The sequence below is a fragment of the Rhyacophila brunnea genome, unplaced genomic scaffold (assembly GCF_057557595.1).
Source record: "Rhyacophila brunnea isolate RB1 unplaced genomic scaffold, BYU_Rbru_1.0 scaffold_20, whole genome shotgun sequence".
NCBI lineage: Eukaryota > Metazoa > Arthropoda > Insecta > Trichoptera > Rhyacophilidae > Rhyacophila > Rhyacophila brunnea.
Window position 1 is genome coordinate 14,807,697 of NW_028232860.1, and position 144,179 is coordinate 14,951,875.

General features: G+C 34.8%; 8 protein-coding genes across 9 annotated transcripts in view; 4 read left to right on the plus strand and 4 right to left on the minus strand.

Annotated features, from left to right (window-relative positions):
- Positions 1-209: 209 nt before the first annotated feature.
- Fntb (Farnesyl transferase beta subunit) lies at positions 210-8,380 on the minus strand. The gene is made up of 5 exons (XM_085948045.1): positions 8,311-8,380; positions 8,040-8,211; positions 4,432-5,248; positions 3,061-3,169; positions 210-1,852 (listed from the first exon to the last, which is right to left on the minus strand). Exons 1-5 carry the CDS (start codon positions 8,322-8,324, stop codon positions 1,639-1,641), a joined length of 1,326 nt encoding a protein of 441 aa, XP_085804171.1. The 5' UTR covers positions 8,325-8,380; the 3' UTR covers positions 210-1,638.
- A 484-nt stretch (positions 8,381-8,864) lies between these two features.
- Positions 8,865-12,193, plus strand: Pcd (pterin-4a-carbinolamine dehydratase). The gene is made up of 3 exons (XM_085947955.1): positions 8,865-9,150; positions 9,639-9,848; positions 11,967-12,193. The coding sequence occupies exons 1-3, from the start codon at positions 9,013-9,015 to the stop codon at positions 12,048-12,050; spliced, it is 432 nt and encodes a 143-aa protein (XP_085804081.1). The 5' UTR covers positions 8,865-9,012; the 3' UTR covers positions 12,051-12,193.
- Positions 12,194-12,464: 271 nt separating this feature from the next.
- On the minus strand, positions 12,465-44,132 carry Srr (Serine racemase). Its single transcript, XM_085948053.1, has 8 exons — positions 43,700-44,132; positions 40,552-40,622; positions 38,568-38,855; positions 34,562-34,724; positions 21,091-21,246; positions 18,514-18,650; positions 15,851-16,076; positions 12,465-14,704 (listed from the first exon to the last, which is right to left on the minus strand). Exons 1-8 carry the CDS (start codon positions 43,934-43,936, stop codon positions 14,564-14,566), a joined length of 1,419 nt encoding a protein of 472 aa, XP_085804179.1. The 5' UTR covers positions 43,937-44,132; the 3' UTR covers positions 12,465-14,563.
- Positions 44,133-53,758: 9,626 nt separating this feature from the next.
- Positions 53,759-88,897, plus strand: pic (DNA damage-binding protein pic). Of its 2 annotated transcripts, none has more exons than XM_085948602.1 (23): positions 53,759-53,892; positions 55,666-55,814; positions 59,151-59,416; positions 60,192-60,291; positions 61,409-61,514; positions 62,740-62,822; positions 63,144-63,312; positions 67,819-68,040; positions 68,488-68,650; positions 70,108-70,216; positions 70,751-70,953; positions 71,582-71,745; positions 74,213-74,384; positions 75,960-76,103; positions 77,283-77,406; positions 78,263-78,479; positions 80,991-81,124; positions 82,130-82,255; positions 82,346-82,495; positions 84,340-84,470; positions 86,128-86,300; positions 86,452-86,678; positions 88,053-88,897. In XM_085948602.1, the coding sequence occupies exons 1-23, from the start codon at positions 53,823-53,825 to the stop codon at positions 88,134-88,136; spliced, it is 3,486 nt and encodes a 1,161-aa protein (XP_085804728.1). In that variant the 5' UTR covers positions 53,759-53,822; the 3' UTR covers positions 88,137-88,897. The 2 variants fall into 2 exon arrangements, with proteins under 2 accessions (XP_085804728.1, XP_085804729.1); XM_085948603.1 differs by having other exon boundaries at positions 63,144-63,297.
- Positions 88,898-106,037: 17,140 nt separating this feature from the next.
- LOC147071267 (uridine diphosphate glucose pyrophosphatase NUDT14-like) lies at positions 106,038-115,509 on the minus strand. Its single transcript, XM_085948336.1, has 4 exons — positions 115,119-115,509; positions 108,376-108,586; positions 107,171-107,247; positions 106,038-106,331 (listed from the first exon to the last, which is right to left on the minus strand). Exons 1-4 carry the CDS (start codon positions 115,324-115,326, stop codon positions 106,174-106,176), a joined length of 654 nt encoding a protein of 217 aa, XP_085804462.1. The 5' UTR covers positions 115,327-115,509; the 3' UTR covers positions 106,038-106,173.
- A 7,941-nt stretch (positions 115,510-123,450) lies between these two features.
- LOC147071268 (uncharacterized) lies at positions 123,451-124,495 on the plus strand. Its single transcript, XM_085948596.1, has 2 exons — positions 123,451-123,531; positions 124,123-124,495. Exons 1-2 carry the CDS (start codon positions 123,457-123,459, stop codon positions 124,468-124,470), a joined length of 423 nt encoding a protein of 140 aa, XP_085804722.1. The 5' UTR covers positions 123,451-123,456; the 3' UTR covers positions 124,471-124,495.
- Positions 124,496-131,284: 6,789 nt separating this feature from the next.
- On the minus strand, positions 131,285-132,754 carry LOC147071269 (uncharacterized). The gene is made up of 2 exons (XM_085948560.1): positions 132,617-132,754; positions 131,285-132,202 (listed from the first exon to the last, which is right to left on the minus strand). The coding sequence occupies exons 1-2, from the start codon at positions 132,752-132,754 to the stop codon at positions 131,285-131,287; spliced, it is 1,056 nt and encodes a 351-aa protein (XP_085804686.1).
- A 10,904-nt stretch (positions 132,755-143,658) lies between these two features.
- Positions 143,659-144,179, plus strand: part of barc (RRM1_TatSF1_like and RRM2_TatSF1_like domain-containing protein barc) — a 3,086-nt gene continuing 2,565 nt past the window's right edge. The window contains exon 1 of the mRNA XM_085948055.1: positions 143,659-144,179. This exon is cut by the window's right edge and continues 1,145 nt beyond it. Coding sequence (XP_085804181.1) covers positions 143,803-144,179 — 377 coding nt within the window. The 5' untranslated portion in view covers positions 143,659-143,802.

Sequence of the window (144,179 nt, forward strand, 5' to 3'; positions counted from 1 at the left end):
TTCTTCTTTTCTAAATGTGTAAACCCATTTTATTAAGTAATTTTGGTCTTTCGGTACCAATTACCCTCGGATAACGAGGACCCCGTGTATCTGAATATTTTCATTTGACAGGTGTTAACTTACAACAGAATTTATGTTACGTTATGTATAATTAATAATCATAGCATAATCCATTTACTCATGAGAATGGAAATTTAGTTTTTTTTTTTAATGAATAATACAATTCATTTTAGATGGTTTATTAATTAAATAAAGAAATGACAGACAGAAGTAAAAAAGCAAACATCAAATGACTTATTTCTCTAAAATTTCAGAGAAAGATGAATATCACACATATTTTTAATTACAAAATTAGCCACATTTTTCACAAATTTGTGCACAAAAGTAATGATTTTTTATCACACATTTTAGCGTTTCACACTATAGCTACACAACATTAATGAGAAGTAAGAGACAATCATACGTATGGAATCCAATATGGTGGACATCCAACAGCTGACATAATGTTGTAAAGCAAATGTTTCATTTTTTTATATTACGATGCATCTGTCATAATGTATTGTCAAATCAATATATTTAGCTGACATTTATAGTATATAAGATCAAAACAAACACAACATCAAATAATTATGTAGGCTGGGAAAGTTTAAGAGCCCAATGCATAGTCATACTTAGTAAATAAGTGAGGTTATGCATTTTGTACCCGATTACTCGATCTTTCGATCCTAAGAGGATCATATGGGCCTACAAAGAGTGAAGATTGTATTAACAGTTTTTTTGTTTTTTTCACGAGAAATGAATCTTAGCCACTTGTTCAACCATTTTTTTTTTTGAACTTGTCCGATCCTAATAGGATCATATGGGCGATCATACAGAGTGGAGGTTTGTATTAACAGATTTTGTTTTTACGAGAAATGGATGTCAGCCACTTGCTCAACCTATTAGGTCCATACTCTGACTCATACACAAATTGAAAAACAATGTGTACTTGCCAGACCCAGGATTCGAACCTGGGACCCACGACGTTATAGGCCGACGCTTACGCCGCTCGACCATCGTCGGTGTGGCAGCGGCATTGTAGAAAATATTTGAAACACAATAATCAACACTGCACAATACAATATTGCATATTCATAAAAGGTTAGTATATGTAATACATATATTATATATAACCAGCATATAAACAAGATTTGAATTATTGAAGTGTGTTATATTAGCGATTGGTAATTTATGGTTTTTACTTTTATTTATCACATCAAATTTACTAAAAAATTGATTTGGCTGTTGGTCCACGTTTTTCTCCTTTTTAGTCTATCTTCAATAGGTTAAAATATATTTTTAAAATAGCATCATTTTGACCACCAAAAGTGATATTTATTTTTTTCCAAACTCTCAATGCACAGGGTTCATAATTAGTTAATTTCATATAGGTAACGTTGACATCTTTGCATTTAGTCGTACGTATGTAATTTCAGTATTTATGTATTTTTTGTTTATAGCATTTAGTATTCAGTCGGGTGTTTGTAATAACACCGCCATCTTGAATTCCACACTGAACATCTTCCATTACTTCTCAAAAGTGTTACTCGTAAGATAAATATTTATGTTTTATTGTCCGACAGCTGTTGAACATTTCTTTCAACCGCTTTTACTGACATCGGCGGCGGGTTCATTGCAATGTCTAAAGTAACTATTGGCGTTAAGCACTAGCTCGGGGCCAATACAGTGAACTGGGTGGACACGCCTCAATTCATTTTTTACATCTCCAATAATCTCCGCATTGAACTGTATGCCGTGCTGGGCTATCGATAAGCCGCTAAGCACATAACTTGTGTGGTACAAATCACGTGGCCTGGAAAAAAAACAATTTTTATGTCAATATCAATGACGTTAGAGAAAACCCTTGCTCTATGCACATTGAGCTTTATGAAGAATTTGAGTGAAACACAAAGAATCACAAAGTTTCGGGACATTTTTTTTCATTAAAAACAGTCGAAAGAAAGTGTTCTTAACTTAACACACACTGACATTCTTAAATCTAATATTACACGAATTGGTAAAAAAATATCAATAATAATATATAATAATATGTATTTACAATAAACAGAAATATAATTCTGTACCTCGGAGCCAGTGTCAAAAGTTCAATTTTGCCGAAAATAAATCAAATACAGATGAATTAACACTTTGAGATTATTTCAGGTATGGCGAACCTATGACATGGTCTACGCAGACCATTTTTGTGTGATAGGTGGGCAAAGTTCAAATTTTGTATGCAAAAGTTTAGTTTTTTTTTTATATTTAATTTTATCATCTGGCCATCAAACTGGCGTTCAAACTGATAATGAGAAAATTTGAAGAGGTAATATTTTTTATAGATATACGCTTAGCAATGTACATTAAAAAGTAATATTATTGCAGAATAATATGGAACTCGTTATCCGATACCAGTGGCGAAAGTTGGAGATAGGTTGTGGAGATCTGACTAAAATAGTGCACACTAAACTTTGTCAGTCACACTTATTTATATATATATAACAAATTGCACTGTTCGATATGTTTAATTCAATGAAAAAATTAGCAAACCGCTAGTTTAAACATTTTTTGATTTGGTTTGACTACGAACAACTATTTTCGTCAATGAATTATTTCAAAACAAAAGTAAAACACCGCCTTCGTAATGGTTTGACCAAATCATGAGTAGGATTCTGTTGTAAACTGCATCGATAATTATCTTGAAAATTCTATAAATAATTATTAAATGTATAAATTCAGAAAATATATGGTAGGTATTCAATCTTTTTTGGTAAATTTATATGGTAATAATATAGGTATTTTTCGTCTATTCATCTGACAAGCAAGTATTTTTTGCATAAAATTTGACACTTGTATAAAAAAAGGTTCGCCATCCTGGTCTTTTTAAATACATTAGGATGAAAAATCTTAAAATGCTTTTTTTTTACAGAAGCTATTCTTAACTCTCGATACAGAATTGTGACCATGTCGCCCAAATCAGTGGACATTGGAGCAGCTATCAGAAAATAAGAGTGAATAACATACTTTCCAGGCTTATCAATAAATCCTCCAATTGGACTTTGACAACAGATTAATATGTATTCTTGTAATGCTCCTTGATTGAATAAAAGGGCATCTAAGTTATCTGCCAGTCCTGAAAACAATTAACCGATTTTCATAAAAAAATAATATATAACGTCAAAAGGGATGCAGAGGCCAAGTGTAACCGACAGGAGAGAGTAATCTCGAGATAGAAAAGCCCGTCGGTCATTAGTTCCAGCTTAAAATTCGCAAATTCTTTTTTCTTTCAATGTATGCCATATGAATACGTGTATTAAATAAGGCTCTAAGTACCAAAAAGTAGTACTGCCTGTAGTTACAAAATACCGAGTCATTGCAGTAAAATTTCATGAAGCAGACATTTTGAAAAATGTAGTTTTACAGTGTGAAGCAATCACGGTAGCTTCTATAATTTTAGGTATTAATAACTCGCAAGTGTCAACACACCATCGTCAGCTATTTTATATTGAATGCCGTTGACCACAGCAGTGCTACTTACACCATTATAAATAAAACACGCCAACGGACTTACAACGTCGACAGGTTTAATTATTTTGCTGTATTTTTTTGACTTGCTTGAGGCACTTAGACTATAGTTGAAGTTATTGGCGTTGGTATGTAGAACATTTTTCTATAAAAATGTCAGTTTTTATTATTTTGGTACTTAGCGCCTTAATTAATACACGTATTCATATGATCCAGATCATAAGAATAGTAACGGATTGGATGAATGGTTAACCATTTCTCTTAAAAGAAGTCTGTTAAGATAACTTCCACTTTGTGGATGCCATTATGCTCTATTTAAAAATGAATAATTACAAGATAAAAAGAACTTTTTGAATACGTTTTTAAATTTTCTGTTGAATCATATTATAAACTTGACTTGCTAGCTTAAACGATCAAAAAAATTTGTACTTGATAGAAATAATACTGACATGTCATTTTGATTTATGATGATTTACACATATATATTATTAATAATTTAGTTGCTAGGACCCCAGCCCCTAGCAATCAATAATAGTGGATTGGATTACGGATTTCTTCCGAAATAACTTTTCATACAAAACAGATTTAACTGAAAATGAATTCAATTCTACTTAAAGATGGCTAAAAGTATTTAAAAAATGCATTGGCACCGTGTTCTGATATATTCTAAAAGTTTCAAATATCCAGCTAGTCGGGAAGTTAGTTAAAAATCGATTGCAAGATTTGTACCAGACAAACAACCACCGGACAAATAAGAATATGAGCTAATAAAAACATTGTAAAAATGGTAATAATTTACTATATCTACTGTCCATGGATATTGATAGAAATTATTTATTACGCACAATAAGTAGGTAATTATTTACACACCTTTTTGATAAAGTAATGCATGGATAATGGGAAACGCAGCTCCTTGCCAAAATGAATAACAGCCATCGACCAATTTGTTAGTTCTTCCTTGAAATCCACCTTCGAGCTTCATTTGCCGATTAGCACACCATCGTAATAATCCATCGAAGTCGCACAAGTAAGGACGGCCGAGAATCGTTAAGCCAGCTATAGCGCAGAATGCATAACCTCCGTGAGCTTCCATTCCTTGAGATCCCCCGAACCCACCCTCGTATGTCTGACAGCTTACAATCCATTCAGCAGTTTTATCGAACAATTCATATGTGAATATTCCAGTTAATCTGGCTATGCTTAATGCGCAATACGCTCCTCTGACGTCGACCTCTCCACCTCTGTGCATACTAAAACCGCCCTGCGGAGTTTTAAGGCTCCATAAAAAATCACTTAGTTTTATTCTATCTATAGAATCATATGCTTCTTTCGTTCCTATTATGCAGAGGCTATTTATAGCCGCGTATGTTGGGGCCAGGTGCCCAAATTGGTCTGGTCCGCCTCCGTATCCGCCGTCCGCATGCTGACATTTCGACAGGAAGGTCACGACTTGCGAGCGGACTATCTTACTCGGCATGCTTTGCAGCAACCACATGGAGTTGAGAATCCAGAAGCACATCCAAGGTCTGCTGGCATCGAGGCATTGATAAGACTGTGATAAGTACTTGAGGGAGGCATTTAAGTAGTTGACGTGCTCTTGCCGCAGTAACAGTGGCAACTCTGGATCGATCGAGGCTCGTTTCTCGAAAATTTTGTAGCATTCTAATATTAGTTTTTCCACGTTCAGCTAGAAATTTTACGATGTTTAACACACAATAAATTTTATTATCTACAGTCGGCCTACATGCATCCGCCCTATCCCAAGTTTCCACAGAAACGTGGTATCTTTCGATGAAAATGCAGCACTGTGCATGTAGACTGACTGTTATTTATATATTTCGTCACTGTTCTGGCAGAAGACACTAATTCGAAAAAATGACATATTGAGTTAGTTATACCAAAATGTTCCTTATTTCAAACTTTACCATCTGGAAACCTTCTTAATAAATAAACAGTCTTTATTTTAAAGTCATCCTTTTTACGATTACTTAATACTCACATGATAGACCATTTCAAACATTTTAACAACTTCAAAGTCAAATTACTCAAAACTAGTATTCTCCAGTTAGTGTGTTCTGCCAGAACAGAGACGATTTATTCGGAAAAAGTAAACAATGAGGGCTAATGAAAGTGTATTGAAGGAGAAGACTGTTTTGTCAGCTGGGATGGTAATAACCACAATGAATTATGATCAATTAGTTGGAAAAGAGCAAGACTATAACAACTGAGAAGAAAAAATTCTCACAAAAAATGTTCTCTTCCACTGGGACAAAGCGCCTTCTCAAAAATTGACCATTGCAATGACAAAATTGCAAGAATTGGGCATTGAATTAATTTTTCATATACCATTTTCTCGGATATGTTGGAGACGATGAACATTAAATATACATTTTTATTGCGCTTTTATGTCATTTATTGTCTTATATCCTCATTGCCGTTTTCAATTCAAAACACTGAATTTACGAAAAAAACTGTTAATCTGTTAGAAACAATGACATTAATATGGACGAAGCATCTAGAAAATAAAATGACACTCACTTTGTGTCGGGTCTGCCGGATGGCGAAATTCATATTTTAATATCGGTATCCTATGCTCAAATGAACATTCTGCTTGCAAGCGGTCTGGCGACACCGCTGGGTCTGCCCATACAAAATTTCTGACTGCCAGGTTTCGACTCCACCGTTATTATTGTGTTACAAAATGCTAATGTGCCTAGTTAAAAATTGTAAAAAAAATCTACTAAACACTCCAAGAAAGATGGGATATCACTTTTCATGTGTTAGTATTATTTATTATTTATAAAATGCCATTTTAAGATATTGACGAATTTGTATTCAATGCAATTGAATGACAGAAACCATTGGACAGTCGCCTGTGATGCGCTGGGCTCACTTGCGTCTAATCTCCGAGAAGTCGTAAGTAACCGAGAATCTGTTTCTAACGCAATGAGTCATGACACTAATACGCCATTACAATAAAGGTTATATTACTATAAATTCTCGAAGCTTGTATCGCATAATGGAAATGGAACGTCATATGGTCACGTGACATCTACCTATACATCTGTGAATGACTTTCATGCACAATTTCTCGTGCGCGCCGGTATGAAGTGAGTTGTCCATTTAATATGTCATTGGTTAGAAACATAGACCACAGGGAATATAAAAGTAAAATTATGAATATTGCCGCGATTGACCTGTTGGCCATACCTGCTATAGATAAACCAACATAAATTATCCTCGAATTTGACAATAAGCCCAACACAGTATACTGAATTATGTATATACCAAATGTTAATGTCGAGCTGTCGTTCAACGAATAACTTATCCCAATATATCTGTCACAATAAAATTATAAACTTAGCCCACAAAAATAATAATTCATTGCAGATACACCAATTTCATCAACAGTATCAAATTGACCGCACGGTGGACAGCATTGGACACACTAAAAAGTATTGCCGTCATTAAAAAACCCTAGTACGTTTCTAAATTCGTGGGACGGATTCGAATATCGCAGATTTATTTTTTAGTGTTTGTTTGAGTTCAGAGCATGTACATATTGTGTTGAGCAGATGTCAATATTGACTCTTAGTATTACCTACAAAAATAATTTAAAAACACCTAAATTGGTATGTAGGAATTTTAAATGTTAACTCCAAACGATTGATAGTTTAAATAACATTATTTATGAAGTTTTTAAATAAACAGTTTAGTTTAGTTTCAGTTAAACCGGTGTGTAAACACAAAAACTGAAACGTGGTTCGATGGGTTTGCCATCGATTATGGTATCAGTTAAAATTAGATGTAAACAGAACTGTCCGTGCAAGTCTCAGGTTGTCGCAATTGCCTATTGAGCGCAAATTCCTGGGAATGTAAGACTACGACTTTATGACAGCGTTATCAGCAGATTTAGCAACTGTTTATGCTTATGGATAGAGTGCTAAACGCATTGACATTATAAGAAAAGCTTTCTTCAATGTTTAGTTCAACCAAAATACGAACTTACTTACCAAATTTAATATGAAAGTATGATTTCTTTGTAAATAAGAAAGTACCTAATTAATTTATGTACCTATTTAACTGAATTTGAGCATTTAGGTATGATCGTACTAGTACGGTGACATGCTGTATTGTCATATTTGTCATACCACTCTTCTAATTTCGATTGAAATAACATTATTTCTTCAAATATAGGTACTGCATTATATCAATCAACATGTCTGGAAAGTTATTACAAAATTAATATTCGATTTTAGTGGATAAAAACACGTAAATATACATAGCCGTTTCCGAACAGAACTGACAACTGAAACTGAAAGGACAACTGAACTGAAGTCTAAAAGGGCCTCTACATATTTCCTACAAAGCAGAGTCGGGTTATCAATAAAACAAAAATAAAGGAAACCGGTTGATATTTTTTTTGGCCGAGTACAAACGTACGAATCAATAAATCAATAGACTGTTTGAATACAAACCTGTTCCGCGACTGTACTTGAATCATCTCTCTCTATCATCTGTTGCTCGTTTATTTCATTGTATAATCTAGGTCTTATCGAATATTCTATTGAAAATTCGTTTGAAAGATCTGGATCATTTTTAACTAAAATTACTTCTTCTGTCACAGACGTCGTATCGATTCTCGAGCCCCTAAAAAGTACAATTAAATGACATCAAAATATAAGTAAATATAAAATTATGAGCCATATATGTTTATATTGTTTTAATTAGTTCTAGTATAAATCTTACGATTCGTCTGCCATTATCTCGACAAGTTAGTTATTTTTTTAACCTCAGTTAGGCTCTGATTTTGACAGATAAAAAAATGCTGCCAGTTGCATCACTTAATAGATACATAGATATTATAAAAAAACAAATATATATTTCATTTCTATTATATTTATTAAACTCGTTTTAGTTTTCATTTAAAAATACTACTAATATACTTTTTTAAAATAAGATAATACGTACGGTTATTTGATTATATTTAATAATTTCAATAATAAAGTTATTTTACAAAATTAGCTTCAAGCATTTACTTCTTAACATAATCGCTAAAAGGATGAACAGTAAATATCTAAAAAATCTGCAAATATTATGATATATATATATTTTTTTAATATAAAAAAAAACATATTTAATGTTAATAATTATCTTTACATACATTTTACAGAAGAAATATACATACTTTGCTTAGATTAACTTTCAATTAGTGCGCTTCTGAGAGGTAATATTCACAATTATTTAAGCTATTTTGTTGTAGAACAATTTTGACATTCGTTGTTATGGAGATTTTAACTGTCAGATTGTTTTCGTACAAGTGATACAAAAACATAATAACAGTGTATAAAACCGAGTAAAAATTGATTACCGAGGTTACTGATAAGAGGTCAAATTATTTGATTCCAGCGGCAACAAGTGGTCAATACTCATTTCAAGGTCAACAATAATATGACAACCTTGTTCAAATACACCCTTCAAAAATCGGTCCCGCGCAGCCACTTTCTCTTCACAGACACAGTTTCATTCAATAATCGCCTTCACGGCATTCGTAAATTGTCCACGACCGTAGGAACTAGACCGAAAATGGTAACGCTTATTAACTATTCTATTTATTTTATTCAATTCATTTATTAATGATTCAAAAATACTATTTTAATTAGTGACAAGGATTTTACTTTGATTAAAATATAATTCCAGCACCTTTTTCACTTTCTTTCGATTTTATTGTGAAATCGCCTTATGCTAGTATTAAAAGTATTTATTTTTCTATATTATTTTAAGCATAATAGAGTGTTATATTTCATAAAATGTGCAAAATGACCATAATAAGCAATAGGTAATACTGCATTTTTTATAACACATTACCTACCTACTTAATTTGTTTTTGGTCGACTTAATGAGTGTTTGTTTTTTCAAGTAGGTAGTCGGATACATTATAATAATAGTATTTAATTCAATTCCAGAGTTTCTTTGTGGTTTTGAATACCTATGAGGTAATTTACCCAAAGAATATCGTGATTCATTTATTGATTATGGTTATAATAAAATTTGTGATATATGATAAATGTAAACAGGCAGACAAATTGGGACCAGCCGATCGTGACTCCAGCTTGAAGCCTCTGCTGGCAGACGGTTGGAAAGTTCAAGAGAACCGCGATGCCATCGAAAAGGAGTTCCTCTTTAAAGACTTCAATGAAGCCTTCGGATTCATGACCCGTATTGCCCTCTATGCTGATAAAATGGACCACCACCCTGAATGGTTTAATGTTTATAACAAAGTGCAGGTTGGTATTCTTTTATGCAATATAGCTTATTCATACATAATTTGAAAACATCTCAAGCATATACCCACTAAAAAAAAGTCTTCTTTAGAAAAAAAATATACGACACCCGACCGGACTTAAAGCTGTAATCGTTGGATTCGCGCCAGTGTGCTTTTCCAATTAAGTTACAGGCATCCTACTTAATTACGATGCGAGGTATATGCATGACATGTTTCCAAATCGTCACTGTTCTGGCAGAAGACACTAATTCGAAAAATGACATATTGAGTTAGTTATACCAAAATGTTCCTTATTTCAAACTTTACCGTCTGGAAACCTTTTTAATAAATAAACAGTTCTTATTTTAAAGTCATCCTTTTTACGATTACTTAATAAACTCACATGATAGACCATTTCAAACATTTTAACAACTTCAAGTCAAATTACTCAAAACTAGTATTCTCCAGTTAGTGTGTTCTGCCAGAACAGAGACGAAATTATGTATGTTCAATATATAGAATGTTACATTCTCAAATCTTGTGAACTTATTCAACCATTATTACACTCATTAACAGAAAAACCGTGACAAAAATACAAAATTCTAGACCTGGGACGACGAACGTATGACACGTAAACCAGTATTGTGTGACACATGAGTTCGATTTTTTTTTGTAAAAGTTTTGTAGTTTTTTAAACATTATTTATCCAAAATCCACTGATTTTTTTTAAATTAACTTAATCTGGAAACACTACGTGCTTGCTATATCAGCGTTCAAACAAGAGATTAATACTATAGAAATGCGAAAACGAGTCACTTTGGACCAAGTCTAAAGCCAGTTTTGGTTTATGATTTAATGACATTTAATTTAATTAATTTATTATATACGCTGTATTTCTATTTACAGTAGGGAGATTTGTAAAGTTTTCAATGCCGTTATACTTCATAGACTACATTTTTCGAGTTTTTCTCAATGACCACTTTGGTAGCCATTAAGGTTGTCGCAATGCTATTTTTTATGAGAAATGGTTATAAGCCATTCGCCCAATGTCAAATAGGCCTTGCCCAAAGTCTGAACAAAAACTAACCATAATGAGTGAGAAAGCATTGTGACTCTGTATAATCTCCACAATATGCATTAGAGTAAGATATATGAATAATCTATTTAATAGAGATAGATGTGAAGCCAGTAAATATTGGTTTGACTTATGTGCTATGGGCAAAACCTGGAGTACGTGTTGCTGAAATATATAGTTTTTACAAAGTTACTGGTCAATAATTTTTGTTAATTTACTAGAAAAGATGGTTAACTGTGTTGTGTTTAAATGTGGTAGCATTACTAAGATGCAAGATGACAGTACAATGTTTTATAGATAAATTATATATCTGGACAATACACTCTCTTTAGTATTATTGCTCTGTGACTTGTTTGTTGAGAGAGTTGTTTAATTTAGCATTTTGTTGAAACCAGCCATGTTTTCTGCTATGTATGTGAAGTGTGGTTGTATTCTTAGCATTGAAAAGGGAAACTTTTAATTTAATTTTTACCTTCACTAGTTGCATGTGAGTTACTCACAATAAATTAATCAAATCAGTCTACCGTAAAGGTTGCCGTAATGACGCACACAGCGAATATTATTATAACAATATTCACATTTTTATGAGATGGAATAATAAAATTAAGCGCAGTCTACAGTGAAATACAAAAAGTTGCAGGGTTTCAAGACACAATTTTTTATCACAAACGTCTTATTTATTAAACAAAATGTGATTTTTTCGAATTTTCGATTATTTTTTATCCAATCTTCTCTAGCTATATTTTTTTAAAAAGCACCATTAATTTTGCCTATTAAAATATAAGTTTTTCTCTCTTTCATAGAACATTTCAAATGTCAAAATAATATGGGTTGTTTGTCGCATAGCAACTGGGAAATAATATGACAGACTGACAGCTTTAGCTAGGGGAACTATAGAAGGTCTCTATCTTCTATATAACAATATAACATCTTTGGTTTTTTGCCTCTCCTAAACATTTTCAAAATTGGTTCATTTGCGGTATTGCAATTACACCAAGATATGTCATTAAAAAATGATCGAATTTATTTCTAGTGTTTTTAAATATTTTTTATTACTAATTCCAGATCACCCTTTCATCTCATGATGCCAATGGATTGAGTAAACGTGACGTCAAGATGGCTACCTTTATTGATTCTCTGAAGAAGTAATAATTTTATGTTAACTGTAACAATGTTAGTCTATAGACAATAATAATGTGCTATGATTTATTTTTAAGAAAAACCTGTTTGTTGTAAACATCAGGCAAATGTGATTCCACAACTTAAAGGCTAATAAAAGTTTTTTTTTAAAACTGTTTATTTATTTTTAATGTTAATTTTATTTTGACTGAGAATTTTTTGAGTCATATTGTATTAGCATTTTAATCAAAAACAATCTTCTAAAGACCATAAAAAAAATCACTTAACGTTTGTTGACCCGAATTTAAATCTGTTTACAGGTATTCAATGCACATGTTATGTTACATTAGTATAATAAAAAAAAATATATATAATATTTTTAGAGTTTTTATTATTTATTTTATAGATTATAAAAACATTTATAAAAAACTATAATATAGGTGTTATGTACATAATTTTATTACTATCGATTATTCTTAAAAAATTGTAACATATAAATAAATAACAGAGCATTCATAAGAAAAAAGTTATATTGTAGGTAGGTAATGCATAACATTTTTCATTAGCCTGCAGACATATAAATATTATGTAACATAATTTAGTAATTTATGTAAATAATACACACGTATTTGTATTCCTATACATTATGTACTTTCACTTCTCCAATTAACAATTTAAAAGAATTACAATTAGCTTAGATTAGGTCAGTGTTTCCCAAAGTGTGGTACACATACCTCTGCAAGTGTGCAAAAAGAATTCTAGGAGTAAGAGCTTGAATGTTTTGTTTTTTAAAATACATCTAGAATAAAATTATAAGAATTACTACCTTAGCTTTGCTTTCCTCCCAGATATACTATTTTTGAATAGGCATCTAGCTTGAAAAGAACGCATATGGCATTAAATCTAGCATTATCGACATTGATATCAGCTTAAAATTTCTCATAAAATAGCTAAAATATTAGGCTGGATTTGATTACATTAATATATACTTATTATAATTAATATTTAAGTGATGTTCAAATTTCGTACCTACATTAGTTTTTAGTTTTAAAGTTTATTTATTGGGAATCAATAACTACTTCTCCAATCCTTGTTTTCGTCAAAAATATTTTCAAAACATTCTGGTTTAAATTCTTAAATCTCACATTTTTTTTAATATTTTGATCAAAGACAGTTGGCATCAGTTTATCATAATAATTGGGGTATACCGGTGAAAACAATGTCTTAAAAGGGGTACACTTATGGTGATGTTTGGGAAACACTGTTAGATCAATCATTATAATATTTATTCATTAATACATTAACAAAAAAATGTTTGAGTAAATGCTCGATGTGAATTATCTCACATTAGAGATAGTAGGTACATTGTGCCTCTAAAAATCAAAATAAATTAAATATTTAGACCTAAGTCATACTTCAGACGTAGAGTGAATATCAAAAATGCACCAAACTATGAGGGTTGTCCAAGAATTAAAGACCTTTATTCATTTTTGGCGACGCAGATGTTGGATGGTTGAAGCATTAGATAATGTTAAAATGATAAAAATAGTGTATAGGACAACTTCTATAATATAGTCTAAATTCTTTGGTTAATGCTTTCATTTTATAGATATGGACTACCACATCATATATCTATATATTTTTATTCCATTTACATGTTTTAAAACCTAAATAATTGAAACTTTTGGTATGGACAAACACCAGCGTAATCTTGCCTAGAATCTAGTAATAGCTTCCTTAAATGATCTATCGAGATCTCGGAGCTGCCTGAGATGGAAATAACGGTGAGGTGGAGCAAGAGATGTGAATTTGCAGCCTTCTCAATGGTGCCCGATGTGAAGCTACCACCTGGAGGTACATAGGACTACACAGTTGCAGGACGATGAATCTGATACAAACCGGAGTAACTAAAAATAATATGAAGAAATGGGGATACTCCGATGATCCTTCAAACTGCGAATGTGGCACAGAGGAAAATGTGGAACATGTGATGATCTGTCCGCTCGTTACAACCAATTGCATCGTCAATGATATGTGTGAAGCCAATGACACGGCAATCACGGTGGCTAAGGCATGGTTGAGAAGAGTTTAGACACATCTCTCGCAACAACACGACTAAAGAAGACAATCGAATTGAAAATTTGTGACTACACATGGCATGGTTTACACTAACATTTTGTGGATCGAGGATACTAGACATTTCCAGGAGTAAAGTTTCATTACAGAGACAAAGGGCTATGTACTATATAATATTGCAGCTGATTTTTAACAATCAACACTAAGATAGGCTTAATATTGTGTCACTAAACGTAATAATTTCTAACTTTATCTGTACTTTTAAGGACTCTGCCTTCAATTCTCTTATTAACATAAATAATACATGTACAATAATATTATAATTATTCATGTAAAATCCTACATAATAATTATTAGTATAGATAAAAATGTGTTCACGTTACTATACATTATATCAATTTCCCTAAACTTCACATTATTCAGACAATACAAACAGAAATACATACATAATTATTAATATTAACATTTTAGTAATAGGTGGGAACGTGTTTTAAATCACACACCGAATCTTTTGTTGGGGCGAATATCACTTCTTCGTATTTTGCATTTAGCAAGCTCTTCATTTCCTCTGCGTGTGGTAGCCCCCTGGTTTCGCAGACCACTTTTACCTGTAAAACAGATTAACAATTACACATATTAAATATATAGTCGTATTCAACATTCCCTCTGATTTTTCAGTTTCATTGCAAATCGTAAACTCAACTGAGCAATAAATTTTGTACAATAACAATAATTAATGGTTTTGAGGTAAAAGTGCTTAAGTCAGTTTGATTGCAGCTGAGATAATCACTTTTGAAATAGATCACAGTATTCAAAATACTCTTGCTTAGAAGTTAATTGATGTATCTTTTTGTTATTTCTTTTATATTATTTATGTATAATTAAGTTTTTGATAGTGTTATATATATATTCAATGTTTTGAATAAGTAATTTTACTTAGAGTTAAAAATGATTTTCTCAATTTAAACTATTCTACTAATTAAAATATCTATTTTGCTTACATGTGACAAAATCTATAACACACAAAAAAAACAGCACAATTCTTTACATACATTGGCATTAAAATCTTAATTTCATAAAAACTTTACCCTGCAACCACAGAATTGTGTTGCGCAAATATTTGCCATTTTTTTCTATAAAAATCGTTAAAACACTATACCGAGAGATATAGTACCAATGTACCCAACAAGAATGTACTAATTTTATGAAAACTATCAAATTCTTACCCGATTTTGGTGCTTTATCCTATAATGGTCATAGAGCTCTACATTTTATTCACACCAATAAAACTAAAATATAATAACATGATAACGTTTGCCCTCTGAAAAATGAGTAAGTATGTGAAGAGTGTGTAAAATTCGCTGGGTGTAATAAAAATGTTGATCATTGTTTATTCAATTTAAACAAACCAAAAATCCGGTATCGCATACTACTTTATACAAAATATCTGAGTGTGGTGTTTGAGAACGTTTGTACGGTATTAAAGTGATTGTAGTAAGAGCTTCGCTCTATATTCAATGTGTGTCGTTAAAATTCTGCGGCCTGACAGATACTACCATAGTAATATCGTGAGGCATAGAAAAGGTTAATTATAAAATAAATTCATCATATTCATAAAATTATCGAATATAAACAAACAAATAGGCATGTGTCATTGACATAATGATGCAATATTTTAAAGTTTATATTATGAAATGAAACGAATTGAGATAAGAGTTAATGGGTGGAAAAGTAATTTTAAAAAAAAAACTCACTTGTACACTGAAAATATCTGACTTGACCCACGCCCTTTCGTGCATGATGTCTTTTATCGAGACTCCGATTGAAGATAATAGTTGACAGAGCTCTGCGACACCGCCTGGTCTATCGGTGACTGTCACTTTGAATTTAACAAGTCGATGCTCAGCTGCTAGTCCTCTTTCCAAACACCTTCCGAGGATAGTGGAGTCAATGTTTCCACCGGTTAATAAACATACGACCCTGCAAAAGAAAAGTAAAAAAATGTTTATTAATTTATGTAACATTATTAATTCAAGACATTCACAGTGGTCAGCGAATGTCAAGCATCTGATAGAGGTCTGTTATGCGGATGTATATTGTGGTGTAACGAATGTTAGGTGGCCTTTTAAGTTGTGCACAGAATGTCCCAGTGACCCTCTTCAGCGTGTGAAGCACACGCTTCTCATCTGAGGGCTCTGGGATCGATTCTCGGTGAGGTCACAATACATGATTTTCTCAAAGCCTGATTGTTTCTCTTCTACTACTGCAATACTGTTTCATTACACGATAGTCATTGGGCCGCATGGCCTGTTGTATTGTTTAAAAAAAGAGCAACTTCCCAAGCTATTTTGACATAATATATTCCAGTCAATCCTCAATGATAAATAACTTGCTCACCGTAAAATGCTACAAACTTTTTGAAAGTTGAGAAATTTTCTCTCGGTGATATCAAGCCACAGTGGTCGACCCATTCAATTGTGGGTCACACCGACATTAGAAGCTCTTCCCTTTCAACCGATATATGAGGACACTCCCAGGGAATGTGATCAGCTTCCTGAAATTTGCTACACAAGCAAGTTGGAGATTCTATTAGGAAAATTTGACAGAGCTTGGAGGTAAAACTTCCATGTCCCATTACGAACTGAAAAGTCCAATGGTCTGTTATCACTTTGCTCCATATTATCCACTTATCTCCATACGACACTTTATATCTGGAAATGTATATGTCTGCCTTTGAAAGAGAAGGTAAATCACTTCTGTCAGGGACGCAATGCGGTATCAAACTCCAGAATGCGTACAACTTTTCGTGAATGCAAGACTGACATCAATAGGAAAATAGAAATGGCACAAAGTGCTATGTTGAAATTACAACCAATTAAATTATGTCTAGTACGATCTCAGGTCTTCCCAATTTGTATATTATATTGCCTCCCATACTTGAATGGTCAATGCAAGAGAAGAACATAAACTTCTTCTTCTTTGATGGCGCTACAGCTCAAGTCGAGCCCTGGCCTCCTTCACCGCCGTCCTCCAGCCGGAACGGTCCTCCGCATATCTTTTCCAGTTCATGATTTTTAGCAGCTGGTTGGCATCTTTTGTAATGTTGTCACCCTATCGTGTGCGTGGCTTTCCCACTGGCCTTTTCTCCCCTAGATTTCCTTCGAGGATCTTCTTCGTTATCCGTGACTCAGGCATGCGCTGGACATGGCCTGCCCAGTTCAGCCTCTGGAGTTTTATGAAGGTGGAGAGTTTTGAATCTTGGTATAAGCGGTATAGTTCCGTGTTGTAACTAATTCTCCACTCCCCACCATCATTCATGGGTTCGTATATCCGCCTCAGGATCTTTCTCTCAAAGCAATCCACCATTTCAGCTGCTTTCACATTTAGCGTCCATGACTCGCACCCGTATGCAACGATTGTGCGTATGACGGTTTTATAGATCCGGGTCTTAGTTTTTCTGTGGACATTTCTGGATTTGAATATGGGCAGCAATGAGAAGTACGATGTATTTGCAGCGGTTATACGGGCTTTTATTTCTTCCAGTTCCATCATTCATTCATCAGTATTCAGAACATAAACTAGACGCGTTTAATATCTTGTACCGGTAGTTAGCTAATTGGCAGAAAGAATGTGAACTCTTCTCAAAATTAAAAATATCTAGAAACTGGCATTTTATGAATATTGTTTTCACACAAATTAAGATCAATAAAATATATATTGTAATATAACTAATAAATGAGTGATACAACAAAAAAGTAAGTGGTAAGCATGTTAAAATTATTTCATTATTAAGATATAAGGTACAAAAGACATTAAAGGATATTAACCTTTTCTATGCCTCACGATATTACTACGGCAGTATCTGACAGGCCGCAGATTTTTAACGACACACGTTGAATATAGAGTGAAGCTCTTACTACAATCGCTGTAATACCGATAATTTGTGACTTAGTATTTCATAATTATTCAAACAGATGTCACTGTGTGTTTAATATTTTAGATTATGCAAATCAGCCGACAGTGGCTAGTAATTTGAGTTTAAAGTCAGACGAGACAACTCGCGAAATTTGTGTGGCAGTCTGTCGATCACGCCCTCATAGAGCAAGAATACTCGCTGAAAGCATAGAACCGGTTAAGGAGAATCTTCTTTTTTATGAAATTTTTAGTTTGATTACGGTGTCAAAAAATGTCAAGTTGACAACACTGCTTTCATATATCGGCATCAAATGATCGTTGTTTGCGAGAACTTTTTTTTGGGTCTATGGAAGCAAGTATTATTTCAAAACCGATTTCGTATCAAAAGATAAGTATCAATACATTTTTGACAACATTAACTTCCTTTTACAGCTTTCCTCTGACCAGCCTGGGTTTATAACAACCGTAATATAATATGAAATTTATATAATATTTTACTTACTTCTTTCCCTGAAGCTCCGGAACCAGACCTTGCATTATCGCAGCAATTCCACTGGCGCCTGCACCTTCCACCACACATTTTTCAATCTCGACCAACTTCAGAATAGCCTGAGCGACCCATTCTTCTTTGACAATTACCTGTGTCAATATTAATTGTCATATGATTAAGAAGAGTAGAGGTGCTGAGGATTGAACTATTACAAGTGAACCTGTGACCAAGTTGAATAAACCGACTCCAATGTTAAATAATGTGGATGTAAATTAACATAACTGTTTTTAACGTTCTGTAAATGATGTCTTGTTATCAAATGTTTCATTATTATTACCATTCAAAGTATGTAATCATATTAATATGTCTTTATGGCAATCAATGTTTATGGTGTTTGTCTAAGCATGACTTTGTAATTAAAAAAGGTTCAACATGATTACAGATGGTGTCAGGCGTTAACCAAATTAATTATTAATGTCATGTTTGTATTTGTAAAACTAACAGTTCTTAATATTAGGAATCCACGTAAGCCATAGACGGATCGATAGCCTCAGAGTAATAATATAAAGAGAGTGTGTATTGTTCAGCTATATGAGGCGTCTAATTACAAAAAGCGACAAGTCCACAATCCGATATTTGCGGGAAACAACGTTTTTATGTTTCAAGCTTCAATTATTTGTTCTAACGTAAGATTATTTTTACCGTTGTATTCTATGTCGAAATTAGAACCAAATGGCAATTTGTTTCAGCCGATAAACTCTTAAATGTCATAAATATAGGCAAAATAAAATTGGACGTAGCGCTACTTGTACTTCACTTTTTAATTTATTCCGCATAAGGCACATATTTCCGTGGCACTGTCATGAGTTTACCAGATGCTACAGCATGGGAGACACCATTTACAATATTGAACGTTCCCTCATTGGTTGACTTAAATACGCGCAAAATCAACCAAGCTTTAAATAATATGAAACGTTTTGTCGCGTTTTGGAATTTATAGATCAATACGTATTGTGTAAAATTATACAAAGAATATGTGCGTATATTTTTCTCGATTTTGACCAAATGTGGACTTATCGCTTTTTGGAATTAGACGTCTCATATGAAGCTGTGTTTCTTGCATATAACATACAGTAGAACCTTAATTTTATTATTATTAACTTAACTATGAAACGTTATACCATCATGTAGCTTCTCAGTACAGCTACCAAATTTAAATACAACATATTATGTAATTAACCATATTTTCTACTAAATTAACTAAAAATAATTAACTTACATTATATTTAACACAAAAACAATAAATTTCAGCAATACATGCTCGCAGTTTTTGAATGAATGTAGTCATTCAAACCAATATTTACCGGCGACGTGTACAAAAAATATTTAATTCGGCCGTAGAAATCATATCTTACTCTTTACTCTAACGTATATTGCGGAGAATATGAGCATGTCGAATGCTTTCTCACTCACACTTATGGTTCGTTTTTGTTCAGGCCTTGACAAGAGCAGTGACTGGGCTGGACAATGAAAGAGGTGAGTATGAATCCCACTCGGTCAAAAAAATATGTAGGACTATTTCTATTAATACAAACCTCCACTCTGTGGGGGCCAATATGATCCTATAAGGATCGGACATGTTCGAAAGAGAGAAAGAAAGAATTTCTGATAGGTATGTTTTTGAGATTTTTCAAAATTATCTAACATATCTTGTGTACATTCAATATAGAAAGAAAAAATTGATATTTTTTGCTCCTTATTTATGTTTTTGAAAATAAATATCTACATAAAGATTCTTCAATAATTTAAACGATTTAAGCAAGTATGGATTTGCAAGTTGCATAACTGAACACGGCTTATTATTATCAACATAACATGATAAGTGCATGTGGAGAATGATAAATTTAAAGAAATTATTTCTCAATTACATAATGATAATTCAAACTTTGACCATTGATTGTTAATTATATTAACTTATTATTCAACTGTCATCTATCAAATAATATGTTGCATTTAGGTCTTCATACATAATTATCTATCCTAAAAGAGCCGGACAGAATCAAAGAAATGATAAACAATAATTATTTTGACATATAATGACATAAATATTTTTTCAATCAATCATTGAATTTTTAATAATATTATTGTATTGATGTAGTCTATGGTCTATGGCTATTAATTAGTGAGTGTAGTGTTGTATTTTCTGGACATTTTATTTTAGTTTACTAAGATAACTAATTATTGTTTTGTCTATATACCTACCAGGGGTCGGGAATCAGCGGCATGAATTGAACTTTTACTTAATAATATTTTATTAACATGATTTCGTTCGCCTTTTATTATTTTTATTTTCATCTTAAAATGAAGCAAAAATATTTTTACAGATTGTAAGCAGTCAACAACAGTCATTAAAAGGTCTGTTAATTTAAAAATTGACAAAAAAAAATCATTTTATATTTTTGTAACATCAAAATATTATGAAAATAAATCATTGATGCGTAGGCAATAAAACTGTTTTGAATTGTAGTCATAAACCTAAGAATATCACATTAAAAAATAAAATAAAAATAATCATGTAATATTTTTTACCATTTTATCTATTAATGGTGAAGCTGTAGCGTAGGCGTTGACTCCGACTCTTGGGACCGCTAAACCGTCCGCTAGAGTCGAGAGTAGCTTGGTTGTGACAGGGCATCCAGCTTTCAAAGCCTCATACATGCTGGGGCATTTTTCAGTTTCGACGCCCTGAAATAAAATTATTCGATTATTTTAATAAAATAAATGATGTTTTTTTATTTATAATTCTGCTGCCGAAGAGTAAAAAATTGGAAATTTGGATACTAGAAATGAGTATCTGCAATTTTGTTTGTTTACTTGGACTTTGACACCAGATTTGGTGATAATTTCTGCCGCAGTTGTAAGATAATACATAATAATATTATGTATATAAATCGCCGTCGCGGACCTCTGGGAAAAAATAAATTCTGGACTTAAGTATTTATAAAAATAAAGTTTTTTTCTTCTTCTTCGGCCATATCCGCCCTTTATTAGCATATGGACACCACACGGCATCTCCAAGAATCCCTGTCGCTCGCCAGTCTTCTTGTATCTTTCCAGGTCATACCAGCATCCCGTAGCTTCGTATACACTCGATAGATAGTATTTAGGGGCCTTCCAGGACGCCGTAATCCGGTTGGCTTGAATAACAGACAAGCCAGGTTGAGGTTCTCTTCTGACATCCGTAGCACGTGGCCGAGCCAGGTCCAACGTCGCCTCATCCCACCCCAAGTCATACCACCACCGCACACTCAGTATCTTTGCAAACATCTGTTTTCGAAGCTCGGTATACGATTACTGTGAGCCGTCGTAAGGTCCCATGATTCGCTACCGTAAAGCAGCACCATTAGAATGCAAGCGTCGAATAGGCGGCATTTGGTTTTGACCGAGTCCAATCGTGTGTCCCAGATACTCCGCATCGAGTTGAATATTTCTCCGCCATTCCCATTTAGATAGCGAGCTCTCTCTGCAAAATATTATCTTCCATGATGTGTACCCCCAGGTATTTGAAGCTGTCGACGCTCTCGATGTTTTACTTCTAATGAAATTATGCTAATGCACCAGAATATACAGTTATAGTAGTAAAATAATTACTACAGTTTCGCAAAGGTTTCAAACATATTATAATAATAATATACTAACTAAGTAGGTGCTCAATTTTTAATTACTTTTATTTGCAAGGAAGAATGTATAATTTAATTGGAGATATAGCGCCTGTATACGTACATGGATTTATGGGCCCAATAGTGTGTAAATTCAACTAAAGTGCTGGCTGTCTCACCAATCTCATTTTTCAAGAGTAAGTGAGATGCATTGTTTTCATTGTCATTTTATGGTGCTATTTGAACGGTTGAGAAAAATTTTAATCAAAATGCTTTGCGCGGCGGCGTAGTTCATATTTTTTCTGGCAAGTTCGCCACTATCATTCTACTGTGCAGGCGCAGATCGCACAAATTCCAACTGTCGCATGAAAATTCAGAAGCTTCTAAACTTTTTTGATCGTGTTCGTAATACGTGTTTACACATGCATTTTCTTGTTATGGCCACGATAATACGTACTATTATTATGTATACAATTTTCTTTCTTACTTCATCGTTTTTGGTCTTTATCGGTTGTCCTAACACTTGTCCTAACACCATTTTATCATTTTATAGTGATTTTCAAGTTCACCTAACACTGTCCCATGAAATGTCATAAAATTTGATAGATTGAAATTTCAACCACATTTTAATATTATGGAATTTTAAAATGTAGCCTTGAAATATATGGATAAAATGACGCAATGCTATGTTATTTTGAGATAATTAGGATTAAATCATCTCTATATATATAAAAATCTCGTGTCACGATGTTTGTGGTCGAACTCCTCCGAAATGGCTCGACTGATTTTTATGATTTTTTTTAAGTATATTTGTTAGGTATGAGAATAGGTCAACAAGTATATTTCATACCGCTAGGTGATTAGGGTATCTCTATCCAGAAAAATTTTCTTTTATTTTTTTGACAATTTTTTTTTTGTATTTTTTTTATTATTTGGCGTAAAAAAATACCTATAACTCCAAATTTTCAGCCTCCTACCCCCACCCTCTCATTTTTTAATCGCGATTATATTATTTTGTATGAACAAATTTAACCGTCGTTCGTATTTCAAACAGAACGAAATTATTTATGTTGTTGAATGACAGATGGCGCTACGTCTGAGAAGAATTCAAGAGAAGCGTCATGTCATTTTCATTCGGCATATCACAACGCAGTGCGTGCAAAATTTTGTATGATTTATTTTAATTTATCTATTTTTATGTGCGTGTATCAAAGTCACAATGCCAGCAAGACGCAAGGGGGGCCATTTGGGCCGTCGAACGAACAAAGCAACAAACATGCGAAATAGTAGAGCAGAAAGAACAGACGAACAAATCCAACAAGATAACAAAAATGTGCGTGTAAGCATGTCGCAATTGCGTGCATCTCAATCACAAGAGGCACGAGCTGAACGAAATCAACAACGACAATTGGAACGGAGCCAAGCGCGCCGGTTCGTAGTTAATACACGCAGAGCAAATGACCAACAACGCCAACAAGTACATCGAACATTTATATCCGCTTCGTTTCTTCGTCTCGCATTCGAGTACGAGCCAGATATTGAATATTCCGCTCATCCGAAAGTGCTGATTGGTGCTATGGACAAAGAATGTCCCCATTGTCATGCGCTCAAATTCAAACATGAGTCAGCCGGGATGTGTTGCGCATCAGGAAAAGTGCAACTACCAGAAATTGAGATACCACCAGAACCATTGAACGGCTTGCTCATCGACACGGTTTCAGATTCAAACCTGTTCCTGAAGTCCATTCGCACATTCAATTCATGCTTCCAAATGACTTCGTTCGGAGCAACAGAAATAGTTCACAATACTGCGGCAAATGGTCAACAATTCCATTCTACGTTCAAAATCAAAGGCCAAGTATACCACAAAGTAGGCTCATTGCTGCCAATGCCAAACGAACAACATAATTTTTTACAAATATACTTCATGGGCGGTGAGGACATCAATCATGTGGATGCACGTTGCGGCTACAATAGCCTCAATTCGCCTAATGCCAGGCGCATCGTCGGCGAACTGGACGCCCTGTTGAATGAGCACAATGAATTATTGAAATTCTTCAAAGCACACATGCACTAGGGATTGAAATCCCGGGATCCCGAGCTATTTTCGATACCTATGAATCCCGGAATTGATAAACATAATCCCGGGATTTCGGGATTGAATTTTTTTACCAATTTTTATGGAACATAAAATAAAAGCAAAAATATAACAGAAAAAATACTTATAATAAAAAATAACTACATTAGAAATAAACTGAGTTTGAGTGAAGTTTGATTTATACCCATGTGTAAGTTGCCGATTTATTTTATTTTTTCACATAAATTATTAAAAATGAGAAAGATTGAAAAAACAATGCTTCGCACTTTTAACAAAGTAATTCCACCATGATCTCATACGTTTTACGGCAGTTTCATATTTGGCTGACTAATAAGATTTATGAAGCGGAAAGGCCATAAGTACGCCATGATTATTTGCTTTACTATTTTAAATCTCACTAATCCATTCGATTAGTCTTTACTATCAGAAACAGCAATCTCATATTAAATTCACATTATTATTTATATTACAATATTATTTACTCCAATGTATTTTCAAGATTGAACGTATACAATATTAACAATATAATATGTCTTAAATAGTATAAATTATACTAGATTTATTTTTGACCGATTTTATTAATGTTATTTGTGAATATAAAAAAATTATATTAACAATCGAAAAAAATGCCAATCCCGGGATTGTCAAATTGTAATCCCGAAATCCCGGGATCAGAATTTTGGCTCGGGATTGGATTCCCTAACATGCACGAATTGCAAAGTGACAATCACGCTATTGTCATCAATACTGATAAAACACCAGCTAGAGAGCACGTGTGTCAATTCAATGTGCCTGTTGTTGACGACATTGCTGGAATCATGGTTGGCGACCGCACATCGACGCGAGAAATCGTGATTCGAAGAAGAAACAATAATCTGGAGTTCATCGCTGACACACACCGTTCATACGACGCTCTCCAATATCCGCTATTTTTCTGGAAGGGACAAGACGGATATTGCATAAACATTAAATAACGAGATCCTGTCACAGGTAATTCATTCATTATGAACATCATTACTCATTTTGAATTGAGAAAATGAATGGTTGATGTTTTTTTGTTTTTATCGGCGGTCATCGTCTACAGCGCTCTATTCCTCTTTCTGTCATAGATCCCATCCCCACACACTTACGATACATTCGTTATTTTTTATTTAATAACCAAAATATTCACTAGAAATATTTTATATGGCAGAACAACGTTTGCCGGGTCAGCTAGTAACAATATAAAATGCTATTTTTATGACAGATAATTAATTATTATTTTATTTTTCTGATGATTTTTAATCAGCTTTACTTAAATTGTTTGATATCACAATAATATTATGTATTAATTAGATTAATTAATTAGAATGTCAGCATCATTCTTATATAATTAAGATTCTGAATATCATTTTGAGTAGGAGCATTTCTAAATTTCTCCTAAACAAATCTTTTCAGAATCCTCTTCATGAGGCGAACAAGATTATCTATGCTAGTCAATTTAAAAAAAGAATCCACATAATTATAGATAAATTATTTCTTGTTTTTATTTAAATAATATAATAGTCATGGGAGCGTAGAGTGATAGTAATAATATGATAGTTGATAATGTCAAGAAAAACAGAATCATAAAATTAAGGTCATTGTGTTATTGTAGATATGATTTTATGACAATTACGTGACGTAGAATTTTTATGTCTTTATTTTTTTATATTATCATTCATGATACTCGGCTAAGTTATAATATTTCTCTGATAAATTTGTAATACCAACTTATTTATATATAATACTAGCTGAAGTACCCGGCTTCGCACGGGGTCGCTTCGTGGTTATATTTATCTTAGATATTTGAAAAATAATAAGAGGTAATTATTTCTTTAATATTAAAATATCTGTGTAATACAATATGGCAATATGAAAATAATTATAATAGGAGTAAAGGTCAAACATAAGAACACTAAATTAATATCGAATCCAAAATATGAAAACGTTATTAATGTTATAAATATGTAGTAAAAAAAAAATCAAAATTGGATGGAACAAACAAACAACAAACTTTGTATGTTATATAATAATAGTTTAGAAACCGCACACAACTGACAAAAGTTTCATCGCAATCGGATGAATGGTATAGGAACGCATACGAATAGTATAAGAAGATGATTTTATAATTCAGAAACCTTTGTGGGCATGCGCATGACAACTCACCAAAGTTTCATTGCAATCGGATTAATGGTATAAGAACGCATACGAATAGAAGAAGAAGAAGATGGTTGTACTAATTAAAAAACCTTCACGGGCTTGCGCACAACAACTGGTCAAAATTTCATCACAATCGGATGAATGGCATAAGAACGCATACAAATAGAAGAAGAAAAAGATGATTGTAGTAATTCAGAAACCTTTGCGGGCAAGGGCACAACAACTCACCAAAGTTTCATTGCAATCGGATGAATGGTATAGGAACGCATACGAATAGAAGAAGAAGAAGATGGTTGTACTAATTCAGAACTCTTTGCGGGCGTGCTCACAACAACTGGTCAAAATTTCATCGCAATCGGATGAATGGTATAAGAACGCATACAAATAGAAGAAGATAGAATAGAAGAAAAAGAAAATAGTTGTAACAATTCAGAGACCTTTGCGGCGTGAGCACAACAGTTGATCAAAATTTCATTGCAATCGGATGAATGGTATAGGAACGCATACGAATAGAAGATAGAATAGAAGAAGAAGATGGTTGTACCAATTCAGAAACCTTCGCGGGTGTTGGCACAATTACTGACGAAAAATTTGTTGCAATCGGATGAATGGAATAGAAACGCATACGAATAGAAGAATATAGAATAGAAGAAGAAGAAGAAGAAGATAGTTGTACTAATTCAAAAACCATTGCGGGTGTTACCACAACAACTGACGAAGGTTTCATCGCAATCGGATAAATGGTATAGGGACCATACGAATAAAAGAAGATAGAATGAAGAAGAAGAAGAAAAATAAGATGGTTGTACTAATTCAGAAACCTTCGCGGGTGTAGGCACAATTACTAACGAAAATTTTATTGCAATCGGATGAATAGAATAGGAACGCATACGAATAGAAGAATATAGAATAGAAGAAGAAGAAGAAGAAGATGGTTGTACTAATTAAAAAACCATTGCGGGTGTTACCACAATAACTGATGAAGGTTTCATTGCAATCGGATGAATGGTATAGGGACCATACGAATAAAAGAAGATAGAATGAAGAAGAAGAAGAAGAAGAAGAAGAAGATAGTTGTACTAATTCAGAAACCTTTGCTGGTGTTGGCACAATTACTGACGAAAATTTTATTGCAATCGGATGAATGGAATAGGAACGCATACGAATAGAAGAATATAGAATAGAAGAAGAAGAAGAAGAAGAAGAAGATGGTTGTACTAATTCAAAAACCATTGCGGGTGTTACCACAACAACTGATGAAGGTTTCATTGCAATCGGATAAATGGTATAGGGACCATACGAATAAAAGAAGATAGAATGAAGAAGAAGAAGAAGATGATGATTTTTCTAATTTAGAAACCTTTATGGGTGTGCATACAACCACTTGCCAAAATTTCATTGCAATCGGATGAATGGTATAGGAACCATACGAATAAAAGAAGATAGAATGAAGAAGAAGAAGAAGATGATGATTTTTCTAATTCAGAAACCTTTATGGGTGTGCATACAACCACTTACCAAAATTTCATTGCAATCGGATGAATGGTATAGGAACCATACGAATAAAAGAAAATATAATGAAGAAGAAGAAGAAGATGATAATTTTTCTAATTCAGAAACCTTTATGGGTATGCATACAACCACTTACCAAAATTTCATTGCAATCGGATGAATGGTATAGGAACGCATACGGGACAGACACACAGACAGACAGACATACAGACAGACAGACATTCATTTTTATATATTAGTATAGCCTATACTCTTCCCGCAAGTGCAAGCAATAAGTTTACAAAGTTTTATCGCAATCGGATGAACGGTATGGCTGCGCATTAAATACGAACAAACAAACACACAAATATTAATTTTTATATATTAGACTAGCTGAAGTACCCGGCTTCGCACAGGGTCGCTTCGTGGTTATATTTATCTTAGATATTTGAAAAATAATAAGAGGTAATTATTTTTTTAATATTAAAATATCTGTGTAATACAATATGGCAATATGAAAATAATTCTAATAGGAGTAAAGGTCAAACATAAGAACACTAAATTAAAATCGAATCCAAAATATTAAAACGTTATTAATGTTATTAATATGTAGTAAAAAAAAAATCTAAATTGGATGGAACAAACAAACAACAAACTTTGTATTTTATATAATAATAATTTAGAAACCTTTGCAGGTGTGCGCACACCAACTGACAAAAGTTTCATCGCAATCGGATGATTGGTATAGGAACGCATACGAATAGTAGAAGAAGATGATTTTCTAATTCAGAAATCTTCGTGGGCATGCACATGACAACTCACCAAAGTTTCATTGCAGTCGAATTAATGGAATAGGAACACATACGAATAGAAGAAGAAGAAGATGGTTGTACTAATTCAAAAACCTTTGCGGGCGTGCGCACAACAACTGGTCAAAATTTCATCACAATCGGATGAATGGCATAAGAACGCATACAAATAGAAGAAGAAAAAGATGATCGTACTAATTCAGAAACCTTTGCGGCCAAGGGCACAACACTTGATAGAAATGTCATTGCAATCGGATGAATGGTATAGGAACGCATACGAATAGAAGTAGAAGATGATTTTCTAATTCAGAAATCTTCGTGGGCATGCGCACGACAACTCACCAAAGTTTCATTGCAATCGGATGAATGGTGTAAGTACGCATTCGAATAGAAGAAGAAGATGATGGTTGTACTAATTCAGAAACCTTTGCAGGCGTGCGCACGACAACTCACCAAAGTTTCATTGCAATCGGATGAATGGTATAGGAACGCATACGAATAGAAGAAGAAGAAGATGGTTGTACTAATTCAGAAACCTTCGCGGGCTTGCGCACAACAACTGGTCAAAATTTCATCGCAGTTGGATGAATGGTATAAGAACGCATACGAATAGAAGAAGATAGAATAGAAGAAAAAGAAAATGGCTGTATCAATTCAGATTGCGGGCGTAAACACAACACTTGATCAAATTTTCATTGCAATCGGATGAATGGTATAGGAACGCATACGAATAGAAGAAGAAGAAGATGGTTGTACTAATTCAGAACCTTTCGCGGGCGTGCTCACAACAATTGTTCAAGATTTCATCGCAATCGGATGAATGGTATAAGAACGCATACAAATAGAAGAAGATAGAATAGAAGAAAAAGAAAATAGTTGTATCAATTCAGAAACCTTTGCGGCGTGAGCACAACACTTGATCAAAATTTCATTGCAATCGGATGAATGGTATAGGAACGCATACGAATAGAAGAAGATATAATAGAAGAAGAAGATGGTTGTACTAATTCAGAAACCTTCGCGGGTGTTGGCACAATTACTGACGAAAATTTCATTGCAATTGGATGAATGGTATAAGGACCATACGAATAAAAGAAGATAGAATGAAGAAGAAGAAGAAGATGGTTGTAAAATTCAGAAACCTCGCGGGTGTTGGCACAATTACTGACGAAAATTTTATTGCAATCGGATGAATGGAATTAGAACGCATACGAATAGAAGAAGAAGAAGAAGATGGTTGTACTAATTCAAAAACCATTGCGGGTGTTACCACAACAACTGACGAAGTTTCATTGCAATCGGATGAATGGTATAGGGACCATACGAATAAAAGAAGATAGAATGAAGAAAAAGAAGAAGAAGAAGATGGTTGTACTATTTCAGAAACCTTTGCGGGTGTTAACACAACAACTGACGAAGGTTTCATCGCAATCGGATGAATGGTATAGGAACCATACGAATAAAAGAAGATAGAATGAAGAAGAAGAAGAAGATGATAATTTTTCTAATTCAGAAACCTTAATGGGTGTGCATACAACCATTTACCAAAATTTTATTGCAATCGGATGAATGGTATAGGAACCATACGAATAAAAGAAAATTGAATGAAGAAGAAGAAGATGATGATGATTTTTTTAATTCAGAAACCTTCATGGGTGTGCATATAACCACTTACCAAAATTTCATCGCAATCGGATGAATGGTATAGGAACGCATACGGGACAGACACACAGACAGACAGACATACAGACAGACAGACATTCATTTTTATATATCAGTATAGCCTATACTCTTCCCGCAAGTGCAAGCAATAAGTTTACAAAGTTTTATTGCAATCGGATGAACGGTGTGGCTGCGCATTCAATACGAACAAACAAACACACAAATATTAATTTTTATATATTAGATTATTATATTACTATCATGCGTTAAAAAAAAGGCTAACTTTATATTATACAAATTTAAGAGATTTAACCAATCAGAGAAGACGCTGACAAATAGGGGCCCCATATTTAAACCATATTTAACAACCTACATAAATATGGCAAATTGCACAAAAACCGTATTTCTACATATCGCACCGTGAGTGTAAATCCAAGGCATCTGCAAATTTTTCAATTTCGAGATTAAATGCAAAACAACTGCAAAAGTCGTAAACTTGACCATGTAAAAGTGAAGTAACTGAAAGAACATACAATATAATGTAGATATAAACTAAATATTATGTTTTTTTTTTAGAAACTCTATTTGTCCTAACAAAACGAAGACTTCAAACCCTAATATATCCAAAATATGTCCTTGGTTTTACACTCACGGTGCGATATGTTTAAAAAAAAAAAATAACATTGAGTTTATGGCATGAATATGTTTATATAAGTCTAAAAACATCAATTCACATGGCAGCTATTTGTACCTACATTTGGCTTTCCTTGGTAAACCAGATTATGTATAATGTATTTTGGATGTTTTTAAATTTTAGTAAATTATTCCGGAAAGTTATTATCCTTGCTAAGTACGTCTTTTTATTTGTAGGTATTTTTTTAATGAGTTAGACATAATGAAATATTTACTTAATATTTTATGATCAGGCACTTTGGGGACACTTATCAGCACGAGGCCCAGTTAGGTTTTCATGTGCGCACGCAGAGTGCCGGTAAATCCATCCATGAAAGAAACATATTAAGGCAAATACTCCACCTACCAGAGGCACCTAGCGGAAAAATACGAAGCTAGCGATTTGAGACATTATTTTGATAATTTACATTTTTACTTTACAAATATTTTAAGTAATAGTAAAGTCAAAGACTAACAATAATTAAAAAGATATCGGTACAAGTCGGTTTACAGGAGACCAGGTGGGAACCGCGCTAATTTTCACAGCCGATTTTGGCAAAATTCATGAATTCAAGAATGATAACCTAACCTAACCTAACATAACTTAACCTAACCTAATATAACAAATAATCCAGTATTACAGCTTCCTGTAAACCGGACAAGAACCAAGAAATCTTATAAAATGTGAATTCGTGAAGGGCGGACATGCTCAGCGTAGGTCAAAATGGAGCTTTTTTTGTATTTTCAAACCATAATTCTGGACATTCCTTAAACGTTGTAGATAATCTATTTATATAATTTTGAAGCCTTATTATCCTTTATATTTATTATAAGTATTTTTATTACATATAATAGTGTTCTTTTAAACCTCTCGCTCTAATGTTTTAGAATATAGTCATATTTCAGTAAGTACATCCATGTGGTGTTAAGATTTTTTACATTTATTAATTTTTAAACACATTTGTAAAACCATTAGTATAATTTATGTCGACATTATTATAGTGAAATATTTACGATCAAAAATTATATTGATAATCTCTGTGTTCCCAAATTTGACAAGAATTAGGCATTTTATTATTCCAAAAATGGGCAAAATTAACACATTTGAAGATAATTCTAAAGATACTAATTATAAGCTATGTCTTTGACCATTCAAGTGTCATAAACTTCCTACGAATAATGATTGCTTTATAATAATTATTGACCTAAGAATAAGGTAGGTAGTGTTTTTTTGAAATACGCCATTTCTTTTGGCATTCCCCAGTGGTTAAGCTACAACATACGGCCGTAGCCATAAATTGACAGACTAAAACTGAAGAAGGAAGTAAGATCATGTTAACGCGTGTGTTTGAACATGTACCGTTTAAAAAAAAAACGGTTAGGTATATAATATTTTGGCCCCTGGGTCCTGACAAAAAAACTAATGGGAGAAGTATTTTTTTAGATTGCTACGAATTAAAAAAAATAACCAACACCATTATTTAACAACGATGGTTATCATTTCGTCTAATATCAATAGAGTCTGAAATATTAAATTTTACATATATACAAAATTAATATTTTTTTAAATATGCCCTTTTATGATCCTTCGGATACGACCCTGTTTATGCGATCAATACAGCTATCGACAAACTTTAAATGTATAATTAAATTTCTAAGATTTTTTTTGATTCAATTATCCTAATTTGTCATTTTACAATTTACATAAACAGTGTATTATAATGACAAGATTAAATAATCAATTAATACATTATACCTATCTGAATTCTAAAATATATAGGTAGGTATTATATTATTGTTTTCTCGTATTTCATAATAAACACATTTTTATCTTTATTGTTTCAATATCATTTTTTGCATAAACAAGTATTGCATAACAGAAAAATAAAGAATGAAATTATAAATTATAAATTATAGCTTATTGTAGATTATTTTTTTCGTCAGACTTGAGAGGCTCGTCCATTTTATATTCCCCTCAATCAAACGAATGATGGCGTCGATTGATTTCCGTTAAAGTATTAATACTTTGGACGCGGAAGACGCACCCGGCGCGTAATGACCAGGCGGCCGATCGATGTAATTAACGTGCATTTTTTTTTTTTTTTTTCTTTAACGTGCATTTTAAAGGTGCTAATTAAAAAATCATTATCTACTCAGCAGCGAATGAGTTAACCAGGGAACTCAGATATAATGGTGTAGCTGTCAGTATATTAGTGATCAGATATCTATTTTGAGTGTATCAAATTATTCAACCAATTCCAGCGAATCATATTCCAGTAAACAACTTTTGTCTATAGCAGCGGATCGAAAAGCGATATGAAATACGTTATCGCAATGGAAAAGTAGTCGAATATCTATTCCCATAGTCTCATATTACATTACGACTGTAATAATAAATAAAATTCACAAGCTACTCGAATTTAATCCGCTGACTCCTTCAAGATCATTATGTACTAGAATATAATGTTTATGTATTACTTTTGACTGTATAAATAACGAAGAACGATTTATCAAAATGTCACTCGAATCCAAGTACCTGGCTCGTAACTATCTCAGTAGATTATATGTACTGTCATTGTATTTATCCTATTGTACCAATCGTTACGCTGCTAATAAAACTCGCTCCTACATACATCATCTTCGACTTCTTCATCATCTTCATCCTCAACACCCAAATTGGTGACACCACAGCGACTACACCAATAGTAGTGACCCAACAATGGGAACTGAAATACCTAACGGGTGTGGAGCTACACTCGACCGATCTCGAGTGTGGAAGAATATGGGATAAACTTAAACACGTGTCAAGAAAACGTCATTCTAAGCTTGACCTTCGTCTGACCACTGTTCTCGCTTTATGCACTGACGCTCATTCAATATTGGTGTATTTGAAGGTTGCAACACACACTATTGCACGTCTGTAATGTGTGTTTCATTTTCGTAGGACACTCACATTCAAAACCCTGCGTAAAAATGTAGTGTATTGGGGTGTTCTGTGTTATTAACAATATAATAATATAATACTGTAGAAATTCGGTTAATCATAAATTTATTTATTGATCCATGCATTATATCTAATAATATTCTATAACAGTGTAGGTAGGTACTAAGTTTTCTCTACAATTTTCACATTTACCCCGGAACATCTGAACATTGGTGCAATCGCTAGCGATGTCTGCTATAAATCGAGAGGTCTGTGATACAAGGCAGACCGTGGGCTTTTATGTAATTTGATTTTCGAATCGGCTGTGACGGTATTTCGTTACAAATCAAACAAACTTTCAGTACCGCTCGTAAAAAGTTTCTCTTCAAATGAAAAAAATTAATTTAATCATAAATGTTCTGTATAATAATTTAAACGTTGGTATTGCATAATAATGTTAGATACAAATAAACACATAATATATGGAAACGATACATTGAATCATACAACGCGCTTATCTGTATGTACGTATATAGTAATTCTATTAATATAATTAGCAACTTACATAGATTTGGACGTCTGGTTTGAGGTTCTTGATTGCAGTAGCTACACCTGCAATGAGTCCACCCCCGCCAACTGGTACAATAACTGTGTGCACATCAGGAACATCTTCCATTATTTCGAGTCCAACTGTTCCTTGGCCGGCCATGATATGTGGATGATCATATCTAAAAGGGAAAAGCACGATAAAATATTATTTATGTAACTCCAGTGGTGAAGGGTGGAGGTAGTGATACACCCCTGTTACAGGCGGGCTTCTCCCGGTGTAAAATAATCATTTAGTAGCTATAAGTCGAAACGTAACCCTGACCTCTAGAAACGGCTTCATAAAACATCTAATCTGATTCCTTGCTCAACCACGTAAGTATTTTTTATTCATAGGTGAGGGCCTTCGTCCGGTGTGTGAGGATCGCATGTTGGGCGGAGGTGCGATTAAGATAAATTTAATTTAATTTAAAAAGTATAAATGATGATGGATGAAAGAGATAATTTTAAGACTAAATATAAGTATTCATATAATAAATTTTGCCGCGCTTGTCGGCAACGTCCAAATTTCCACGCGCCTGCGCCGGGGTGGTCCTCGTGATTCGTCAAATCAAAAAAACATCACGCCATAAAATTTGGCCAATCACGAGAGTCCTTTTTGTAGAATGGCGTGGGTACGCGAAGTTTGAAAAAGAAAAAGTGTTTTATTTACACTCCAATCGTTTATATCTTTTTTTGTGAATCCGGGGTTCGATGGACACCTGAGCTAGCCGCTGGAACCCCGGGTATCTCAGTAGGCTCTTAAGATAATACATAAATAATGCATACTAAACTTTGTCAGTTAAACGTATTTGTTTTCATTGAACTTAGATTACAGTGTGTTGGTTAGTTTTTAAAATTCAATTTAATCCAGCCGATTTTTTTTTACTATATTAATTATGTAACATATTCATTTAACTAACGGGTGGCCTGGTTGGTAGAGCGGTCGTCTATGGAGCTGTGGGTCGCATGTTAGATTCTGCTACTGGACACAAAAATGCTTTTTTTTCAGTATGTGTTTGATCCAGTGCAGGGACCCAATGGGTTGGGCGAACGGTTAACATCTATTTATCATAAAACAAGTATCTTAACATATGCTCCGATTGGGTCTAGGACGATTCGGCGCCAGGACAACTGGGCGCCATGCAATCGAATGAAAAATAAATAGACGTTCGTGAATAATTATACTCAATTATAGGTACTTTTAAAATATATATTTAAATTATTATTTAATATATGGTGAGAATTTAAATATGCACACTTAAATAATGATTTAGGTAATTGTGCATATGTTTAAGTTCCAACGAGAAGAAAGTTCTTTTATTTTTATATAAAGCCTCAAGCTGCAATAAAAAACATTATGATAAGAGCAAAATGAATTAAAACTACTAATTAGATAGAAACTGATTAAAATTCAAACGTCTATTTTTTTCATTCGACAGAGCGGCGCCCAATTGTCCTGGGGCCCAGTTGTCCCATTCCCTCCGATTGGGAGCGAACATGATAATTTACTTTTTTCATTCTCTCGGAATACTAAAATAGCAATGGTTTCGACATTAATACATAATAATTATAATTTAACTTATATTGGGTCCGCCGATACAGAACCCATTTCAGTTGTTACGAAGACCCTTCCCTAAATTATTAAATTACACCACCGTGCTATCATTTGATTTCCATATTATGAAACCTAATTCCCAGAGTTTCGTACCGGTTGTTAGAATTGATCGACTGAAATGTATTTTTACATAGAGCTTTTGATAAGTGGGTATATTCAATAAATAATCCACCCACATAACCTAACATTGATATCTCCCCGTAACCAACAAAGCGTATCTATCATTCAATAAAAATAATCATTAATGCGACATACAAGAAAAAACAAAACATAAAACCATGATAACAAAATTGACTGCGAACTAAACATATTTATTATCTTTTGATTATTGGACGGCGCAATTGTTTTTGGCAATAATGACGTAATTTTTCTCGACAAAACCTACACATTTAATTTAAAAATAAAGATAGATTTTGTTCCTTTAAAAAATGAGACATCTTCTTTGCAATCGCGATCTATACCCGAGACGTTTGGTTCGCTACTGTTTGGGTATCTATCCAGCGCTCGAAATGGAACATTTTACGAACCGGCGCCCTTGATAATTTTCCGAAAATATTTCCATATTACTCGTATTTATGTAATAATTAGATGTAAGCTCGGCCGGTCAAATGAAGTGACTATCTTTAAAATTGTGGAAAGCAAGATTAAGGCATAATGTCATCGACGCCGCAGCTGAAAATTGAGGTTTACGTCATAAATGTATTTTTTTTACTATAAATCTGACAAGGTTCGTATAAACTTTAAAATATATATGAAGTAGGTAGGTACCTACATTAATTTTATGAATTTTTAATACTTCACTTTTTCTATGAGACGGAGCGATAATTTTGAGGGTTTCACGAACAGGGGCCCGATTTCCTAACTATCGTCTCGTGTGGCACCAGACGACATGACGTAATTGTGACGTCAGCCAATACACGCTCGAGCGGGCGGCATGTACCTATCGTGTGGCACCAGACGATAGTTAGGAAATCGGGCTGCAGGAGCTGCGCTCCGGCGCGTTCCGGTCCATTTCGAGCGCTGAATCTATCTACTCCCAATCATTTTTTATGCCATGTAGATATGGATGCTAATCACGGAAAATTAAGCCACCTAATAAAAATGACTATTTATAAAATATGATGAGCGTCGCATGTTACTTGGCTACCATAAAAAAGGGTCACGATTAGTACTTCATAATATGATACCGAGTGCTGACAACGCAATAATTCAAGTGGATTTATTTTAAAATACAAATACACTGAATATCCTTAATTTCACCTTACGAAACCATTATAAAATTCCGCAAAATACCATTTGGGAATCGCTGATGTAGTGCATCACACTATCCTTAAAACCCTAACCCCGCCAAAAATCGTGACCTGTTTAGGATGTGGGGTCCACAATGGACGCATCCTCAATTTTATTTTGAACTGACAAGTGACAATAAAATTAATGTTGACATCCTCAAACGAGTGGGAAAGGACCGATAAGTCTCACGTAGTATAACAACCAAAAAACTATAGTAATTGTGCCATATTATTAGAGGACAACTGTACCTACAGCATTCTCCAACTAATCATCCTAATACCTAAATATCTACGGTAAATGTAGCAGATGACGGCGCCTTGGATACGAACATACTTCATTAAACTCTACCCGTAAAATGCCCCTCGCGACTTAGGACACTGGGACTATTTTTGGTCAATGAGGAGATTGAAAGCTACATTTCTGCCGAATTTCAACTCCCTTCCTTAGAGGTCTACCACTCCCATAATTTTAACTGTTATTGGTTTATTTTGCGTTGCTGATGTGTATTTTAATAATATAACTTAGTCCGGTATGACACGATCATGGCCCCCAGGCTAGAATCTTTGGTGGACCCCCTACCTATCGCTAAGGTTAAAGGTAATGTGACACTATACAAGCATTTTCCAAATGATGTTCGAGTTTGTATTTTTGAAAACGTCTACTTGAATTATGGAGTTGTCGAGTAATTGACACACAATAATCAGAAATTGTATCGCATAACCAAATATTTTAAAATTGTAATATCATTGAAGTAAAATAGTGCTCCAGGCGACTTTTGTACTATTTTACTAGCACATTTTTAATGTGCGTTTATCCCACTTATCTAGTCGACCCATCACGCCAGGCCCTGCCTAAGCCCAGCCACCCCCTTGTGAGGGCCATGGACACGATACCCATTTTAATTAAAATATCTTACGTTTTCAATGACCTCGACTGAATTATACCTGATTACCCAGTTTACGTTTCGAGTTCAGAATTCCACCTCTGTGATACAAGGGTCTCGATATTTTTGTTTGCCGTTTTATGCAGTCTTATCCAAATTCCTTAATTAAGTTTAAAGATCTGTTAATTTACTTACCCATTTATGTATGTAAGGCCCTGTTCATGCGCCATCTTGATTGCGATCTCTTTGGATTCTGTCATATCGTTTCCCGCCACAATAACGGTGGCATTAAAGTCCTTGCACTTTTGTACTTTCATTATCGGAGCAACTATGGGCATCACCACTGTGACGGGAATATTAAGAAGGTTTCCATGGTAACTCAATCCTTGGGAATGATTCCCTAGCGATGCTGAAATTACTCCTTTCCTCTTCTTTTCCTCTGATAATAAAATTAGCGTGTTTCGGGCGCCCCTTTCTTTGAAACTAAAAAAACACAAGAACCTTGAGATTTTTGAATCAAGTACCGGAATAAATAATTGCAATAATAATAATATAGTGTTTTGATCAATCTCTGGAAACAAAAACGGCAGTTTATATTTTCGTAAAACAAAAGGTATAATTTCTTTAAAGCCGCATTTAGACCAAGCGAGCGAATGTTTGTTCTTCCCCCACTCCAGAGATATTCTCTCGCTTTTTGTTAAGCGAGGCACAAGAATGACGCTGGAGTGGGGGAAAAACAACGATTCGCTCACTTGGTCTAAATGCGGCTTATATGTAGGTATATCTTCTAAAGAATCTAAACAAAGTATTATAAAACGTTGTCTGTATATTAATACAAAATAACATGTCCAATGAATCTATAAACCATTTATATGCAGGCCTTCGAACCTCTATTTTTTTTCGTTGGGGTTTTCGTTTCGGATCATCCGAAAAAAATAACGGTTTTTCCGGTTTTCGGTTCAGTTTTCGATTATTTTTTAAATGTTTTTATTTGTATTAAAAAAAATTCTACCCTAGTTTAGAATACTTATATGGCACTGATGATATCCCGGCGCCACGCTCCAAAACCAATGGTTATATTGCACCGCACGACTGCAGCCATACATTTTATTTAAATTAGTATTATAAATTATGAGAATTATGTAGAAATGCGTCACGACAACTGAACGACAACTGAAGTGGGGAGTAAGATCATGTTAACGCACGTATTTGAACATGTACCGAACCGAAAAAAATGATATATTTTTTTAGGTCAGGTTCCGGTTTTCGTTCCGACGAAAATAACGAGTTTTTCGGTTTTCGGTTCAGTTCCGGTTCGAAGCCCTGTTTATAATATGTCGTTGGTATACCGTAGACGTAGAGCATTGTAGACCCTCTACGCCACATAAAGAAATAGTTTAAATAATTAGCTACAACTGATATCATAAGAAATAATAAAGATTATTTATTATTCATGATGATATAATCCGTATCAATAAAATATAAGCGCTATCTTTGAGCTTTATTAATTATTAATTATGTTATTAAACAATAGATAGTTAGATACTAGATAATAATTTATTATCGATTAGTTAAATAGTTTTGTAAACATAAACAAGATACCTACTATGAAAGTTGACACTATATTGGTATACATAATATTATCCTCAAATCGATTGGTTTGATTTGAAAATCGATGCATGATAATTTATAATAATGATGATGTTATCAATGTTATTGTAAATGACTAATTATTTAGATAATATATGTAACCCGGCTGTTTTTATTACAACGGAATGTTGTTTTAGAAAAGTGATTTACAACATAAACATAGAATTAGGAATATAAATTCGTAGATTTATTTGTATAGATTTCTAATTAATCTTCCAGCGCATCTATTCCATACACAAGACTGCTTTCGGTCACGACGGCAGCTATATAGGGTAGGTTTTTATCGAATTACAATATGTTAGCCGTCTAAACAGTCAAAACTGTCTAGCATAGCCAAGACAGGTGCTGATAAAATTACAATGAACTTATTGTAATCGTTCACAATAAGACAGTGTTAATATTTCGATACTTTCTTACCCTAGTCAGCTGCCGTAAAGGCCGAAAGCAGTCTAGTCTATAGAATATATGCGCAGGTAAATGTATTAACGTATAGGTATATAAGGGAAAACTAACTGAGCTTTCACTTTACCTGCCAGTGAATTGAAGATAATCATTTTTCAGGTAAATATCCATTCCAGTTTCCCTTGAAAGGTGAGATTTCTGAAAGAAATCGACATCAAAATGTTAATAATATAATATGTGTCATGCATCCAAAATTTTAAAACAGAATCGATTCCACATTCATTATTATCACACCTGAGAAGCTATTTTCTATACAAGACGATTATCGGTAGCTATCGACGGTAGTTTATCATATTTACGTATTGAGGGGTTAATTGTTTCCCAATAAATTTCCCAAATGTTATTTTTCAACTTTCTGACATGAGAGAGCAGTACAGTTATGCGAAAAAATAGTTTTTAAAAATCTTACTAAAAAAAATGATTATGTTCTAGATACCACTCACAGAACGTAGCACACATATAACTTTATCACTTTTTTCAATTACGCCATATATTTCGGTCCACCAATTTTGAAACTGTGTGCCAGAATTACTACTTCTAGCTTCACCAAGTTTTTGTTTCTTATTTGGTGCAATCATTTTTTGTGGGTAGAAATGAAGTTGTTTGGTAATATATTAATTACGTTGGTTATTGTAATATACGTATATGGTAATTGACAATATAATTGTTCCGATCAGTGGGTCTATTCTATACTTATCGAACACTAAATTGATAAATAGTATCAAACTTAGGGTAGGTTTGTATCAAAATATTAGCACTTATTGTAATAATTACACGAAGCCGGTTTTTATTGTTGCAATAAGTGCGATATTTTAACAGCAGCAAGATAGGTGCTGTTAAAATATAGCACTTATTGCAACAATAAAAACCGGCTTCGTGTAATTGTTAAAATAAGTGCTAATATTTTGATACAAACCTACCCTAAGTTTGATAATATTTTTCACTTTATCACTTTAGCGGTCGATAAGCATAGAATAGACCCACAGATGGGGCATTCTCTCGCTACAGTGGTCTCAGCATTGTAAATCGATCAAAATTAGAAGTTCACGGCGCGGCGTTCCCCGCCGTCTGATGAGGTTAGTGCTCTAATATTATACCTATATGACGCATAAAATCTAAGGACCGATCTATGCATTTATGTATTTAAATTAAACGTAATGCTTATTCCTGAAGAGTATTTGCCTGCTATTTTTTGTACAATGCGATCTGTCATTTATTACCATTTTAGGTTTTTTCTCTATCTTCAAACGCGTGCCATAGGTTCGCCACCGCCGGTCTAAACGTACTCATATTTGGTTATTCTATGTCGAAAGATTACCATAATAATTTGGGCGCTTTTAGAAATAAGATTATTATCAATGCGTAGTATTGTAATTGCAATAACTATTGAATGTTATCTCGATGTCGTCAAATAAATCATATTTTATTATCAAACACTTGAAGATTTAAGATCTTAAAATCTATGAACTTTGCAATCATATTATGATATCAAGAGCAGTTGTTTATTATTCAATAATAATTGAAATTATCAGTAAGTACTTAGGTAATAAATATTCTAGCATACTTCGGTAATAATTACAAGCAAAAAAACATGCAAGAGATGGCCGTTAATAAGTCTGGTACGCATGCTTGGTCTTGGGTCGATTGGGTCGATTATGACCCGCACTTTTTAGAGGCCTCGTGCCTAGAGGAGTCGCAATAAAAAAACGATACCCTCGACCCGATTTCCTCGTTGCTATGGCAAACACTCGTCCTTTATTTTAGCGCTGTCATTTGAATTTAAAAAAAATATCAAATTTTGTACTTTTATTTCGAAATGCGTACTTTCTCGTTGAAACATTGAAAAACGTACCTATAAAAAATACACAAAATGTACTATACCTACATTGATTGATACAAAAAACTAACGTTTCATTCTATTACCGGCACTTTCGATTTTTGTAAAAATGAATTAGTCAAAAATCTAAACGACAGAAAATCTAACACTTAATAAACTAAATTTTAATAATAAATATGGCCATAAAATATAATGAAATAATAAGATTTGACCATGCAACGAATTCACATTTTATTACATTTTTTTACAATAATTGGCAGTTTATCTTTAAATTAAAAAAAAAAAATCTTTTTAATGTTTTCAGATACATAATTATTAATTAGTACAGTTGAAATTGTAAATTATCAAAAAAAAATCTCAAATTGCAAGCTGCGTATTTTTCCGCTAGGTTCTCTGCTGGCGTGCCTCTCCCCCTTGAAGATAATTTTTTATGACAATGTGCCATGTCATAATGCAAAATGTGCAGTCTTCGAGCTTTCGGATACTGATTTATGAAGTCAAATGGTAAACAATAGTATTTTATTTGATTCACGAATGCGTGAAATGTAAAAAAATCTCAGACGTTAGCATGATAATCCTTTATTGATTGCAGTGGTTTCCAAACTTTATGTTACTACGCCTCTCTTTTAAAAAAATCTAATCTTGGCGCCTCCCCCCCACCTTTATTTCATTAAATAATACAGACACCTTTTTAAATAGTCAACAATGTACAAATACAAAAATAAAAGGAAAAATAAAATTAAAATAAACAAGGTTTAAATTAATTTGTTTTTCATGCGATGAACGTGCTTTTTTATTAGCATAATCAATTTTAATAGTAGTCAATCCTTTCCAGATTCCTAAATTACACGGCAGTTATCATTTAAGTACATATATCAATCATCATATAGGTATCACATCAAATCGCAGCGCACAACCACATATTTAAAATATTTAATAGTTCTGAAACAAAGCAGCGACTTTTTTTTACTATTACTAACATAATGTGAAAAGTGCATTAGCAAACTAACCAAGAACTAAGTAAATAGATTTTTGTTTGCTTCAATATATATCTGGCGCAGAAATCATTTAAAAGTGGAAACATGGCGAACTTATTTTTTAGTAATTTTGATTTCCAAAGCTCCGATTTTTTATGAATGCATTAGTGGTCCTTGCATTGATTTATTTAAGTACTCTTTTTTTTTTAAATTTCAACCAAATAGACACGTTTAGCAACAAAATTATCGTTCCTAAACTAATTTGCCTTAAATTTCAACATTATGATTTGACCCTTTTATTTCATTTTTTCAACATTAATTGTAATTAATTAATTATTTTCGCGCCTCCAGTATAGAAATCGCTGCTTTACTGTGTGTATAGCCCGGTTATGAAAACTTACGACACATAGTGTTTTGATGATGCCTCCTTTAATCCTGTAAGCTGCCGAGGAAACATCTTCGAAGGTGATCTTCTGCGGCCGATTCGCGTCGCACATCGGATCGTCTACTGATCCACTTCCGTGTTTCTCGTCACCGTTTCTGGGTACACTGCCACTGCCATTTTTCGTCGCAACATCTTCCAAACCACTCTTCACGTCGACCACAACACCGTTCTCCAAGCCGTTTTCAGCTACCATCTCGGAAGAATTCAAAAGTCGAAACACGATAATTAAAACTTCACGACTTTTCTTTCAATCTTTTCACGATAATTAATAATTGTTATCAAATAATTTCGTGATAAAAAATAAATATATAATTAATTGAGATGCTCTTGAATACAAATGTTGACTGCTTGAGCGTGAAATTACGAATGTGAATCGCAAATAATTATTAGAGTTATAGTTTCGTCATTATCATTATTATCAATATTATAACATTTTAAGAAAATGTACATTATTATTATCAGTTACATATTATATTTTAAACAGTGGCATATCGAATGGAGGGTGTTTGGACACGTGCACAAATCCCCAATTTAAAAATATTTTGAAAATACACGGGTCAAAGTAGGTAGAACGTGCTTTGATAAATTATTATTATTGAATAACAATATAAATACCTATATGGTTGAGTGAAACATTGATGTACTTATGTACTTCTTACTACTACTACTTCGTTAGCTACCTACTTACCTATTATATACCTACTAAAGATGATGAAATCGATCGCACAAATATACATTATTTAAAAAAATCTTATCGTATACGAAGAATGCGTAATGAACAGGGCTAGATTTACCACAGGGCCCAAAAATAAAATGAAATCATCTATGAAAACCTTAAGGCTGTACCTCAGTTGAGGCGCGGTCTAAAAATATCGTGGCTAGGCAATGCGCGGATTGCGGGTCGCGGGTGCAAATGACGCATGCCAAACGAAATATAATTTGTCATATAAATCCAACATACGTCCATTTTACGTTCTGTTTATTGCACTGGATTAGCCAGTTCCTCACCGTCCATGGCAACTTCGCCGCCAGACTCCACGAGTTTGGCTTGATAGTAGATGGGCCGGGTTGTACCTGCGGGCATGACCACCAAGATGTTGAACACATCCTCTGGGAATGCCCGCTTATGGAACTCGAACGAGCGGAGTTGTTTGCCAGGGTCCGTCCTCACACGGGCTCAATTGGTCATGGAGATCTGATAGCAACCGAGGCCAACTTTGCGGCGTCGCATGGAGAGCGGGATAATGCCGACTCTTCTGTAGACTCATCCATCCATTCGTGACACTTGGTATGCGGGTACACAAAGCGCTTAACGTCAGCGGACAGCAGAGCCAGTCCAAAAAACCAAAAATTTTCTTTCTTAACTTTCTTCTTTAAGCACTACGGTGCATGGTTGCAGCATCAGTCCCGTGCGGCTCCGTCTCGGGACGGAATGAGCACTTAAAATCACTTCTTTCAGACACGTTTAAAGCGTCATAGAAAGCGGCCGTGCATATCCACGGCTGTGCATATATGACGGGTGCTGGTGAGCACTTTAACGTATGTTCTATTAGTAACAATAATAATATATTCATTGACATGTTTTCTTTTTAAAGTAAATGGGTAACGTTTTTAGTCATCTTTACACGATTTAAGAATTAATACGCCCGTCGCCATCACGAAACAAAGTGAGCTCGACGTTCTCTCTCAAAATGCGAGCGAGTCGAAAATTTCGTCGCGCTTATAGTTGTAAATTATTTGCCGTTTCACTGATGTATCACCTTAACGGAAAGGACGTTGAGACCGACAAGTTTGACATGAGGCTCCGCGGCGTAGCTGCCGCTTGTCGGTCTCTAGCTGCCTGCGCGCTTTAATGTTGTTACACGTCTTACATCTCTATGTTCGATGCTGACGATCATATTTGCCTCAACAGAGTACCTAGAGATTACAATGACGAAGGGTGCCCATTGAAGGAAGGTACGCTGTGGTAGGTAACACGAAATAATCATTTTTTACCATGTTCGATCCTAATATTATGATCATGTTAAAGGTGCATTAACAATGTTTTCTTTGCGTGACAAACTGACAAATAACTAGATACTGGTGACGCCCCATGCGGATAGATAGGTCATGTGGTGCTTAGGGATAGCAAATTGAGGCAGCAATGCAAACTTTGCAACTTTTAATAGTAGATTCCGTGAAGTTGACAACCTTTCACCTTCGTTGTTAACGACATCTACGTCCACTCTATAATGGATGTCAATGAGTTTTTATATGCGTTCTAGAGATTTGTATTGTATTTCTCCATTCGATTTAAGGTTACCCATGAATAATAAAATTGAGTACCTACCTAGGTAATGAATTTAATTTAGATAACCAGCGGGAATATGCAATTATACGGAGGTAACTAAGAAGTATTGCACAACCACAGCGCCGTCATAAAACCTGTTAAATTGAGGAACTCGTCCAGTTTGAAAGATGTACGTGGCAGTAAATTCGTTTGAACACTGCAACAGACCATAATTATGGTCAAGCCCAGTCGGACATTGAAAATCGTCTCGACTGGGATAATAGTCATAAATCAAAACTGACCTCAACATGCAACTTTCTTATGTGCGTATAAATAGGCAAGGTCGTGCGAGGGTTGTCACATCTAGGGAATCCAATCCCGAGCCAAAATTCTGATCCCGGGATTTCGGGATTACAATTTGACAATCCCGGTACCCCGAGTTTTGCATTTTTTTCCATTGTTAATATAAAAAAAAAATATTTACAAATAACATTGATAAAATCGGTCAAAAATAAATCTAGTATAATTTATACTATTTATATTATATACAATGGAGTAAATAATATTGTAATATAAATAATAATGTGAATTTAATATGAGATTTCTGTTTTTGATTAAAGACTTAATGAACGGGTTAGCGAGCAAATCATGGTGTACTTATGGCCTTTCCGCTTCATAAATCTAATTAGTCAGTCAAATATGAAACTGCCGTAAAACGTATGAGATCATGGTGGAATTACTTTGTAAATAGTGCAAAGCATTGTTTTTTCCAATCATTCTCATTTTTATTAATTTATGTGAAAAAATAAAATGAATCGGCAACTTACACATGGGTATAAATCAAACTTCATTCAAACTCAGTTTATTTCTAATGTAGTTATTTGTTAGTAAAAGTATTTTTTCTGTTATATTTTCGTTTTTATTTTATTTTCCATAAAAATTGATAAAAAAATCAATCCCGAAAGTTTCGGGATTATGTTTATCAATCCCGGGATTCATAGGTATTGAAAATCCCGGGATTGGAATCCCTAGTCACGTCACACGGCAAACCAAACTGAATGACGAAGTGCGACATTTCGGGATTATGTAGGGATCACGCTGCATGTCAGGTGAAAATAGTTGTATGTGACTCCAGCTGTTTTTTTTTTCAAACTAAAAGGTTGCAATCATGCTATATGTGGCGATAGATTTAATTACAAGTGTTTTGCGAATGGAAATAAAATCACATCGACATATTCGACGCGTTGCAGACGAGACGAGTTTAGATGTGCGAGCCGGCTAAGGATCAATAACAGTATTGTAGTAAATAGTACCTAGAAGTGAAACAAGTTATTATAAAACACCCAGGTCTTGACAAGTGTTACGACTTCATCAGCAATCGAACTCGGAGCAGCCGGATAAGAAGCCTACTCCCACGCACTGGAGAAGAATATAATAAGCCCAGATGATGTTAAACTTGATTAAAATAACACACCCCCTGCAAAAAAAATCCTGGGTACGCTACTGATTGCAAGGACCTACATACCATTACTACATAATGTAGGTAGGTACTATACCTTATCGAATTTAATTTGGATATTTCAGATTAGTGGGTTACCTATTGTACCTAATATTTATTATCTGATCGGAAATAACATTGTATTATTACCTATATGTAGCTGTATGTTAATATCGGCCGATAAAAGGCAAATAACAATTGATTTTGGAGAGCTTAAAACCATGATATTAAGAGCAATGCATCATCTGCCTTCAGTGACGTCTCGTGGGAGTGGGCAGATTGAGCATCGCTTGGGGGCGGCAGTTACTCGAAGGGCGGCAAACCGAGAAGCATCATAGAAATAGGTACATAAACTTAGTAATAACGGAAATATCTTTCCATTAAAAAAATCACCTCACTAATTGGAAACACAATGTATTAATTATCATAAAAGGTTTATATAGGACTGTAATTTTTTTGTCGGGTTTGCGATGTCTAGTTTACTTCCGTTATCCTTGGAAGTAACGCCCTTGATGACCAGCAATTATATTTGAATTATAGGTAGACACATACTTACCTAACTAATTTATCCAAATAATGTTGCCAGTCACTCACGAGTTTTGAAAGTTATCATGTGTATTTTTTTTATGTACATATCTGAAACCGTGGACTCATAATATTGTCTATCGAAGTAGAAATGGCATTTCAATTAGGTTTAGTGGTACTTATATATTTTGTTAGTAATGTATCCACACATGACACAACACATTTCTTAGATATTGGTGTCATGAAAGGGTAATACAAATACTTACTGTATAAAAAAAATGGGGCGGCATTCTGGCGCTGCCTAAGGGCGGCATTTTGTCTAAGGTCGCCACTGTCTGCCTTACTAAATATACGAATGAAACACAACATGTTCGTATGCATCATATTATTATCTTTATGCTGTAAAAATATTATACGTCTAAATAGGATATTTGAGAAGATACCGTATCATTCAAATACACAATATGTACATTTCTCACGCATCTCAAATTTTAAACTTCGATTTTCTCAAAACATACTAAACTGGACAAACAATATCTCTGCACTAAAGTCTAAACCAGCGGTTTCCAAACTAGAAGGCGCGGAGTGTTGCAAAGGAAGGCGCGAAAAGTTTAACACAATTAATGTAACCACAGGTTTGCAGTTTGCAAATGCATAGTTTATAAAACGGCCGCTAGTTATAAACTACACAAAAAACGGTCCTATAATATAAGGTTGTTTGCAAACCTGTCTTAAAATATGGAGACTAATTTTATAATACATCACTTCTATACTATTGTGTAGCACGCTGGCTATCTCGTGAAAAAATGAAATAAAAGGGTCAAATCATTAAGTTGAAATTTGAGGCAAATTTGTTTAGGAACGATAATTTCGTTGTTAAACTTATCTATTTGGTTGAAATTTAAAATAAACTGAGTGAATAAATCAATGCAAAGACCACTAATAAATGCATTCACTGATTTAAAAAGACAAAGTGAAGGCAATCATAAAAAATTGGAGCATTGGAAATCAACATTACAAAAAAAATAAGTTCGCCATGTCTCCACTTTTACATGGTTTCTACGCCAGATATATTGAAGCAAACAAAAATCTATTTCCTGAGTTTTTGGTTAGTTTGCTAATGGACTTTTCACATTATTTTATTAATAGTAAAAAAAAACTGTTTTATTTTAGGCCTGTTAAATATTTTAAATAAACAAGTTGTTGAAAGATCCTAGCCTGGGGGGCCGCTTCAGGATGTGGGGCCCATGATATAATCCATTTGTCAATGAACGATGATGATTGACTACATACTATTGAAATTGATTGTGCTGATAAACAAGCACTTTCGTCGCATGAAAAACAAATTAATTTATAAATGAATACAATATAAGTAAGTAGTAAAACCTTGGTTATTTTTATATATTTTTTTTCATTTTTGTATTAGTACATTGTTGACTATTTAAAAAGGTGTCTGTATTATTTCGTGAAATAAAGGGGGGGGGACGCCAAGATTAGATTTTTTTTAAGAGGAGGCGTGGTAACATAAAGTTTGGAAACCACTGGTCTAAACCATCGGACTTATCTACAGGAGCGTTTTAAGCAGAGCAAGAGCACGGAACAGTGGAGTAATAGGGTTTTACCCGGAGCAGGAGCGGAACCGGAGCATCGAAAATTTGTAGTGCTCCACTGTTCCGGATGCCTTTTTATTATTATAAAATTTTCGTCCTAAAATTAATTCTTAGTACGAAGAGGCAGATAATGAAAGACGGTTTGCTGCCGGTCAATTTTGTTTAATAGAATTAATAATGAAAATGACGAATAATCAACGTTATTTTAAAATTACTTAAGTACTTATTTTTTATATTTTTTTTACATAATATAAGTACATAATAATATAATTCATATTAAAAAATTTTAATCGGAGCGGAGTAGACCCTGGAGCGGAACTGGAGCAGGCATTAGGTCCCGGAGCGGAGCAACTCAAAAAAGGGTTCGCTCTAGACGTGAGTTGGAAATACTGTCACCAGTTTGTGTACTCAAGTATCGGATGAAACTACCCAAACTCAGTACGCGTTGCCCAATAAACTTGTTCCAAAAAACTTGTGATGATATCATCGGAGTCGCTGGCTAGTTGGTAGACTTTCAATACTATTGACATTAAATGCGCGCGAGTGATGTAGCACTAGAATACAATTATATTTTAATTTACTAGTCTATGCATGCGAATAACATCATCTTATGTATGAACAAATAGGTCGTAAATTTTCTAGAGCAGCATATTATTCCCTCGGAAATGTGGTGAGGTGACTGAGGTGATTGAGGTGATCAGTTTTGCAATAAAAAAATCATTGTTATTCAGTTTATGTTAACAAGAATATTATAACAAAACATAAAAACAACTCATAAATTTAAAATGTGTTTAAAATTTTATAATAAATGGGACATTTCGAAAAGCCCAGCTCAGTGTATTTTTAGCGATTCTATTGAAGCCGATATTTCAATACTAATATGGAGCTTAGTTTTAGTTCCAGTTTAGTGTGAGACTTATGTCGCATATGCACGACAACCGCTCTATATAGTATTCCAAATAGTAGTAAGTATTTTGGAACAAGTTTTGATACTAAGTATGTTTTTATAATGGTAGTAAGTATACTTAATCTTCAAAATCGACCAGTTTTCCTACATCTAGTTCGCTCCAACCTTCTGGTTTTAAGACATACGTCGGCCGTAGACAGTTTTATTTCTAGATGCCTCGGTCGAAATGTTTACCAATTTTTATTTAAGTTTTATCATTTGCACGTTTGTATTAGGTATAATCATAAAAAAGCTATTCGTGTACACGACTCGTCAGCTGAATGCAGAACTATTAACTTACAATTGAAATTTTTGAGGAGAGAGTTTTTTGAAACAGCCTACTGAAACTATTTATTTATACGCATCATATTTTAGTAGGATTATTGATGAAAAAATGGTGCATACACTTGTCTATATAAATAACTAGCAGAATCACCCGGCGCAATAAAAAATGGGGGTTGCAGCGTTAACTTCCGCGTTTCAAGGCCCTGTACGCGGCGGCCTTTTCCGTAAAAACCGTAAAACTGTAACCGGGGTGCAGCGGGTTAAATCTGAGACCCCGACCACGCACTCTGGCTCGTTGGTCTCCGTCTACTGTCCAAATTTTGTCGAAATCCGACTAGGCGTGTGGATTTGTGTAAAGAAAAACCGAAGGACGGTACAGGTATAGACACATCCAAATATATTCTTTAAATTATAGTATAGATCAGGGTTGGTGAACCTTTTTACGTACACGTGCCAAAATCTCCCAAATATTATTTTTTGGCACTCTGACGTGCCGAGCAGTTTTTCCAGTAGTTCGAGCAGGAAAAAAAATAGTTAATCTATTAAAAAAGTTCAAAAATTATAAGTAAATGAGTTCTTGAGTGTTACTATGATACCTACTTAGTTTGGTTCTTTACGTAAATATTGACGTCAAAATTGCTCGGATCAGATGGGGCATCCTCTCGCTACAGTGGTCTCAAGCGTTGTAAAATGATTGTAAATCGATCAAAATCAGAGATTCGCGACACGGCTTCCCCCGCCACCTGGTGAGGTCAGTGCTATAATATTATTATTATGTGTGATGCATAAAATCTAACCTATATTAGTAAAACTTTTTGTAAAAAAATATTTTTTAATTATATCTATTTCTTTCTCTTCAATATAAAACATTCGCGTGCCATGTAAAATCATCTCGCGTGCCATAGATTCGCCATCCCTGGTATAGATAAATAACTAAAGTACCTAGGCTCTTTCAAAAAACTCCTCTGCAAAACATTTCAAATATGAGTTCAGTTTCATTCAGTTGACGAATTGTCGTTATCAGTATAGATAACGTGTCTCAACTTCTTCTGATACAATATCCTGGGTTCACGTCCTGTGGTTCACTGGGTGTATACTGCATTCGTATTTATTCAACGAATGACACTTCAAGTTATACACATTTATATTTTTATAAAAATAACATTTTTTTATAATAATAAATTGTACGTTTATCTTTGACTTATTTTTTTTCTTTTTAATGTTTTCAAATACACATTTATTAATTAATACCTGCAGTTGAAATTGTGAATTATCAAAAAAATGTCTCAAATTGCAAGCTTCGTATTTTCCCGCTAGGTGCCTCTGCTGGTATGCCTCTTACCCTTAATAATAGTGGTGTTTATAAATAGTATTTACCCAGGGCTCCTGTAAATGCAAATGAAAATTCGACCCTGTAGAGTGTAGATTGTAGATAATATTTTTGTAACATTTGAAACTACTAACTTACGCTGCGTTTATTTAGCTGGTTTTACCACTGGGAAGTCCCATTTAAATTATGTATAATAATGTAAACAATATCTATTTATTTAAAACATAATATTGTGTCTACATTCAGAATGAAGAAAAGGCCAAATACTATTGTTCGTATATTTGTTAGGTATTAGCACAGAACAGATTAATAAATATAATTCAGATAGGCACTACATTTTGAAGTAGGTATGGTTTTGAATGTGTGAGTGTCCTACTAGAAGAAAACACACATTATATACGTGCAATAGTGTGTTGCAACCTTCAAATATACCAATATTGAATGAGCGTCAGTGCATAAACCGATAACAGTTTTCAGAACGAAGGACAAGCTTAGAATTACGTATTCTTGACACGTGTTTGAGTCTATCCCATATTCTTCCACTTGCCTGTTACTTCACAGTCCACATCCGTTAGATATTTCAGTTCCCATTAATTTTGTGTTCCCTCTGTATTAGGTACATTTTATCGATTTATAGTTTTCAGATAATGCGTTCATGCCACAGAATAGATTAATAAGGTACAAATATAAAAGCCAGTTGCCCTGGATTTGGGTTTTGAAGCCGACCAATTTTTATTATTGTATGACCCAATATAAAGCGCGCCGACTGTCCTCATACATTGAATGCGCCTTTTGTTTGCGTGACAGCCTTTAATGCATATTATGATACAGACGTAAACTATTAAAAACAGCATAATATTCTTTAACTCGTGATTAAGTTTAGGTAGGTATCCCATATTTTCTCCACACTCGAGACTGAAGCTTGTTATAACCACACCCGTTAGACCCAGTTCCCTCTAATGGCTAAAACAAAAGCATCTATCTAGGTACTGACTAAATAATAATATGGTACTTATAAGTAACTAGAAAAAAATACCAGGTTGCAGTGCCATCACTGTCAATATTCATGTCAATGCGCTTAATGTGTTTAATGCGCAGACAGATTAAAGTGTATGTGTGTCTACTAATTATTCTACTAATTGGGTATGTTTATTTTGTATGTTTGTTTATGTATATTTCTGTATGCTCAGGCGGTCAGTGTTTTCCAAAATCTTAAATAAAAGCGTCTCCGGCTACGGTTGGCTCTGTAGTATAGTATCAGAACACAATATTGTGTTTTCGTTGAGCGGCTACACTATTCAAAAAAATGTTTATCGTCACCCGCTGCCACCTGTGGGCGTTGTGCCTAAGAAATTTTTACCATTATTGGGAACATCTATATTTTTTTTCTCAAGGTGTTCTGTAGAAAAAGAAAAATAATAAAACATCATAATAATAAACAAAAAAAAAACGATTTGATAATTTTCGTGATGAAACAAAAATAGATTTTGTAGGTAAGACCATAAACAATAATATTTCTAAAAAATTAAGTTACGGCAACACAATATAATTTGGTATAAACGCGGGTCTGTAGATATGGCGATGGCCGAATCTATCATACTTTGAAGATTGAAAAAATGTCAAATATGGCTTACCATTATATTGTTACCGCTCAAAAACCCACTGCGGTGACAGCATGTGTAACAGGTAATATTTGCCATCATAGTTTAACTACATTATCTTAAAAATTGAGCTTGTGTTGATATTAATTTGAGGTTAAAAAGAAGGCTATAATGCACAACCGGTAACTAGAATTGAGAGATTTAGCTCTCCCGTGAAGGTTTAACGTGTTATTCTTTATTAGTGAAATATGCATTCGGATATATAATACGTTCATCACTACACCTGCTTTGAAAAGGGGATATACAATAATATTTCAGGCATCAAGCCGTCTACACAGACCGACTCCATGCACTCCAAGAAATCAATCGGAATATTATGTTTTGTTATGTATAATGATCTTATACGATGCAATCAGCTGCACTCTTGCGCAATGGCTGAATAATATACAGATGTATTAATGTGATTTTTAATCGTATTATTCAGTATTTTGAAGTATTTTCAAACATGTATTAAGTTTGCGCAATGGTTGGCGTTGCGTATTTCATGCTTCAAATAATAAGCAAACTTAATAATGTAGTTTATAAAGCAACTGCTGCATAACGAAGCAAAAAAAACTTTTTAAAAATTCGTTAACAAAATAGTACCCACTGTTATTCGAGGACTATTCAAATGTCAAAGTTCAAAGTATGCAGGGTACCTACTCACTACCAGTGATTGTATAGTTTATACCACGGGCTACCAAGCTATGGATCGCGGCCCTCAGGGGGGGGCATCAACTACTAAATTTAATAGTAAACTAAACTATCGACAATGATACAAAATTCAATGTCAAAATTAATTTTTACCCGATGTTATACCCCGTTTACATGTGTATGAATTTGCTGTTCAGAATAAGAAAATGTATGGGCAAACATGTATTATCCTGCAGTTGGCAAGATTGCGTCTATGAATAAAACAAGTTTGGAAGCTTCTGAATTTTAACGCGCAAGTAAGACCTGCGCAGTAGAACGATAATGGCGAACCTGCCGGTAAAAAAAACTATTCATTTTGACGTTAACCGATTTTCAATATGTCTTGTCTTGTAGTACAATAAAATGACAACATCCCGCCTCGCTTACTCTTGAAGAATGAGATTGGAGAGACAGTCAGCACTTTTACATGTAAACAGTTATTGTCACGATAGTTTAAAATAAGCACTATTGCCGACAGTAAATCCATGCACGTGTACAGGCGCTATTAGAATAAGACTTGACTTTCAGGTGGAATTTCATATTCACATTTATTTAGTGTGAATTTTTGTATGTACTAAAAATCATGGCTAAAAATCACATTTCCATCCAGCCAACGTTTTTCATGAACTGTAAACATAGTAAACAATCTGAAGACGAAAACGGGCGCTCTCTTTTAATGCGTTCGATGAGAATTTTAATTATTCGTGACTCGAATTACCTAATATATATACTTACATATATATTCTTTTTAACACTACAACAGGGCATGAACCCCAATGACAGTAGTGTAGTGAAACAGTAGTATAATAGTAATAGAAGTGAAACAATACATTAATATATTGTGACTTCATTGGGATCGAACCTGGAAACCCCTGGATTAAAAGTCAGTGCTTACGCACTGGACTACGAGCCCCGCCTTCAGTAATCATTAAGACTAGACATGAAATGTAATTGACACAAAAAATTATCTTCAAATTTAGATGACCACAAAGAAGAATATATCCATAAACAAAAACAGTCAGTGTTACCATTGAAAATATAAAAATAATTCTTCAAGCATTTAGAAAAAATGTATTGTAAACAAAAGAGTGTCACTCCTAAGGGTTTTTCCATTGTATACTTTTAGGAAACTTCACCTCGGAGACAGATCTGAACCTTCTCGTAGCGAAGAACTCGAGATTGGAAGTGTACCTGGTCACTCCGGAAGGATTGCGACCTATGAAAGAAGTTGGATTATATGGCAAAGTAGCTATCATGAAATTGTTCAGACCTCCTGTAAGTATATTGGCGCTGTTGCAATTCGCCATCAAATTTTATTTAAATATGTCATTGCTCCCGAATTTGAAATTGGAAGTATATTTCACGGACCATTAACCGAGAAATGAAAACTATTATTTATATTATATTTTCATTGTTAGTTTTTAGATCATAATATGCATATAAGTCGGCTCTCACATCAAAACTCGTCTTACCTAAAACGAGTCGAATACGTCGATGTGATGTCATCGTTATTCAACACAAATAACAAAACACACGTTGCCAAATGGAGCTCCGCAGATTGGTTGAATGCGACCGTTTTGTTTGAAAAAAAACATCTGGCTGTTGCAATCGACAAGTTCCATCCTTTTCGGGCTCCGAGTCGAAGTCACATACAAACACCTATGAATTGGTCATTCCTATACTGGCTCATCGATCACCGCATTCAAATATCCATACGTTTCAAAGGCTACGGGCGACTGTCGCTAGGTAGATGTGCGCAGTCTTCACAAGCAACACTGGATCTCAGTTCTCTGAACGTTTGTTCGGCACACAAGACAAATTTTGATGTGAAAGCCGGCCTACAGCCTAATTATTGTGAAAACAGAAAAATATTACATGACAATTTTATTGAAATAATCGATTATAATTGAAATAATCAGAAATCGATCAGTAAATAAAATTTTAATAATAGAACTCAAATTTTGATAAAGCAATATTTAGTTTTTAAAAATGAGTGCCAAATTAGCTGCTACATCTTCATTAAAATATTTGATAACGGTGGATTCAGTGTTGTTCTGAAGAGACAAACGGCTTCATTGACATCCAATCGTCTCTTTTTGTTTTTATTACTGACATTACCAAGAAAGTCTTCTTCCGTGACTAGGTAGTCGAGAATCTGGACTATAATGTAATGGATCTGTAACTTAGATATGGGTATTCTTCTTCCAGTGATATCTAAAGATGGGACAATGTTTGTGTTTTACATCTGAACACCAGAGTGGTGTCAGAAGGATTTTTTTTTTAAGTAACAAATTTCTTGGGATTTCTGGCTTAGGCATTTTAGATTAGGCGACAACTATCTGTGGACCGGCAGTTGGGAAAAACTAGCCAAGTAGGTATGGAGGTCATCTCGGAAGCCATGGTTAGGTAAGATATGCATATTTCACAATTTGTGTTTTATCACCTACCCAATGGGTTGAGGGAATGGCTAAGTGAAATATAAATATTTTTTCTCAGAGTAGTAATAATGGATCGTTTGAGTTCATCTCAGTTACAGAATGTTGCGAATGTATTTATGATTACTTATTTAACCCTTTCGCTGCGAGCCATTTTCGCGGGAATTTATTTTCAGTCAAGTGATCTGTTAAAACGGTCACTACAGCTAAAACAGATCGATTCCAAAATTAAAAAATAGATTACTAGATGAACTATATATCAGTTATTCCAAATGCACCAAGAAATAAACTATATTCGTTACATTCTCACTAAAATAAATCGAAGAAAGTGAAGACGCTAAAAAATATCCAAGCTTTGACCGCGCGTTCAAAATGGCGGCCGTCCACTCTTCACATAGACGGTTTCAACACATACTACCGAGCAATTCGCCGCGTTTGTATTTGTCATACACAGGGCTGTGTTGAGTACATGCTGCCGTAGTTGGTTACGGTCTATGACAGATATATTACTAAATCACTTGTGGAATAATCAGTGGGTTATCGCTTATCGCATTTAGTAAGTCGTAAACTCAAATTTTATTACCGTTTCAAATTCTGAACCTATATTTATTTTCGTCGCCATAAAATAATGTCATCCACTTATTCATTAGGATGTTTTGGAGAATAAAACACTAAAAATAATTACCACACTGCTAAAATATTATTATAATATAATTTATGAGGCGCCGTCGGCTTTTTCATTGTACAAAGGGCCTGTCGAATAATCGCCAGGCATAATATGAGCATGTGAACAGAGCTAACACAGTTTCGTGGCACATAAAAATAAAAATTATTACCCATTATAATAATGTAAATATCAAATATGGAACAAGCCAAACAAATTTACTGGAGAGCTGTGCATCGATAAAATATTTTCCAGCATTATTTCTTCGATAATATTATGTGGTAGTGACATTTTGGTGGGTGAAATAATTATTTCACTTATATTTATAATGACAAAAAATACTAAAAACAAATCTTCAAAAAATGTTTCTATCGAGATCACAAATCACTAAGAAAAAATACATAACACTAACGTAATCATATTAATTAATTAAAAGGTAAATAAAAATATTATCGATGCACACTTTTCGATGCATGACCAATGTTTTGTTTTGATAACCCTGGTGACGCAACTAGTACACCCGTCTTCGCAATGGCGCGCGATTCAAACGACTGAATAACGAGTGTTCTTTTCAAAAATATATTTCCTTGTGTTTTACTTGACATTTTTATAATCTGTTGCCTGATATGTCTACCTAAAGGTTTGAACTAATTTTTAAAGCATATTATCCACAAGTGTCTCTTCTAGTTTGGTCAAAAATACGAGATAAAGTCTATGGCATGTTTACATGCCATACGCAGTCTAAGGGTTAATTATGTTGTTGATTTACTTAATTTGGTCGCCTCACTTGGATATCTTTAATTCTAAAGCCGCATTTAGACCAAGCGAGCGGATGTTTGTTCTTCCCCCACTCCAGTGAAATTCTCTCGCTTTTTGTTTAGCGAGCATAAGAATTTCGCTGGAGTGGGGGAAGAACAAATATTCGCTCGCTTGGTCTAAATGTGGCTTAAGTCCCTCGGTTGAGGCTCTAATGTATGTATGCAATGGTACTTCATTGATGACTTACAAAGTAAAAGGCAGACCACTGCTAACTGTTCGGGGCAAGATATCCATCGTATCAACAAGGTTTGGCCCTCAACTATTTGGTTTTAAACATTTAACAGATACTGTGAAATACTAAAATCCTCTTTTGCTATACAAATTATTTTCATGTTCAACCATACATGGACATTTCCGAAGGGTTACATTTTTTGAATAATTTGATGGGATAATCCCGCGTAACCTCATAGATTGATTCAACATTCAAATAGATGACTTGTTCACCTTCCAAAATATTTGTTTAGTTACACGAGTAATCTAATCTATGTAATTCTTAATCTGTCACCGTTTTTTTTCTACACCATATGTTCCAAAATTATGACTACTCCATTTCCAGTACAGATGTATCTTGGTCTGTAGTGGGCGTTAGAACACTTTTGTACAATGTATATGCGCTCATTCATTACTACATAAGGCATTGATCAAATTGTAAATAAAAAGAATATTAAATTATCACGTGAATTAAATTTACAGCATGAATCAAAAGATTTAGTATTCATATTGACAACTCGCTACAATGCAATGATCCTGGAATGGCGAATGGGCAAAAATGGACAACTGGACGTGGTGACTCGGGCCCACGGAAATGTGGCCGATAGAATTGGTAAACCGTCTGAGACCGGAATATTGGCCGTCGTTGATCCCCAAGCCAGAGTGATTGGACTTCGGCTTTACGACGGTTTATTTAAAATTATACCACTCGATAGAGATTCAACGGAACTGAAGGCGGCTAGTTTAAGGTTTGCAAAAATTCTTCTTTTAGTTTTGATATATTCTCATTAATTAGAAGATTGACAAATCTAATCATCCAGTTGTACCCATAAGGTAGAAAACATCCAAAAAGTAGACCTAGAGGCAGCTGGATCGATTAAATAGTTAAGTTCTGTGGAAGTAAGAGGCAATGCAACGCTCTCGGTCGACAGGAATGGAATGAACATAGCAGTGAATGTATCCTGACTAATGATGACCATGCATTTGCTTACTTAGTAGAAATACATCATATATTATAGATGTACTTGTTAATGGTGTTATAACCAGAGCTGTTAACAGAATCAGAACTCAACTCCGGTATCTTAAATCCTTTTTTTCATAATTTATAAAATCCTAAATTGGAACCGTAACCCCAAGAAAAACATGGGTTTCCAACGATTGCACATTTTATTGACTCATCGTTAAAAATGTACATTAAAATAGGTATATAATTTTTAACTGTGCATCATTCAAAATGTTGAAAATAATATAATTTAGTACTTAGGGTAAGTTTTTGCAGAATCCATGTATAAAGGTGGTAGTCCGGGGTGGACGTATAAAAAAAAGTCTTACAGCACTATACAATTTAATAAATGGATTAAATTTGCTATTAATTTCTATAAAATTTAATGACAACCAAATAAAAAAAATCCATTGAATATTCAGTTGCCACGTAGTTGAGTTGATTTTTTTTTTTAAATTCATGGTAAATTCATTTCTATGGTACTTAAATATATTACCAAAATATGTGTATTTTTCTTTCAGATTAGAAGAATTGAACATCCAAGATGTAGAATTTCTCCATGGATGTACCAACCCAACAATAATATTTATTCATCAAGATTTAAACGGTAGACACATCAAAGTGAGTATGTTGGTACATGAAACATTAATTTACAAAGTAAATATTTGTCAGTGATTAATTCTAAATTTGTCGTAATTCGAATTTTTGCTTAGAAATCTTGATCACTTCAATTTCGAATTAATGCGGTTTTATTGCAGTCATTATCACCATATAATTGTATAGATCTTAGTCATTCAAAGCATTGATTTTCATAAATGTATACAGTAAGAACACTGATAATTCGAAATTCGCCGTAATTTGAAATTTTTCCGAAAAAAAAGTCCTTTGAACATTATTTTCATATAAAACCATACCTTTAATTCGAATTTCGTAATTCGAAATAATTTCAGAGTCCCTGGCATACAAAAATATTCAATAAATCGTAATTAAGTACACTATTTCATGAGCCAGTCATTGAAAATTGTGACAGACTTTTCTTAAAAAATCAAAAATTACTTATTTTAAGAAGGTAATAAAAATAATCCTGACATTTTATGACCCAATTCGGTAGGCACATCTATGATCAGAAACGAAATTAATGAAAATCAAAAAAAAAATTTTTTTCATAATTTTAATATTTTTCCCCCGTACATTTCTTTTTTTTCTTCATTGAATTTTTTTTCGATTTTCGGTCCCATGGAATTTGTATTAACGAAGTTTTACTGTACTGTTACAAACATTATCCAACAATAAATCGAAAAAAAAATCAAAAATAAAGGGTTATTATATTTTTTTTCTTTGGCAGCAATCTGTATTATTTAAAAAAAAAACATAATTTGCGTATTCAATAATATCAAGTGTGAAAAAAAATCATAATATTCTGGAAAAAGTATACAGCTTGCCCTTTTCTTTTGAACTTGCGCCCAACCAAGACGTTTTATAACCATGTAAGCATGTAAATTTATCCTGTCATTGTTTATAGGAGCGACGGAAGTTTTTAATCCTTACCACCCATGTTGGTTATTGTGTTCTCTATTAACGCAACTGTTTAATCTTATATGCTGTTGTTAAAATCTGTAAAAACGGCAGCAGGCATAGAAGGCTATTATCAGATGAGGTGTCAATTCATATATAAATAACTTCATCATATTCACATACTGCATACTAATATTAATTCAAAACAATCATTCAATTTCAGACTAGAGAGATAAATTTGAAGGAAAAAGAATTTATGAAGATACCATGGAAACAAGACAACGTTGAGACTGAAGCTTGTATACTTATTGCTGTCCCCAGCCCGTTTGGTAACATATCCTTGATTATGTCTTCTACTGATTTTATGATTAGGTCACACTACATTCATTGTATATATATATATATATATGATATTGTTTCACGACCACAGTGAGATACTAATAATAATTGTCTACAACTGCACATCTCATGTCAAGACTTTGTTTGAAGGTCTGAAATAAAGACAAAACTGAAATATTCGGTTTGATAAGCGGTTTTATCAACACAGATTGTTGTACATCCAGAATTCTATTTTGTATAAGTCGGTGATATCTTGTGTGGCAATAGTTGGCATTGTATGTACGAAATCTGTAATTATAATAAATAAAATAACATTAATTCAATCCGTATAATGTCTATCATAATACAGTACTCTCTCAGTAATCCGCCACCCCAAAAACCTGACAAGTGTGCAATTAATGAAAACGGCGAATAAATACAAAATAGTGTAAAAATTAAGACAAATTTCGTGAAGATAGTTTTTATTGAGAAATTTGTACTACCTAGCAACTTACAGTTTTTTTTATAATCAAAGTCGATTATGCATTAAATTATACATATTAATTATAAACTAAGTTTATCTATCATTTAACTAATTATAAACTAAGTTTAACTATCATTTAACTCAACTACTTGTTCAGTGTTGTTTGTTTTTTTCTGAATATTGTTGGAAGATTGTGTCATCGCAATTTATGCAACATGATATTGTGTTGATTATTAGCATTATTTTCCTCTGCCCATTAATTAATGGTAACGCGTCAGTCCCAGCCAGTGCATCTTCTGATTTGACTGTATGAGCTGCAGTTGGTTGACATTTTTTGCCTTCATCCTCAGAATCCAAGCCTCTTGATGTATTTATAAGCTCGTCTTCAGTCGAAAGCAGCGCATACTCTTCAGAACTTTCTGGTATCCATTCTTCTAATGGAATTAAGTCGTCCGGTTCCCAGTTTTCATCATCTTGATTCATGGAGGGAGGGCCATAGGTTTTTTCATGATTAAATTATTGCTCGTCCCTGTAGGTTGTTCCATGCCTCAGCTACATTAAATACGAACGCGGGCAGCTGATATAGGCACCCAGCGGACTACTGAATTTTACATACAAATACCGGCGAATTATAGAGCTTGATTTTGTGATTTTAACTAGTAAAAAAACGGTGGATTATAGTAGTTGTCGAATAATCGAGCGGCGGATTATTGAGAGAGTACTGTATATTTATTTGTGGTTATTGTTTTTAGCGGGAGCCATTGTGATTGGACAGGAATCCATTGTTTACCATGACGGCCAAAATTATGTTGCCGTTGCACCGCCACAAATTAAGGTACCTATGTTTTAATAATATATCTTAATAATTAGACGCATTAATCACACTTTCGTCGATTCTATAATAGATGTTTTAACCAGTAGCGGCCGGTGGTCTTCAGATTAGCATTTATGAGTGTGCAATAATTTGCCTTCTATAAAAAGAAGCTAGCTAAGGTTGTGTAAAATGTCTGAAATGTCGTAAGTAGTCCAGGTAGAGGATTAAATCTTCCTTGGATTATTTATTCTATTTCTCAAAAAAGTTGGTAGTGTGTTCCACTTGCATGGTATTAGAGGAGCCGGAACTGGTTTTAATATGCTCCATTCAAATTGATTTTAGGCCAGCACAATCAGTTGTTACTGCCGAGTGGATGTGGGAGGGCTCCGTTACCTACTGGGAGACATGGCGGGGCGCCTCTTCATGCTGTTCCTGGAAGTGCATGAGCGGCCCAATGGCACTCAGTGCATCAAAGACCTCAAGGTTGAACTGCTAGGTGGGTCTTTCCATGGTAAAACTTCACTATTGATCAACTATTGTTTTCTTTTTGTTTGTTTGCCGCACCTAGACGCTTCAATCACAGTATTTAACAAAACTGGCTAATTTTTTAGTTGGTGTCGGTTTTCACTAACCATTCTAATTTTGGCAGGCTGGTGGACTTTACTGCTTGTGCTACAGTTGTCAATTCCTTTTTCTTCAGGACCTTTAAACTGTGCATTTTATTATGTAAGGAGAATATCCATTTTCACACATGACATCCATTCGCTCAATCCACTGAATTCATACTCTGAATCCTGTCACACTTCGATTGATCAAACAATATGTGAATTTTAACAATTGGATATGCATCCCGCATTCTAAAATTATTTCCATAATAGTCATTTATGTGGTATGGTCATTCAATCGAGATCGAGAAATATTTAATCGCAACACAAGTTATATTTAATCGTGTTTCAGTTTGATATAATTTCTATTATGTATGTCGTCATATTCACGGAAGACCATAATGGTTTTTGTTATACGAACTAGACATGTGACTTTCACGTACGATTGATTGAGTCAGTACCTCCCCCTTAATCAGTCATATACTATTTTCTACGCACATGCTTCATGATGTCATGCCTGAAAAGCTACATTTTCATCGCCTGGATGTCATTCGTAAACGCTTCTAAAACAGGAGCGAATCAGAAAATTTCAGGAGGAATTTTGTGTTTCGTGACCAGAATGACCTAATCAATCAGAACGAAACGTGAAATCTAATGTGATTGACACAAATATTCGTATTTGAGTGACTCAATGACTAATACAAACGCAAATAGTTTAAAATAAACAAGTTTCTTTATATAATCTTGATTTACCATAAAAATATTATGTAATTATGAAATGAACATTGTTTAATTATATACTGCTTACTGTTGTAGAATATGAATTCTATTCCATTAACTGAATTTTAGTGTGAAAATATTCACGATAAACTCGACAAATATGTTGATTTGGTAAATTTTCACAAATATTTATCATTCTGTTCCTATTTCATATTTTTTAAGGGATTTATTTTATTCCAAAAATAGCTGGCCTACAAGTGTCCACCTAGTAAATATTGGCTGGCAGTGATAAGAGTAAAAATTCGATTTCACATTTTTTCTTCTGATGGGAGGTTTTGCCTCTATTGTTCCATGACATTAAACATTTTATTCAACTTCGTTTATATTCAGTGATTATTAATATCAAACTTTAAACGCTTTGTTGGAAAAATAGGACCCCCCTATCGTAAATATTTTAGATTAAATAGATTTGTGTGAATTTTATCCCACGCATTATATAATGAGCTTTCTTTATAATATTTAGTTGAATCTATATGAGGCGTCTAATTCCAAAAAGCGATAAGTCCACATTTGGTCAAAATCGAGAAAAAAATACGCACGTATTCTTTGTATAGTTTTACACAATATGTATTGATCTATAAATTCCCAAACGCGACATAACCCTATGAAAAAAAAAAAAAAGTCTCGATTTATTACAAAAAGCGCCAAGTCCGTGTTTCATATTATTCAAAGCTTGGTTGATTTCGCGCGTGTTTAATTCAACCAATAAGGGAACGTTCAATATTGAAAAGGGCGTCTCCCATGCCGTAGCATCTGGTAAGCTTATGACAGTGCCACGGAAATATGTGCCATATGCGGCGTAAATTAAAAAGCGAAGTACAAATAGCGCTAGGTCCAATTTTATTTTGCCTATATTTATTACATTTAAGGCCATGCATTAGTTGAGGCACGGTCTAAAAAGATCGTCGCTAGGCGATGCGCGGATTGCGGGTGGCGGGTGAAAATGACGCCTGTCAAACGAAATATTAATTGTCATATAAATCCAACATACGTCCATTTTATGTTCTGTTTATTGTTCTATTAGTAACAATAATAATATATTCATTGACATGTTTTCTTTTTAAAGTAAATGGGTAACGTTTTTAGTCATCTTTACACGATTTTAGAATTAATTGACCCGTCGCCATCACGCAGCAAAGTGACGTGTTCCTGGGTCAACATTCTCTCAGTGAATGGCAGCGAGTCCAAAATTTCGTCGCGCGTACAGTTGAAAATTATTTGGCGTTTCACTGATGCGTCACCTTAAGAGTTTATATGCTGAAACAAATTGCCATTTGGTTCTAATTTCGACATAGAATACAACGGAGAAAATAATCTCACGTTAAAACAAATAATTGGAGCTTGAAACATAAAAACGTTGTTTCCCGAAAATATTGAATTGTGGACTTGTCGCTTTTTGTAATTAGACGCCTTATATCAGCTTTCATTTTGTGTTCTTTTTGTTTTTTTTGCACTGATTTTGTTTGATCTTAATTATAGTGTGCGCCCACGGTGGCCACGCGGCATAAGCGTTGGACTACAAAGCCGTGGGTCCCAGGTTCGAATCCTGGGTCTGGCAAGTACAAAAATTGTTTTTTCAATTTGTGTGTGTCAGGGTATGGACCTAATAGGTTGAGCAAGTGGCTGACATCCATTTCTCGTAAAAAACAAAATCTGTCAATACAAACCTCCACTCTGTGGAGGCCCATATGATCCTATCAGGATCGGACATGGTCGAAAAAAAAAAAAAAAAAAAAGAATAAATTTTATTTATATATATAGGTCTTATGCCACGTGTCTACGAGTTCGCCGTATCACGCTTCACCGTGAAATGTTGTATCGGAAATATATGGTCGTATATTAAAGACTGTCCAACCTCTTTGGGTCGTATAGTACTGAGATAAAATTCATGTCTAAATAAAACACGGTTCTTGTCGGTTGACGGAAAGCCAGCAGCAAAACATTTTGAAAATAGCCGATGTACTGGATTATTTGTTAGGTTAGGTTAGTTTTTCATTCGTGAAGGAACATTATTGCAATGCTTCACGAACAACGCTTAATTTTTTCATCTTGGTGCTATAGAGATGACCGTACAGTATACGGTCATCTCTTTCCGATAAGAAAGCTCACTGCGAACTGTGCTACGGTGAAATGTAATACGTACAATTTACATGTAACCATTATGCCAAAATGCGGCTTTAGTTTTACAATGTTAATTCTCCTAGATTGTTAAATATATTATTTATGGAAGCGTAAAATACTGACAAGTCAGAGGCAAAGCCAAATCGGCTGCTAAACACAAGAGCATGGAATGGAGTCACGAATGCGATCGTTGCATGGCACCTGTGTCAGCTTAGATTTGCTAGTGAAAACACCACAGTAACAAAACTACACAAATTTGCCTACTTTATACAATAATATTGATAATACTGAGACCAAGAGTTAATTTGATATACTGATGATAAATTTGTAAGTAAATTTATAAACATGGAATGGATCCAGAAAATGTTTTCACTTTAGTCTTAGGCCTTGTCTAGATGGCACGATTTGAGTCGCTCGTAACAAGTCACGCGCTCTCCAGGCACATGTGACCTCATTGAGCTGTCCACATTTAATCACGGCGTATTATCTGTCACGTGACAAGCGCAAGCACTCGCTAGATTTTCGAAAACGTGACATTTTTATAGCCATCCCAAAATGAATTATGACTGATTCGCGCTAGATACGACAGTTTTATGGCCATTTCAAAATAAATTACGTCACTTAACTTGCACACCTACAAGAATATATCTTGCTAGCTTGCTTGCTGATATTAAACTTCAGGAGCCGTGTGTCACGACTGAGATGCAGTCTTTCTCGTCGCACTCGCGCTTGGTTTTTTATGCCCGTTCAAAAGTGAATTATGTCACCTACTTTGTGCCATAATTCAAATGAAACACGTTATATGGGCGCATCACATTTTTGGTACTCGCATGTAAAACGCGGTGAAACACAGGCCATCTGGACAAGGTTTTATATTCCACCCATCACTCTACTACCATAGGGGCTATTGTTGATGTGTTTCATGACGGTATCACCCCACTTTTACATGTGAAACGGTAACCATTGATCATGAGTTATGACAATGAAGGTACCTCATCTTTTTTCATGACATAGAGTTTGATAAATGCCCCTGAAAGCACTGTTTCTGGTATTGCCAATATATCAATGTCATCTGAGAGGTTGCAAAGATTTATTGTATACGACTCACATTATTTGGACGGTTATAAATGGTTTATGGAATAAAATCGCAATGTTATGTTTTTCTTTGACCATGTCCGGATCTTAATAAGATGATATGGGCATAGAGGTTTGTATTAACAGATTTTGTTTTTACGAGAAATGGATGTCAGCCACTTGCTCAACCTATTAGGTCCATACTCTGACTCATACACAAATTGAAAAACAACATGTGAAACTGACCCACGACTTAAGCCGCGCGGCCATCGTAGATTTTATATATGTTTATTTACAACGCTAATAAACGACAATACAAATTTCAAGTTTTTCTGGATTATGTAATATGCAGATGACTCGTATAATCTTATTTCATTCCTTACAAAAAGTGTTGTGACATATTGAAAACTTGGTATGGCATTATTTATTATCTTCAGGCGAGATCCCCATCCCAGAATGTATGACTTACCTGGATAACGGAGTGGTGTTTGTGGGGTCTCGAATTGGGGACTCGGCCCTTGTGAGATTGAGCGCGGCCCGAGAGGACAGCGGCCAGTACGTCCACGTTATGGAATCGTTCACCAATCTCGCCCCCATCGTGGACATGTGCATTGTCGATCTGGAGAGGCAGGGGCAAGGGCAACTGATTACGTGCTCAGGTAAGAAGCTGAGAAAATAATGTTGATTTTTTACAATTGAAAAAGTAATGTTTTCTTTAATATTTATACCAAAAAGATTAGTGTACTCGTATGGTTCATAATATTATGTATTATGTAGAAAGAATATCAAAGTTGAAACATGAAATAGACATAACCTTAATTGATTTTTATATTCCTAATCTGATGTTAATTATTGAATTAATTAAAAAAACTATCAAAAATGATGGTTAAGTTGTTTTTCCCAAGACAATTCCTTCTTTTTTTTAATCGTTAGCTAAATTTAGATAATAAATCACCATTTACAGTTTACATCCTTTGAACACAACGTGTATTTAGGTGTACAACGTTATTATGCAATAAAACCTATTTTGAAAAAACTGAGGGTTATGCCTTTTTTCCTTTCTAGAGTCGTATGTATAGTCATTCCTTGTATTGTATGTATTTTAGGTGCTTTTAAAATGGGGTCGCTGCGTATTATCAGAAATGGTATTGGCATTCAAGAGCATGCTTCCATAGACCTTCCCGGAATCAAAGGAATGTGGGCGCTCACGCTATCAGACTCCAGTTCATTCCATAACACCCTGGTGTTGGCGTTTGTCGGTCAGACAAGGTTTGTAGCAGTTCTTTTGATTCACTACAAATTGTAATTTGACCATAGTTAGTATACAACAAGAATCAATCGCCTATTTCAGTAGATGGCCTATGAAACAATATATTCGGATACATTTAAGAGATTCACGCATTTTGATTGATTATAAACAGCTACATAAGTGTTTTTCCAAACTTTGATTACTCTTTAAAGAAATCGCTGAGGTTTTACAAGTTTGTTGGATGAAAGCACAAAAATTTATGTAGGTTTGGGATCTCTGGGAAATGAAAGCGATTACACTATATTTTTTTTTACTTGTACGCATGTATTGTAAATAATATATCCAGAGGGTTGGAATGGTCCCTTTTTTGAGTTGCTCCGGGCCGGGACCTATTACTAGCTCCAGCTCCGCTCCGGGTGAAAAGTTTTAATAGGTATTATATGTACAGTAAAACCTCGTTAATACGAATTCCATGGCACCAAAAATCGAAAAAAATATGGGGGGAAAATAATTTTTATTTTTTTTTATTTTCATTAATTTTGTTTACGATCATAGATGTGCCTATGAAATTTCCGATTCCGTGTGTGTTAATGGGTCATAAATTGTCAGGATTATTTATATTACCTTCTTAAAATAAGTAATTTATGATGTTTTAAGAAAAGTCTGTCACAATTTTCAATGACTGGCTCATGAAATAGTTTACTTTACTACGATTTATTGAATATTTTTATGTGCCAGGACTCTGAAATAATGAAATAATTTCGAATTAAAAGTATGATTTTATATGATTTTATAGGGACTTTTTTTTCGCAAAAATTTCGAATTACGGCGAATTTCGAATTATCCGTGTTCTTCTTAACGAGGTTTTACTGTATACAAATGTTAAAAAAATTATAAAAAATCATTTTCATTATTAATTCTATTTAACAAAATTTGACAGCAAATCGTCTTTCATTATCTGCCTCTTCTCACTTAGAATTAAATTTAATACTGAAAATAACCTCTCGACGCTCGCTTGGGTAGTGGGCACATTGGATACGACTCGGCATGCCTCTTGAATTCGTTTTTGTGTCAAATATAATATTTTCAATGGATTTTAGGATGAAAATTTAATAATAATAAAAGAACATCCGGAGCAGTGAGCACTACCAATTTTCGGTGTTCTGGGTAAAACCCCATTGCTCCACTGTCCCGAGCTCCGCTCCAACGTTCTGAATATATCATATCGACTATTTTTTATTTCAGTGAAAATGATTTCATTGGGAATTAGGACATAATTAATATTCATGGGGTAACTCTTGTGTTGATTTGCCTTTAAATTTAGTTTGAACGGATCATACGCTCATTATAGCTGCATCTAATAATATTTAGTTCATGATGAAACTATCAAGGGGGAAATGTATTTCATTTGTGTTGTAATAGACAGGATAGACTAAGCTGTTATTAATTTGCACATATTGTTTCTTTGTTATTGCAGAGTGTTGACGTTGAATGGTGAGGAGGTGGAGGAAACCGAAATTGGTGGATTTCTCTCCGATCATCAGACATTCTACACTGGAAATGTTTGTCACAAACAACTGATACAGGTGAATGTAAAACAATTATTTCACAGTTTTTCAGGGGATTCAGCATAATACTTTTTTAAACATAAATCACTCGATATTCCCCACATATGAAATTGTTTAATTTAATTAACGCGTTTTGTCTATCAAATTTCACAATTCACACTTCCGTACAGTCTGCGCTCGTAGTCCAGTGTGGGCTCCGAGTTTGATTCACAGTGAGGTCGCAATAAATTTATGTGATTTTCCCAAAGTCTGGGTGTTGATTGTTTTACTTCTATTACCAACTAACTACACTACTGTCATTGGACCTCATGGCCCATTGTAGTGTGAAAAAGAAAATAAAATACATATTTATACGACTATCAGAATCTCTGGAATTTCAGTGACCACTTTGCAATTTTGTATTTATTTATACCGTATTAATTATTATTAGCATACGAAATAAAAATGCAATGAATTATATTTTTCTAGTTTGTCGTAATCAATATCTTAATATAAGTAATTGTTAAGTGAGCACTTACGTTAATGTATGTTTAATTATTTTCATTTATTCAGGTTACGGATGCAGGTGTCAGGTTAGTTTGGAAGAGTGGGAAGGAGGAAGGCGGCGATTGCTGGACCATGTGCGCCGAGTGGAAGCCCAGCGACCCTCAATGTTCCGTGGCGGTGGTCGCCTGCAATTCACATCAGGTTGTCTGCGCCACCGGCCCTCATCTTTATTATATCGAGATCGGAAAGGGGCAATTAGTGGAGAAGAAGTAAGTTCAAAACTAGATTACCATACGGATATATTTATCATACTACTGGATCACATGTTTTATCAACATGTCTCGACAAAAGCAGTATGTAGTGCTGCATGAATTTATGCCTACAATCCTCTGTCGATTTCTGATTTGTATGTTGAGCTAGTAACCAAGTTTAGATATTTATGTTCCGTGGTTACAGATAATTGTAGTCTTTTAAGTAAGCTAGGCATTCACATAAGCATGGTGGAGGTTGTGCGAACCAACTCAGAGTTGCATGGAGGATTGTTATTCTGTTAGGATCAAATGCCGGCTGTTCAATATGCGTAATATGCTACCTGTGCTCCTGTATGGCTGAGATGTGGCATCTTACCAAGGGGTTTGAAAGTCGATGCCTCCGCCGATCCCTAGGGGAACACGGGTACGATTGAATTTTGAAATTCGTGAGCAGATGCATCAGACCTCTGTGATAGATGAAATCACAGAGTGTGGTTTAACACGGCTGGGAGATGTACTCCTAATGCCGCCTATTAAATACATATTATCAAGATCGAGGAACTCTGCGCATTTAGTTTGGCGAACCTTAAACGTTTAGCCAGAAATGGATATATAATAAGTAATTCTGAGTTTGAACTGTTCACAGGCATGTTTGCATGGAAGAGGAAGTGGCGTGCATCGACCTGAGTCCACCTCACCCCAAAACGGAGATGGCGTCGCTGGTCGGTGTGGGTCTCTGGACTGATATCTCTGTCAGAGTCCTCAATCTTCCTGATCTTGAACACACTCATACCGAGAAATTGATGGGAGGTACTTATGCATTTATTAATGCAATTTTTGAGCACATGTTAATGTTTAAAGTACTTCATATATTTTTCACGGTGGAGCCTAGAAAAATAGGACACTTTATGCAGTATTAACCTTTCTAACGCGGCAACTGACTTTAGTCAGCCTATACGCGCGAGTCATCCGCGCGTCAGCTGACTAAAGTCATTTCGATTTTCGTTTGCCTAGTACTGCTTTCCGCCAGGCGCGAATAATTCGAATATTGATTTAATTTATTCAAAAATCATCCTTCTCTTGACATCTGTCAATGGATAGCCTAAACTTTTGTTCTATCTAATTTAAATAAATATTTTTCGGGAGCGTGTCTTGAATAAAAATATATCAGTCATCGGGCCAATTCAAATTTGCCGCGTATATAGTGTCTTATCGCTTCTTAGTGCATGTGCGCCGAAGACATTTGACTGACGTGTTTGTAACGATACGAGTTTGCGATATAATAAGTTATATTGTTTTTTAGTGATTGAAAAACTATTTGGTGCGTAAACTGTTAAATAGAATATTCGAAAGTTACATTGATCAAAGTGAATTTACAAAATATTTTTACAAAAGGAATGCTTTTGGAGATTGCATTCATTCGCCTATCTGCCAGTATATTATCCGCGAGTTTATAGTTTCGGAAAATAATTTGAACCAGGTGTCATTTAAATATACCTAGAATTCCGCGATTTAATATGTCTCTTTGTTTATCATTGATTAACATTTTTAAATACTATTTTCTGGTTATAGTATTAGGTGAAACAGACAAAAATTATTTATTTACCCTAGTTATCAGCCATTTATAAAGAAAAGACACGAACACTCAGACGCCCGTTCCCGCATAAATGCGGAAATTGTCGTATTACGCAAACACCAGGTCCCGCGCTACTGAATTTTTATACACTGCGCGGCAAATCATCGTCTGCTGGTGTGAGACAGACACTTGAGAATTATTTTTTTCGTAATACTATTCAAAAGGGTTTGATTCATGACTACTATTTTTTTTATGTAGAATTCTTCTTATATTTATAGTCGAAAATAACTCGAGTTACTTACTATCACGTCATTATAATAAAATAAGAGATTACCTATTCTAGTACCAGGTTATTGAAGTAATATAATAAAAAAAAAACAAATGAACTTGAAAATAAAATTGTGGTGACTATAAAGCATTTAGAAGTGCAAAAAGTGTTTGAAATTTAATATTTTACGAATTGTAATAGGTATTCGAAAAATAAACCATTTTGTTATATAAACTATGTGTCATTCGATTCCATTCAGTTCGGGGTCAATGGTAGGTACAAACAGTGTTGCCATATTTTGAAAGTGGAATTATAGTACAGAGCCTCCAAAATTATAGTATTTGGGGATAAAATATAGTACGCGTTGTCATCTGTTGAAAATGAAAATTTTCCCAATTTTTCATAGTCGGCTCGTTTTTATTAGGAGAAATATTTCGCCGCGGGCCGCAGGTTCCCAATTTTTCATGGTCGGCTTGTTTTTTTTAGGAAAAATATTTCGTCGCGGGCCGCAGGTTCCCGATTTTTCATTTTTCTAGTCGGCTCGTTTTTTTTTAGGAAAAATATTTCGGCGCGGGCCGCAGATTTCCAAATTTTCGAAGACAAAATTATAGTATTTTGGGCGTACTATATCTATTTTATATCGTACATAGTACGCGGACCAAAATTATAGTACAAATACTATAATTATAGTACGGTTGGCAACACTGGGTACAAACCAGGCACTGGTGGTAAGTACATCACTCTCAAATAGCCAGTAGTTCTCAAGGATGATTTATTTATACTCGGCCTGCAGTGCTGCAATGTGTATGCGAGTTCAAACAAAAGTTACACAGTTTGAGATGTCCTGGATGCTATAAAAATGAGTTATTTATGACTGATATTTTTTCAACACACTCAACAAAAATGCTCATAAAAGTCATAAACCATATTATTATTCATTATGTGTATGGCATATTTGTCGAAATGGTAGCCGGTAGACTATAAGAATACTGAACTGTTCTTACACTTGTTAATCTGTCATCGACGCATTAGTCCAGCACCATTTCGTAAGTGTCATGGCGCCGCTCGAGTAAGCTGGCATTTTTTCAATGAAGAAGTCTTGTTCGTAATTTCTTATCAGATTTAGGCGACGAATGTTTATTTTTAGAGTCACATAAAATATTAGGTTCTGTCATAATCATTTTTGAACTTGACTCCGATTTTTTACTACTCTATTTGTGTATGTTTGACTGACATTTATTACGATTTATTGATGCTTGAAATCACAACGCGCACTGTTGTACTAAGTCGGGATTCGTAACGCTTAGAAAGGGTTAATAAAAAAATGTCAGCTACATAGGAGAAAAAGACAAAAAAAGGAGAGAAGTAATCAATATTGCCGAATATGACAACACTGATCAATTTTAAACTTTTATTGATTTGAATGATTTCAGAAATAATTCCTCGATCTCTGCTGATTTGCGTTCTGGAAGGATGCTGTTATTTACTCTGCGCATTGGGAGACGGCTCTATGTTTTATTTCACACTAAATCAAAAAGACGGCACTCTGACGCATAAGAAAAAAGTTACTTTAGGAACTCAACCGACTGTCCTTAGAACATTCAGGTTGGTAATTGGCATATTTAAACATTACAAATTACTTTTATGTTTTCTTGTGGAATAGATTAAAAATGGACTGAATGGTCTCTGTTCTATGAATGGTAAAAAAAATCACACAACACCTTATGGTATTTGAATAATAATAAAAATATACCCTCCCACTGTGTGAAAACCTAAATCTTGCCTGATTTCTAACCCTTGCCGGTCTTTAAGATTTTATTTTAATTATTTTATTAGGTTTTTAAATCATTTGCCGTATTCTCTGAAAGAAATTTTCCCTAGGTTAAGATATTCTGACTATGTTTTTTATGTTATTAATTTAGTTCACTGTTTCGATGAATCATATCGCCAAAACACCGAACCCGACGAGGGTAATTAACACGTCTTCGTCGGAAAACGGCAAATGCCGTTTTTCGCGGATTGTCAGTCGAATGCGGAACACGGCAAAAGTTGTTTTTGTTGACTGTCGGTTGTTTGCGGGAAACGCCTTTTCACGGGTTTGCATATCGGCGTGAAATAAAACCCCGCAACTAATTATCATTAGTTCTACTTCTTCGCTATATTATAAGAGTAAACAAAGAATTAACTGTCGTATAGATTTGTTTTGCTATCTCAATCTCTAGTTCAGTTTGAGTCGTTTCACGTGTCGGACTATTTTTCATATCGCTCGCTTGATTATCAACATATAATGGAGTGTATTGATCCTTTGGAAGAATAAATACTATGATTCATAAGTTGAATGGTTTTTTCAATTTAGGCGCGGCAACCGCCAAAGACCCTTTTTTGACAAGAAGCAATAAAACTCATGAGTTATTATATACTGAATGTTCGCCAACAGCATTTAGGCGACACGTATTTTTCAAATATTTACGCGATCAGATTTCACACATCCAGCGATTGTAAACTTTAATATTGAGTGCCATTTACTAAATTGATATCAGGTTTTTATATTCAGCTTAGAAATATAGTGAAATTATGATGTAATCAAAGTATTTAATCAAATGTCACATATGATTTCTTTGAAAATTTCAATCGAAAATATTGTTTGGTTTAGAAGTTGTGTCAATTTTAAGAAAGCAATATATTTTTGCGCTGATCGCGCGCGAAAAACGCCCGCCACAGGATAGTGTCTATTGTTCCAGGCGCCCGATTAAAAAGTGTTAATGGCTATAAAATGAAGAAAGAAAAAAACATTACGATGACATAGGACATAGGACATGTGGGAATATAGTTACTCTGCATATAATAAAACCCTGTTAATACATAAGAACACAGTTAATTCGAAATTTAAGTTTTATTGTTTTTTTGCGATACATTTTGTATTTCGTAATTCGAATTTTTTTTCAATTTTCTCGCCCATTAATTTCGAATTAACGTGTTTTTACTGTAATACTGAAAAGAGTTAGGTCCCTATTACAAGACAGAATGTTTGAGATAGTAACTAAGAAGAAATATAGAATAATGACACGTATAAAATAATAATCAATGACGTTTGTACTCACAATTTTACACACATGTATTCAATAAAATTTATACCTACTTATATATCATATTCAAAGGCATCATTTCTCCTATTTCTAGATCCTTGTCAACAACAAATGTGTTTGCTTGTTCCGATCGACCCACAGTAATTTATTCCTCCAATCACAAACTAGTATTCTCCAATGTCAATCTAAAAGAAGTTGCCCACATGTGTTCGCTGAATGCTCAGGCATACCCAGACAGGTGAGTCCTTCATATTCATTATTAACTTATTTGCAATAATTATTATTCTAATTGATTTTGACAGTATGATAAATATTTGTAATGTTGGATGGTGTGGGATTAACTTGCCTCACTATTCCCACACATTGTCTCGCCGCTTCTCTAGACAACACAAGCATGACGTTTATGAAGTTCGGGTGGGTTCGCAAGTTTTCTGTCAGTTAAGAAAACGGCAGCCCGTATTACATGTAGCAAATCGTCTAAATTATTTTCAATATGAATTATCAAATTTCTTACAATATAAATTGCTCGTGACTATGACATCTCATCGGATTCACTGTTCTGTTCTGAAAATAATAATCATCACTGTCATCCAACTCCTCACTAATGTTTATTATCAAGTTTTCCATGTGTGTCTTTTCTTAAATCACTTGCCCTGTAAGAATCTTCGATTTTTATATCATGCTCACAGCATTTTTTTTATTTATTCGGAGTGTGATTAAGGAATAACCGATCAAAAATTTTATGTTACGTCATATCTATCAATCTTCCAATTTTTTGCCTTCTCGCATTACTCTTTGAATGGTGTTATATAATAGGTGCTCCAGTTGCTTCGTTTGCCGATTTAACAATATTATATTTCAAATTGTACTGTTTTTTCATCACTTTTAAATATTCATACACATAATTTCTCATGCTTGTCTTTGTAAAGGTTTTTTGTAAAACCCCAATCGAGATGGGGTATTCATTGTAAAACTGTAAATATAATTGCCATAAAAAACGCATTTGAACAGAATATAGCGACATAGAAAATCCATATGAAGTTATAACAAAATTTAATGTATATGAATTCATAACGCTATTTGTATTATAAAAATGGAGCAGGGGTCAGGGTTAGGGAAGAGTGTGGGGATTTTTAATTCCGCAGATCGTTAGACTAAAATTGACACGGAACAGAATAAGGTAGAAATGCGAAAACCAGTCGCCATAGGCTAGAATTTTAGTTTATGAGTTAATGAGGGGCAAGCCAATAAACATAAGAAATGCAAAGCCTCTCGAATGTCCTCAAATATTACCAATATGGACTGCGTGTTGCGTTCACATGGCAAATTTTAATGCGTATTATGATGCAGTTTCGAATATTAAAAATAACATTCTTTAACACGTTTTTATATGTATTTATGTCAATTGTTATTTTAGTCTCGCCTTGGCAACCGACAGCACTGTGACAATCGGGACAATTGATGAAATCCAAAAGCTTCACATACGCACTGTCCCCCTCGGAGAATCTCCCAGAAGAATAGCATACCAGGAGTCATCATTGGTACATACATATTTAACTTTTTCTTGCATGCCAGTTGATTTCACATAGTAGTATGTACGTACATAACTATGCATTTAAAAACAAATTGAATAAATTCCAAATGTATTTCATATTTATCGTACAGAACAAGATCATTTTTTGAAACAGCCGTCCAGTGAAAACTAATAATTACTATTTAAGTAAATTTTTTTTATTTAATTATATTCTTGATTCTCAATAATTATTGTTCTAAATTTTCATGGTGTCATTTTTCAAATAAATCTTGTTCTTCCGATGTTTCACTCTCATTTCTGAATTTGTTTACAGCTGACTCAAAATTTACATATGGGGGTAGATGGACAAATCTATTCCCCAGTTTATCAAAATCACCAATGAATATTATTCAAAACCAAACAATTATCATAAAACTCCTACCCATTTACCACCACACATAATAAACGTTTACGTTTATACATTAGAATTGTGCCGGCAATATTTAAGTCATCTGTAAAAATATGATAATAATAGTGGATCACTTTGTATAGTTTTGTAGGGTTTCACAAAATCAATTCAAATGCTTAAAAAGTATTTTCCCCACTACATGCTACGAATTAATCATTTTGTGTGTAAAAACGATGATACATAATAATAAAAGCTTGTTAAAAAAAAAATCCTTTTCTATATTAAGTTTTTTTTCGACATCTTTCTATTTTGTCTTTCTAACCTTCTTTGTCACCACAGTTAAACCGTCACTCAGTTAAGAGGACCCTAGTAAATTGAAATTAACAGTACATAATTGTATGATTGCTAATTACTGAAAACTTTTCAATCGATATTTGCCATCACCTCTAGTGCATATTATTTTGGCTTGTTGCAGACGTTTGGAGTGATGACAATGCGCATGGATGTATTGGACGGAGGGGGCGGCAGCTGCGTAGCGAGGGCGTCCGCCTCCACCGTCAGCAGCTGCTCCACCAGCACAAGCGTGAGTGCCGCAGCTGCCGGCCTCCTACCTCCCTGCCCCAAGCCCTTGCAGGCCGGCACGGAGCAGGAGGTTCACAGCCTCTTGATCATTGATCATCACACTTTCGAAGGTATTGTCTTACATTAACCCGATCGGCGCGTTAAGTTTCCATACAAAAGATGTGCTGTCCGCGGTAGGTTTTTCGAAATGTTATTCTTCGCTGTATTATAATAAATACGGCAGTTAAAAATTGTGGCTACAACTGTTATCATGCCTAGATACATAAGGATCCAAGTGCCACACTAAAACACATAATGGAGTGTTGAATTTCACTGTGTTTACTTTAACAAAACTACCGTATTGCTTTGTTCGGATAAACTCTGTAGCCATTTTCTATGACAAAGCACTCGACTTCAAAACAAGTGCGCCGATGAAGACAATTAATCACTGACTAATTTTATTTTACTCATGTTAAAAACATTTAAAAATGCCATAAAAATTATTGAAAATAATAGCTTTTATTGGTGACTTATGAATTATTGTTAATTAGTGTAAGTTTAATTGATGACAAATCCATTAAAATTGGATGGTAGTCACCAATTTTATTTCGTGGCATAGATTGTGTCAGCATTTTACATGTTTTATTGGCCATTCTAATTTAAGCGTAAAGGTGAGTCCACACTGGTTGAAAATATTATAATAATTTTTTTGTTTTTTTTTTTAGTGAAACTTGGATTTTGTAGATTACTTTTCAGTTTTATTGAGCATTGTATTATGTTAGTGATTGTCATTTTATGTTTTGTAAAAAAAACAATATTTATTTTTTGAATTGCGTAAAGTGCTATAAAAACTTTTTTTTTGGGTAAGGTTTAAAAAAATTATAAGCATTAAATTGTACGCGAAGATAATATGTAATATAGTTGAAAAGTCAATATTCCATGATTTATATTTTATATTATATTTTATACCTACCCGTGTGTGTTTTTTTAGCAAAAATTTATACGTTTTATATATTCCTTCATAGTAATTCGTAATTTATTGGTAAAACTTGCAATCCTCTAAAATATAATAATATATATTTTTTCATTCCGTGTGGACGCATCTTTACTAAATATTTACGACTTGCAATAATGAGCTCGATTTATGACTTTGAAACAATTAGGGAGACACATGAGTAATAAATGACATAATCCAGAACACAAGTTCAAGTACATTTTTAGAAATATTACAACAAATTTCTTTTCGTTTTTTGGTTGTCTTTTTCGTATTCCCGCACATGATGTAAAAATCGCGGTGAATTCAACTTTACACGGTAAATACTCGGCGCACACTCAACTCGAATGAAATATATTTTGTATACCTACTGCGCAGCCGCGAAAAATACCGCGTAGATTTGAACTGATGCAATCGTACCGGCGAATATCGATAGATCGAGGGGGTTCGAAAGATCGATGTTTATGAAATTAAAACAACATATTTTTGACAAAGTTATCGATATGGCGGTACGAACACGAATCAGAGCATTTTTCAATACAAAAATTAATACTATGCGTGAAGTATTTCCTACTTTACTGACATTTCAATTTTCGATATCAACAGTTGCGACATCCGCCCAGTATTAGAGCTTATGTAAAAAACAACATATGTCCCATCCGCGGCGATCGGGTTAACTGTCTTTAGATAAGTTTTAATAATATTAACTTACAGAAACCAAATTGAATAAGAGGCCCAAAATGAAGTTTTGATATCGACTGTGTTTAGGAAAAAGGACGTAACCCTCACTGAACAAATTTTACAGGAGAGGCAAAAAACTTTTTTGAGAGTTTTTAGTTTAATATTTTTTTTTAAAATAGCCATATACATTGGGTGCATGAAGATTGATGATTTGGTGTAATATATTTTCGATCTAATAATAATTAAAGAAGTTATTACAGATAAATCATTAAAATTGCGGATAAATGCTTTTTTCCATAAATTAAAAATTAATTAATCTCAATTAAAACCTGAATTTAGATAATAATTCGGCATTTGTGGCTTACTTCCTTTTTATAGAATGTGTATTTAGTTGTATACATTGTTAATATCTAATAAAAGCACTTTTCGAAAATTTGAGGGTTACGCCCTTTTTCCTAAACACTGTCGATATTAATTTTAATAAAAGCCATTTTGAAATGGGAGTTATTTGTAAGAGATTAAATAGAGAGTATGAAATGAACTTTTCGTGTTATAACATTTAAATGTATTAACAAAAATCTGTTACTACAACCTCTACCCTGTCGAGGCCCATATGATCTTCTTAGGATCGAATATGGTGATGTAATGTAATTAGTAACTATAGAAAAAATTATATTCTCTGCATTAGCAGTGTTGAATGTATGGTTTGTAAATAAATTTGGCAACCTACTGTCCACGTCTTGTTGTGGTGAATTAGTTATTTATTGTAATTTGCACTTTTACATGTTGCTCATCTAAATAATGATGTTTCCAAAGAGTTTGTATTACAACACTTGACGTCCACTCCAGAACGTTTTTAGTGTGGTTGAATTAGTAGCCATAGTAAAATTAATATTTTATATGTTGAATGTCAGCAGCATAAATAAGATGACAGCCTGTTGTATTGAACAATTTTGTTATTTTTCAGTTCTTCATGCGCACCAACTGGTGGCCAGCGAGAGCGCCTGCTCACTTGTCTCCTGTAAACTCGGGGACGATCCTAATTATTATTACGCTGTAGGAACCGCTTTTGTTAATCCCGATGAAGCGGAGCCCAAGATGGTAAGCTCTACATTCAAAGTCAATGATTAATAAATTATTTCTCCACTGTTATCTTTACGGAGCCTCGAGATAATCATTTTGCTGAGCTTCTATAGTGGCAGAAAACTGACCTACACTAGTTCCACTTAGTAATCAGAGAGCGAGCTATGTAGCTAGCTTCCATTAAGGGAGATAAGACATTGATCCTGGCTTTGTCATGTATTGCGAATGTTCCTGTAAAGTCTTCTCTTCCAAATGCCGTAAAAAACTACCCATTTGTTGTTTTCAGTGGAAATAATGATGCTAAGCAAAATGACTAGCCACTGGTTACTATTATATATCGACTGTGTTTAGAAAAAAGGGCGTAACCCTTGATTTTTCTAAAAGTGCTTTTATTATATATTAACAATGTATACAACTAAATACACGTTCTGTAAAAAGGAAGTAAGCCACAAATGTCGATTTATTGTCTAAATGCAGGTTTTAATTAAGTTTTAATTTAAGGAAAAAAGGATTTACCCTCAATTTTATTGATTTTTCTGTAATAACTTCTTTAATTATTAGTAGATCAAAAAGATATTACACCAAATCATCAATCATCACGCACCTAATGTCTGTGCCTATTTTTTTATTAATATTGAACCAAAATCATTCAAAAAACGTTTTTTGCTCCTGTAAAATTTGATCTGTGTGGGTTACGCCCTTTTTCCTAAACACGGTCGATATGTTATTAAAATTATTTACTGAATGGTGGGTTTGGGTGCAACAAAATGTATGTTCTGACGACACAAGTTTAAGAGGACAGTTATCGGCTGGTTTGCGCGTAGTTCACCTGGCTTCATCTCAGTGTCCTTCAGTGCTTCCAGTTGGTCTGTGAGACTGGTGCGAAATTCAGATGTGTTAAATTAACTGGGAATGTTTAAATCAAGTTAAATCTCAATCACAATAATTCATCGGTTTATGTCCTTTCCTGGTGTATTATTATAATGGTGACATTACTTATGTGAATTTTCTATTTTTTTCCAGGGTCGAATTCTTTTATTCCAATGGTCGGAAGGCAGACTATTGCAAATAGCTGAAAAAGAGACGAAAGGCGCTTGCTACTCATTGGTTGAATTTAATGGAAAACTTCTAGCTAGTATAAATAGTACGGTGAGTCTTCCCAAGACAATTAACTGGTAACATTTTTCCAAGATAGCTTCTATCTTTACGATGTTCACTATGTTTACTTTCTGTTTTCAGGTTCGACTGTTTGAGTGGACGTCAGAGAAAGAATTGCGCTTAGAGTGCAGTCATTTCAACAACATCATGGCGTTATACTTAAAAGTGAAAGGGGACTTTATCCTTGTAGGAGATATAATGCGTTCGATGACTCTTCTACAATATAAGCAGGTTAGTTGGATTCCTGGCAGTTATTCTTCATCTCTTGGTGCGGTTAACTAACGACGGTTGGCGACCTAATATCGGTACATATCTACTATCCTGGATCAGTCTATCAGATCATCAATGCGTTCAATGTTTTGCCACTTACGGAGATTGCGTAGCCAAGAGAATTTCTTTACCTGCAGTACGATTATATTTCTCATTGTGGAAAATATGGCTGAAGTATGTCGTGTCCGGAAATTTGTACCTATGCAGTTTGCCGTATCACACTTCACCATGAAATGTTGTATCGGAAATACATGGTCGTATATTAAAGACCATCCAACCTTTTTGGGTCGTATAGTAGTGAGAATTCATGTCTAAATAAAACACGGTTTTTGTCAGTTTAACCCGATCGCCGCGGATGGGACATATGTTGTTTTAAACATAAGCTCTGATACTGGGCGGATGTCGCACCACCTGATATCGAAAATTGAAATGTCGGTAAAGTAAGAAATACTTCATGCATAGTATTGATTTTTGTATTGAAAAATGCTCTGATTCGTGTTTGTACCGCCATATCGATAATTTTGTCAAAAATATGTTGTTTTAATTTCATAAACATCGATCTTTCGAACCCCCTCGATCTATTGAGATTCGCCGGTACGATTGCATCAGTTCAAATCTACGCGGTATTTTTCTGCGGATCTACTGCGGACAGTACATCTTTTGAATGGAAACTTTACGCGCCGATTGGGTTAAGGAAAGCCAGCGGCAAATAAATTTTGAAAATAGCCGATATACTGTATTATTTGTTAGGTTAGGTACATTATTGTTTGCAATGCTCCACGAACAATGCGTATTTTTTTCATCTCTAAGAAAGCTCACAGCGAACTGTGCTACGGTGAAATGTAATAAGTACAATTTACATGTCACCAAAGTATGTAGGTTTTATACATTTTGATAGTAGCTATAACATCTTTTGACTTATTGCCTCATCTTAAAACCTTCTTATTGGTGATGTAATCAGCCTAGGAAATTCTTTTTTTATTTAAATATAGCCACATCTCTAAAGCCTGAATTATTCAGAGGCACTACATAATTGAATACACAGGTGGAAGAACAACTTAAGATAATATGTTGGATAGTTTATGTGCTGTACTTAGGCATATTCGCTATACATCGTCGCACCCACAAATGTATTTCTTCGTTTTCAACAGAGATCTCTGCATGTACAAATAGCAACATCTCTCTCAAGTTGTTATTCAATTTGAGTGACTGTCACCAATTAAATTAACGGATTCATAAGAGCACCGTGTCATTATTCTAACCTGCTAAGTAAAAAAACAATGTATATTTAAAGAATATCTCAAAGCAATTCAATAATTTTACATATTATAAGAGGAAAGGTAGTTTAAAACTTGGGTTATCATTTCACTAAACCCAAAAACACTGTTTTTTTACTTAGCAGGGCAGTGTTCTGGTCAGCGGTCACAGAGTTGGAGTGAAAATGCTTTGCCGATTTCCAACATTCGTAGAAGTGACAGCACATAGAGAAGAAAAAGAATTGAAAAAGTTTGCTTTGAATGAGGCGCTATAAATTTGTTATACAGACCTACAAACAAACTTATCTGAAGAATGGGATGGGGGAGCCACTGTCGAAAATTTTTCAAAATGGCATCCTATGGCAGTTCGTAGTTCCATTTTTAGCCATTCTACAGATAAGTTTGTAGGTCTGTACATGTAAAGGTGTTGGATTATTTTTAAATTCGAAATTCGAATGGTGTTTATTCACCATTAAACGAGCTGTCATATTAATCCAGCTAAAAAACTGTGGAAATATGTACAGTCATTGTTTCCCTTATTGATTACAGATGGAGGGTAGTTTTGAAGAGATTGCCCGCGACTACAATCCGAATTGGATGACGGCAATCGAAATACTCGATGATGAAACCTTCTTGGGTTCGGAAAATAGTTTAAATCTCATAGTCTGCACAAAGGACGGGTAAGTCATATCACTCTACTGAAGACAATATTTAAAATTTTAAATTATCAAATTTTTTAATCCTGCCGCATGCGAGGTAGCTTCAGCAAGTAAGTGAGGCAGTTACTCCATGGTAAATAGAAAGAGACCGGACAAAAATATAATACAAGTAATTCTAAAACTACAGTACACTCTCGGTAATCCGCCGCTCGATCATCCGACAACTACTATAATCTGCCGTTGTTTTTACTAGTTGAAAGCACAAAATCAAGCTTTATAATTCAGTAGTCCGCCGCGTACAAGTATACAACGCAGATGAGACGGGTTTATTTTGGAAACTTCTCCTTCGTAAAATGTACGTTCATCGCGAAGAAAGTAATGTACCAGGGAGGAAAGTGCCCAAGGACCACATCACAATTATGCCGTGCTCCAATGCAACCCGGACATACAAACTGAAGCTTTTGGTCATAGGGAAAGCCAGGAATCCTAAGCCATTCAAGAATATCTGCTTCGCTGAACAACTGGCCGTATGTATGAGATTACCAAATTCTTTATAAGCTATTCAACCAATTTTCCACCATATAGCATATAGCACTGTTTGTGACGTAAGCAATCTGACGTCACACTTCATTGAAAATGGCTGCTTCATCTGTCACTTTCAAATGTCATTTTAATAATGCATTCATTACAACAAACGTTTGCTTGAGGCCCTCGTTCATTTTGTAGACTCTGTAAAACATTTGCAAACTTTAAAAACAGTTCCTAGTCGTGCTGTTTACAAAATACGTATAATTTTGATCCATAGTCTATAATCTAGAATCTAGATAGTAAGTAGCTGATACAATGCTCTCGTATTTCGCTTACATCAAAAAACGCAGTATTTCTCATACCATCAATAGTGTCATACGGTGATTGGTATAAATGATAATATTATAGAGATATCATTACATATTATTATCTAAATCCATTTTCATTTCTGTCATTTATTCTTATTCCATTTTGACATCTCATAATAGAAGTGATTGAAGCGAAGTTAGTCAAAATATAACTGTATGTATTGCCACCAAATGGAAATGTTTACTGGGAATACTATATCCTTTCGTACAGTAGAATTATAAAATAAATGTGATAAAATAACTGATAAATTATTTAAAGTTCATAATAATTATTCATTTATAATTATTAAATTTATATGGTACCGTTCGCACACTTTCTGACACATTTACAATTTCAAAATTTTAAATTAATGGTCGGGGAATGAAATTTTATAAGTTTGCCATTATATGGACGCCATGACATATTATGATGTCACATCGACGTCGCTAAACAACAGATTACATTTGCACTCATGCATACAAATGAGCAGTATTTAGCCTATAAAGTATTTGGGAATCTCATGCATACGACCCTTAGTTTATAAATATGTATAGTTTAGTAAATACTTGATTTTGATTATAAATAAAACAGTTATTTGCTAGTACAAATTTCTCAAAAAAAAACTATTTTTATGAAATACCTGTTTTAATTTTTACCATATTTTGTATGTATGCACTATAATCCGCCGCTTTTACTAATTGGACACTTGTCTGGTTTTTGGGGTGGCGGATTATTGAGAGAGTACTGTATAAGAGTTTCATGGGCTGCTGGTAGAGTGAAATAGGGAATGTTTTGTTTACAGAGCTGCAACAACAGACGAAGAACGGCAGCAGATGAGCGAGGTGGGGGTATTCCATGCGGGTGACATGATCAACGTCTTCCGGCACGGATCTCTTGTCATGCAGCAGTCATCTGCGGACACCACGGCGCCTACCACTAACACTGTACTTTTCGCTACTGTATCGGGAGCTATTGGTAGGCACTTCTTTAAGTCTTCCTTTTCATACATGTTTAATTTACCACTGTTAAAACAGCACTGGTGTGACATATTTGGGTCTGTCTGTCAGATTCAGTGCCGACTGGACTAGATAATAAAATTTTTTCTTATTCTGTCATCTATCTTTAGGTTTGGTCGCGCAAATACCTCAAGACCTGTACGAATTCCTGCACGCCCTGGAAGATAGACTTAGTCACACTATCAAGAGTGTTGGAAAAATATCCCATTCATTCTGGAGAAGCTTCAACACTGAGATCAAAACAGAGCCTGCGGAGGGCTTCATCGACGGGGATCTTATCGAGAGCTTCTTGGACCTCAGTCGGGAAACCATGATCGAAACTATCCAAGGATTGCAGGTAATGCGATAATGAATATCATTAAATGAGTTTAGTTTTATAGATTACAGTAGCACCTCGATTGTCTGGATAAATAGGGGATGACAATGTAGTTGGGATCATGATAAATCCAGTTACAGTAAAACCCCATTAATATGAACAGCGTTGATTTAAAATTCTCCGTAAATCGAAATTTTCGTGAAAATTCATAAAATCTATTCATAGCGATTTCGTACAATTTTACATAATTTGAATTTTATTGTTTTTTGTGATATATTTTGTATTTCATAATTTAAATTTTTTTTAATTTTCTGTCCCGTTAATTTTGAATTAACAGGGTTTTATTGTAATTATAAGAATAAAAAAAAACACCTATTTTACTTCCAGAATAAGCATTTTTTTTTTTAAATTTATTTCTTTTTCATTTCTTTGACAAAACCGGTGATTAAATAGAAATCAGGATAATCTAGGTTCTACTGTCATTCCACATCACATTTATTAGTTATGGTTATTATAAAACAAAATTGAAAGCTGTAATTAATTTAGGTCATTTTTATTTGATTATTCTTTTGTTGTGCTTTGTAATTGGTTAATACACAATTTTGTAAAAAATAAAATAAGTACCGAGTGCATCGAGAATGGGCCAATTTGGCGATGTCAACTGGACACAAGGACTACTGGATGACAGATATCTGGGCGCCGTGTAGTTAAATAAAATACGCAAAGAAATACACTCATGTCATTATGTCTTGAAGCAGCAGGTAGACAAGCCAATCTAATATAAAAAGTATCTACCTATTATAAAGCGAAATTTATGGTTGTTGCAGACTTATGTCAACGGTACGCTTGCACAATATTGCACTGGACTATAGCGATGATATTATGCATTGTGCAATTTCAAATATTGCACAAGCTCGTTGATCGTTTGGTTTGATTTGGTTGTTTATGTGATTTTGCCAATCTAAATTTCATAAATAACGTTAATCATACAATTTGCTGAACATCAACCAGTTTTTAAATATTATACAATATCACTGTAGTTCAGTGCGAGATTGGAATGTGAAAGCACACCATCGACATGAGTCTTTGCGACAACCATAAACCGTGCTTCATTATAGGTAAATAATAATAGACTTAGTCGTTTACTTGCTGACTCATGACGTGACAATTCATTTGTCTGTGCGACATTGTGATTTCTGTTATCCTAGTGTCTAGTCGGCGACACCAAATCATCCTAAACTCGGCCCATCTATGTGAATGTTTATTAAAATCTGGTTATCGGTGAAGAGTTTATAATAGTCCAAAAGTATTCACTGATGATGTTCCTTTGATCACCGGAAGCTCTTTTTGCCAATGTCGATAGTATTCATTAAATCATTTCTATTATATTTTCAGATGGATGACGGTAGCGGTATGAAGAGGGAAGCTACGGTAGATGATCTAATTAAAATTGTAGAGGATTTAACTAGGATACATTAATGATTGCGGATGATATTGTAAATATTCAGAAGTCATGAATAACATTTTCATAAAAAAACGGCTCTATAAAAAATACCCATTGCAAAAAACGTATTGAAATAATAATAATTTATTTTGTGAAATCCACGCCTTAATTGAAGTGTGTATGTAAGGGGTCGTCCATATATGACATCCCACCCTAAAGGGGGTCTGATATAATGTGATGATTTGTGACAAAGGGATTCTAGAAAATGAGATATCACAAAACCAACAAAACATAAACACATTTCTTTCTGAGAATAAAATATTCCATGAAAACATAGTGAAATCGATTTTTTTTTAAGTTAAGTGGTTAAAAATGTTATTTTATAGATAGGCAGATTAAAAACTTCATAAATCGTGTGACATCATTTATGGCCGAACCCTAACACATTTCTTTTTCTCTTTTTACAATTTGATGATTGCTTTTATTTAAATGTCATTATTATATAGCCATGCAATGTATTCTGTGTCTGTATTTATATTACCGGAGCTGTGTATTTGTGCAGAGGTTTTTTTTTTACTGTTTTTTGTACTACATAGCATTATTACTCTTTAATATTATAACGATTCTAAATGATAATATAATAAAATATATCTTTATCGGAAACAACCAAAAAAGCATTATTTTGAAAATTGCAGTTTTTTCTTCTTTGATAATATGTAATATTGTTTTAATTTTTAGTTTTAACTATGTCTATAGATGTAAGCTTATCTCCATCTTGAATTACATTTATTTCATAAAAAAATAGGAATGTCTTATTTACATTTCCTCTCCCAGACTCGTGACTAGCAGAGCGTTGCAGTGGAGCTCGGAGCAATGGGGTTTTTGCCGGAGCACCAAAAATTTTTAGTACTACACTGCTCCAGATGTTTTTTTTATTAAATTTTCGTCCTAAAATCCAATGAAAATAGTATATTTTGACACTTTGTAAGACTGAAATTTGAAATACAGAAACACTGCCGAGTGATAAATAACGTCACTTTTTTTGACAGAAGAGGCAAATGCTGAATGACGATTTGCTGTCGGATTTTGTTAATAGAATTATTAATGAAAATGACAATTATTTTAAAACTTGTATACATATAATTCTTGCGACCGAACACACACTGGCGCGGGTTGGAGCAAGAATTAGGTCCAGGAGCGGAGCAACTCAAAAAAAGGTCCGCTCCAACCCTCCAGTGACTAGAATTATGTACAGGGGGGGGGGGGTGAAAGTTCCATACAGCGAACGTGACCACCTAATACATCAGAAATACTCAGTTATCAGAATAGATGGCAGCACGGTCACACACGAAGTCGCATGACACAAGGCTATTTCAATGACCATACGTTAAAGTGCCCACCACCACCCCTCATATATGCATAGCCGTGGATATGCACGGCCGCTTTCTATGATGCTTAAACGTGTCTGAAAGAAGTGATTTTAAGTGCTCATTCCATCCCGAGACGGAACCGCACGGGACTGATGCTGCAACCATGCACCGTAGTGCTTAAAGAAGAAAGTTAAGAAAGAAAATTTTTGTTTTTTGGACTGACTGCTGTCCGCTGACGTTAAGTGATTTGTGTACCCGCATACTGAGTGTCACGAATTGAAATGGATGAGTCTACAGAAGAGTCGGAACTATCCCGCTCCCCATACGACGCTGCAAATTTCTCAAATGCCGCAAAGTTGGCCTCGGTTGCTACCAGATCTCCATGACCAATTGGGCCCGTGTGAGGACAGACCCTGGCAAACAGCTCCGCTCGTTCGAGTTCCATAAGCGGGCAATCTCAGAGGATGTGTTTAACACCTTGGTGGTCATGCCCGCAGGTACAACCCGGCCCATCTACTATCAAAAACTCGTGGAGTCGGCGGCGAAGTTGCCATGGCCGGTGAGGAACTGGGTAATCCAGTGCGAAGGTTGGAGTCTTCTAGTTTGGTGCCTGCAAAATACGTCTGGAAAAAAACGGGAAAACGAAAAAGAAAACGGTCTGCCCCTTGGGGGAGGCGGTCCACCTCGCCTGCCATGCCGCAAATGCGGTCTTGTACACAATGTCACGTGCAGATCAAGGGGTAGCACCCCCGCGAGTACGACAAGCGCGTCAGTAGAAGTTGTGCGGTAGGCTTTGGTAAGCGAGATCAGCGCAAGTCGCTGCCCGCTTAGTAGTGCGCGTCTCAGGAGAGTTAAGGAGTTTACTCGGGAATGCCAAATGCTGGAGGCGTAACCGGCAATTCCCATGAAAATTGCGCCGTTTGCAACCTTAAGGGCTCTAGGCTTAAGTCCCCAGTGTTGGATTTTAATATAATTGTGAAGTATGCATAGATGGCGCCATAGTTTTCCCTTCGGGATTGATTTTTTATTCACGTCAGACAGTTTGACATTTCGCTGATTTGTCAGTTTTACGATTTGCAAATCGTCACTGCCAATATAAATTTGGGCTCATATGCGTAGTCTATTCAGGAGTCTGGCTTTCACAATATCGTCTTACACCACCTTAGGCTGCTATGCCTAACAGAACAGCTGGCAATCGCCAATTGCTACCACTGATATTTTAATACAATATATCGTCACCGTTTTAGCAAAACCATCTATGTGTCACTTTTATCAAAAATGACTTTTAAATACCAAGTCATTCCTTATTTTTTTCTCTATAGGCCAGTAAAATGATCTATGTGTTGGGTAAACTCGCTCCGAAGTTATTTCAAAAAATAAAAAACAGCTATGTGTAAGGTTCAAAAACCACGGTTCACAAAAACAACTATGTGTATATTATAGTAACATATAGATGGTATTTTGATATCGAGAGTGTAATGTTTTTTTACAGTTTGGCTAAACATAGTTTGTTTCTATGCTATATGCTATGCATTATGGTCTTGCACGACGGTTTGAAAGATGCTTCCTCAAAAAAAGAGACAGGAAATATTCAATAATTTCTGGAAGATGCCTACATGGTCAATAGGGTATAGGCGAGAATTAATTTAAAAGTTGGATAAACAACTACAAACGTCTCGATGACAGTGGCCAATTGAAAGCAACAATGACAGGTAATAAGAATCTGACTGAAGATAAATAATTGGTAGTGCAACCAAAAATCAAAACGGAGAGATTTGTGGAAAAATGTTACATTATGGTTGGATCTAATTCCAAAGTTCCCAGCCATTATTGCAGAGAAAATACCTCCAGGGTATATGTGGAATCGTGTTTCCGATCCAAAATACAAATGCATGATGAATATAAAAAATGGTCTCTGGAAAATGGTCATAAAGCAGCAGAATATACTCCAGTATATTTACCACCAAAAAATCAGTATCCACCAACCACGTAAAGATCAGTGTGCCATCACTGCCATCTGCTGTAGTTATAAAATGAAGAATGTTTCAGAAATGGAATACAATAGCCACATTGAAAGATGCTAGAAGACCAAAAATGAAATGAAGGAGAGTACCAGAACGTGGACGGTTAGTAATCACAATGGATCTCCAAAGTGTGCTGCTATGTCCAAAACACAGGCACAAATTTATTATAAACAAAAGCTGCAACTACACAATTTCACCATATACATTCTTCATAATGTATCTTCTAATGAATTTGTCTCATCTCATCGAAAGCAGGACAATACAATGAAATAATTCTAATATCGGATGGGTGTGGATATCAAAACCGAAATAAATTATTCGCTACTGCTCTAAGTTATATCTTTAGAGAGAAAAAACATCGAGATTCAACAGCTTTTTCTGGAAAAAGGCCACACCATGATAGAGGCCGATAGTGCACATGCCACCTAAGACAAGTATTTTAAGCCTCCAATATATTCACCATCTGATTATATAGCACATATGCGGCTAGCAAGACCAACACAACCTTATAAAATTAATGTCATTGATTTTTAATTTTTAAGAATTATGGATAAGATTAAATCTGGATTAAGTTCAATCAGACCAGGAAAACGAACCGGAGATCCTGTTGTATATGATATTAAAATGTTACAGTATCTACCAGATGGAACAATCTTTTACAAACTCAACTTTATCAGTGCAACCGTTTGACTGCCTTTGTAATATATATAATGAATCATTGCCAATATCGCAGTCGAAATACATACATCTTCAGGAATTAAAAAGTGTAATAGAGAAAGATCACCACTATTTCTACGATAACCTAACATTTAAACCTGCTAATAGAAAGTAAACGAACTTATAAATATAATATCATCTCAGTATTGCATTAATAATTAATAAAATGATATTGCAATTTATCACTAACGCACTATGTATATTTCAACTATTATTTATGTAACAGTTTTTCATGAATTTATTATTATTCACATTTTGATGAATAAATTAAACTATGTGTATTTACAAAACGGTCAAAACAACTTATGTGACATCACAAACTGTATTTTTATTATTTTTGTATTAAAAATAAAAGATTTTTGTAAACAAAATAATAATCTTAGACCATTTTCTGATTATAATAAAGCATTCTTCATAATTTTAATGTTTAAATGTAACATTATTTTTTTATTCAGTTTTATCCTTCTCCTGCACAATTTGAAAAAGTGCACATAGATGGATTTGCTAAAACGGTGACGATATGTGCAGTGAAATATGATAAATAATTATACATCTCAATCATTCGAATATAAAGCAATATATTATGTGATTATCATAAATAGCGATCCAATATAACGTGATATTAATCTCCTTCGGGTCCCATTGAGAAAATAGAAGAAGGTTAGCAGTATAAAAAATAAATTTAAACATTATTTTGTTTCATTGTCTATAAAAAATAAATGCTTGCAGCCATAGAATAATATTTAAAAAATCAAAATTTGAATTAAAAAATTAACCTTAAACAATATAGTTTCCCGGTGCGGGACATTCATATCGAGACAAATGTTGATAAATAATGAAGCAATACATATTATATCTGAGAGGAATAGAACAATTCTGATAAGAATAGGAATTTATAAGACCTAAAGATGTGGAATCAGCTTAAAGAGGCCTTCATCCAGCAGTGGATTGATACAGGTTGATGACGATATAAATGGGTAGGTATATAAAACCACAAATTTAAAAAATATAGCAATTTATATGACCAAGTAGAGTAGAATTAGGTTGGGATAACCTTCATCCAGCAGTGGATTGATCTTGGTTGATGATGATAATGACGATATTACGAATGGGTAAATATAATTGCAACAATTTTGATAAATATAGCAATCGTTTAACCGCTAGTAGTAGAATCAGGTTGCGGAACCCTTCATCCAGCAGTGGATTGATCCTGGTTGATGATGATTATGATGACGATATGAATATGTAGATAAATAACATTAGCATTTTTAATAAATATAGAAATTCAATACAATCAACGTAGAGAGGCCTTCATCCAGCAGTGGATTTATTGAGGCTCGTGATAATAATGGCACTATATATAGACATGTAGATAATAATATTACTGATAAATATAGCAATTCCAATGACAGAAAGGAATAGAATCAGGCTAGGGAGGCCTTTATCCAGCAGTGGATTGGTTCAGGTCAATGTTGATAAGGATGATAGAAATAGGTATAATATCACAAATTCATTTAACCGCTAGTAGTAGAATCAGGTTGCGGAATCCTTCATCCAGCAGTGGGATGATGATGATAACGATATGAATATGTAGATAAATATAATATCACCGATTTTGATTAATACAGCAATTCAAATGACAGAAAGGAGTAGAATCAGGGTAGGGAGGCCTTTATCCAGGAGTGGATTGGTTCAGGTCGATGATGATGATGACAATATGATTATGTAGATAAATATAATATCACCGATTTTGATAAATACAGCAATTCAAATGACTGAAAGGAATAGAATCAGGCTAGAGAACCCTTCGTCCCACAGTGGTTTGATCCTGGTTAATGATCATGATGATAACGATATGAATATGTAAATAAATATAGTATCAACGATTTTGATAAATACAGCAATTCAAATGACAGAAAGGAATAGAATCAGGCTAGGGAGGCCTTTATCTAGCAGTGGATTGATCCTGGTTGATGATGGTGATGACGATATAAATATGTTGATAAATATAATATCACCGATTTTGATTAATACAGCAATTCCAATGACAGAAAGGAATAGAATCAGGCTAGGGAGGCCTTTATCCAGCAGTGGATTGGTTCAGGTCAATGTTGATAAGGATGATAGAAATAGGTATAATATCACAAATTCATTTAACCGCTAGTAGTAGAATCAGGTTGCGGAATCCTTCATCCAGCAGTGGGATGATGATGATAACGATATGAATATGTAGATAAATATAATATCACCGATTTTGATAAATACAGCAATTCAAATGACTGAAAGGAATAGAATCAGGCTAGAGAACCCTTCGTCCCACAGTGGTTTGATCCTGGTTAATGATCATGATGATAACGATATGAATATGTAAATAAATATAGTATCAACGATTTTGATAAATACAGCAATTCAAATGACAGAAAGGAATAGAATCAGGCTAGGGAGGCCTTTATCTAGCAGTGGATTGATCCTGGTTGATGATGGTGATGACGATATAAATATGTTGATAAATATAATATCACCGATTTTGATAAATACAACAATTCAAATGAAAGAAAGGAATAGAATCAGGCTAGGGAGGCCTTTATCCAGCAGTGGATTGATCCAGGTTGATGATGATGATGACGATATAAATATTTAGATAAATATAATATCTCCGATCTTGATAAATACAGCAATTCAAATGACAGAAAGGAGTAGAATCAGGCTAGGGAGGCCTTTATCCAGCAGTGGATAAGTTCAGGTCGATGATGATAAGGATGATAGAAATAGGCATAATATCACAAGTTTGTTTAACCGCTAGTAGTAGAATCAGGTTGCGGAACCCTTCATCCAGCAGTGGATTGATCCTGGTTAATGATGATGATGACGATATGAATATGTAGATAAATATAATATCACCGATTTTGATAAATACAGCAATTCAAATGACAGAAAGGAGTAGAATCAGGTTAGGGAGGCCTTTATCCAGCAGTGGATAAGTTCCGGTCAATGTTGATAAGGATGATAGAAATAAGTATAATATCACAAATTCGTTTAACCGCTAGTAGTAGAATCAGGTTGCGGAACCCTTCATCCAGCAGTGGATTAATCCTGGTTAATGATGATGATGATAACGATATGAATATGTAGATAAATATAATATCACCGATTTTGATGAATACAGCAATTAAAATGACATAAAGGAGTAGAATCAGGCTAGGGAGGTTTTTATGCAGCAGTGGATTGGTTCAGGTCGATGTTGATAAGGATATTAGAAATAAATATAATATCACAAACACGTTTAAACGCTAGTAGTAGAATCAGGTGGCGGAACCCTTCATCCAGCAGTGGATTGATTCTGGTTAATGATGATGATGATGATAACGATATGAATATGTAGAAAACTATAATATTACAGATTTTGATAAATACAGCAATTCAAATGACAGAAAGGAGTAGAATCAGGTTAGGGAGGCCTTTATCCAGCAGTGGATAAGTTCCGGTCAATGTTGATAAGGATGATAGAAATAAGTATAATATCACAAATTCGTTTAACCGCTAGTAGTAGAATCAGGTTGCGGAACCCTTCATCCAGCAGTGGATTAATCCTGGTTAATGATGATGATGATAACGATATGAATATGTAGATAAATATAATATCACCGATTTTGATGAATACAGCAATTAAAATGACATAAAGGAGTAGAATCAGGCTAGGGAGGTTTTTATGCAGCAGTGGATTGGTTCAGGTCGATGTTGATAAAGATATTAGAAATAAATATAATATCACAAACACGTTTAAACGCTAGTAGTAGAATCAGGTGGCGGAACCCTTCATCCAGCAGTGGATTGATCCTGGTTAATGATGATGATGATGATAACGATATGAATATGTAGAAAACTATAATATTACAGATTTTGATAAATACAGCAATTCAAATGACAGAAAGGAGTAGGCCTTTATCCAGCAGTGGATTGGTTCAGGGCGATGTTGATAACGATGATAGAAATAGGCATAATATCACAAATTTGTTTAACCGATAGTAGTAGTATCAGGTTGCGGAACCCTTCATCCAGTAGTGGATTGATCCTGGTTGATGATGATTTAAATAATATGTATATTATAACACTAATTATTGTTGAATACCTTTTAAATATTTTTGGGTTATAATGAGCTAATTGAATGTATATAAGTTTCATTGGTTCAAAAAAATTTTCACTCAACAGCGGTACAAAAAAAAAGTGAAGTGAAAGATCAAATTTTGAAATATTATTCCTTGGTAACCGTTAAAACATCGATACGTGCGTCCGCGTTGAAATGAAATAAACAGTTTTAATCGGAATTCCTATAAATCATGGGTGGCCAACCTTTTCAGCAGCTGGGCCAGATTCTAAAAATGAGATTTCCTCCCGGGCCGCACAACAGATTTTTTTTTATACAAAACAAAACAAAAAATATATATTAATAAAATAAAACAAAACTGAGAATCAAACATATTTATTAGATTAGACTTTTTTTAAATACAATTTGAACAAAATAATATAACAATAATAAATTTTAGTGAGAGGTTTGATTTTGTGTGGCAGAACTAAGTGCATCAATATCGATATCGAGTGAGGTTGTTCGCCAGCGCTCGGAATGACCGGAACGCACCGGAGCGCCGTTGTGGTTCGTGGAATTCCAAAATATACCGTTCCGGCTCGTGGATTCATTTAAAATTGCGTTGCGGTTCGTTAGATTGAGATAATTATGTGTGAATGTATATTTTAAAGTTTTTCTCAAAATTAAAAATTAACGAAGTTATGTTATGCTGGGCGTGCAAGGGTTAAAAATAAAATTTATGACATCCCTAAATTTCTTTCAATTTTCTGTTTTTGTGTCGATACATCCGTGTCTAAATGCATTGTCTAAAATAATTGCATACTTACATGAAAAAAGTAACTGCAGCTGCAAGCTACAAAAAATTGTGCCTTTGCTGACATTGTTTGAAAACCTTTTGTACTTAAATTCAATAAAAAATAAAGTAGGCACCTTCATATTTGTATAATAATTTCTAAAGTATGAAACATCTCAGTACAGTCTTGCTTTTACCTTTGACTGGTATGCATTGCGAATTTACTTACCTACTAATTTATTACTTATATTTTATTGTGAGTGATAAAACTTATTTATTTTCATCGCCACCTAATCGCCGTGTTAATTTTATACCCACGTCTATTTTTGCGGGCAAAATTTTCGGTGATAAAATTAATATGATAAAGTTTGGTAATTTAAATCGTACAATTCCGCTAAAATATACTTATTAGTGATAATCGCTTGTTTTTTAAAACATTTTGTATTATTTAAATTTGTTCTCTTAAAATTTGGTTAATACATCTCAGCAGGCGATACCTTTCTATAGGTATATTACATATATATTTTTTGTCGTTGGTATCCAAACTGATTTAACATAATGCTGTTGACCAGTGGCCACAAGCAGAATGTTATCGTTTTGAAAATGATAAATATAAGTGGATATTTATAAATGTAATGAAGGCTTAATTAAGTAGTAGATACTTCGTGTAAATCTGCTAAAACATTAAGAATTCACTCCGATAAGCATTTAAGATCGACAATACAGTGGAAACAGGGTTTTCTGATTCAATGTCATTTCAACAATTGACTCGTGTTAAAAAATATTTATGACGTGTCGTAAACCCTTATTTTTACAATGAATAATGAATGAATGCAACATTATGCCATTTTCCTACAAAAATGTTTTTGGTATGAAACTATTGAATAGCCTACCGTAATTAGTTTCTTTTAAGGGACGTTTATATTGTGTTATAATTACATACGTTGTAACTTGCTACTTTAAAAATAATAGAAATAATAGATACCTACTATGTAGAGAACTTTTAGTTAATTTTTGTTTGTAAATTTGTTTTAAAAAAATAGGAATATCCTCCAATAAAATATCCTCCAATAAAAGGTATATTACAATAATGGTAACCAAAGCATCATCATTGTAACATATAGGTCATGGTCCCCACAACGGGGGGGCTGAGAGGGCTCTAGCCTGGGAGCCCGTGCTCAGGAGGAGCCCGGCGAGGCGAATCGACCAGATAAGTGAGTTGAACCCACATCACAAATTTGCTTTAATAGTAAAAAAAGAAGTTTCTTACAATAATATTATTTAAAGTTATGTGGTTATACGAAACAATTTTTAATTGTGTATCAATACTAGACATCTCCATAATTCGTATGGATGTATTAAAATATACAATAAAACACTAAATATACAGATTATTGTTACCACGTACATACTGCCTTTATTCTTAGCGATAGGAAGGGGGCCCCACCAAAGATCCTAGCCTGGGGGCCTGCTTCACGATGTGGGGCCCATGGTATAGGTACATACATACACCACAATATTAGTCCTTATAATGTTGATTATAGGTAGGTACCTACTGATTAATGACAATTTTATATTATTCTATAGGAATCGTGTTCGAGTTGCACCTTCCGTCATGTTTTATCTTATATAATTAATGATACTTCTTCTTCTTCTTCCACCCTGTCACGTCCCAATATTGGGGCATAGGGCAAGCACAAGTTGGCGCCACTTCCCTTGGTCCATCGCCAACTCCTGCGCCTTCCGCCATATCAGCCCTGCAGCAAATAGGTCGCTTTTGTAGCACCGCTGCAGGGTGAGGGAGGGGCGGCCACGGTGATGGAACCCTTGAGGCTGTGCCACAAGGGTACGAAGTGCCGCACTCATTGGCGGCATCCGGAATACGTGTCCCAGCCACGTAAATCGTCTCTTCGTGATAACTTCAATCACCGAAGGCTGTTGTGGCTGCTCACAAACTGGGGTATTTGTAACGCGGTCGTACCAATGTACCCCTAAGATTCGGCGGAGACATCGATTCTCAAAGCTCAAAAGCCGATAATTAATGTTACACCATTGGTAATTTAAAATGCTATAATTACGTTGTTTTGTGATGATGGCTTGAAACTTTTCTTAGAAGTAGGCATGGCCTAATAGCCCTTATGGTGGAGAAGGTTCAAAAGCAATCTTTGAGGATCCTTTGTTTGAAGCTGTGTGGATACCATCCATGGCTTTATCCGATTGATTTATCTTAAGAATGCTTACATACTGTAGTACTGCATAACTAATCTGCAATTGCTGATAATGATTGGGCAGGAAATAACTGTGTTCAACCAAATCGCTTCGGATATTGGTATATTCCACCTGCGTGAGAACGAGTTTATATGAACGATTTATAAATTATTTGTTTTATAACTTCTTAAATAATTAAATGGCGTAGTTAGCTCTATCTGTGTACAGATATGTACTGTATAAATTTTGTATTTACTCGTCTCTGTATAGGTACTTACTATTTTTTCTAATAGTTGCTGCATCTATTTCTTTATTTTTTAAACACTATTTTAATACTATTTCTTTGATTTTTTTAAATATTCTGTGCTCGTCTTGAATCTATAATCTGTAAAATTTGCTATATCGTCGTTGAAACTAGAAAATTGTGTAACTCCGTTTTAATCGAAAATTGACTTTGAATGCCATCTAGTGGCCGTTGATAATATCTATCCGTCTTGCAAATTTTGTAATTCCAGAAAAATTGTATCATTGTTAAATCATGGATGATTTCACTCCAAAACCATACATTTGTATAGGAAACCATAATGTTTTTTGTCTCTCCTGTAAAGTAGTGTTTTTGGAGTTACACAATTTTCTAGTTTCAACGACGATATGTAAATTAATTTTTAATTTGAATCTTTATTGTAGGTATGTGGATATGTTGTTTTTTACGTCTAATTAATTAACAAACTGAACTATCCCAAATGAGACAGTAATATAAGTTATAAGCAGTGACGAGTGGTGGTAGAAGTAACATGCCTGCTGATTATGGGTGGTAGATAAAGTAAGAGTAAAGAATAATACAATTCTTTACGGTATACTTTGTTGAGACGAGGTTCTTTCGCCTGCGGCGCTGACAATCCTTGCCCACTTGCTCAATATACATCCACGTAAGAAGTTCAAAGTTTATTATTGCATTTATACATCAACGTACGTATGTAACGTAAAAAATTAAGCATACTTTTTTTTTGGAAAATTATAGAGCGTTCCTGTTCGTGAATTTTTCCATTTCGAGCACTGGGAAGAAAGCATTAATTACTCCAATATTTAAAAGTGGGGACAAAAGCGTCATTACTAATTACAGGCCGATATCCAAACTTCCTATTTTCGGAAAATTGTTAGAAAAGATCATTTCCGACCATATTTTTGCAGCTCTACGTAACTTCATCACACCAAATCAACATGGTTTTTTTAGGAGACGCTCCGTAGAAACTAACCTACTCGAATTCACTGATTTCATACTTAATTCTATGGGCAGTAAAACACAAGTGGACGCTATATATACGGACTTTTCTAAAGCTTTCGACAAAATCAATCACTGCATCTTACTTAAAAAACTCTGGGCCCTGGGGATTCACGGGGATTTATTCCGTTGGATTTCTTCATACATCTCAAATTGGTCGCAAGCTGTTGCAATTAAAGGATTCGTCTCCAGTTTTATACACATTCCATCTGGAGTACCGCAGGGGTCCCACCTTGGTCCCTTATTATTCATCTTATATATTAATGATATGAGCACCTGTTTTCTTAACTCACAATTTTTCATCTATGCAGATGACACAAAAATATATAAAAATATCTCTTCAGTCGATGATTGTATTGAGTTACAATCTGACTTAGATAGATTGTATAGATACTGTCAACTGAATCACCTTTATCTAAACGTCAACAAATGCTCGTCAATAACATTCTCCAGAAGTATGAAACCCATCAACACAGAATACAAACTAGGAGTTGAACCCTTGAAACGCAGCTCAAAAATAAGTGACCTGGGTGTTATAATGGATAATAAGATGAATTTTAACGCTCATATCAATGAAACCATCAATAAAGTATTAAAATTACTTGGTTTTATCCTTCGGATCTCTAAACCATTCAGATCCCCTGATGTTCTGAAGGTTCTTTACTTCTCTTATGTTAGATCCTTAGTTGAGTATACCTCTGTCGTGTGGAATCCACAGTACGTTACTTATATAAATCGGCTCGAAGCGGTGCAAAAGCGATTTCGCAAGCACGTTAATTTTAAAGCCTACTGTTATGATTTATCTAATTCTACTTCAACCGCTGCAACTTTTATGGTACCATCTTTGGAAAGTCGACGTTCTATATCTGATCAATATTTTCTTTCTAAAATTATCAATGGTTTTGTTGACTCGCCAAACCTACTCGAAAGGGTAGGTTTCCATTGTCCATCAAGATTTACGCGAAACCTAACTTTGTACCATATCAGTCGTAGCGGTTCTAATTATACACAAAACCCCTTTATTCGGCGCTCTTGTTTAAATTATAATATGTATTTCTCCACCGTTGATCCTTTTAATAATTCACCTGTTTCATTTAAACATGCTATCTCCAAAATTTTGTATAAATAGATATAAATAATGTATTTACTTATACATATATATATATATATATTCTTTTATTTTTTATGTTACTTTTTTATCTTTTGTATATCATTTAATTATTCATTATTCTTTCTCATTAGGCTTAACTACGAGGGTGGGTCAATAAGTCCTTAGAAAAGCCAACAGGTGGCGCGACTAGTACTGTAAGCGGTTTGTTTTCATGCAGCGGCACTACCGATTCAGTATGCTGCGAAGTTTCAATCAGATTGGTCGGGTTGTTGTGTGTTTCTCGTACATTTAAAAAAAAAATTTGCTTGTTTACAAAAAATGGAGAAAATTGAGTTTAGAGCTGTTATTAAACATCTTAATATAAAAGGGTTAACAGCAAAGGAAATAAAAAATGAGTTGGATTTAGTTCACGGCATATCTGCTCCTTCACTTGCAACTATTTATAACTGGTTAAATGAATTTAAACGTGGTCGTACATCAACAAAGGATGAACCACGCTCAGGACGTCCTGTAGAGGTGACTACACCAGAAATGATCAATAAAATCCACGATATGGTGTTAAGTGACCGAAGATTAAAGTTGAGTGAGATAATTGAGGTTACAGGGATCTCAAAAGGTAGCGTCATTTCTATTTTACATGACAAATTGGGCATGAAAAAAAATTCTGCAAGATGGGTGCCGCGTTTGCTCACAGTCGACAATAAACGCAACGGCCTCTAAAGCCCTGTTCTCGCTCATGCAACGCAATCGGGATGAATTTTTTCGTCGCTTTGTGACTGTAGATGAAACATGGATACACCACTATACTCCCGAGACGAAAGAACAGTCAAAGCAGTGGATTGCGAAAGGCGAACCATGTCCAAAGAAGGCGAAAACCGTAAAATCAGCTGGTAAGGTTATGGCTACTGTATTTTGGGATGCACGTGGAATTATTTTCGTTGACTATTTGGAAAAAGGAAAAACAATAACAGGGGATTATTATGCATCTTTATTGGACCAGCTAAAAAACAAAATTGAAGAAAAACGGCCTCATTTAAACAGGAAAAAAACCTCTTTCATCAGGACAATGCCCGTGTTCACACATGTTTACGATCAATGGCTAAAATTGAAGAATTGAAGTTCGAATTGGTCGACCACCCACCGTATTCGCCAGATTTAGCCCCCAGTGACTTTTTCCTTTTCCCAAACTTAAAAAAATGGCTAAGTGGACAACGTTTTTTTTCAAATGAAGAAGTCATCGATCGGACAAATGCTTATTTTGAGGACCTTCCGAAAACTTATTTTTCTGACGGTTTAAAAAAAATTGAGAAACGTCTAACCAAGTGTATTGAGCTCCAAGGAGATTATGTTGAGAAATAAAAAAAAAATACAAAAATAAAAACTGTTTTAATGCTTTTTTCTAAGGAATTATTGACCCACCCTCGTATATTATAATATATATATGGAAACTTTGCTGGTTGCAATAACTTTTTATTATTATATTTTAAATTTCGGTAATCAATATGTATCTGTTTGTTTTCCTTAATAAATAAAATAAAAAAAATAGCTGATAAAATACGTTAATGGGTAAGTCTACTTTTATTATATTATGTTTATAGGTATATACGCTTCTATGCCCATTGAAATTTCTTTGCAGTCGTGGCATCAAAATAATGATAGTACCTACCTATTGTAATTTTAACACAAAAAATAGGTAGGTATATAAAGAAGATTATGTTTGAGTAAATTACGAACCTACCTATATAAAATGTCTATATTATATTTGCGCATTTTTACAAAAGTGTAAATGGCGACCATTGTCATTTTATATTTTGACATTAAGCACATTTTAAAATTATTGTTTCAGAATCTACATCAATATGTTGTCGATCGTTGGGGTTTTGACTGCGAAAATAACAGCAAGCGATGAAAATTTATAATGAAACACAATATGAAATAATTAATGAAGTCATCAATCTGACAGGAAGTGCTGGCAAATAATTTCCATGGTGGGAGTGCGTTACTATTATTATTACATAATTATGTCCTCATAAATTTATGTTGTTATTCAAAATTTGTCAATATGATTATCATTGCAATAAAGTGTACCTATCTGAATTGAAATATCGACTTTTATTCATTTTTGTCACAATTTCGTTTTAATAATTATAAATACTTTTTTGGGTTTGGATCTATGGTTCTGTCATAATCAAAACTTCTAGTCACGCCAATAGATGGTACCAATTATAGGGGGCATCTTCTTGTATGGAACTTACGAATCTATATTTATAATATATATGTATATATACGTCTGTTATCTATGATTATGTACTCGAATAGTGGGATGAAAGAAACATTCTAAAAACAAGAGCTGGAAATGAAATTGAAATCAAACTCATTTGTTATTTTCCCCTGAATTCCAAATCCATTGTGCTTAAATTTTGAATATTCTTATTCTTTTTTTTGGGTCTTCATCAAATAACTGTTTTCGGAACCATTGTGGTCATTCATATAACTTTTAATGGGTCATAAAATGTCAGGATTATTTTTATTACTTCATAAAATAAGTAATTTATGATGTTTTAAGAAATGTCTGTCACAATTTTCAATGACTGGCTCATGAAATAGTGTACTTTATTACGATTTATTGAATATTTTTATATGCCAGGATTCTGAAATCATTTCGAATTACGAAATTTGAATTAAAGGTATGATTTTATATGAAAATAATATTCAAGGGACTTCTTTTTCGTGAAAATTTTGAATTATGTATCAGTGTTCTTATTAACGAGGTTTTACTGTACATAGTTGAATTTATGAGGTGTTGTAAAAACGCTCGTAAGTAATTTTATACGACTTCATTTCATACGATTTGTACGTTCCTCTCAATTATTACATTTGGTTCGCATTTCCATCAATAAAATTTAAATCATAATAATATGGTTTTTAATATCTCACTGACGGAAAGGGGCCAAAAACAAGACAATTTGTGTAATTAAAATATTTATTTCCTTAAATAATAAAATAATATTTATTTTGAAAAGGATTAGGGTACAGACAGACCTCAACGTTGGATACTCTTTGAACAGTCCTCGTACACAAAACACCTGCATCGTAACATTGTGCTAAAAAAGTATGGTACATACTCGAAAAGATAATTACCTCATTCATACCAGTGGTGAATACTTCATACTAGGCGATTATTTAAGATAATAATTTACAATTACATATTGACGTATTTAAAATTTTATGTTATTCAATAATAACTTGATTATTTTCTATTCTATAAAAATAATTTAATTTGCCAACGACATCTGCCGTATTAGTAGGAATGTTTTATAAAATATGCCACAGCGTGCACCATCTGTTCTCAACTATTGAATAATTATAGGATTATTTTGAAGGATTTTAGCATATATTTTGTATGACCGTCAGTAGAGGTGAGTTCGAAATACTGTCACCAGTTTGCAAATCTCGGATGCAACTATCCATACTCAGTACGTGTAGCCCAATAAACTTATTCGAACGCATGCGATGAAATCATCGGCATCGCGACTCGCTAGTTGGTAGACTTTCAATAATATTGATATTAAATGCGCACGAGCGAGATAGCATAATACACGTATGTCTAGCCGTGATACACTCAACTGTCATTGCTCTCTCTTTCTCCTCAGTTGTAAAGTTGGTATAGTGTAGGACAGAAATGGTGACAAGACTGACAAGTTCGTTTTATAGTAATATAAAGTATGAGACTTATATTGAGTTGACGTCAGACTCAAGTCCCGGAATAGGTACTAATGCTCGAGTTATGATAAGTATTTACGCGTTTATCTGGTATTGCCACGGCGAGTCATAGACTAATATAATTTATTCAATTATTTATCAGTCGAGATATTGATGAACGCTATTTTGACTTGAAAAAAAAATTTTACTTGTAAGATTTGTGATCTAAATTCAGCGTATTGTGTTTTCTGAATGTGGATAAATTATCTGATATTGTACCAATTCATTCATCAGTGTTTTAAATATACAAGTATTTTTTTAAATGTCTTGTTTTCTAGATAGCGCATTTTAGAGATCGGATTTTCAAATTTGACGTTTGACAATCTTCTTATTTCCCGTAAGTATAACTTATCTATGCTGACAAGTGTGTTTTTTTCCCTCTGATTTCCACAGCCTACCTCTTTCCAAAAATTGCCCATCGCCACTGATTCATACATAATGTCATGTACATCCATTTCGCCTCCGAATTTCAATTGATATTCGATTCTCTCATTTTGATTTTCTCAAAACATACATACTCGATATTTATCATTCAAACTCTAAAATCATTGCACATGGGAAGTATTTGATGTCATGTCTAAAAATTTATAATATTGCTTTATTTGTAATTATCTATAGATCAAAAACCAAAATTAAAACACTAACCAATGGTGTGTGAAAAGAAGTATAATACAATGAAAAATAATGTAATAATTTATTATCTACATGTTATAAACGTGTACTACTTTTCTAGTTGAGGAGCTTTGTTTAATAGAAACCAAGTGAGGCCAAAGAGAAAATTAGACGGGCAACAGTGCGGTCCTTTTGTATTGAGAAATTCTCTCGCCTCCGTAATGGACATTTCGATCACATCTATAAGTTCATCGTCGACACCACCGCCTGAAAAAGTAATTGAAGATGTCTTTAACCAGGGAATACAAAATTAATGGGAACTGGCTTATCCTACTGGGTGTGGTATAACAGGCAACGGATCTTGAGTGTGGAAAAATATGGGATAATCTTAAACACGTGTTAGAATATTATGTTATTTTCAATAGTCCACATCTGTGTAAAATATCAGAGAGTTTTGATGAATAGTTTTCTTTCAAATTAAAAAAAATCAAATTATGATATTATTCGACAAAATCAAAACAATAATAACTGCAGTATGCCATATGCCTTCCAATTGAGATATAGAACATTTTGCATTTTGGATTTTTACTTGGTCTTAGTTTACAGTCATAGGCCACAAAAAAGTACAGAAAAAACTTTTTACAGCTTTATCATACATTGCATTAAAATATACGGTTTTTTGTGCCTCCCATAAAATTTGTGAATTGTGATGACATATTGCAGTTTGTCGAACGTTATCATTTTGTAACCATGTAAATGCTAATTCAATTAACAATACAAAATCCAGGATTATACAAGTAATGTCAAATTATTTTATGACTTGATATTTAACAAATTTAATGTCAATACTGAAGAATGCATTTTGATCACAACACTTATTGGGAAAACTCATCATCTCATATGCAGTGACAGCGTGAAAAGGCGTCTTTATTCAGATATAAGGCTGTAAAATTTTGCCACTGTTTTCATGTGATTATTCCTTGATGTTCACCTATAATCTGTACCCTCCCCGACTTAGCTGATGAATGTGATAGCTTACATGACGTTAAGATGACATCAAAAATCAAAAGTGCAGAATTAATCTACATAAGTATATCACTATTTACCTTGATTGACTTTCATTTCGTCTGTAACTTCACAATAGTAAAGTGCCTGTAACGCTCCAGACGTACCCACTCCGGACCTAAGGGTAAACAGTAAATTTTTATATATTACGGTGGTATACGATGGGTAGTGCGCTAGATCAAAATAAAATTGTACTAAGAATTGTTTTCGAAAGATTATTTCTTATGCATTTAAAGTATTGCAGACTTTTGTGTATTCCTTGAAAGTCGTCCAAAATACCGTATTTGTATATTATAATACTTTGGGTGGGAATTAATCGCACATCGCGTCAGTCAAATTCAAAAAAATATTCAAATATTTAGACACAAAAATTAATTACTAAATAGGTAATACCTAATAAAAGTAACATATCACATTTTGAAAATATAAGTAAAATTAGTTTAAACACATAGAAAAAAGAGGAAATTCACCAAGCAAAATAATCTTTATTCATGGCTAAAGTCACTATGGTCGGCTATGGTCACGTCATTGAGCAAGACGTCGTAATATGTATCTGTTAAATAAAGTATGATAATACTGTGAAAATTGTCATTTTAATATCATCAGATCAATAAAATCCAATATGGATTAATAATATATTTTTGAAGACATCCAAAATTGTACAATTTTTGCTCATCTATATGATAATTATCATAACTTTTCATCAAATTGATCATTTCTTTTTGAATGAGTCTGTTCATAGTATTATACAAGTACTATATACTATTATATCTGAATATAATATGTACAATACCATTAAGTTTACTCATGATAAAATATTCTTTTAAATAATTTAACCCTAAAGAGCAAAATGTATTTTCCGTCGATACACCTATTCATTTTTCAGTGTTACAATAATCTATTGACAGGTGACAACTATTTCTTTCATCAGTGATAATCTACCATTTGACAGTATTGTCAATCGTTTGTGAAAACCATCCATTTCCGATGTGGATTTCATCTTTTTCAATATGGTCGGCACTTTCGACACACACGACTAAACAGCTTTTTATTGTGTGAATATATAATATCATATTCCCCTAATATGTACTGTTACAAACACAAATTTAAATGATGCGTAACAGATATTTAAAGAATGTGTAATACAAATTTAAATAATGTGTAACACAAAATAATTAAAACAATGTGCAACAAAAACACATTCAAATAATGCATAAGTACCATACTTCAATATGTAATCACAAACCGATATTTCATAATCAATTCCAGAGAATCAGTGGCTATATTGTAGCCGCATTCTTCTAGAACTTCCTCTCTAGCGATCTCGTCCCAAGAAAGTTCTTTGTCAATAATGCCAGCGCAAAATTCTAGCGTGAGGGCTGAAGTTGCGGGGTATTTGCTGACATCAATAGTTCCGCTTTCTCGGTCCTTCTTCGGTACTGAATTGTAATAGACAGCTGAAAATAATCATACATAATCGGTTAATTCATAAAATAAGGTAAATTACCACATTAGCTCCTACGCAGGCATATCATTATTATAGACTTACACAGAATTATTCTTGCCTGTCCGAGTCAAAACTCTGTATTCAAGCACACATTTAGAGACACAACATAATATGTACTATAAATTTGAATCAGGGTTGTGTTTCGTTTCTGCGAATCATTTTTGTTTCATATTTTGGACTTCAATCAGTTTTGCATTTTTAAAGATTGCAATAATACCTAATGCTTAATAAGTATTTTTTTTCAACCCCATCTTCTTTTAAACATTCTATTATCTATTATTATTAAAATTAAAAGTTGGGTGTATCTGTAAGCATGAAAAGGTTGCTGACCTCTGGTAGCAGAACATGATATATTCTTCGAAAGGTGACCAGTGCAATGAATAAGAACGTGGAACTGAAAAACTCATTCCATTCTTGCAAAATTTTATATCATATCCATGGGCGGCTGGCTCCTTGGGTCAAATAGTCAATGACCTCCCAAAAATAAATATCTTACAATCTATATACATTATACAATGTCAATTATCTCCTATATATTATTATCCTACGCCTTTCTCCGTTTTGGCGAGCGATTGTAACGTGACGCACGCTAATTTATATGTACATGTATCTAACCACCATACACACACACGTATCTCAACCCTCACAATCGTTCGCTGCTCGGTCAATTTTATGAATGCCAAGATTCATATTTCTTAATAATATTTCTTTCTCTCTCATTTCCCATATGTAAGACGGAAAGAAAGCACAAAACACGCCTTTTTTTCCAAATTGTTTTATCGCTTGCATACACTAAATTTTGGTCATTGCTGAAAATGAGACAGCTATACTATTTCCAATATGTAAAATGAAACAGAATGATATAAAGTTTTCCTTAAATGTTTCAAGAGTTTTGTTCTGTGGTTTCAAGGTCTCATTTGTGCGGCAAACCTTTTTACTCTTATTTGTTGTCGCTTATTATTTCAAACTGACCATTGTTGTCTGAAAGTTTCATATGTTATTAATTGTAGTTCAGTTTAAATCCAACCTTTGAGTAAAACCCATCGACTGAATTTTCTGTATTGTATACAATTTACCGATTAAAATGTAATCTGCTATATTAATCACAAAGTTACCTTCTAATAAGATCAGTGGAAATATAAAAAGTGTTTATATATAAATGATCCCGCCATTCCATAACACTAGGTACGAGGGTGGGTCAATAATTCCTTAGAAAAAAGCATTAAAACAGGTTTTATTTTTGTATTTTTTTTTTATTTCTCAACATAATTTCCTTGGAGCTCAATACACTTGGTAAGACGTTTCTCAATTTTTTTTAAACCGTCAGAAAAATAAGTTTTCGGAAGGTCCTCAAAATAAGCATTTGTCCGATCGACGACTTCTTCATTTGAAAAAAAACGTTGTCCACTTAGCCATTTTTTTAAGTTTGGGAAAAGGAAAAAGTCACTGAGGGCTAAATCTGGCGAATACGGTGGGTGGTCGACCAATTCGAACTTCAATTCTTCAATTTTAGCCATTGATCGTAAACATGTGTGAACACGGGCATTGTCCTGATGAAAGAGGATTTTTTTCCTGTTTAAATGAAGCCGTTTTTCTTCAATTTTGTTTTTTAGCTGGTCCAATAAAGATGCATAATAATCCCCTGTTATTGTTTTTCCTTTTTCCAAATAGTCAACGAAAATAATTTCACGTGCATCCCAAAATACAGTAGCCATAACCTGACCAGCTGATTTTACGGTTTTCGCCTTCTTTGGACATGGTTTGCCTTCGCAATCCACTGCTTTGACTGTTCTTTCGTCTCGGGAGTATAGTGGTGTATCCATGTTTCATCTACAGTCACAAAGCGACGAAAAAATTCATCCGGATTGCGTTGCATTAGTGACAACAGGGCTTTAGAGGCCACCACCCTATTGCGTTTATTGTCGACTGTGAGCAAACGCGGCACCCATCTTGCAGAAATATTTTTCATGCCCAATTTGTCATGTAAAATAGAAATGACGCTACCTTTTGAGATCCCTGTAACCTCGATTATCTCACTCAACTTTAATCTTCGGTGACTTAATACCATATCGTGGATTTTATTGATCATTTCTGGTGTAGTCACCTCTACAGGAGGTCCTGAGCGTGGTTCATCCTTTGTTGATGTACGACCACGTTTAAATTCATTTAACCAGTTATAAATAGTTGCAAGTGAAGGAGCAGATATGCCGTGAACTAAATCCAACTCATTTTTTATTTCCTTTGCTGTTAACCCTTTTATATTAAAATGTTTAATAACAACTCTAAACTCAATTTTCTCCATTTTCCATTTTTCCATTTTCCACAAGCAAATTTTTTTTTTAAATGTACGAGAAACACACAACAACCCGACCAATCTGATTGAAACTTCGCAGCATACTGAATCGGTAGTGCCGCTGCATGAAAACAAACCGCTTGCAGTACTAGTCGCGCCACCTGTCAGCTTTTCTAAGGACTTATTGACCCACCCTCGTATTATAACGGAGTTTTTATTAAATGTGTTTGATTGTTTTAATCTTATGTTCTTAAATAGTATTAAGTACAACAGTTATTAGGTGTATAAATAGACACACAAAGTTTGGTTTTTGACCTAATTTACAAAAAATTATAACGTGTTGGGTGCAATTTCGGTTAACGATGAGTTGACAACGTGAAAAATGGACATTTTTTAAGAGTAAGTAACCTACCTATAACAATTTCTAGTACTTCTTCTATAATGTATAAAAAGCTAATTTGCAATACGTCTTTTAAGTATACAACGAAAAGGCAAATTAAAATAATATATTCAAAATTGACCTACCCCGTTGTCAGGCTTAAGGCCGCTATTGATCATATCCATAGTTTTGAATGAAAGAAAGAAATGCAACATCAAAAGAAGAAGGCAAAAATTGGCAGAACAAGACCTTAAGCCCGTTTACACATGCGTAGATTTACTTGCGGCAATATATATTGTCCTGACAATAAAAATAAAAGACAAATGTAAACACTTATGCTGGAAACACATTACCATCACTTCACATAAGCCAACAGTAAGGTCGCGCAAGGAGCTAAAAGTGTGCAATGTCGTTTTACTTGGTATTTAAAATGTTATCAGACAGATGCTCCCTTCCTGTTGCACATTTTGAACCAAAAACAAATAGTGTCAATGTGAAACATCTGCCAAAATGTATCAGAACCACACCAAGGTCACCCCATGCGTATTGCACCACACCACCAACCTACCGGATGTTGTTTTATTATTTATTGAAAGATTACACATTTTTGAGTTACGTGATTTCACGTCTTTTTTATTTTAGTGGTTTGGAAGGAAGCTGCAAATGACAGATAATTGACAGAACTTTTTTGTGGGTTGTTAGTTTTAAAGTATAAGTAAAACAGGTTTAAGCAAAACCTTTTAATTCATAGTGAAGTTTGACAAAATATCGGGTAAGAATTTCGATACAGTGCATTTTCGAACATCATTACAAGTATTCTAGAGAAGCACATGAATCATCAGTAACTTTCAATGGAACAATTTAACATTAAATTGGCGCAGATGCGATTTCTTCAGGTGCGCGCAGGGTGAATTTGATTTACGGTTTCTATTTCCGACTTCGCTTACGTCTAACCTATTGCATGTCATACACATGTACTATGACTTATTTTCTGTCAAAACTATTGAACCTCACGCTAGTGTGGTATGTATATAGTTAAAAAAAAATATTTTGTTCTTATGATAGATTTTAGTTTTGTAGATAAAGCAATTCGCGTTCGGGTGTTCATTTTCAAGTATGGTGTTAACACAATGTGGAAGTTAGTGCTTGGCCAGAGTAAACTCGCCCCGGCAGCGGCGCGCGAACCTCAAACGTATAACCGTGTGTGAAATGCCCAAAAAAAAGACACTGTCAATGAACATTTCACACACGGTTATACGTTTGAGTTACGCACACCGCTGCCACCCACCCGACCACTGTATTCTAGCACTTAATCACAACATTCTTTTGTCATTTGCAATTCCCTTGACATTTTCACAACTCACTGTCAAATCATATATTATTTTTTATCTTATATCGTCTCTGTTCTGGCAGAACACACTAACTGGAGAATACTAGTTTTGAGTAATTTGACTTTGAAGTTCGAAATAGTCTATCATGTGAGTTTATTAAGTAATCGTAAAAAGGATGACTTTAAAATAAAGACTGTTCATTTATTAAGAAGGTTTCCAGACGGTAAAGTTTGAAATAAGGAACATTTTGGTATAACTAACTCAATATCTCATTTTTTCGAATTAGTGTCTTCTGCCAGAACAGTGACAATATCAAAAGTGCACAAAAATAACCAATCCCTCAAATTTGTAATTTAAAAAAAAGATTTAGATGTAAATTGCTATTGTCGGGGCAGTTTAATTTGTAATTTAATCCATGCATGTGTACAGGCAGTATTATTTATCATTGCTATGTAACTTTTGGGTTCATACCAAGGCCTGAACAAAAACGAACCATAAGTGCAGTGAGAAAGCATTCGGCACCCTTATATCTCCGCAATTTGCATTATAGTAAGATAGAATGTTTACGGCTAAATGAAATATTTTTGTACATGTCGCCGATAAATATTGATTTGGATGACTAGTCACTTAAAAACTGCGAGCATGTGTTGCTAAAGTTTATTGGTTTTGTGTTAAATATAAAGTTAGTGGTAATTATTTAAAAAAAAATTTTTTTTTAATTTAGTTAATTTAGTAGAAAATATGGTTAACTATGTTGTATTTAAATTAGGTAGCTGTACTGAGAAGCAACATGATGGTATAACGTTTCATAGTTAAGTTGATAATAGTAAAATTGAGGTTCTACTGTGCGTTATACACAAGAAACACGGCTTCATTTTGTCGAAAAATAGCCACTCTCTTTATATTATTACTCTGAGGTTCATACCTATATATTTGGTATTTATGCCACAGATGCCCGCATGAGCATTTAATTTTTTTTTTTACGAAAACAGTTTATTCCATATAGACAATACCTATATTAAATACCTTTTCCTGTCGGCGCAGATGCTTTTCGATCCAAGAATTGTTAATTTAACCCTTTTACTCCCACGGGGCCGATATTTCGGCCCACCATACCTATGCGAAAACTCCATCTGGGCCGATCCATCGGCCGAAAGTTTGGAACCAAATTTACGATTTATTCCAAATTTTTTCCCGTCATATTTCGTTCATGTAGACGAAGCATTATATTCACTGTGTGTTGGGTGGTGACTAACATTTATTTTAGTGTCGGCATTGTTTATAATTATGCCATACCCTAATAACTCACAAGTCATAATTGCTCTGCTGTCGAACTTGAGACCAAAGAGGGTCATAAAAATAATAAAACATTATTTTTATGACACATTTTAAATTCTGATATTTCTTTTAGTTGTTTTATGATTCATATATCACATTACAAAATTAAATTTGTAATTTTTGAACTAACAATGGATGCCACTGTATTTTTGGTAAGATGGTGAAAAAATACATGAATATAAATAATATTATAAATGATTTAGTGCTTTGAGACTTATTTTTTGAAATTACTTCATTCCATATCAGTTAGTCTTCGATACTGTATCGAATTCTCTTGCGATTTCGTGAATTGAATAATATTCTTGAATACCTTGACACTATACGATTTTTTTTGATTACTTTATAAAAATTCTATTTCATAGAGAAATAATAATATGTTTATTTTTTTTTCTGTTACTACATAAGGATAGATTATATTATAAAATTTGATATATCAATTATAAATAAAAAAATGTTGTCACACTTGTTTTGTTGTTCAAACATAGTTTTATCCGTTCATTTCTAAATAAATATTGATACATTATTTTTTTCTTTTGTTTTATTGATGTAAACTATCAATATTATTACTTATTATTGCTTTATACACCATTGAGAACACACAAAAAAAGTTTCAAATTTTTAAAACATGTGTAGAATTAGTTATTTAAAAAAAACTAAATCGACGATTTGTTGTCAAAAAACGCTTGGGAGTTTTCGCATATGCTAGGCTAAATCAGCTGGGAGTAAAAGAGTTAAAATTTGGGTACAGTTCGGTTATGAGGAATACAGCGGAAAACACATTTTGAAAATACCGGATATACTGGATTATTCGTTAGTTTGCTTTAGTTTAGGTTACAATAACAAATAATCCAGTATATTGGCTATTTTCAAAATGTGTTTGCCGCTGTATTCCTCATAACCGAACTGTACTAAATTTTGAATTTTCATACATTTCGATGCATTATTATCACGCACTAAGTTATATCAGGTTGGGGTAGGTTAGGTTAGGTTGGGTTTGGTCTAAAAAGAATGTTATAAAAACTCATGCGGGCATCTGTGGCACCTTCACCAAAATTGTTCCAAAGTAATGAACTATGCACCTACTCGGTTGCGTGTAAATTTGTCAGGGTTTATTTTCTGGGTAGTAAAAAGATAACCTAACCTGGACGGAATTGTTTCACCATGATGAGAACCTTCTTCGTCAGATTGTAAATGACGATGGATACGCTGTCATGAACCTCAAGCAAATCCCAAGATTTCACCTTCCCATTTTGAGTGTAGTTTAGTCGGAAAGGCTTTACATAGGGAGAATCAGGCAGGGGCGATACAAAAACTTCCTTCAAGTCTTTCATTTTCGAAATGTGTGACATGGTAGATAATTCCGTTTTTCTGTTATATTTTTACTGATTATTGAACAATATAATAATAATATTATATATTTAACCTTGGACGTAATGAAAACTGCAATGTATTATGCATGTATTATGTATAACGAACCACACATTAACAATAACTAATGTCACTTTACGTATATTATCATTGTCTATGATTATGACACTAAGGTGAAGTGTTGCTAGCTGTAATATATAATCTGGAAAAATCGTTCTGAGATAATTATAAATGAGTGGGAATGGTGGGAATTATTCGCACATTGCAATAATGAAAGGAGTTTTACCTACCATTAAAACTCTTATTATTCTTTTTGACTCTGAAGTCCCTTGAGATGTTGATCGTATTTTTTGCCTTGTGTTCTTCTGTGCTGGCGTCTTTTTACCCCCTTTTCTTCTCGATTATTCACCTCTCTGGTTGCTCATCTTGTTTTACCGGCTGGCAGGACTGACGCTTGTATCGTGGCGTGCTTTGTCTTTGGTTATTCAATTTGATATGTCTCAAGGAAACCAGGTAGGTGTTCTCTGGACTTCGGAGTCAACGAGAATAATAAGAGTTTTAATGGTAGGTGAAACTCCTTTCATTATTCGCTATTGACTCTGAAGTACCCTGAGATATCTGTTTGTTATCACCTGGTAAAGCAAGATAGATCCTGCAAGATAAGGTGGATGAACCTAACATGAGAATTAGGTATAGCATCTCCTTGCTTTTAGACTCAGTGCACCGGGCTGAACAGAGAGGTCAACATATTTTGTTCCCCTGCTGTAGAAGTCTGTGTGTCTATCGGTCTCTGGTAAAATGTTCCGTCGTGACCCCGAGCTTCGCCTGCAGTACCTTACATCGCCTATTTTAGTTAAACCTAAAAATTACCCTTCTTTCTTTGACAATGGCAATCCTACTATCTTTCCAAAGATATATTCTTTTATAGTGGTAACATTTGTGCCAAAATTTGAATCTAACTTCATGTGGTGTGAATGCCGGCGCTCCATTGGCACGCAAGTCAGACGATTTACAGTCTTCGGACTTTTTTTTCGCGTGGAGCACCCCAGGTCTGCGGACTTTTTAATCCGCAGACCAGAGGTCCATTTACCTGGAACACCCAATGTTAAAACTCCAACTTTTTTTGCGTGCATTTGTTTGTGCATCGTTAGTGCACGTTTGTGCACGATTTTTTTTCGTTTGTGCACCTATAATAACCGAAAAATTCCAATTTCAAATTGGGTGTTCCAGCTAAACGTTGGGTCACCCAATGTTGAAATTTCAACTTTTTTCGAGTGCATTCGTTTGTGCATCGTTAGTGCACGTTTGTGCACGCGTTTTTTTCGTTTGTGCACGCACATTAAGGGGGTTATTCGCATTTCAATTTGGGTGACCCAGCTAAATGCTGGATACTTGTGTCACTAAACATGTGTTTTTCCTTATGCCGGCGCTCCATTGGTACGCAAGTCAGACGATTTACAGTCTTCGGACTTTTTTTTCGCGTGGAGCACCCCAGGTCTGCGGACTTTTTAATCCGCAGACCAGGCTCGTTGGATTTCAAACATGTTTGATATTTTACCTCCGAGTTGCCAGACTTCGTCCGTCGATCGCAATGTAAATTCGATTTGATATTAATACGCAATCATTCGGACCGCAAAAAAATCTGTAATTGTTTTAAACATTTTCATTGATTTATTTGTTAATTTACACATTATAAAATGAGAGATTTACCAATTATTTTTTTATTTGTATTTATGAAATTCATAAAAGAAAACGTAAATCTTGTGTTGTTTTCACTGCTATATTATTTTACGCAAGTCTACATATAAATAACACAAAATTATAGGGTTATCAGAAGACATTACGATAATCGCAATTTTTGACTTTTGACAGCTCGACTTTTTTATTCGTTCATTGATCAGTAGCAGGGCATAGACAAATCGGACGATTTATTGTCCATGGACTTTTGGCTCGCCAATGGAGCGCTGGCATTAAATTTAAATTGTAAACACTTGTGTGTTGGTAGTGAACGTTAGTGCACGATTTTGTTTTGCTTTTTCACCTATATTTAGCGCGCTATTCAATTTTAAAAATGTATGCAAAACCTGACTGGGTGGGTTTAAAAAAATATTTTGTAGTTAAATCTCTTGTTGCCTAGCTAGTGCGCAATTCTGCATACTTTTTTATTTTTTTTCTCATATAGTGCGTGAGTTATTCTATATGAAATATTTAATGAACGTTAAGTAGAACCACCCAACAAACTTTTTTAATTTTTTATTAAATCATCAAGATGTCTATTATTGGCTTACGTTTGTGCACTTTATTTTTTTGTTTTATCGATTATATCGTGAAAGATATTATTTTTTAAATTTTAGGGACTTGATACTTAAACCATTAAATTTGCCTTAAAATTTTTTTGTTTAGTGCATCTTATTAGGTTAATTTATGTTAACTTTTAGCACGATTTAATTTTTTTTTATCTCTTATATTAAGCTAGTAATTAGATTTTGAGTGGCCGTCAAGTTTTAAAACCAAACATTTTTTTTCCAAATTTTTTAAATGCACACCTTTGAGTAATTTAATTACATGATTTTTCATGAAGTTTTTATTGTTTTTCCATTTAAATTACGCGAAAAATTTGCATTTTTCCATTTTCACTAAGTACCCCGTCAAAATGTCCTGAACAAAAACGACCGCATCCGTTTGGAACATCCAGTCAAAAGAGTTTCCTCAAAATAGCCAAAACGGTGTAAGGTGCACTAAATATGTCGGTTTATAATAGACTACCTCAAAATTGACAATCTGATTACACAAAAGTGTCAAAATTACAAAATCATTCAACTTTCTTAACATTTATCTATTTATTTATGATTTTGAATGGATCAATGTCAGTTTAATAAGGAAAAATGCAGTCAATTATATAATTATACTTACCTACAGTTTTTTAAAATGATCTGTAATAAAAATAAACACCGTTAAGTTATTAGAATACAATTAGGTATGCATACTTTTGAAAAATGCAATAGGTATGTTTTTATGCAACGATATTTTCCTCAAAAGATAATATTGGAATGACATTTATATTTTTTTATATAAAGGGGTTAACTTGCAGGCACTTAACTCTTCCTAATAATATTTGCTTCTTCTTTTTCTCTGTTTCTCCAGGTGGTGCAACGTATGCTTGTAGTTCTGGTAGGTGTTATGTTAGGAGAGAAGTGTTAGTCACTTCATATTATGCTATTCAGAATCGATATCAAATAAAGTTTTGTAGGTTCTTTAAAAAGTTATTGCCTCTGACAGCTTCGACAATTGTTTCACGCAAATGGTTTTCTTTTGAATGTGTGTGTTTATTAGTTCTTAAACAACGTACCTACTTACATATCTGTTTACATTTATATTTAAACTCATCACGATTATGAGTTTTTAAATGACATATTTGTTTAGGTAAGAACTACTTACTTACAAAATAAAATTCATCACACGCAAATGGTTTTTCTCCTGTTTCGTTTTATGAGCTTTAAGATGATTTTGTGCCGAGCCTCCGTATAAGTAGTCAATTTATTTAAAAGGTAATTCACCATTTTGTATCTTTACATATGTTTGAAGATTACTCCGTCGCGAGCATCCAAATGAACATACATTGCATTTATAACATTTTTCACGAGTATGTTCTATATAATAAGTACATATTCATTTCATGTCTTTTAAGACAACAAAGTCGTAGGCATTTATATGAATATACATCGAATTTTAAAGGTTTTTCACCAGAATTTGTCATTTGTTAGTTTTTAAGATGACTTAGTTGCGAGCATCTATATGAACATACATTGCATTTATAAGGTTTTTCCCCATCCACCAAAAATGGCCGCGTGGCTTAAGCGTTGGCATATTGCGTCAAGGGTCCCTAGTTCCAATCCTCGGTCCGGAAAGTACGCATATTATTCGCGAAAATCTATATGAACATACATTGCATTTATTAGATTTTTCATCAGAATGTGTCATTTTGTGTCTTTTAAACCTTTAATTTGTGAGCATCTATATGAACATAAATCGCATTCGTTAGTGTGTGCACCAGTATTGTCATTCCACATGTTTTAAGACTACTAGGTTTTTTAAATGACATATTTGATTACATTTCAAAGTCATCACTCATTACACGCAACTGGTTTTTCTCCTGAATGTGTAAGTTTACGAGTTCTTAAACAACGTATTCGATACGATGCTGCCAAAAGTTGGTATGTTGATAGTTTAGGTATTTTGAGTTTACCACGGATAATATGTCTATACTTATATACCTTCATGGCATTTATAAAGTTTTTCATTAGAATATGCCATTGTTTGTCTTCTAAAATATTAATTCGCGAGCATCTATATGTACACAAATCGCATTAATGAGGGTGTCCCCCGTTATGTTTCATATTATAGATTTTAATGTTTCTAGGTTGCGAGCATCTTTATAAACAATAATTGCATTGATAAGGTTTTATCGCCACGCGGCCATTTTTGGTGGATGGTGAAAAACCTTATAAATGCAATGTATGTTCATATAGATGCTCGCAACTAAGTCATCTTAAAAACTAACAAATGACAAATTCTGGTGAAAAACCTTTAAAATTCGATGTATATTCATATAAATGCCTACGACTTTGTTGTCTTAAAAGACATGAAATGAATATGTACTTATTATATAGAACATACTCATGAAAAATGTTATAAATGCAATGTATGTTCATTTGGATGCTCGCGACGGAGTAATCTTCAAACATATGTAAAGATACAAAATGGTGAATTACCTTTTAAATAAATTGACTACTTATACGGAGGCTCGGCACAAAATCATCTTAAAGCTCATAAAACGAAACAGGAGAAAAACCATTTGCGTGTGATGAATTTTATTTTGTAAGTAAGTAGTTCTTACCTAAACAAATATGTCATTTAAAAACTCATAATCGTGATGAGTTTAAATATAAATGTAAACAGATATGTAAGTAGGTACGTTGTTTAAGAACTAATAAACACACACATTCAAAAGAAAACCATTTGCGTGAAACAATTGTCGAAGCTGTCAGAGGCAATAACTTTTTAAAGAACCTACAAAACTTTATTTGATATCGATTCTGAATAGCATAATATGAAGTGACTAACACTTCTCTCCTAACATAACACCTACCAGAACTACAAGCATACGTTGCACCACCTGGAGAAACAGAGAAAAAGAAGAAGCAAATATTATTAGGAAGAGTTAAGTGCCTGCAAGTTAACCCCTTTATATAAAAAAATATAAATGTCATTCCAATATTATCTTTTGAGGAAAATATCGTTGCATAAAAACATACCTATTGCATTTTTCAAAAGTATGCATACCTAATTGTATTCTAATAACTTAACGGTGTTTATTTTTATTACAGATCATTTTAAAAAACTGTAGGTAAGTATAATTATATAATTGACTGCATTTTTCCTTATTAAACTGACATTGATCCATTCAAAATCATAAATAAATAGATAAATGTTAAGAAAGTTGAATGATTTTGTAATTTTGACACTTTTGTGTAATCAGATTGTCAATTTTGAGGTAGTCTATTATAAACCGACATATTTAGTGCACCTTACACCGTTTTGGCTATTTTGAGGAAACTCTTTTGACTGGATGTTCCAAACGGATGCGGTCGTTTTTGTTCAGGACATTTTGACGGGGTACTTAGTGAAAATGGAAAAATGCAAATTTTTCGCGTAATTTAAATGGAAAAAAAATAAAAACTTCATGAAAAATCATGTAATTAAATTACTCAAAGGTGTGCATTTAAAAAATTTGGAAAAAAAATGTTTGGTTTTAAAACTTGACGGCCACTCAAAATCTAATTACTAGCTTAAAATAAGAGATAAAATTTTTTTAATCGTGCTTAAAGTTTACATAAATTAACTTAATCGGATGCCCTAAACAAAAAAATTTTAAGGCAAATTTAATGGTTCAAGTATCAAGTCACTAAAATTTAAAAAATAATATCTCTCACGATATAATCGATAAAACAAAAAAAGCACGTGCACAAACGTAAGCCAATAATAGACAAATTGATGACTTAATAAAAAGTTAAAAAAGTTTGTTGGGTGGTTCTACTTAACGATCATTAAATATTTCATATAGAATAACTCACGCACTATATGAGAAAAAAAATAAAAAAGTATGCAGAATTGCGCACTAGCTAGGCAACAAGAGATTTAACTACAAAATATTTTTTTAAACCCACCCAGTCAGGTTTTGCATACAAACTTTAAAATTGAATAGCGCGCTGAATATAAGTGAAAAAGCAAAACAAAATCGTGCACTAACGTTCACTACCAAGGCACAAGTGTTTACAATTTAAATATAAGGAAAAACACATGTTTTGTGACACAAGTATCCAGCATTTAGCTGGGTCACCCAAATTGAAATGCGAATAACCCCCTTAATGTGCGTGCACAAACGAAAAAAAACGCGTGCACAAACGTGCACTAACGATGCACAAACGAATGCACTCGAAAAAAGTTGAAATTTCAACATTGGGTGACCCAACGTTTAGCTGGAACACCCAATTTGAAATTGGAATTTTTCGGTTATTATAGGTGCACAAACGAAAAAAAATCGTGCACAAACGTGCACTAACGATGCACAAACAAATGCACGCAAAAAAAAGTTAGAGTTTTAACATTGCGTGTTCCAGGTAAATGGACCTGCAGACCAGGCTCGTTGGATTTCAAACATGTTTGATATTTTACTCGCCGAGCCGCTGAAATTCGTACGTTCACCACGCTTTACCGTCACATTATTTATATCTACGCCGACGGACGACAGCGCCATCATTATTTTACTGTCATTCAAAGTGTTCGGACATCTCACATCGATAATAACAATGGTAGATCTACGAGTGCATTCGAAAAGTTTCTTGGAAGATTTTATTAGTTGTTTTAAAGACAACCCATCGTTGTGGAAGACTACCAGCCCACTATACAAGAATCGTGATGCCAAGTCCTTGGCGTATGCGGAACTTTTGGAGATTTTAATCAAGGTGGAGCCGCAGGCAAGGGTCGACGATGTTAAAAAGAAAATACAGACATTGAGGTCGGGTTACAGAAAGGAGAGAAATAAAGTAAGGACATCATATCGAAGCGGAGCCGGCACAGACGCAGTTTATCTACCCAAACTGTGGTACTATAAAAATTTGGAGTTCTTGAACGACCAAATGGAAGGTACGTAGGAATGCTTTAAAGCTATTTATTATACACGTGCAGATTATGAAATTGTCGTACCTAGCTCTGAAAGTGACATCGCATTAGATTAGCTACTATTAAGCAATTAAAACATACAGCTATGAATCATTTCTAGTCACAATAAAATTTCTTATTCTTTGCCGAGGTAGGTAATAAATAATAATAATATATAGGTACGAGGGAATGCTTTAAAGCTATTTATTATACACGTGCAGACTATGACATTGTCGTATCTCTGAAAGTGACATCGCATTAGATTAGCTACTATTAAGCAATTAAAACATACAGCTATGAATCATTTCTAGTCACAATAAAATTATTTATTCTTTGCTGAGGTAGGTAAGAAATAATAATATATAGGTACGATCATGGCGGTGGAAGCGCGGCTTATTGAGTCGTGGTCGGGTCTCAGGTTCAAATCCTGGGTCTGACAAGTACACATTGAATTTCAATTTGTGTATGAGTCAGAGTATGGACCTAATATGTTGAGCAAGTGGCTGACATCCATTTCTCGTAAAAACAAAATCTGTCAATACAAACCTCCACTCCGTGGAGGTCCATATTATGATCGGACATGGTCGAAAGAAGAAGAAAAGAAATGATCATAAAATCAAAAATCGCTCGAGTTAGGTTCCTTCAGAGACAATCAATAAATCGTCAATCATCAATCAAAATTAATGGTACAGTTTGGTTATGAGGAATACAGCGGAAAACACATTTTGAAAATACCCGATATACTGGATTACACCAATTATACCAATATCAATATTAACCGTATGAAGGAATGGGTACTTAGGGGAGAGATAATAAAAAACAAGTTTGAGTATTATGTTGTATTTTAACAATTTACATTTTGTTTTACAGAATCGAGCTCAATATCCAGCATGGTGGACGATTTGGAAAACATGTCTCCTGATGAGAGTTACTCCAACTCGTTAAACAACGAAGATTGTATTGAGGTAAAACATTTTAACTAAATTGTTACATTGGTTTAATTTATCTATTGCTTATCATACTTTCTTGCCATGTGACAGATGCCAAAAACATTTTCTATAATTCGCCTGGCTCTGCATGTCCGATAATTATATATTCTTTTACTGTGATTTAATTGCCTTTGTGAATACGGCTTTATGAAATCGTTACGTAATGCAAAGGCTTCATCGCCAATATAAACAAATGGCAGTGCATCAGAATTAGCAGTAGGTTTTTTTGGTGCAGGTATTTTTAATCTGCCTTCGTCTAAACGTTTGAAAAAATCAGATTTTCTCAGTACGCCTCCATCAGAAATACGTCCATTTGTTCCAACATCAACATAAATAAATTCATAATTAGCATTTGCAATCGCCATCAAAACAATGCTGTGGAAATGTTTGTAATTATAAAAGTGGGAGCCGGCGCCTGCAGGTGGCACGATTGCAATGTGTTTCCCATCAACTGCGCCCAGGCAATTTGGAAATTTCCATTTACTATTAAATTCTTCTGCAATCGTCTCCATTTCTTCGTGCGTATCAGGGAACTGCAACAAAAAATAATCAACATTTTATTTACAGATAGAATATTCGCCTTCAACATCCACGTTGTCGACTACTCCAAGGTCGAATCTCAATAGAGCACCAGAACCCCCATCGTTCAAACGAAAAAAATCGAATGATAGCGCCAACAAAGTGTTAGAATTAATCACCGACAAACTAAGCAAGACTGAAGATGAATTTGATGTTTTTGGCAAAATGATGGCCATGAAACTACGATCGATGTCACAGGGACAAAGATTGCTGGCCGAGAAGCTGATGCATGAAGTTGCCTTTATGGGACAAAGTGACAAAATAACGCCAGCAACTACTGTTCATACTCAACCAGTTTATCGTATATTAAGCAAAAATGTACAAAAGCCGGTATAATAAATTAATGTTTTTTGTATGAATAAATATCTTGTAAAAATATTTGTTTTTTTGTTTGTTTTTATGCCTATAAACCTTAGCTTAAGCGATACAACAAATGGTAAGTATTTGAGCTATGTTAGCAAACCTATATTATTATGTGGCCTCATTTAGAAATCAAATTCCATGCTTGCTTTTCGAAGAATATGACTAGTATTACAATACACTCAACAGGAATAATTAAGCAGCTTGCTTACAGCCTATATGGAGAGTCCTGGCTAGGTACAGCATTCTAATGGTCTATTGAATATTTAGCATGTCAACGATGGCCTTATTTGTGACTATATATATACCTATTTCAAATGCATCTTGTCTGCCATTCTTATGATGTTGCCGTCTATGATTTATATAGGTAAAACAATCCACTAAACGTTCACTTTATAAGACCAACCAATGTCTACTTGTTAATGATATATTTGTAAATTTGCCCAACTTTATTAGATGACGTATAATATAATACACACCTTGAAATATTCTCCTTTCAAAACGTCAATGATGACTTGGCAAGTTTCGGGAATTATCTTGCCCAGAGTTTGTCTTCCAATCGCAGTTCTATAATGCAAGTCAGTGAATGTTCCGCCGGCAGCCAAAAATCGCAGGGTTGCACATAATCTATCATGAGGAGAAATAGCTTCCCTCATCATAGTATTTTTTTTTTTAATAAATGGGGAGACCAAATTATACAGTTCTGTGTATACATCCTCCGACATTCGCAAATAATTGCGGAAATCGCTCGGTTGCAAACGCAATTCTCGTATTAAATTTGTGTGGGATAATGTCGTTCGTTTCCTTATCCAATGTTTCACCCAGTATTTGTGTACCCTTTGCTTCGTTATTACATTATCTGCCACCCAATAACCCAAAAAACATAAAACGTCGGTATCATTTAACGCCATCACGATTTAACTGTCAGATATACGTATATTATCTATGCTGTCAAAGTCGACTGTTTTACTCGTCAAATTAATTATATACTCGTTTCGTTGAACGTCTGTTGGCCAGTAGCAGAACGTAGAAAAATCTGAAGACTTATTGTCGTCGGACTTTTGGCTCGCCAATGGAGCGCTGGCATTAGGAAAACACGTTTGTTTGTGATGCGGGAGTGTCGAGTTACGAATTGTCTTACAAAAATTTGTCTGTAAAAAGAATCTGTTGAAGGCAAGTTATTATTTTTGTATTCTATAGGTTTAATGAAGTTTTATATTTATAAATTGAAAACATTTAGAACTCTATCTTTGATTATAAGCATTTAATTTGAATTAATAAGAGACTCGACCCTTTTCCCGCCAAAGTGATCCCAGCTTCGCCTACGCGTAGGGTTGGCACCACCATGTGTACTTTTTATTATTTTACATTCCATGAATTATGTTTTTGAAATATCTGTATTAAAATAATATGTCTGCATGATCTTGTCAACAAATATTACTTATTAACTACATGAGTATATTTTTTGTTTCAGATAAAATATTCCGTGCGAAGAAAATGTCTAATAAAAAAAGAAATTACACCACCAAACACGACGAGAAGATGATGAATATTGCATTAGAATTAATGCGAGATAAAAAGTTATCGTCATATCAAGCGGAAAAACAATTTGGCATTCCAAGAAGAACATTGCTGGATAGGCTACATGTTAAACATGTAAAACCAGTTGGTTCTCCAACCCGTCTTACTCAGGAAGAAGAAGACAAAATTGTGAAAGTTTTAATTGCTGCTGGGGATTACGGTTGTCCGCTGACTCTGCTGGACTTAAGACTTGTGGTGCATCGATACCTATTGTCCAATGGGCGACAATTTTTATTTGATGGCAATCCGCCAGGGAAAAAATGGGCATATTCTTTTCTTAAACGTAACAAAGTTAATTTAACAACACGATCCACTCAAAATATAAAAAGATCACGCGCCGAAAAATTTCATGTGAAATCGAAATGTATTTCAGAAACTTGAAAGAGACATTGAAAGATGTACCACCGGAAAATATATTAAATTATGATGAAACAAATTTGGTGGATGACCCGGGTGCGTCCAAGTACATTTTTCGCCGCGGTATTAAATATCCAGAACGTGTAGTGAATTACACAAAAGGATCAATTTCTGTGATGTTTGCCATATCTGCAGGTGGTGTTTGCTTGCCACCGTATGTGGTTTATAAAGCGGAACATTTATTTCACCAGTGGCGAATAAATGGACCTATTGGAGCAAGATATAACAGGAGCAAATCTGGCTGGTTTGATTCTGTTATTTTTGAAGACTGGTTCCAACAAATAGATATACCTTGTGTCATGTTATTTTATAACAACACACTAAGCCAAAGAAGTTTTTACGAGGGCAGCACTACGCAAAAGTACGACCGGATCGCGCCTGCGCACGGGATAGTTTGTACGGAGTTCGTGACACTATTTCCGGCGCTATAGGAGATAGCGGGCTTTTTACACGAAGGCGAAGCGGGAGTCGATCTCTCAGTCTTGACCTTTCGAAGGAAGCAGACGTCTTGGCCAGTTCCGAGCCTCGGACCCTGGGCACAGGGCTTTCGATTTCCTGACGTTTTGGAGACGAGGACGATGGCCATCTGAAGGACGTCCCCTCCCACGCCAGGAGATCGAGGTACTCCACGGTCCCCACACGTTGAAGACGCACTCCTCGATTCCGTCCTGGAAGGAATCGAGGGCAGCGAAAAGGCTGGAGAGCCTTTTGTGTAATTGGTATTTATTGTTCATTTATGTTACGGTCCACCGAACTAGTCTTTGTTTCGAATTAGCTTTTGGGTTTTTGTTCTAATTTATTTAAATATTGTATCGCATTAGGTGCTCGTGAATCACTTAAGTAATTATACATTTTTATACACTGTAGCCCGCAAGTTATCTTATTTATTAATATACAATTGTTGAAATTTCTCTACTTGCTTTTCATTTAATTTTCCTTATCACTATTTTCTCTATGCATCATCATAGAGTGGCGCTCAAACCGAGATACTTATATTTATTCCATATTCATTATGCCTTTTATTAATCTAGGAACCTACACGAATGAGTGTAGTAGCCGGACAGGTAACTGAGGTCTTAGAGGTAATTGTCAAACCATCCACGACCCTGCATCCAATTTCCCCGAGTCTCATGCTTATCCCTATCCTATATCCCCATTCCCCATCCATACCATTCCTTACCCCCCATTAAAGCCATTACGTGACACTTGGGCTAATTCTAAAATTGGACCAAAGGTTATAATTGGAGATAATTTGGCGACACACATCAATCATTACGTTGTAGATTTGTGTCAATCAAACAATATTAAATTTGTTTTTTTGCCACCAAACTCGAGTCATTTGACTCAACAGTTAGATGTTTGTTACTTTGGGCCCATGAAGAAGTTGTGGCGTACCATATTATTAAAATATAAATACCAGAATCCAAGAGAAACATCTCTAAATAGGGCACATTTTTCAGAACTTCTTAAACAGCTGATTAACGAATTGGACGAAAAAAGGCATAATATTACTAGTGCTTTTGTAAATACCGGCATATACCCTTTAAACCCAGAGAAAGTACTGCGGAAATGCGGTATCAAATAGAAATGAATATTCAATAGAAAAATCATTTTTAGATTACCTGAAGGAAAATAGGTCACCCAACCCTATGAAGAAAGAAAGAAATAAAAGACTTTACATCCAGCCTGGTACGTCTGCGTCAACTTACAATTTCCCCCCAGAACGTTCTAATACATCCAGTAAAATAATTGTTCCAGAATATGCTAATACATCAGCGAATAGCATAATTGTACCAGAACATTCTAATACATCTAATGAAATAATTCTACCTGGAACATCTAAAGATCCAAAAGATTGGAAATGCTCAGAACACGAAAGGCATCAAAACAAAAAAATTATAGTAACTTCGGATATTCAAATAATTCCACCCACTAAAACTAAGAAGCGAAAAGAACACATTATACTTACAGATTCATCAGATTCTGAAGAGACTATTAGTAGCATTAGTAGATATTCGCTATTAGATGAATCTGATGACTTTTTGCCTCGAGAAGATAGTGATGTTGACACCGAATCTATTAAATACGGTGAAGTGTCTGAAGAATTTGAGAGTAGAAACATAAAAACTGATATTGATTTCAATATAACGAGCGAAACACCTGAACAGTATGACAATCTGGCAGTTAATTGTTTTGTTTTAGTCAAATTTCCTGTCCAGAAATCGGATCGCTTTTATATTGGACAAGTGATTAAAAAAATAAATGAAACTTATACGATAAAATTTTTGAGAAATAAAGGAAGAAACTTGGAAGAAACAGATATGGCTGGCCGGTGGTAGATGATATTTGTCAAATTAATAAAACCGATATTGTTTTGGTTCTAAGCGAACCGAAATCACATCGCAGAGGAATTTTGATTTTTGATTCAGAAGTTTTAAACAATTTTTCAGTATATTAATAAGCTGTATTCTAATGTGTATGGTGTATACGACATTATGAGTGAATAAATATTGTGTTATGTGCATAAAAGTTTGCTGAATAATTGTATCATAAGATTTTTTTATTACCTATCATTTTTTATCTATGGCATTCTAATCGAATGCGATTGATTTGTATTTTTTTCGTTATTGGTATACTTACATGTATAGTTGATTTAAATTAATTAATTGTAGTTGTAAACAAATGTTCCTTTTTATATTTTCATTGGTTCAGCGCTCGAAATGGAAAAATTTACGAACCGGAGCGCTCGACAAATTATTTACATAGTCATAAAATCGCATGTGTATTTTATAAAAATAAGTGTGTCAGATTTCCTATTCTATGGCCTATCTAGCTAAGACGGTCAACATATTTTTTCCACGAGACGGAGCGATAATTTTATAAATTTCACGAGCCGGAACGGCGCTCCGGTGCGTTCCGTTCCATTTCGAGCCCTGCATTGGTTATATTTCTCAAATCATTAAAACCGATATTGTTTTGGTTCTACACGAACTGAACCCATATTATCGCAGAGAAATTTTGATTTTGATTCAGTAGTTTTAAGCGATTTTTCAATATGTTAATAAGTTGTATTCTAATGATTATAACATATTTTAAAATAGTTATAGGCAAATGTGTAGTTAATTTAGTTTATTGCAGTTGTAAACAAATGTTACTTTTTTATACTTACTACTATGTTCAAAAAAAATCATAAATAACTATTAAAATTATTCCACATTAGTTTTATTGACAACCCTGACAGAAGTTTATCTAATGTATGAAAACACGCCAGAACAGGTTCGGTACTTTGCCTACTACCAATATCTTGCTAAATTGAACCTTATACACCCATCACTATGGTTCATATTGTTTTGAACACATCGATTTACTATTAAATCTTTTCCTTTATTTATATATATGGCTACATTTGAAAAATACAACGATGGGCGAAGTTCGGGTAAGTACACCATGCTTCGCCTGGTGTCTTTCAATGATCAAAAATTAATGTTTTCCTACAAAGTGTGAAATTTCATGTCACTTGTACAAAATTGACAACGCAATACTTCATTGGATATAATTACTAGTTACGAAAACATTTTAATTTTTATGATATTACGCAAAATCACACTAAAACTAGGCGAAGTTCGGGGTCACGACGGTTTTAAAAGTAGCTTCTTGGCGCCAATTACCTCTCTGCAGGATGTCATCTATGGGGTAGTTCTCTAACCAATTTAGAGAGGCGACTGCTGATCGAGTACTGCCTGGTGATTCCTGTACCCCTGCTTCTACTGAGTACTGACTTCACCCAATTTACAATGACTGCTCGAGTCGCCGGTTTTGGGGGGCCTCGTGACGAGATAAATAATGCCGGAATATTACCACCCTCTTCTCTTGTCTCATTGGAAACGCAGATAAGTTTTCGTAGCCAAAATACTGGATCGATGTTTTAGCAACTGGAAGCGCTTAATTTCCATCCAGATTGGCGGTGCCTTGGTGTGTCCGTCTTGGAACCAAACACTGGCCATAGAATTATATGGTCGCCATTATTAACTAGGCCATTATCCGCTACGCTGAGTAGGGTAAGGTAATGAACCCGTCGTCCCGATGCGAGTAATAATAGTATAGCTGTTCTGCGTGAAACTTCATACAGAATACTAGTGGTGTTGTTTTCTTGAGGTAGTCCACGATTATTCTTGGATCCCAAATCGGTGGTTTTGTAGGTCTAGTCTTGCGGATGGATATGGCTTTTAACATATGACGCACTACTATGTTACTGCTGATGTCTTTACTGATCATAGGTTTGCAAAAAGTAGCTATGGCTGACTTATGTACAAGAATAGTGTTATATGAAAGACCTTCCTAATTGTATACGTGACCCAGGTATCTAGCCACTTCAATCGGCTCGGGAGTATTATAGCTTATCGTATTGTCCATGCACCATGTCTTCCACCTATCCCATGCAGGTCTATAAGTCTTCAAAGTGGATGGTCGCCAGCCGGAAGTGAGAAGTGATTTGTCCTCTACCGACCAGCTAGAAACTAACTCTGCCCACCCAAAATTATCCATAACTGGAGTGATAGGTCTCGGACTTGTGGAGGTGGATGGTTTGTCACCGTATCCACTAGAAATGACTCCAAGTGCGGGATCGGGTAGGGGGTTCCAATGATCTCTGCTGTAGGTCTGCGCTCCAAAAACACTTCTTCCACCATGGAGCCACTAGTAAATATTTTCCCCTTGCCATGTTCAGGTGTGCCAATACTTGTGGAATTAGATTCGGTGGCGGGAATACCCAGGCTAGTTTGAAGTCCCACTGTCAACTGAAGGCATCGTGGAACAGTGCAAGGGCATCGTTCGGATTTCGTGAGACATACGTTGCGACAACATGGGCCGTGTTCGACGCGAACAGGTCTACGTCTGGGAGTCCCCATCTTTGAAATAGGGGAGCTGTAGCCGCCATAACTAGGTGCCATTCTTGGATAATTTTGCTGCGTGAGAGATGGTCTGCAACGCAGTTGTATTTTCCTGGAAGGTATTGTGCAGTCAATGATATACTGGCCTGGTTGGCGATTTCTAGGATCTGTCGGCAAAGACTTAGTAGGGTTGCAGACTTTGTGTCCCCTTCGTTGTTGATGTAGGCCACCACTGTTTTGTTGTCGGTTTGTAGGAGTAATTCTGATCCCCTGAGCGTTTGCTCCCGGAGTTGTATGGCTGAGAGTACTGCATACAGCTCTTTTCGGTTGGAGTGCCACGTGGATTGGCGTTTTGTCCATGTACCTGATAGGTGGCACTCGTCTAACTGCGCTCCCCAGCCTGAATCGGCTGCGTCTTTGGTGATGAAATGACTGTAGGTTGCCCTGTGAATCTTTCCTGAGGAGCCCACCGCTCGAATCCACCACATGATGTCCTCTCGAGCTTGTGGTGGAATCGATGTTGATTTGTGAGGGTGGCTCCTTGATAATTGACCGCTCGTACGTTGTAGACGTCGGCAATGCAACCTCCCATGTGGAGTGACGAAGGTTGCAAAGTTGAGTCGCCCTAGGAGACGTTGGGCCTGCCTGAGCGACCAACTGCCTTTTTGGATCTGCAATTGCAGGTGGTGTCGAAGTGATGTGCACTTCTCTGTTGATAGATATTTCCGATTGTTGTGAGTATCCCACGTGATACCCAAGAACTCCCGCTGTTGGCTTGGATTCAGACAAGATTTTTTCTTGTTGATTATCCAGCCTAGTGCCTACATGAAATCTATCATATAAGTCAGTTACGACAGAAGAATCTCTCTGGACTGATTTGCCATCAGAAAGTCGTCTAAGTAAGTGACGATTCTCATACCATTTCCCCGGAGGTGTTCGGCCATCCAGTTTGTTAATGAGGCAAACAGTCTTGGTGCGGCCGACAGTCCGAACGGAAAGCACGTGAATTGAAGGAGTTCTCCTTGGTAAACTAGCCGAAGAAATCGGCGATGTTGTATAGCTATAGGTACATGTGGGTACGCTTGGCTTAGGTCTATTTTTACTAACCAGTCTTCCCTTTGCAGGAATGTTGGGACCTTGAAATGGTGGAACAGTTTGAACGGCCTTGGTTGTAGGAAACCGTTTAGGCGTTTTAGGTTGAAGACGTGTCGTTGACTGCTGTCTTGCTTCCTTACTAGGAACAGGGTTGAGAGGAAGCTCGGAGATGGCTCTGCCAATTCCAATACTCCCGATTTATTCAGTTCCGTGATTTGTGAAGTGATCTCCGGCGATTGTCGCGTTTGGAAATCCTTCTGGAATTGTACGGAAGGCATTGTTAGAGGGGGTTTCTTTATAAACGGAATATGGATTTCCGTTATTATTTTTAATAATGGTGGTGGTGCACGCTTGGCCTGCCAGATTTCCTGGAAATGCTGGAGGCGTCCCCCTTTGAACGTGGTGAGGGAGACCCGGTCACCTGCGTCTAGGGTAAGTGCCCCTCGCACCACCTCGGTTATCTCTGGGAAAACCTCGGTTGGATGGGCGTGGGCCTCTCGGCAAGCCACCCCTAACCTGGTCTGGTATTCTCCTCGTGTATCCCTGCCTCCAAAAGGTGTCCTTGTGTCCACCTGACGAAGTGCTAGGTTGACTCTCCCTGCCCTGGTCAACCACTTTGGTGGTCTGATCGAAGACCTTCTCACGACCCTCACCTCTTTCTAGGAACCCCGCCAGTTTATCTTTATTGAAGATATGTTCGGCGCTAGGTGGGATCTTGTTAAGAGCCTCTCGGGTGAAGGTGTCTCTTATACCGGAGAGGATTTTCTTCCGCCTCGTCTGAACCAACTCTGCCCGTTTTCCACAAAGGATTCGGGTGACGTCCTCAGACACTTTGTTTAGTGCTGAAGAGGGTCCGAACTCCTTTACGACCGTCTCAAAAAGAGCCGTACCGATGGTGTGGTCGCTGAGAGAGTCGACCACTCGCTGTAACGCGTCCCGAATACACTCCTTTTGAGCGAGCATCGCATTTTGGAGGCCGGCGATCGTACGCTCCATTAGATGTATCGTTTGCGATGAACGATCGTAGGGGCGTAACTCATCGTTGAGTCCCAACTCAACGAAAGACGGGGCCGCCAAATATTGTTTTTGGGTTTCAGCGTAGCGAACCCCCGCCCAATTATCTGTGTCGAACAGTTGGAGCCTGGTAAGTTCCGCTACCCGAGCTTTGTCTGGCGTCGGAAAAGCAGGCTCCTGAACTATGACGCTAAATACAGGCAACGGAATCCTGTTGGGTTTTTCCGCTGTTTCAGGCCTTGCGGGTGGCCGTAAAAAACTTACCTGAGAGTCGATGTTTACCGTCGGCCTCTGCGGAGTAGGCAACACTGCAGGCAGACCCTGTTGGGTCAAGATTGAAAATATCTGTGATACCTTGTTGTCAAGAGACATTACTGTTGCCCTTAGTTCACCCACTGGATCGTCCAACAGCAATTCCGATTCATTCGAGTCGGTCTCCATCGCTAGTCCCTCCGCGACGTTGTTGGCTTCATTACGCTCCATTATTGCACAAATTTCACAATTTAACTGCACTTAAGCGTTTGACAATTTTTTTTCACTTCGAACAAAGGCAATACAATCAAACAATTGAATAACCAAAGACAAAGCACGCCACGATACAAGCGTCAGTCCTGCCAGCCGGTAAAACAAGATGAGCAACCAGAGAGGTGAATAATCGAGAAGAAAAGGGGGTAAAAAGGGGCCAGCACAGAAGAACACAAGGCAAAAAATACGATCAACATCTCAAGGGACTTCAGAGTCAATAGCGAATAATCAAAATTCACAAAAAAAATTACTTTAACATTGGAAACAGTGGCGACTCTAGCATCTTTTAGTAAGTGGGGTCAGATGGCGTGAAATATCTAATAAGTACCTACCTTATCAATATTAATCAAAGCGTAGAAAACATATCTTTTTGTACCTATTACTTCATCTTCATATGCCTCCTGCGTTCGAAAGAATCTTATTGCTACAAGGAAAACAAAATACTCTTTTCAAGGATACACTCGCCGTCAACCATGTTTTTTTGGTAAACCGTTCGGAGTTAAATGCTTTTTTTTATTTTGATTAATTCATACATAATAACTAAATCTGTTGACGGTAACTGGTTGGTGATGTCCTAATTGTTTCACTTCTAGTTTGTCTTCAAATGTCAATGTCTCTTTATATCTTTTTCGGTTCGTCGATATAAATTTTGGTAAATGTGGCGCAGATGCCGTCATGAGATTGTATAACTATCTTTTTTGAACCAAACCAAACCTAACCTAATATAACCTGACCTGACCTAACCTATCCCAACCTAACCCAACCTAACCTAACCTACCCCAACCTAATATTACCTAATATACCTAATATACCTAATCTTAGTTTGTGATAGATGCATCAAAATGTATGAGCATTTCAAATTTTAAATTAACAATTATTATGGGATCGAAAAACTTATGCGCCAACTGAAAAAGGTATTTATTATAATTGTCTACATGGAAATAAACTGTGTTCATAAAAAAAATCATAAAGGCTCATGACGGCATCTGCGGCACAAAGTTTTACCTGAGTTTTAATTAACGTTACTTTTTAGATGGGTACTTAGACTTATAGTATTATTTTAATCTGAAAGTAGGTGGTACCTACGTAATAGATACTTATATTTTGCCAAAATATTGTTTAAAATCATTAAACCTAACTTTCTTAGTGTTTGTATTCTTTTACTTTTAATTAGTTACAATAGTATATTGATACGTGAAGACTACTTTTTCCTTAGTGCAAATCGATCATTTGAGAGTTGCAGTTGATTTGTGAATATCATCCATTTCCGATGTGACGAACATCTTTTTAAATGTTGTCAGCACTTTGTGAAAACAGTCTGTTCAATTATTGTGCGAATATATATTCCCCATTATAAATGTGCCATTTATTCCGCAACACTGAGATCTTCAGGGAATTTCAAAAGTCCACGCCTAGAAACGAAAGGGTCAAAAAGAATTCTTTCTAGGTATATCTGCCAAAGATCCACTTCACTTACATCTTTAACTAATGGATAGGTAAAATAAATAGAATTATTGTCTTATTTTTTTTTTCTTGCACTGTTTCCTCAAAAATCGACTTTATATTTTTTGTTTTCATCGTTTATCATGCAGACCTTTCCAATGAAATAACGTTCAGTCTTGTTCAAAGTCGAATTCGAATAATGAAAGGAGTTTTACCTACCAATAAAACTTTTAATATTCATGTTGACTTTGAAGTCTTTGGAGATAGGGTTTACTCTCCTTCTTCGCGTGAGGTGTTATTCTACTAATTTAATTTCCTTTTTCTTGTCGTTGGTCATTCCTCCCTTTTTATTTACTGGTCATACCCGCGCGTCCCTTTTTTATGTAGGGAGTTTGGGACTCCTTTGTCTTCATTATGATTTGGCTCAAGGAACCAGGTAGAAGTTACCTGGACTTCAAAGTCAACATGAATAATAAGAGTTTTATTGGTAGGTAAAACTCCTTTAATTATTCGAATTTGACTTTGAAGTCCTTAAGATATCTGTTTATTGTCACCTGGTGTTGGGTATGCCAAATTCCTGTATGTGACGATGATTCATTGACGAGGTATAGACCATCGTGACGTTCAATGTATAGGGTTGAATATAAAAGTTAATTGGTTCTTTTCCCCTTCTGATGGTGGTGTGTCCATCGTTCTCTGGTAGTTGTCTTTAAGATATCATCTATTGGGTATATTTAAACTTTAAGGAAGCCACCACTGAGCGGACACTGCCTGGTGGTTCTTGTATCCCTGCTTCCAACAGTACTGACCTTTTCCAATTCCTATAACTGTCCTGGTGGCTGGTTTTGGTGGGTCCTTGGAGGTGGACGGTTGGTCTCCGTACCTACTAGTGTCGTATGTAGGTGAGGTATTGTATAAGGTACTATCGCCCTTTTTCGTAAGTCTACTCCCCTAAAGCATTGTTTCCAGCTCGGTGCCACTAGTAAGTACTTCTCTTTTGCTGAGTTCAGGTGCGCTAGAACTCGTGGAAGTAAGTTTGGCGGGGGAAATATCCACGCTAGTCTGAAGTCCTATACTCGGCTGAAGGCGTCGTGAAACAGCGCGCCACTATCTGTAACGTCTCGTGAGACATACGTTGCAATGATATATGATGTTTCGCTTGCGAATAAATCCACCTCGGGAACTCCCCATCTGTGAAACAGGGGGATGAGATGCCATTTGGGAATGAGTTGTTTGCGGGAGAGATGATCTGCCACGCAGTTGTAATTTCTGCGGAGGTATTGTGCAGTAAACGTGATGTTGGCTCGACTGGTAAATACTAGTATCTGTCAGTGGCGAAGGGTGGAGGTAGGCTGTTAAGATCCGCCATAAATAGTGTACATTAAACTTTTTCAGACATACATATTTGTTTTCATTGAAATAAGACTACAATTTACAGATTGTGTTGGTTAGATTTTAAAATTCAATTAAACCCTGAGAAACCAAGCCATAATAGATAATAGTCAAAAAATACATGTCTATCTATAAAATATCTAAAATTATGCAATTAAATCATACATAACTTTGAGTATTTTATAGATAGAATAATATTTTTTATTTATTCTAGTTTGGTTTACGCAGGGCTTAATGAATTAAAAAAATGAACCAACAATATGTCTAATATGTAGTTTTAATCCAACGAAAACAAATAACTATGAATGAAAAAGTGTACACAATTTTGTCGTATCGCCCAAATTAGACCAAATCTATTATGGTTTCGTTTAGGCAGGGTTTAATTGATTTTTAAAAACTAACTAACACCATCTGTAAATTGTAGTCTTAGTTCAATAAAAACAAATACATATGCCTAACAAAGTTTAGTGTGCACTATTTATAGCGAATCTTAACAGCCTACCTCCACCCTTCGCCACTGGTATCTGTCAGCATAGATTTAGGAGGGTGACAGATTTTGTGCCGCCCTCGTTGTTGATGTATGCCACCACTGTTTTGTTGTCTGTCTGCAGAAGCAGATCTGATCCTAATATTGATTGTACCCGAGATTAAATTGCAAACATTTCCTTCCAGTTGGAATGCCATGCCATGCTAACTGGTCTTGTTTCCACGTACCTGATAGGTGGTGTTCATTCAGTCGGGCTCCCCAGCCTCTGTAAGCTGCGTCGGTCGTCAGAAAGTGATTAAATGTCGTCCTGTGTGTCAAATCTGAGGATCTTATCACCTGGAGCCACCACATAATGTCCTGTTAGGCCTGTGGTGGGATTGTCGCCTATTGGCGAGAATGGAACCTCGACAATATTGATGACTGGAGCTTTGTAGCCGTCGGCAATGCCACCTTCCTCGTGGAGGTTGGATGCGAAGTTAAGTCGCCCCAGAAAGGATTGAACATGTGCCTGTCTGAGGGACCAACTGCTTTTTGTACCTGAGTTGTGTCAACTTTGAGGATCCTATCACCTAGAGCCACCACATGATGTCCTGTTGGGCCTATGGTGGGATTGTCATCAATTGGCGAGGATGGGACCTCGGCCATATTGATGACTGGAGCGTTGTAGCCATCGGCAATGCAACCTCCCTCGTGGAGGTAGGATGTGAAGTGGAATCGCCCGAGAAGGGATTGGATATGTGCCTGTCTGAGGGACCAACTGCCTTCTTGTACAACTTCTCCGGCGACAGAAACCTCCGCTTGTTGTGTGTGTCCCACGTGATGTCCAGAAACCCTCATTGTTGGCTTGGGATCAGACAGGATCTTTTTATATTTATTAACCACCCTAAAGACTGTTAACCTAAAGAGGTTATCCTGTATTCCACCTGAACCGAAACTGTTTCTCGGATTGGTTGGCTACTAAGAAGTCGTCTAGGTAAGTGAATATTCTCAGCCATTCTTTCGTAGGCGTTCGGCGACCCAATTGGTCAGGGATGCAAACATAATTGGAGCGGCTGATAGCACGAACGGGAGACACGTGATTTGTAGGAGCTCCCATTGGTAGGCTAGTCGAACGAATCGACGATGTAGAGAAACCATGAGTACCTGGAGGTACGCCTGGCTTAGATCTATTATTACTAGCCAGTCTTCTTTTTGTAAGACGGCTGGAACCTCGTAATGGTGAATTAGTTTGAATGGCTTTGGCTGTAGGAACGCATTCAAACGCTTTCGGTTGAAAACAGGGCATAGGATCCCGTCTTGTTTCTTGATAAGAAACAGGGTTGAGAGAAAACTGGGGGTTGGACCCGCTTCTTCTCGAACCCCTGAGTTCTTTAAATCCTCGATCTCGAGAGTGACCTCTGCTGATTGTTGCGTTTGAAATTCTTTCCGTAAAAGTAAAAAAGGACTTACAAATGGTGGTGTCCGCGCAAAAGGTATGCGGGCTACGGCTATTATTTTTACCAATGTTGGGTGGGGGTACACTACGCCATCCGGACTCCCCGAAAGTCTCTTAGGCGGGCTCCAATGTTGTTGGTCGTCCAGATGCGGACACCTCCGCTTAGAGTACGGATCCCTGGTGGAGCCCGTACCTCTGATGGAGAACTCCCTTCCCACAGGACGTCGCCCCTTGGGAGTACCCCGGCCATAATGTGAGTTCGAGGGCCTTCCGGGACTCTGAGCTCGGAGGAATCCTTGGTAGTGCCTCCCGAGTGAAGGTATCCTTATGTCCTGTTATGATGTTTTGAGGATTGGTTGCCCAATTCACTAACCCTTGCATACCCTTCCAGAAGCTGTTCCGTTAGGAAAACATCGCATTCTGGATGGCCGCGATGGTCCTCTCCGTCAGATGGTTAGCTGATTTAGACCTAACTCTACGACCGTAATGGGCCGCCAATAATTGTTTTTGGGCGTTGTGCCACTCATTGCCGGTCCCCGTGCTGAAATAAGGTAGGTACGTAACGAGGATACCTCAAACATCAGCATCTTAATCGACGCTCGAACGTTGAACTTTTCCTGCTGTAGCAGTTCTGCTTCGCCGTCTGGTATCCATTGCCTTTAGAATATCCTCCTCACGGTCATTAAGATGTTGCGCCATAATCACTGATCACTTAACGTTCACTTAACTATCACTTAACGGTCGTCCAAGATAATTATTTTTTTGATAGTTAGAAATGAAATATCAAACGCAACATCTAAACATTAAGAAAGCCAAATCCAGAATGAAGACAAAGGGGTCCCAAACTCCCTACATACAAAAGGGATGCGCGGGTATGACCAGTAAATAAAAAGGAAGGAATGAGCAACGACAAGAAAAGGGAAATTAAATCAGTAGAATAACACCTCACGCGAAGAAGGAAGAGCAAACCCTATCTCCAAGGACTTCAAAGTCAAATTCGAATAATATAGTCTATTTGAGTCGTATAGTTCCTATATACGATAAGTGCACTTTTGGTCAAAATTGAGATAATGATGACATTTTTTTCTACCGCCAGCGCTCCACAATTTGGTTCAGTTGATTCGTTCCTAAAAGCTATAAATTCATATGAAAAGAGAGTTTCGAAATCACGATGAATTCCTATCGGCGATAAATCCACGGTGCGGTTGGTTCCTAAGGCCGATAAACCCATGCGACCTTGTAGACAGCCAATTAGCATCGAGCATTTGCTAAAATCAACATGGCCGTTGTAGCAGTTCGCGTTATCAAAAGTGTCTCAAGTTTTTAGTAGAACTACAACGAAATAATGTTTGATCTTAGCCAGAATGTTGCTAAAGTGGAAGGAAATACATCAAGGAAACGATTCACCAATTAGGAATTATGGAAAAAGAACGTGGATCATCGGGAAAGGTATTAAAAATAAGACTATTTTGCATTAAATGTTGGCAAATACTGGGTGATTGAGAATTTCTCTCGAATTAAACAATTGTTTTTATTTTAGTTATTTCCGTGCTTTTTTGTAATTGTTCTACCTGCACAAAATAAAATCTGTGTGAATGTAAACATCCCTCGTTTCAAATAATGGTTTTTTAATAACTTTTTTTATAACATTTTTTTTGTTAAAAATTACTCGGAATACGTTTATTTAAAAAAAAAAATATTGTGATTACATTCTTGATGGTAAAAAAGTGTAAAAATTATACATAATAGGTACATTGTGTAAAAGTACATGTTGTTTTTTCAATGTATGCTTGATCCAGTGCAAGGGCCTAATGGGTTGGGCGAATAGCTAACAACCGTTCCTCGAAAAAAGGGTCTCTTAATATAACCTTCACTCTGTGGAGGTTCATATGCTCTGCTTAGGAGCGAAGACAGTAATTACATTTGTGTATCTTTTTCTACTATCACTTACCTAAAAAATCTTTTTAAGTTACCTAACCATGTTATATTTTTTTGATTTTATTTTACTAATCATTTGTCTATTAGATGAAGAGAAGACAAAACTTATGTTCGATTCGTTCTAATGTATTAGGTTTTATGATAATAAATAAATTTAAAAAAAATACGATTTTTATTTTACTGACGAAAATTCTCAGATCACCAATGAATGAAATCATTCTAACAAATTATTTTTGTATTTATTGAAATAATAATTGTTTTTTATTTACCTTATACTTGTCAACCACTTATCGTTAGCGTTGAGAAACAAAGACCGATAAGTCACACCTACTGGGTTCCTAAATACGATAAATTTGACAGTTAGTTCCAAATGCCGATAAATCCATCACTGTTTTGTCAATTTCTCCTTTACTGCTACGAAAATGATTAATTTTATTGTGAATATTTGTATAAAAACAACACACCACCATAATATAAATTCAATCATAGGTTTTCATAAGAAGAAGTAGTTTTAAATGAAAATATTTAGTTTGCCAACATTTTATCAAAGTGGACTTATCGTATATAGGAACTATACGACTCATTTTAACCTTTAGATAGCAACAAAAGGTGATTTTTTCTTCAAAATCTTTTGTTTTCAGGGTATCCACTGCACTGTTTTCAGAAACTGAATTTTCAGATGTAGGTATACAGAGTGTTTGCCTCAAACTATACATTTTCTTTCTCCTGGTGTGTATTTTTTGACTTCACTGACGCCTTTTTTGTCCCTGGGTTTTCTTATCGATATTTTTTCCCATGTTTATTTATGTTTTGTCTTACTTCCAGCTTTTTTTATTTATTCGATTCGTTGCGTTCTTCTCGTTCAAGTTTTTTTAATTTTTACCAAGGTTTTTTTATCCGTCTTTTGTTATCTTTACTTTGTACAATATATTCCTTATATTTTTTGACAATAATCCAGGGCTCGAAATTGACCGGAACGCACCGGAGCGTCGTTCCGGTTTACACAATCCCCAAAATTATCGCTCCGTCTCGTGTAAATATTAATTTGACCGTCTGAGCGAGATATGTCATATAATAAAAAAATCTAACACAGTCATTTTTTTAAAAATACATATATGTATAGAATTAGATAAGTAACAGTATTATTATTATCGTAAAATTATCAAGCGCTCCGGTTCGTAAAATTTTCCATTTCGAGCGCTGCAATAATCCGAATGGCATTATTGTTTCGCGTATCGTTTAATCTTTATCTCTTTGGACCGCGTACTTATGGTGATAAGCCGGGTCTACACTCGGGACTTTTCCATACGTCTCACGAATTGAACTCAGGGCATGCGTCGTCGACCTTGAAATCGGGTTGAAAATGGCCGCCATTTTGTGATGAAAGTACTAACGCACTGCGATCCGACCGGCTTGGATTTCTGTTCAACACCCCAGCAGCTTCGTATTTTTTCGGTAAGATTCGGGTCGTTCGTGGATTTGGCTGTCAGTTGCGTTGTCAATAAATGTATTTATTAGAGTCTATTTGATCATATTGGATGCATTTTAGTATTGGAATATTACGATTTTTTGCAAAATGTCGACTGAAATGATTACAATAGATTTTATTGAGAGTAAGGGCACATTGCGCATTATGGGATATAACCATAAAGACTATACGAACAAACTGAAGCGCAATGATGCCTACATAGGTAATATTATTGGTAGGAAAATTTGGAATGTCAGTTTTAGGGGTAAAAATAAAATGTTTACGGTTCTACTTTTCCAAGGAGTGCCATAAAACAAAGGGAACAAACAGTGGCGCTGGGGCTAACAAGCATGAATCCTCGTGGTTTGCATACGAGTCAAATGGCATGTCGATAACAGGGGTTAAAAATAAAATTGAGAGCTTGAGTTCGTATTTTTCAAGGGAGCTCCACAAGACTAAGGAAACAACAAGGAGTGGAGCTGGGGCTACAGCAAAAATTAACCCTCGTGGTTCTCATACGAGTCACTGTTGTGTTGAATCGAATATATTACCTATCTAGTTATAGTACCTAGGTATTCAATGACATACCTATTGTAGTATTGATGTGTCGTATTATGTATAACGCTCACGGTGGCCGCGCGGCTTAAGCGTTGGACTATTATGCCGTGGGTCCCAGGTTCAAATCCTGGGTCTGGCAAGTACACATATTGCTTTTCAATTTGTGTGTCAGGGTAAGACCTAATAGTTTGAGCAAGTGGCTGACACCATTTTGCCTTTGACATCCGTGTAAAGTTCTGAAAAAGGACGTTTTCATTCGATTCTGTTGCCCTCATTATTCCGAACAGTAGTCAGAAAATATATTATATCATTAAATTTAAATCTCTTCAACTTAAATTGATGTAATTTCATACAATATACCTAGTATAATTGTAATATTTATTTTGACAATCAGAATTATTCGTATGACGTTTGGGCATAGAATATTTTATTTGCGAGGGTGAATATCCATACAAGAATAAATATCATTAATGTAATACAAAGTGCACCGATAGATGACACTAAACTAGTTCCATGACTGGTTTTGTCGTTAGGACACACTCAATTATGCTTATTTATTACAAATATGATTGTGATAATAAGATTAAAAAAATAACTAATATAATTAAGTATTTGTTATTCCAAATTTTACTGTTTTCTTTTAACTTTTTACACTCGTTTCCCGTACGCTCCGTGGTGGCGCTGTATTACCGTGAATAATTTTATTCATCACCTGCGAATCTATTTCGATGTATAATCTATGACTCAACGAAGTGTAAGCTGTGATGAACGAATGTAGACAGTAAAATGGATTCATCTCCTCTGCGCATGCACAAAACTTCTCGGTGTAAAACCAGAATTTAAAAGTTGAAGAGGAAGTCGGCGTTGAAGTGACTAAATGGGGACGTAGCTATAGAAAGGTGGCAATACTGAAAGCATAGACTAATATAACTGAAAGTATATTGATCATAGATAATATACGTAAAATATTAGTCTATGGGTTGAGTAACTGACACATTGGGATATTTGACGTTTCTTCAACTTAAAAATGCTCGTGTAAAAGTTATTAAAATATATTTTAGTCACAATGACAGACAGAAAATCTAAATTCGGCTTTAAAATCAAGCTGAGCGAAGAAACATCTGAAAAGCTAATCCAGGAAGCGCAAAATCTGAAATCGTCTATTGTTGAAGTAATCGAAAAGAAAGATTTAAAAATACATGAAGATTTACCTGAAGTCAATTCGAAGCCGGTGCCGGCACCATCCACTATCGAAAAATCGAAATACACTGAACCTGCGTCATCATCCACAGAAAATGTGAATTCAGAACATGCTGATATTGTCAAAGATAACAAACAATCGAGCGCACCGCCGACAGCCGACAGTTATACTGAATATTCCCAATACATTCATTATGTAGGCGACGAAGCCATTTATACTGACCCCTCAACTAATGAGCAGTA

Bases quoted from the DNA above. Each gene is read 5' to 3' on its own strand.
- Fntb (XM_085948045.1), bottom strand. The intron at 5,249-8,039 runs GTTTGTATTCAA...TAAAATTTCTAG, and splicing joins CAAGTACAGTCGCGGAACAG to CTGAACGTGGAAAAACTAAT. The intron at 3,170-4,431 runs GTGTGTAAATAA...AATTGTTTTCAG, and splicing joins TGCATTACTTTATCAAAAAG to GACTGGCAGATAACTTAGAT.
- Pcd (XM_085947955.1), top strand. From the start codon at position 9,013: ATGACAACCTTGTTCAAATACACCCTTCAAAAATCGGTCCCGCGCAGC. The intron at 9,151-9,638 runs GTAACGCTTATT...AAATGTAAACAG, and splicing joins TAGGAACTAGACCGAAAATG to GCAGACAAATTGGGACCAGC. The intron at 9,849-11,966 runs GTTGGTATTCTT...TACTAATTCCAG, and splicing joins ATGTTTATAACAAAGTGCAG to ATCACCCTTTCATCTCATGA.
- Srr (XM_085948053.1), bottom strand. From the start codon at position 43,936: ATGGTAGCTGAAAACGGCTTGGAGAACGGTGTTGTGGTCGACGTGAAG. The intron at 21,247-34,561 runs GTAAGTTGCTAA...ATTTTATTTCAG, and splicing joins AACCAGACGTCCAAATCTAT to GGCGTCGAAACTGAAAAATG. The intron at 14,705-15,850 runs GTGAGTTTTTTT...TCTGTTTTACAG, and splicing joins CAGATATTTTCAGTGTACAA to GTAAAAGTGGTCTGCGAAAC.
- pic (XM_085948602.1), top strand. From the start codon at position 53,823: ATGTCAAATATGGCTTACCATTATATTGTTACCGCTCAAAAACCCACT. The intron at 61,515-62,739 runs GTAACATATCCT...TATTGTTTTTAG, and splicing joins TGCTGTCCCCAGCCCGTTTG to CGGGAGCCATTGTGATTGGA. The intron at 86,301-86,451 runs GTAGGCACTTCT...ATCTATCTTTAG, and splicing joins TACTGTATCGGGAGCTATTG to GTTTGGTCGCGCAAATACCT.
- LOC147071267 (XM_085948336.1), bottom strand. From the start codon at position 115,326: ATGTCACACATTTCGAAAATGAAAGACTTGAAGGAAGTTTTTGTATCG. The intron at 108,587-115,118 runs GTTAGGTTATCT...GATTATTTTCAG, and splicing joins GGTGAAACAATTCCGTCCAG to CTGTCTATTACAATTCAGTA. The intron at 106,332-107,170 runs GTAAATAGTGAT...TTACTTTTTCAG, and splicing joins CGAAATGAAAGTCAATCAAG to GCGGTGGTGTCGACGATGAA.
- LOC147071268 (XM_085948596.1), top strand. From the start codon at position 123,457: ATGGTGGACGATTTGGAAAACATGTCTCCTGATGAGAGTTACTCCAAC. The intron at 123,532-124,122 runs GTAAAACATTTT...TTTTATTTACAG, and splicing joins ACAACGAAGATTGTATTGAG to ATAGAATATTCGCCTTCAAC.
- LOC147071269 (XM_085948560.1), bottom strand. From the start codon at position 132,754: ATGCCTTCCGTACAATTCCAGAAGGATTTCCAAACGCGACAATCGCCG. The intron at 132,203-132,616 runs GTAAGGAAGCAA...GATTTCATGTAG, and splicing joins TCCTCTCAACCCTGTTCCTA to GCACTAGGCTGGATAATCAA.